General features: G+C 44.5%; 3 protein-coding genes across 10 annotated transcripts; 2 read left to right on the top strand and 1 right to left on the bottom strand.

Moving 5' to 3' along the window:
- The first annotated feature begins 49,842 nt into the window (after positions 1-49,842).
- Positions 49,843-97,024, top strand: SCMH1 (Scm polycomb group protein homolog 1). Of its 6 annotated transcripts, XM_082231619.1 has the most exons (16): positions 49,843-50,259; positions 55,277-55,341; positions 58,789-58,874; positions 64,665-64,733; positions 68,717-68,787; positions 70,479-70,713; positions 71,790-71,878; positions 73,122-73,365; positions 80,661-80,896; positions 81,572-81,698; positions 82,550-82,750; positions 84,250-84,432; positions 85,855-85,983; positions 88,850-89,053; positions 92,571-92,713; positions 95,008-97,024. In XM_082231619.1, the coding sequence occupies exons 3-16, from the start codon at positions 58,850-58,852 to the stop codon at positions 95,131-95,133; spliced, it is 2,082 nt and encodes a 693-aa protein (XP_082087745.1). In that variant the 5' UTR covers positions 49,843-50,259; positions 55,277-55,341; positions 58,789-58,849; the 3' UTR covers positions 95,134-97,024. The 6 variants fall into 6 exon arrangements, with proteins under 6 accessions (XP_082087745.1, XP_082087746.1, XP_082087747.1 ...); XM_082231620.1 differs by lacking the exon at positions 55,277-55,341; XM_082231621.1 differs by lacking the exon at positions 64,665-64,733.
- Positions 97,025-97,852: 828 nt separating this feature from the next.
- On the top strand, positions 97,853-101,646 carry SLFNL1 (schlafen like 1). Its single transcript, XM_082231823.1, has 4 exons — positions 97,853-97,982; positions 98,525-99,227; positions 99,792-100,463; positions 101,516-101,646. Exons 2-4 carry the CDS (start codon positions 98,778-98,780, stop codon positions 101,627-101,629), a joined length of 1,236 nt encoding a protein of 411 aa, XP_082087949.1. The 5' UTR covers positions 97,853-97,982; positions 98,525-98,777; the 3' UTR covers positions 101,630-101,646.
- Positions 101,647-102,098: 452 nt separating this feature from the next.
- Positions 102,099-122,413, bottom strand: CTPS1 (CTP synthase 1). Of its 3 annotated transcripts, none has more exons than XM_082231606.1 (19): positions 122,225-122,413; positions 118,940-119,117; positions 118,521-118,691; positions 117,403-117,503; positions 116,188-116,304; positions 114,917-115,000; positions 114,602-114,682; positions 114,130-114,281; positions 112,783-112,915; positions 111,410-111,498; positions 109,142-109,236; positions 108,726-108,788; positions 107,970-108,013; positions 106,908-107,004; positions 105,871-105,926; positions 105,688-105,784; positions 105,289-105,433; positions 103,912-104,002; positions 102,099-103,077 (listed from the first exon to the last, which is right to left on the bottom strand). In XM_082231606.1, exons 2-18 carry the CDS (start codon positions 119,103-119,105, stop codon positions 103,918-103,920), a joined length of 1,776 nt encoding a protein of 591 aa, XP_082087732.1. In that variant the 5' UTR covers positions 119,106-119,117; positions 122,225-122,413; the 3' UTR covers positions 102,099-103,077; positions 103,912-103,917. The 3 variants fall into 3 exon arrangements, with proteins under 3 accessions (XP_082087732.1, XP_082087733.1, XP_082087734.1); XM_082231607.1 differs by lacking the exon at positions 122,225-122,413 and adding an exon at positions 121,514-121,845; XM_082231608.1 differs by lacking the exon at positions 122,225-122,413 and adding an exon at positions 120,999-121,065.
- Positions 122,414-144,179: the final 21,766 nt, after the last annotated feature.

Genomic DNA, 144,179 nt, shown 5'->3' with positions numbered 1-144,179 from the left:
ACAGTGTGCAAGGAGATGGTCCTTTGGTCCAATTGTGCGGGGCTCTTTCAGCCCCAGATAGGGAAGAGATCCTCAACACCATGCTGAAGAAGATGAGACAGTTCGGTCCTTCTGGTTGTCAACCCTGGAAATCAACTCAAGCACATAATTTCATGAAACAGCATCTGCTCTGCCTGCAGAAGGCTCCAGATCCAGCCACTGGCATCTCCAGGTTGCATTGGGAAAGAGCAATTCCTGAAACCCGGAGAACTGCTGCCAGTGGACCAATGATCAGACTTGGTGTAAGGCAGCTCCCTTTGTTCCAGCACATAGAGATTTTGCGTTGCATCCACCAGGAGGGTTTGGTTTGGCACTGCCCATTAAAGCAGGGGTCTGGGAACATTTTCGGTGAAGTGGGCCAGACTCCCCACTTATCAGGTGGGCATGGTTTTGCCCAGAACAGCCTGGTGGGCCAGGTGAGGCCAGATTAGGCACACAGGCCAGAAGCTGCCCACCCCTGCATTAGGGGATACATCGCGAGTCTGGAATCATTCAGGTGTTTGTTATTGCCATGGCAACCAAAGATGTCTCTCTGAGGAAGTCCCACCTCAGCTTTGGAGAGCCAAAATTCTAGATGCACTTACTTTACTTACAGATAATCTGGGTTCTCTAGGGCCAGGAGTTTGAGAGAGAGAGAGAGAGAGAGAGAGAGAGAGAGAGAGAGAGACGCAGCAGCCCAGCATAGTCCCATCTCGTTCCTAGAAAGAGTTTACCACCCGCTGCTGGGCAACAGCCAGCCTAGCCAGTCGTGTTAGGTTAAATAATTTACTCCTCATAAATCTTTTTCAAGAAACCATTTTCCCTTCCCGAGGAGACGCATTACTGGCTCACACACAGACCTGACCAGGAATTATAAGTGCCTGTTTGCGCGTCAGCTTTAACGGGGCAGGCAAAGGGAAAAGAGAGGCGGGGAAGAGAGAGAAAACGAATAAAATATAGATTCTTGAACTCAGACCTGGGGAGGCTGCCGGGCATCAATCTTGTTAGAGAACTAGGGTGGACTTCTGCAGCTGGCACACTCCATTCTCACTCCTGACAGGCCTCAATGATTTGTGCCCGCTCTGCAGAGAAGCCCAATAACTCAGGGACCAAGAGGCAGAGAGCCACAACCAAGCAAGCCACAAGAGACTCGGAGCAAGTTTGCAAGGTTCTGCTTCGTTGCCCGCGGACCTCCACGAAGAAGCGGTTGCATTTTCTGCTTTCCATCAGTGGCCTGTGCTCATTCTCTCTGGACAATTCCCCACGCAAATCTAGGAACACGGGAAGCTGCCTGATTGGTGCATCAGGCTCAGTATTGTCTTCACCAACTCCTCCTCTTCACAATTCAAAATGAAAAGAGCAATGCAGTCATAGTAACGTCCAGAATTCACAGACACAAAATGCAGTGGAGATGGCTTTGAAGAGAAATATGGCAAACCCACTGGAGGCGGATCTGAAAGCTGGCTATGAATTATAATAGCTAAATGGAGCTTCCCTGTCCAGGGGCAGCGTACCTGTGAATGCAAGCTACTTTGGGGGAATATAAAGCAAGGCTGGGCCCTTTCTTTGTGGCTTCCATCTGGTGGGAAAGCAGACACTTGACTAGAGCCAAGGATAGGCAGAGTCAACAAATTATGCTTTGGGCGCCATCCTCCTCCCTTCGGAGTTCTGCAAAAGTAACCCTAACAAGAAGGAGGAGGATGCTGGCAGCCTGTGCCTCTCACCTTAGACTGCTTGTAAGTAAGGAGGTGGCCACTGGTCCCATCACCTCCTGGCAAACAGAAGGGGAAGAAATGGAGGCAGTGAGAGATTTTACTTTCTTGGGCTCCACGATCACTGCAGATGGTGACAACAGCCACAAAATTAAAAGACGCCTGCTTCTTGGGAGAAAAGCAATGACAAACCTAGACAGCATCTTAAAAAGCAGAGACATCACCTTGCCAACAAAGGTCTGTATAGTTAAAGCTCTGGTTTTCCCAGTAGTGATGTATGGAAGTGAGAGCTGGACCATAAAGAAGGCTAATTGCCAAAGAATTGATGCTTTTGAATTATGGTGCTGGAGGAGACTCTTGAGAGTCCCATGGACTGCAAGAAGATCAAACCTCTACATTCTGAAGGAAATCAGCCCTGGGTGCTCACTGGAAGGACAGATCGTGAAGCTGAGGCTCCAATACTTTGGCCACCTCGTGAGAAGAGAAGACTCCCTAGAAAAGACCCTGATGTTGGGAATGATGGAGGGCACAAGGAGAAGGGGACGACAGAGGACGAGATGGTTGGATAGTGTTCTCGAAGCTACCAGCATGAGTTTGACCAAACTGCAGGAGGCAGTGGAAGACAGGAGTTCCTGGCGTGCTCTGGTACATGGGATCACAAAGAGTCGGACATGACTAAATGACTAAACAACAAAAAGTAAGGAGGCAGGCAAGAGACGGCTGGGCCACTTGCCCCATTTGCCCAAACGGACCAGCCTGCACCATCTAGAAGGGCACCAGTTTGGGGAACAGCTGGTCTAGCAGGGCTTTTCCGTCTGATCCAGCAGGGTTCTTCGTCTGAGGGTCTTCCCCCCCACCAAAAAAAAAAAAATTTGAATATCGTTGCTCTCTGTTGTGTCCTCGGGTGAACATAGTTCAAACGCTTCTGGCTTGCCCATCACACGATGAGAAAGAGGCAGAGGCAGCTATCATAGGAGGCGGCCGACCTTGCGGCTGCTCCCTCCGACGCCTGAGACTCTTTAACCTTCTGAGACTCTTTAACCTCAAGGTCGTGAGTTCGAGCCCCGCAATGGTCAAAAGATTTCTGCATCGCAGAGGGTTGGGCTAGATGACCCTCGTGATCCCTTCCAAGGCAAAGTCTCTGATCTCTGCCTGCAAAGGGAGGCGCAGGCAGCGCTCGCCCGGAGCTAAGAGAGGGAGCTGTCTCGACCTTGCAGCTCCGGAGCCCCCACGATCTGATCTGAGCGCCCCTTTCCCCCCGCCCTGCAGGCGGAAACCACGAGGGCGCTGACCTCCGGCCTCTTTGCGCCGCCGCCTCTCCACGCAGCGCGCTCGGCTGGTGGTGCTGGTTGAATCCTGATCCTCCTCGTCCTCCCCACAGGGCTGGGGGGTGGGAGGGGGAGGGAGAGAGGCCTGAGGTTCGCTCGCTTTGCATTGCATGGGGGGGGGGCGGCTGGGTTCATTCATCCAGCCTGCCAGCCAGTCCTTCATTCACGGCGAGCGCCGGGCGCGCCGGCTCGGGGAAGGGAACGAGGGAGGCCTGGCAAGACTCCCCTGGAATATTAATGAGGCATCAAAGCTTTTAGCTGCGCGGCGGTGTCTGCGCGAGACGGCTCTCCAGGGCTCTGCTCGGCTTGGCACAATAAAAGCCGCGGTAATTATTTCCAATAACTAATTTAGATTATCATTAGCCCCCACATTGGAGGCGCGGGGAAGCGCTGCCCTTTCCAAACACTTGAACCGCCGAGCCCCGAAGAACAAAACGCTTTGCGCTCTGGCAAAGATCCCTCTCTCTCTCTCTCTCTCTCCCTCTCCCTCTCTCTCTCCCTCTCCCTTTGATGCCAGCAGCATTAATAAAAAGGAGAAGGAGACGTTGTGCGCTGTGCGTTGGACCCCGTGGCGGCCGGGAGAGTGAGTGACAGCGAGCAGGAAAGAGGGGAGCGGCTCTCTCGTCCCCTGTAAGAAAAGCCACCCCATCGACTTCAGCATCCTGTGTGTCACGCAGCGGCCAGTCGGGTGCCTCTCGCAAGCGGGCATCAAGGCAATAATAATAGGCCTTCCTTATGGTTGCCACATATCCGCAACTGGTACTCAGATGCGCATTGCCTCTTATGGGTCCACTGGGACATGTTTCGCCTTGCTTTGGAGAGGAGGGGAAGCGGTTCCCAGTTTGGCCCTGTTGGACATCTTTGGAATGAAGAAGCACATTCTCATATATATATATATATATATATATATATACATACACACACACACACACACACACACACACATACATACCTTTTAAGGTGGTGATAATTTCCCCCCAGCCCATCGTTCCCGTAATGTGTTGGGTTCAAACAGGAGAGGCATCCAATCATCTTTCAGACACAAACCTTGCTGGGTGGATCGTGATCTCTGGGCTGATCCTCCCTCACAGGATTGTTGTGAGCAGTGGCGTAGCATGGGTTGTCAGCACCCGGGGCAAGGCAAGTAATTTGCACCCCCTAACCCATGGATTTGCGCCCCCTAACCCTAACCCCCAGATGTTGCGCCCGGTGCGGCCGGCACCCCCTGCACCCCCCCATGCTAAGCCACTGGTTGTGAGTTCTGTTTTGGTCAAACCGCATTTTACCCTTCTGTGTGGACAAGAAGAAACTGCTTAGGTGGTTTTCGTTTTGTTTGTTTTTTAACTGTGGGGACGGGCTCATACACATCCATTGTAAAGGTGAGGAGCCTCCCTGCTTCCAGAGAAGCAAGGAGAAGTGGTGGCGGCGTCCGACAAGATCCCACCTGCGGAAAAATACCGTATTTTCCTGTCTATAAGATGCCCCTATGTATAAGACACCCCCTATTTTTGGGGACTCAGATTTAAGAAAATGGGGGGGGGGAGATCTATTTGTGTATAAGATGCCCCCAAATTCTGGACATTATTTTTGAGAGGGGGAAAACCTAGCCTTATACACGGAAAATACGGTAATAAGAAGTGGCTGCAGGTTCCAGTGAGATCTTGCAGACCTCTCACGAGATCTCACTGGAAGCCATAGACTCACCACCCCAGCAAGCAAGGCTTCAGTGTGTGCTTCAAATGCGGCCCTCAAAGCCTCTCTATCTGACCCTTGGAACTCTCTCCCCCACCCCAGCCCTCTCCAGCCCATGAGGGCATCAACTACCCCTGGCTCTAAAGAATGCTTCCACATGGGTTGCTGTGCATATCAGCTCTTGGGCAGGGAGGTGTTCTGGAGCTGACACTGCCAGGCAGGCTGACAGACACCAGAGCTCTCAGAGGAGCTCATTTTGCAGAAACCAAATTCTTTATTTAACACAATTTAATCGCTTCCTCCTTCATGGTGCTCGGGGTAATTTGTGTGAGGTCACCCTATCTCATCTCGAGTACAGTGCCCAGATCAAGGGAATTAATAGTGGCACTCTGTTCTGCCTTGGTCAGACCACACCTGGGTGGAAGCTACACAAATATAAAAACCGTTCTGAAACTGCTTTTTTCAAAGTGGTTTTTTTTTATTTATAGCTGAGTCCCAGGAGTACTGTGTCCAGTTCTGGGCACCACAATTTAAGAAGGATGTTGACAAGCTGAAATGTGTGCAGAGGGCAACCAAGGTGATCCAGGGTCTGGAAACCAAACCTTATGAGGAATGGTTGAGGGAATTGGACATGTTTAGTCTGGAATAGAGGAGCCTGAGAGAAGATATGATAAGCATCTTCCGATATCTTAAGGGCTATCACATGGAAGATGGAGCAGGCTTGTTTCCTCCTGCTCTGGAGGGTAGGACGGCTTGAAGTTACAAGAAAGGAGATTCTGACTAAACATCAGGAAGAACTTTCTGGCAGTAAAAGCTGCTGTACAGTGTAAGGGACTCCCTCAGGAGGTTGTGGATTCTCAATTGGAAGTTTTTAAGCAGAGGTTGGATGGATATCTGTCATGGATGCTTCAGTTGTGATTCCTTTTGGGGTCACAAAAGGAGCGTCTCCACCCCCATCGTTCAGCCCAGAGACTGGGGTCCAACTCTGAGGGCCTTCTGGTGGTTCCCTCACTGCGATAAGTGGGGTTAAAGGGAACCAGGCACAGGGCCTTCTCAGTAGTGGCGCCTGCCCTGGGGAACACCCTCTCATCAGATATCAAGGAAAACAACTATCTGACTTTTAGAAGACATCTGAAGGCAGCCCTGTTTACGGAGGTTTTTAATGTTTGATCTTTTATCACTTTTATTATTAATAATAATAATATTCTATTGAGAGCCACCCAGAGTGGCTGGGGAAGCCCAGCCAGGTGGGCAGGGTATAAATAAATTATTATAAATTATTATTATTATTATTATTATTATTATTATTATTATTATTATTGATGAGCCTTGGAGGTTCCTCCCAACTCTACGATTGTATTATTCTTTGATTCTAATTCCCCAGAGATTATGGCTGGCCCAAGGTCACACGCAATGAGCCTCATGGCAGCGTGTGGTGCTTCAAACCCTGATTCCCCCTAGGACATCTCAACGCTGTATCCACTCCATAGTACATATTAAAGAACATGCCAGATGAATCATTGCATTCTCCCATGCAGCTGTAATCCAAGATCTATGTTGCTTTAGTCTCTTGCAAGCAAGAAACGGGGGACAGGAGAAGAGTTAAGACACAACGCCCTGTTCTAAATCCCTTCCTCTCAAAGCTGCTTTTCTGATTAAAAACGTTATCAGAGTTCAGTTACATGTAGTTAAGGGCTCAAGTTTGGAGTGGGAGGGGGATGGCACCGGCTGAGCCAGAACACTTTATTTAAACTGGTTAGTCTCAAGATTTCCCATAAGACAAAATGAATCTAAAGCCATGGATTCAAAGCACACACATGCACAAAGAAACTATAGTTTACCCCACGGATTGCAGTTACCGGCACCCTTAAACTACAGTTCCCATGATTCAGGGATGGGGTTTGCTTTATATATATGGTGTATACAGTTTGGTATCAAGGTGCTTTCAGCAGCGCTGCTAAGAAAGGCTGATGCAGTGCTTTCCTATTGAAGTATGTCCATGTTTAAAATAACTTTTTCTTTAGGAAAAAAAAACCCAAAGCCTTTCTTTTAGGAATTCTAGAATCCCAGGGGAGCAGAAAAGACTATTTCTGTATGCAACCACAGCTGCGCGGATATTATTGGCCCAGAAATGGAAAGAAGATAAAGCCCCTACCAGAGTGGAATGGCAGATTAAGTTGATAGATTATGCAGAAATGGCTAAAATGACCGGAAGATTCAGAAATCAAGAAGACTAAAAAATTTAATAAGGAATGGGGGAAACTTATAATTTATCTTAAAAACCATTGTAAGCAGCTAAAATCGTTAGTAGTTTTGAAATAACACTTGTAGTCTAATGGTGAATTTTGGACATAATGGAGATGTAAAAGATTTGGATTATCATAAAAGATGCAGGAGGAAATGATTAACAATAGGACCCACAAAGGGGAGGAGGGAAGCCCAGGAGATTCTTTGGAATCTTGTTTTTATGTTGCATGTTGGATATGTGATTGTAAAACTTTAATCTGAAAAAACAAATAAATAAATTTATTTTAAAATAATAATCAAGTATATCCAAGCCTGCTTACTCCAGGCTATAGTTAAGTGTGCAGAGAATCGCAACCTAATGCAATCCTATGCAGGTTGAGTCAGAAGTAAGAAAAAAAATCACTTTGTCCAAGGGTGCATTCTTCCAGGTAAATGTACACAGGATCGTGGCCTCGGTCCTGAATGCGCCATTTGTGAATATACCCCAGAATATAGAAGAGAAGCCTTTTAAAACCAAACGTACAATCATGCAAACATATTTTTTACATTTCAATTACACTTGCAGCATTTTTTTATTTAAAAAAACCCAACAATTTAAGCCCCCACCTCAACGTTTGTTTGTTTTTTGTTTTCAAGGCCTGTTGAAATGTTTTGCGAACTGCGCCAGCTGTGATCCTTTGTGCTAGGTGGAAATCTGCCAGGTTAATCCAGCCCTGGTGGTGATCTTGGAGGTGAGAGGTAGAAAGAATAGGTGGGTTATTTTACGCCAGGGATCAGCAAACCTTTTCAGCAGAGGGCCGGTCCACTGTCCCTCAGACCTTGTGGGTGGGCGGACTATATTTGGGGGGGGGGAGAACGAATTCCTATGCCCCACAGATAACCCAGAGATGCATTTTAAATAAAAGCACACATTCTACTCATGTAAAAACACACTGGTTCCCGGACTGTCCGCGGGCTGGATTTAGAAGGCAATTGAGCTGGATCTGGTTCCCGGGTCTTAGTTTGCCTACCCATGTTCTATGCCAATGAAGGTGAACTGAATTGAAAAATATGTTGGTTAAAGGTGCTACGCTACTTTGTCCACCCATCTACCTGTTCTTCTACTCCCACAGTTGCTGGAGGGATTATGGGCAGGCCACCCAAGCCTTGGCTGGAATTGTGAGGCAAAATCTTTCAGAACTCTGCTTTCCAAAGTCAATTGGGAGCACTTTAATGACAGCCTGAGACTGAGTCAGCTCTCTTACTCTGTCCCTGGAGGAATCTGGACTGACTCAGTTAAGCTTTCGCTGCCTCCATTTCATCACAATGAAGCCTCTTTTCTAACCACTGAATTCATGATAATTACAGATCTATTTTTTATTATTTAAAAAAAGGTTACTTTTTGGTCACATGGGATGTTATGAATGGTGAGCCACAAACCAGCAGGTATTTTGCAATTTTAGTGTGAAATTCTGGGGCGCGCACACACACAAACAACCCTACCACTCCAGGCAGATTATTTTCACTTTTTTAATTTGAAAAATATGATGGAGAGCAGCATACCAGAAAAACATTGTGGGCAGCTTACTCAGTTTTATTACCAGGCTTATCTTTCTAGCCAGTTCTTACAATCACCAAGCAACAAGTGTGGGTTTCCTTAGAAATGTTTTGTAACCCGTCTTGCCGGTTGGCATTGTTGACCAAGTGGCTTCAAGGCTCACTCGCCAGAAACCCATTTGCAAAAGCACAATAAAAAAATTTAAAATGTATGACTGATGCCAATCACTCATTTTAGAAAAGAATCTTATTGGAAAGATGGTAGGTGTGCTTTTGGCCAGATTGATTCTGGCCAACGTGCTTTTCTTTTAATGGGAGTAAATAAGAAAACCACTCTAAAGAAGGGTGGGGATTTTTAACATTACATGGATTGTTATTTATTCCAAAGAGGAGGAGGAGGAGGAGGAGGAGGAGGAGGAGGAGGAGGAGGAGGAGAAGGAGAAGAAGAAGAAGAAGAAGAAGAAGAAGAAGAAGAAGAGGAAGAAGAAGAAGAGTAGTAGTAGTAGTAGTTGTAGTAGTAGTAGTAGTAGTAGTTTGGATTTGATATCCCGCTTTATCACTACCCGAAGAAGTCTCAAAGCGGCTAACATTCTCCTTTCCCTTCCTCCCCCACAACAAACACTCTGTGAGGTGAGTGGGGCTGAGAGACTTCAGAGAAGTGTGACTGGCCCAAGGTCACCCAGCACCTGCATGTGGAGGAGCGGAGACGCAAACCCGGTTCACCAGATTACAAGTCCACCGCTCTTAACCACTACACCACACTACACCACCCTCCTTCTCATTTTATCCCACAACAACCTTGTGGGGCAGGTCAAGCTGAGAGACAGTGGGTGATATTCAACTAAGTTGTACTGCATTAATTTCCATGGGTCTCCTTTGAGCAGGACTAACCCAATGACTGGCCCAAGGTCTCCCAGTGAGCTTAGTGGTCAGAGTAAGGATTTGAACCCAAGCCCTAACCTGACACTCTAACCCAGCCTTTCCTTAGCTAATCAGGGATGATGGGAGTTGTAGTCCGAAAACATCTGGGGACCCAAGGTTGAGGAAGGCTGCTCTAACCACTAGATTACACTGCCTCTCCGTTTAGCTTGTGAGCGTCTCTTAACGTGAAACAGGAAGCCATTTGAAATCAAATGTGCATTCTAACCAATGCCATCCAGATCTGTAGATTCGGGAAGACTAAAAAGAAAAAAGGGAAGAGAGGGAGAAAGGCAAGTTGCTGCTTCTGTGTCCCTTTTCCTGCCACATCAATAAAACACTTTGGAATCAATTCGTGGGGAACAACAGCGACACCAAATGTCGCATGTGAGAAAGTGCAGACCATTGTTTGGTTGCGGGGGGGTGGGGTGGAAAAGGCTTTAATGTGACTCCCTTCCTCAAAGGCAAGAGCCAAGGGCAAGCAATAAGCCGCTGTCTCCATTTGGCACGTCACCCGCATCCTCCACCTTAAGAAATTAAGTGGGTAGAAAATAAGAGCTGGGCTGCATTTCCTGACAGGTCTGAATTAAGAGATTCCAGTTTTTTTCTGCTTTTTTTTATAGACCCACTTCCAATTCCCTGAAAGTTAGAGTGCAAGCGTAATTTGTATGCAGGATGTATCCGCGCTCAAAGGTACCAGAACTAATGCTGTCCTGTTAATGAACTGAGTGAGTAATAGCCATGGGTATAGAAAGCTTATGTCTGAAACTAATCCTAGTTAATGAATCTATTGTTACAGGTATTAAATGGTGACAGGGGGGTTCATCCATCAAGCCTCCATTAATCACAGCATCCCCGCCTTTGCTTATTATTTAGGCGCCAGAAAAGGGATCTTAATGATATTAGTAATAGACCAGTCGTGGTACGTGACCTAGGACAAGCAGAGGATTTAAGGTGATGAGTGTCTGATCGGATGAGCATTTTTAGAGGTGATTCAAGCAGCTCCTCTCCCCGCTGGTGTGTTATCTTGTCTCTGCCAGCCCAGCTTGCTTGGGGGAAAGCACAACTTTCCCCTGGTGTGTGCTTGGTGCCACCATAATCTCCCTGTCTTCTTATTTTAAAGGGAACCTTGCCCAATCCACAAAGAAAACATGAGGCTAGCTCACAAAGCCACGCAAATTCTTTCAACAACCCCCTGGACTGAAGTGCGCGCGCACACACACACACACACACATATATATATATATAAGTGTTGCATACTTGACTATCAAAGCAGAGGAGACTAGGAAAGACCAAAAATGTTCATCAAATGACCCATTGTTAATATTATCCATAACGATAGTTATTAGTATTAATAATAATACATGAGAGCCAGTTTAGTGCAAATGAGAGCCAGAGTGGTGGTTAGAGTGTCGGAATAGGAACTGGGAGACCAAGGATCAACTCCCTACTCAACTATGAAGCTCACCAGTTGACCTTGGGCCACTCTCAGCCTAACCTACATCCAGGGCTGGATTTTGGTTTGATGAGGCCCTAAACTATAGAAGGTAATGGGGCCCTTTATATGTCCTTTATATGTCCAGCTGTCCTTTGTCAACAACAAATTGTTTTTTGTGTTAAATATATGCTATATGGTAATTTATCAACCTAATAGGTATCTAAGGCCATTTGCACATGTTTCCATGCAACTAGTCCATGCAGAATGCAAAGTCCATGCAGAATGTAGGCACCCTATATATAGAAAGGAGCGAACCAGTGATATTTTAGGGAGTAGGCTAGCAGATGGGGCCCATTACTTACATCATAGGAGCCTACACAACACAAAACACTGTTGCTGTATGTAGGGTTTTTAAAATTGTTTTTTATCTTATATTTTGGAAATGTACATCCAGGTTTTTTTCCTTTTTGGGGGCCCACAAGAGAGTGTGGCCCTAAGCTATAGCTTGTTTTGCTTATACGTAAATCCGGCACTGCCTACATAACAGGGTTGTTGTGAAGATTTAATTAAGACTGGGAGAAGCATGTAAGCCACTTTGAGCTCATTGGAGAAAAAGGTGGGATATAAATGCAATGAATAAAAAATTGCCCAGCCTCCATCCTAAGGTCCTTACGCCAATCAGGTTGAGTTCATAACTCAGAACTGCTGCCTCCCACATTGTTTGTGCTGCTAATGCAGGGTGCAAGCCAGGGCAGTGTACATGGAGGTCTTGGGCTGCTATGGTCCAGTGGAAAGGAAAGCAATACATTTGGCACCAGTTTGACTGCAATTGCTGCTGGAAGGAGGCATCCAAGACACCAACTGTCTTAGGGACTCAATTTGTGTAGGGCAGGGTTACCAGACATCCCCGGTTCCCAGGGACAGTCCCCGGATTTGCAAATTTGTCCCCGGACAAATTCCATCCCCGGAATGTCCCCAGATTTGCAAATCTGTCCTTGGGAAATGTGGCAGCAGTGGCCTCAGCAGTCCAGAGCCAGTCTGGTAGCGCAGTTGGGTCTGGTTGGCTTCAGGAGCTGCTCGCTGATGCCGCCACTGCCAAAGGGGAACCGGGGGTGTCCAGTGGTATAGATTTCCTCCCCCTTTTGTTTTGACAGATCAGGGGAGGATCGGGCAGGCGTTGCCCAGTTTTGTTTTTTAAGAAACTCTGCGCATTTATGTTTCACAGGGTGCGAAAGAAGAGCTTTGCACCTTGGCTGACAGAAAAACCGTGTTCCTTGTGCCCCTCCTGGGCAATGGCCACCCGCCCGCCCGCCACTCCCGAGCGTCCCCCGATCTATCAAAACAAATGGGGAAAGGGGCAGGAGATTGGGGAAGGCTCAGGAGTCATGGGCGGGCGGCAAACCATTGCCCAGTTTTTAAAAATCTCTGTGTATTTATGTTTCACAGGGTGCGAAAGAAGGGCTATGAACCTTTGTACAATATGCATGTGTGCTTGGGCCCAGGGTCTTTTGCCTCACCATCCACACTACTGACTCCCAGATGCTACTCAGCTTCCAAAAAAAAAAGGGTCCCCAGATTCATTGAAAAAGATCTGGTAACCATAGTGTAGGGTTTACTCCTTAGCCTTTTCTATTTCCCATGGAGGCAAATATTTGTTAGAAATGCCATTCAGATTCTACGTTCCATTTCCTGCGTATATATTTGCGTGTGGTTGGTTTTTGTTTTTTTAAACATTTTCCAACACCCTTTAAGCTGCAGAAAAAGCAAAAAAAGAACTCAGTAATCCCAGCAGAAGGATGCAAATGAGGTCAACACACAACTGAACTGCGAGTCCTGCCTTCCAGCTATTCAAAGCCTCAATCATGTGCAGCACATGGCGATTACTTGTGGGGAGAGAACTGTTGTGTCCCACCATCATCCAGGACTGGTCTAGACCTCAGAGGAAATACTTTATGGAGTTCAAGGTCAGGTGGACACAGATAAGTCTCCTGGGCGATGGTGTGGTTAGAATCATAGAATTATGAAGTTGGAAGGGACCCTGAGGATCATCTAATTCAAGTCTCTTGCAATGCAGAAATATGCTGTTGTCCTTTTTGGGCACTGAACCTCCAACCTTGGTGTCCTCAGCACCACCCTTTAAGCAGCGGAGCTGTTGGTATGCAGCTAGAACAGGAATGGGAAGGAGCACAGCTCTGGGTCAAACATATGCAATGATGCCATTTGCCAGAGCGCCAGGACAATGGACAAGTGCTCCCTGCTTTAGCAGATTAATGAGGAGATAGCAGGGCATTCAAGTTTCGCTGCTGTTTGTGACTGACTAGCAAAGAGGACATCGGAGAATGAGGGAAATGAACGTGCAGAGAGGATACCTGTTCCATCCCAGCAGCTTAAATGGTAATACTTCTTTGCAAGGTTGACTTAATAATAAAAATAACAATAACAACAACAACAACAACAACAACAACAACAACAACAATAATAATAATAATATATTATTTATACCCCGCCCATCTGGCTGAGTTTCCCCAGCCACTCTGGGTGGCTCCCAATCAAGTGTTAAAAACAATACAGCATTAAATATTAAAAACTTCCCTGAACAGGGCTGCCTTCAGATGTCTTTTAAAGATAGGATAGCTGCTTATTTCCTTCACATCTGAAGGGAGGGTGTTCCACAGGGTGGGCGCCACTACCGAGAAGGCCCTCTGTCTGGTTCTGTGTAACCTCACTTCTCGCAATGAGGGAACCACCAGAAGGCCCTCGGCGCTGGACCTCAGTGTCTGGGCTGAACGATGGGGGTGGAGATGCTCCTTCAGGTATACAGGACCGAGGCCGTTTAGGGCTTTAAAGGTCAATACCAACACTTTGAATTGTGCTCGGAAAAGTACTGAGAGCCAATGAAGATCTCTCAGAACCGGTGTTATGTGGTCCCGACGGCCACTCCCAGGCACCAGTCTAGCTGCTGCATTCTGGATTTAATTGCAGTTTCTGGGTCACCTTCAAAGGTAGCCCCATATAGAGCGCGTTGCAGTAGTCCAAGCGGGAGATAACTAGAGCATGCACCACTCTGGCAAGATAGTCCGCGGGCAGGTAGGGTCTTAGCCTGCGTACCAGGTGGAGCTGGTAGACAGCTGCCCTGGACACAGAATTAACCTGCGCCTCCATGGACAGCTGTGAGTCCAAAATGACTCCCAGACTGTGCACCTGGCCCTTCAGACTTGATTATCTGATTAAAAGGTTGCATTTCAGCTGACTGAAGAACTGTTGTTCAAACTTCTATGTGTTTTACAAGCTGAACCTATGCAATGACTGCCAGCTAATCCTAATAAATTAGGGGTGGTAGTCAAGTAAGTTTTACTCAGAGTAGACCGATTGAAATTAGTGCACTTAAACTTCCTGAATATTCTCTAGTACAAGGCCTCTGCTCAATCCATATCAAAATGTCTTTAAAAGATGAATTTGAGGGGAGATACGTTTTTATGCCTCCCCCTCTCTCTCATAAATACCAGAACCCAGGGTCACATCCAATGAATGGTGGGAGATTCAAATCAAACAAAGGAGGTGCTTTTTCACACAGTTCATTGTTAAACCAAGGAAGTGGTTACCATGAGATAAGGTGACGCTCTCCAGCCTGGATGATTTTGAAAAGGAATTGGACAAATCCAGTGCTTTTTTTCTTTAAAAAAAATATGTTTAGGGGTACTCTCATTTTGACTCAAGAAAATCACCATTTTATAGTTCAAATCAGGGAAAATAAATAATAATAATAATAATAATAATAATAATAATAATAATAATAATAAATTTTATTTATATCCCGCCCTCCCCAGCTGAAGCTGGGCTCAGGGCGGCTAACAACAATCAAAATAGTTCAACATTCTAAAACATTCATTATAAAATTAATTAAATCAAATTAAAATCAAATTAATGGCAACCATCAAGCAAAATTTTGTGCAGATTGCCAGAGGAAGGGGTCAGGCTGCGCCCTGACAAAAGGCCTGGTGGAACAGCTCTGTCTTGCAGGCCCTGCGGAAGGATGTTATTTGTTTGTACCCTGCCCATCTGGCTGGGTTTCCTCAGCCTCTCTGGGCGGCTTCCAACAAAGATTAAAAATACATTAAAATGTCACACATTAAAAACTTCCCTGAAGTCTTCAGGTGTCTTCTAAATGTCAGGTAGTTGACCATAGCATCCTTCTGGACCGTCTTGAGGGGCTGGGAGCTGGGGGCACTGTTATACAGTGGTTCCGCTCCTTCCTCCTGGGCCATGTTCAGAAAGTGGTGGTGGGGGATGAGTGTTCAGACCCCTGGGCTCTCACTTGTGGGGTGCCTCAGGGTTCTGTCCTCTCCCCCATGCTTTTCAACATCTACATGCGGCCGCTGGGAGAGATCATCAAGGGGTTTGGGCTGGGTGTTCATCAGTATGCGGATGATACCCAGCTCTACCTCTGTTTTAAATCAGAACCAGTGAAGGCGGTGAAGGTCCTGTGTGAGTGTCTGGAGGCGGTTGGAGGATGGATGGCGGCTAACAGATTGAGGTTGAATCCTGACAAGACAGAAGTACTGTTTTTGGGGGACAGGAGGCGGGCAGATGTGGAGGATTCCCTGGTCTTGAATGGGATAACTGTGCCCCTGAAGGACCAGGTGTGCAGCCTGGGAGTCATTTCGGACTCACAGCTGTCCATGGAGGCACAGGTCAAATCTGTGTCCAGGGCAGCTGTTTACCAGCTCCATCTGGTACGTAGGCTGAGACCCTATCTGCCTGCGGACTGTCTCGCCAGAGTGGTGCATGCTCTGGTTATCTCCCGCTTGGACTACTGCAATGCACTCTACGTGGGGCTACCTTTGAAGGTGACTCAGAAACTACAACTAATCCAGAATGCGGCAGCTAGACTGGTGACTGGGGGCGGCCGCCGAGACCATATAACACCGGTCTTGAAAGACCTACATTGGCTCCCAGTACGTTTCCGAGCACAATTCAAAGTGTTGGTGCTGACCTTTAAAGCCCTAAACGGCCTCGGTCCAGTATACCTGAAGGAGCGTCTCCACCCCCATCATTCTGCCCGGACGCTGAGGTCCAGCGCCAAGGGCCTTCTGGCGGTTCCCTCATTGCGAGAAGCAAAGCTACAGGGAACCAGGCAGAGGGCCTTCTCGGTAGTGGCGCCTGCCCTGTGGAACGCCCTTCCAGCAGATGTCAAAGCGATAAACAACTACCTGACATTCAGAAGACATCTTAAGGCAGCCCTGTTCAGGGAAGTTTTTAACGTGTGATATTTTACTGTATTTTTGGTTTTTATGGAAGCCGCCCAGAGTGGCTGGGGAGGCCCAGCCAGATGGGCAGGGTATAAATAAATTATTATTATTATTATTATTATTATTATTATTATTATTATTATTCTCTTTGACATCTGATGGGAGGGCGTTCCACAGGGTGGGCGCCACCACCAAGAAGCCCCTCTGTCTGTTTCCCTGTAGCTTGGCTTCTCACAGTGAGGGAACCACCAGAAGGCCCTCTGCGCTGGACTTCAGTAAATGGACAAAGTACAAAGGTTCACAAAATGTTTAGGGGGTATGTGTAGCCCCCCAGAAAAAAAGCACTGGGCAAATGCATGCATGAAAGGGTTCTCAGTGGCTACTGGTCATGATGGCTACATTATTACCGCCAGTATAAGAGGGAATATGACTCTGGATTCCAGTCACTGGTGATCACAAGTACAAAACAGCTATGGTACTGGTGAGTATTTTGCCCCCAGTTGCATCTTCATCAGAATTCTCTGACATGCCTACTCCTGGATAGGCATTTCCTTGGCCACTGTTGGGATAGAAGAGGTCTGGGATAGGAGAAGACCTGGACTCTTCTTCGGTTCTTAGAAATGCATAGTTTGACAGCATATGTTTTAAATCTACAATGATTATTTTTGTTTTAAAAAAATCAGATTAATTTAGAGATGGGATGGAATTCTGAAAGAACACGTCTGAAAGTGACATGGACTGCAAATAGACTGATTTTTCTAGTCCTAATTATGAGTTAATTTGCATTCCAAACTAGGTGATTATGAATTTTGGCACTAATCACTCGAACAGGCTTGCATTCTGCGCACCTTGCATTGACCTTTACATCAATTTTATTCACACATTCAGCCTTCTTAACATGTATATAGGTGGCATATTTGATCATGTGCCGTCTGTGTTTCTGGCTATATACCCCACCCTGAAGTAACAATATTCTTTCATTGTTTCAAAGAGGCTAAAAGGTTGAAAAGGGATTTAGCTTGAGAGCCCGTCTCAGACCAGTAGCCTGCATTTCAGATAACCAAATTCCGAGAGCTGATGAGTAATTTGGTGCCAAAGGAGAGGTTAATTGAGAGATGCATTTAGTTACAATACATGTGCTTGCATGCCATTTTGTTTTTGTTGTGGGAAAAGTCCATTATGGGAGTTAATGAGACTGGAGTGGCTTAAATCTAAGGTTTAGAATTCTTCTTGATCAGGCTGTGTGGGCAACATTCCTTAAATCAAGCGTGGGAAGCTACTCCATCTAGCTCAGGAGTGGCCAACTCCCAAGAGACTGTGATCTACTCACAAAGACTGGAAGTGATTTACCCCTTTGGGGGGTTCAGGTCAAAGTTGTTGAGCTTTTTTAGGAAGGAAAGCCCTGTTTTGGGGGGTTCAGGGCAAAAATGTTGAGCTTTTCTTAGGGTAGCCAAATTTGTTGAGCTTCTTTGGGGTGAGCCAGTGATCTGCCAGTCATCTACCACAGACATCCAGTGATCTACCAGTAGATCACAATCCACCTGTTGAACATACCTGATGTAGAAGAACATGTCTCTATCGCTATTGCTCCTACTTTGCTGCTGATATTGTCAGCATTGTGTACAGTGGTACCTCAGGTTAAGAACTTAATTTGTTCCAGAGGTCCGTTCTTAACCTGAAAGTGTTCTTAACCTGAAGTACCACTTCAGCTAGTGGGGCCTCCTGCTGCTGCCGCCGCACCACCACAGTGTGATTTCTGTTCTCATCCTGAAGCAGAGTTCTTAACCCGAGGTACTATTTCTAGCTTAGCGGAGTCCGTAACCTGAAGCGTCTGTAAACTGAAGCGTCTGTCACCTGAGGTACCACTGAATATCTAAATACACAAACCCTGCAGTCTCAATACTGTACTGCTGTGGTGGGGGACCGATGGTCCTCCAAAAATTTGCCGATCTACCTATTGGACGTGCCTGATCTAGATCCATATTATCTACACTGACTGGAAGTGGCCCTCTAGAGTTTCAGCCAGAGAGTCTTTTCGCCAGCTAGTGCTGAGTGAATACTTCAATTTCAGTTTCACATTTTTTTCACTCCTCACTTCAGTTGCTGCTTCAGACTGAAATTCTTTTTGTAGAAATCAGCAGAGAGGCAGATGGGTACTCAAGCAAAGTTAGTTAGCCCTGCCTATCATTGGCTCTGGGTCCACCTATCACTGGGCTCCAGTGCCAGATTTACATATAAGCTAAATAAGCTATAGCTCAGGGCCCCACTCACTTGGGGACCCCCAAAAAAAATTAAAGGGGGGAAAAACCTAGATGTACATTTCAAAATATAAGATAAAAAACACATAAAATAAAACCTACATACAGCAACAGTGTTTTGTGTTGTGTAGGCTCCTATGATGTAAGTAATGGGCCCCGCCTGCTAGCCTGCTCCCTAAAATATCACTGGTTTGCTCCTTTCTATATATAGGGTGCCTACATTCTGCATGGACTGGTTGTATGGCAACATGTGCAAATGGCCTTAGATACCTATTAGGTCCATAAATTACCATATAGCATATATTCAACACAAAAAAACCAGTGACAATTTGTTGTTGACAAAAGACAGCTGGAGATATAAAGGGCCCCATTACCTTCAGTATCTTAGAGCCTCATCAAGCCTAAATCTGGCCCTGCTGGGCTCCCTGTGTTCCACCCCACCAGTCTCAAGGAACACCAGCCAATCTCGCTCCATATGATCTGTTTATTGAGCACTCAACTGCCTCCACAAAACTTATGTGGGGGTTATGTTGGCTGCTAGTCGTACAGAGTAATGCAGCGGTTTCACCCTCAAAGCCCTAGTGAGGAAGCAGACTCCACACAGATTTTGAAGGTGACTCATTACTTATAGGGCGGCAACTATTAACAAGCAGTTTATCGCAAAGTATTGGAAGACACAGAATCTACCCACTCTGGAAGAATGGCAGATGAAGATGATAGACTATATGGGACTGGCTGAAATGACTGGCAGAATCCGAGACCAAGGGAAAGAGATGGTGGAAGAAGATTGGAAAGAATTTAAAATTTATCTTAAGAAATACTGCAAAATTAATGAGTGCTAAAATGTTGAGGGTATAGAAAAAAAGGGATTACAGCGGTAAAAGGTTAAGTAAAAGAAAAGAACAAGGGAAAATTAGATAAACTTAAGGGGGAGGATTTGCTGAAATTAATTTGGAAATTGGGGTGCAGAAAGGGGGGGTATGGGGAAGTCGGTGAAGTAAGGTTTAAGAAATAAGGATTTGATATTATACATGTTTGTTTATGTGTTTGTTTGTTTATATAGTTTATTGTTTGTGTTTATATAAATTGTGGAAAACCAATAAAAAATTTAAAAAAAACTATTAACAAGCAGTAGTATTTATGTGTATCAAGTCCAATTTACAATGTGTTTCTCTCCCTTGAGCCCAAGAGAGGGTCTTCTCCCTTCTTGCTTCCAAAACTCCTTTGAAGCAGTCCATAAATTATAGCTTGTCTGTGCTCACCAATTCCTCCGGGCAGCACATTCTTGGAGTCTCCACACTTGGCAAAACAACCAGCCAACCAAAACCCACCTCTCCTCTCACTACCTAAGACATACACATGCTCACTTTTAAAGGGAATTAACAAATTGACAAGGCAATGATTCAGCGTTTCTGTGACCTTAATTGGAGACACAAGATTTTGCAGCAGCTGCATTACAATACTTTATATAGGTTTTCTTTTCCCCAGTAGAATTTATTCTTTGTATAATCCATCTTCTAACAAATACAGTACAAAAACTAAGAGGTTATACCAGGGGTGGGCAACCTAAGGCCCAGGGGCCGGATGCAGCCCAATCACCTTCTCAATCTGGCCCGTGGACAGTCCAGGAATCAGTGTGTTTTTACATGAGTAGAATGTGTGCTTTTCTTTAAAATGCATCTCTGGGTTATTTGTGGGGCATAGGAATTTGTTCATTATTTTTTTCAAAATATAGTCCGGCCCACCACATGGTCTGAGGGACAGTGGACCAGCCCATGGCTGAAATAGGTTGCTGACCCCTGGGTTATACCATGCCTGGACTTTACCAAGCATTCGTTCTGTGTGCGGGGAGGTTATACAATTCATCCTGATTAGCATAATACTGCATTTATCTGTCTTCCCATCAATCATTCATTCATCATGCACATTTCAGCACATTTCCCCATCACTTTCCTAGCTGCAAAGCATCTGTTGTTTTGGATTTGTTGCATCAGGCAACAGAGCACTTTAATCCTCTTTAATGGCACACATCTCAAGTTCTGGTATGTACTGCAAAAGTAACAGTCTGGAGCACCCCTCCCGCCTGCCTTCAGGTTACAGATGAGTCAAAAGTCTGAAGGTTCCAACTCTCTGCTCAAGTTTTTTTCTGGGGCAAATGAAAGGGGTCCCTAAAACTTGGGAGGTGAGAACAACTGATACCATCAGTGACAAAACATTTGTTGGAAAGATAGAAATGTCACAAATGTACCACGCAGCTGAAACATATTTAGCGCGTGTGGCTTCCCCCCAAAGAATCCTGGGAACTGTAGCTTACAATTCCCAGCACCCTTAGCAAATTACACTTCCCATGATTCTTTGGGGGAGCCATGTGCTTTCAATGCTTTGTGTGGATATGACCAATGAGAGAGAATGGTGCCACTAGCCCGCCACTAACAGTAAGTGCACCTTAGCAAAAACTCTTTAGAAAACTCCCCACTCTGAAATGTTCATTTGCATTTCATCTCACTACTGTATTCCAGCCAAGGAAGGCAATGACAAAGGTTTTGGTAACTAATTGTTGATATTCATTGATTTAAATGTTTTTTAACTGCACACTTACCTGGGAGTAAGCCCCACTGAATTCATTGAAGCTGACATCAGAGAAGATAATACAGTGGTACCTTGGTTTACAAACTTAATCCGTTCCAGAAGTCTATTCTTAAACCAAAGCGTTCTTAAACCAAGGCGTGCTTTCCCATAGCAGCAGGGGACTCAATTTACAAATGGAACACACTCAACAGGAAGCGGAACATGTTCTGCTTCCAAGGCAACGTTCACAAACCAAAACACCTACTTCCGGATTTGCAGTGTTCTTAATCCAAGTTGTTCATAAACTAAGCTGTAGGATTGCTTTGTTAAGCAACTAAAAATGTGCTGTCCCACCGATTAATCAGACAGCAGGTTTGAGAGAGAGAGAGAGAGAGAGAAAGAGAAAGGGAGGAGGGGTGCCAACTTGAATTAAATATGGGGGGTCAGTAAGCCCTGCCTCACATAATTGATCACATGGCATGGTGCATGCATACCATTTGAATGACAATGCCCAACAACTTTGGGCGAGGCCTGGCACCCTCAAATATTTTATTGGGGGGCAAATACCCCTTGGTCCCTAGGAGTTTGCTCCTATAAAAGGGAGAATACATTTAAAGCACAGACACACACAAGAATCCCAGGAAATGTAGCTTGTTAAGGAAGAGGGGAATAGTATCTCTGTGAGGGACAAACCACAGGTCCCAGGATTTGGCAATGGGGGAAGGGAGGATGTGCTTTTAATGTGCTTTAGATGTGTGGTGTGGAAAAGAAAGGCATTTATATACAACCTTTTGACCCTAACAGACCCCCAATGTGATAAATAATTGTGAATCACAAAAAGAGGTTTAACCAATAAAACATGTTAAACCAGAGCTTTAAAGCCAAGATGAGCAGAATTAAAACATTCCATCTTGTATAATTCTTAAAAAGCCAAGTCGGATAGGATTTTTGTTTTGTTTTTCTGCCTGTCCAAAAATAAAAACCCCAATGAGGGACAGGGCCAATCTAAATCTAATTGAGAGAATTCCACAATTGGGGCACTGTCACATATAAGAAGTTTGGGCTCTAGGGAGTTATCCCCAAAGGAGGTCTAATTTATTACATAAGAAGAAAAAATACCACCAAGAAGCTTGGAGAGGCATGTCAGAACAGGGGTGGAGAATGTTGTTCAGTCTGAGGGCCCCATTCCCTTCTGTGCAACCTTCCGAGGGCCACATGCCAGAGGTGGGCGGGGCCAGAGGCAAAAGTGGGCGGAGCAACCAGTGTGAATTTTATCTTTCACCAGTAGGCTAGTTTGTCCATCGCTTTCTGTCCAGGCAAGCAAAAAGCGTCATCAGAGTTCAAGGACATATACCAGGCTGGCAAAAGCACCCAAGGAGGCTGCATCTCAGGACTGCTGAGGGGTATGGCTTAGGACAGCGCATAGCCTGGGAAGAGTCCTAGGGGCCAGATGGAGAGGGCTGAAGGGCCACATTTAGCCTCTGGGTCTGAGTTTCCCTACCCCTGCTTTAGACCAATTGTTCTGAGAAGACAAATGGCAGCCAGCTCCTCCTTCTCTCCACAGAGATTTGAACAACTGGAGCATTTTTTCCCTGACAGCAAAGCCATGGCTGCTCTCCGCAGCTCTCTAGCCATCTGCAGGGCGATCAGATTTTATCTGCACATGACAGGTAATCAGACCTGCGAATTCCCCGAGACAACTCACGCCAAGCAATTTGTCAGTGGGGATTTTTATTATTATTATTTTTAGTTTAATGACAGATGTGCTAAGAAGGAGTACATTCCTTTCCCCGTGATTCAGAGCCAAGCGGCTACCCGTCGCCAAAGCCGAAATGTAACAGGAAGCCGCGCGCTCGAGCCTCACCCTTGCCAACAACGCAAATCGCACATGCTCACCCTTTGCTTTGCTGCACTGCTAATTAGCATCATAACAAATCTGTAGCTAGCCAGAACTTCCCAGATGTCCCTCTTCATTTCCCTGTGGGTTGGCACTCAGCATTTTTCTGAAGCGCTAGGAATGGAACAAGGCCCCTGCTGTACCAGGGAGACGCTGCCCCAACCATTAGGTCTTGAGGCATCGTGGCCAAGCAATGGGTCTTCAGCACTCAACGTGACCAGATTTCGGAAGTGTGTAAGAGGAATGGGAGAGCAACAGATACAGAAGAATGAATGACCATGAACTTCCCACTTGTTTCTATATTTCCCCATTTTTATGCCCCCTTCACACCAATTGATTGCCTTAATTTTTTTAATTTACTAAGCTTATATTATTACATTTTTTTAAAATCCCCATTGCAATTGATGTGCCTAGATTTGGGGTGAAGGACCTGCGGCCAGTTCATATCCTGCTAGACTACAATTCCCATCAACCCTGATCATTGGCCATGCTCTCTGGATCTTCTACTCTTAACAAGCTCTGGTGACTTTAAACCATCAAAAACATCAACATGCAATAGCTACCTGGAATGGCTCCTGAAACATGCATTGCCATCTTCCCAGTGTCCTCCCAGGCACATTGTACAGGAAGAAGAAAAAGATGTAGCAGCCTTTTATCACCTGACAAAGAATGAGAAATAATGGGTTATATTCAATGTAGCTAACTTGGGCCCATTAATTTCAATGGCTCTACTCAGAGCAGAACTTTGTTGGATACAATCCAATGATTCCTATGTAATAAACTGACCCACCAGACCTGGCTTCCCTTTTCCATCAGCTAACCTGAGTTTTGTGATCCAAGGTCCTGATCCACTACAGGAGAGGCGATGGCCCAAACATAGGGATGTCAGTACTTCCTGGTTTCCAAGGCATGGCCCCACCACCACATTGCCACCCACTCTTCACCCCAAAACACCCCATTCTGGGTATTTGCACTGGTTATCACCAGCAGGAATACTACCAGCTGCAGCTTCTGTCCACCATTTTCGGGACGCTAGAGTGCTCCTTAGTGATAGGGCTTCCCCCAGTGGCAGAGGCGTGCAGAGCTGGGCGAATGAACACCCCCATCCAAACCCCATCCAGCATGTCAGATCAGAGCTTAGGTTGCTCCTCCCAACTTCCAAATATATATGTGGATGACTTCTAAGTGGGATCTGCTCAACTGATTTTAAAAACAGAACTTTTTGTCACCTGTCATAAAATGTGTGGGTGCAAGATGACAAGCCGCTGGAAAGAGAACTGTCTCCCGAAATCAGTATATCTAGACACCTCTCTTAAAAGTTACCAAAATGAGAGAAGGGTCGAAGAAATGTGACATTTTTGTTAAGTTTTAGGAAACTGAAAAAATGAATCTTTTCAAAATTTTCTCAGGGGGGATAATTTTGGCAGCTTCCGGTTGGGATTTGTGATATTACATTTGAATGCTGCTCTTAGGATGCCTCATACATTCTTATTTTGTTGTTTATTTGTTTAAAATAATATAAGATGCCTGGGCTAATATATGGGAGAAGCTTCCTATGAAGACCATTTCGTCCAGAGTCCGGGAGGTAGTGTTATTCTGGCACTAAACCATGCTCAAGCTCTCTCCCATCACCTCTGCAACTTCATCCTGATGTTAGCAGGCCTGCAACAACAGAGGGACCTTCATACATTTATGGTGGAAGTGCGACAAGCTTACTAGGGTTTTGGCAAAGCATTCATGACATTGCTTCCAATATGAACATTTATGGTGGAAGTGCAACAAGCTTACTGTGTGTATCTGAAGAAGTGTGCATGCACACGAAAGCTCATACCAAGAACTAACTTAGTTGGTCTTTAAGGTGCTACTGGAAGGAATTTTTTATTTAAGCTTACTGGGGTTTTGGCAAAGCATTCATGACATTGCTTCCTCTGAACGTGTCCAGAGGAGGGCAACCAAAATGGTCAAAGGCCTGGAAACGATGCCTTATGAGGAACGGCTAAGGGAGCTGGGCATGTTTAGCCTGGAGAAGAGGAGGTTAAGGGGTGATATGATAGCCATGTCCAAATATATAAAAGGATGTCATATAGAGGAGGGAGAAAGGTTGTTTTCTGTTGCTCCAGAGAAGCGGACACGGAGCAATGGATCCAAACTACTGTACAAGAAAGAAGATTCTACCTAAACATTAGGACAGTAAGAGCTGTTCGACAGTGGAATTTGCCGCCAAGGAGTGTGGTGGAGTCTCCTTCTTTGCAGAGGCTTGACAACCATATGTCAGGAGTGCTCTGATGGTGTTTCCTGCTTGGCAGGGGGTTGGACTCGATGGCCCTTGTGGTCTATTCCAAATCTATGATTCTATGACATTGTTGGTCAACCACTGAACCCAAACCCGGCTCTGTCCCTTCTGTCACTAGACTCCGATCTAAACCCTTATACAAAACGATCTAACTGTCATGTTGTTTACTGTTACCCATTTAGAGATCTCTCTCCATTGGGAGGATTCCAAGGGACCATCTGTGATAGGGTGGCAAGGGAAAGTTTGAGATCTGGCTGTTTCTGAGCATCCAACACAACACATATATCACTGGTACAAGATGTAACACTCTACTGGAATTGACCAATGAATAAAAAATTCAACAACAACAAATATTTTAAGCTAGTTTTTAAAACTATGTTCTCGCAAAGTGATATACAAAGGAAGGAGGGGAAGACGAGATGCAACAGAAAAACAGTCACAGTAGGACAGATCATTGGGAGAAGCTACTTATGGTAGCAATTAAAGGACAATGTGAAGAAGTAGATCCTCCAGGCTGGCCCAAATGTCTGTGCTGAAGGGCCAAGGAGAAAGCCCATTAGAAGACAGTTCCAGAATTTCAGGAACACCACTAAGAAGGCCACTATCTCTTCTGCATACCAACCCAACTGATCTTAGCACTGGGCCCTCAGCAAGGACTGCAATAGATCTGAAGGCAAAGGAAGGAATATATGGGTGAAGGTAGTCCTTCAGAAAGCACTGCAAATAACAAGGCCAGTGGAAGTGATGGTATTCCAGCTGAACTGTTTAAAATTTTAAAAGATGATGCTGTTAAGGTGCTACACTCAATATGCCAGCAAGTTTGGAAAACTCAGCAGTGGCCAGAGGATTGGAGAAGATCAGTCTACATCCCAATCCCAAAGAAAGGCAGTGCCAAAGAATGCTCCAACTACCGCACAATTTCACTCATTTCACATGCTAGCAAGGTTATGCTTAAAATTCTACAAGGAAGGCTCAAGCAGTATGTGGACCGAGAACTCCCAGAAGTGCAAGCTGGATTTAGAAGAGGCAGAGGAACCAGAGACCAAATTGCAAACATGCGCTGGATTATGGAGAAAGCTAGAGAGTTCCAGAAAGACATCTACTTCTGCTTCATTGACTATGCAAAAGCCTTTGACTGTGTTGACCACAGCAAACTATGGCAAGTTCTTAAAGAAATGGGAGTGCCTGATCACCTCATCTGTCTCCTGCGAAATCTCTATGTGGGACAAGAAGCTACAGTTAGAACTGGATATGGAACAACTGATTGGTTCCAAATTGGGAAAGGAGTACGGCAAGGCTGTATATTGTCTCCCTGCTTATTTAACTTATATGCAGAATTCATCATGCGAAAGGCTGGGCTGGATGAATCCCAAGCCGGAATTAAGATTGCCGGAAGAAATATCAACAACCTCAGATATGCAGATGACACAACCTTGATGGCAGAAAGTGAAGAGGAATTAAAGAACCTTTTAATGAGGGTGAAAGAGGAGAGTGCAAAATATGGTCTGAAGCTCAACATCAAAAAAACGAAGATCATGGCCACTGGGCCCATCACCTCCTGGCAAATAGATGGGGAAGAAATGGAGGCAGTGAGAGATTTTACCTTCTTGGGCTCCATGATCAGTGCAGATGGTGACAGCAGTCACGAAATTAAAAGACGCCTGCTCCTTGGGAGAAAGGCGATGGCAAACCTAGACAACATCTTAAAAAGCAGAGACATCACCTTGCCAACAAAGGTCCGTATAGTAAAAGCCATGGTTTTCCCAGTAGTGATGTATGGAAGTGAGAGCTGGACCATAAAGAAGGCTGATCGCCGAAGAATTGATGCTTTTGAATTATGGTGCTGGAGGAGACTCTTGAGAGTCCCATGGACTGCAAGAAGATCAAACCTCTCCATTCTGAAGGAAATCAGCCCTGAGCGCTCACTGGAAGGACAGATCGTGAAGCTGAGGCTCCAATACTTTGGCCACCTCATGAGAAGAGAAGACTCCCTGGAAAAGACCCTGATGCTGGGAAAGATGGAGGGCACAAGGAGAAGGGGACGACAGAGAATGAGATGGTTGGATGGTGTCCTTGAAGCTACTAGCATGAGTTTGATCAAACTGCGGGAGGCAGTGGAGGACAGAAGTGCCTGGCGTGCTCTGGTCCATGGGGTCACGAAGAGTCGGACACGACTAAACGACTAAACAACAACAGTCCTTCAGATAATCTGCCCTTGAAGACAGGGGTGGGAAATCTTTCGAGCCCAATGATCCAGATTGTTATCTCCCTCTCCCTGCCCAGGCCAAGTGGGCGGAGCTGACCCAGATGCCTATTTTTGCTCACAGGGAATTTCCAGAGCCCCTCTCAAAACTCTATTTTGAAAAGGGCTTCTGAAAATCCAGCAGTCAGTTGATAATACATCTATCCCTTGGTCATCCGAGAAGCCCAGCTTTTAAGTCCTGGAAAATTCACTTTCTATCTCTGTACCATTTTAGGATCAGGAAAGCACTGAGAGGCATCCTGCTTACATATGGAAAGTCCTTCCTCCCAACTTCTTGCAGAACTGAACCTATATAGGCTACTATTTCTCGTCCCTTCCAGCAGAACTTGATACAGTGGTACCTCGGTTTACGAACTTAATCCGTTCCAGAAGTCCGTTCTTAAACCGAAACCATTCTTAAACCGAGGCGTGCTTTCCCTAATGAGGCCTCCTGCCGCCAGTGCCCTTCCACCGTTCAGATTCCGTTTGTAGACCGAGGTAAAGTTCTCAAACCGGGACACTATTTCCGGTTTGGGGGAGTTTGTAAACCGAATCGTTCTTAAACCGGACTGTTCTTAAACCGAGGTACCACTGTACTCTAGCAAAGTTTCCCTCAAATTGGGTTGGTCTTTGAGTCCCTCTAGAGGCAAAGCTGCACCACTGCGTGTAGGCTATACATTCTGGGCAATGAAGCATGAAAAGATCTGTCAGATATGTACGCCACAGTTTGTGCCGGGTGCTGCAGGTGTGCTTGTGTGTATGTGTGTGAGAGAGAGAGGGAGGGTGGGAGGGAGGGAGGGAGGGAGGGAGGAAGGAAGGAAGGAAGGAAGGAATCCTTCATTACTAAAGTCCAGAACAAACTACCATTGCTGTTCTACTATCCCAGCTGCTAACACATTCTGAAATCAAATATGAACACAGGGGCATCTTACCCATAGAGGCTAGTGGTGCAGGGTGCCAGGGTGCCAAGTTCTGGAGGGTGCCAGGGAAGAGGCAGAGGCTGGACGTGGCGCCTCCTGGCATCAGCTCACCGCCCTCGCCCGCCTCCGCCATGCAGCGCCAAAGCAGCACCGTGCCCACAGCCTCTGCCTGCCATGGTCACCATGGCACGAAGCGGCCAGCTGAGCCAGAAGGGGCTGCGTCCAACCTCTACCTCTTCCCTGCCGGAGGAGCTGCCCTTCAGCCACTGCCCGCCTCCTCCAGCCCAGCAAAGCTGGGTGCGTCTGGCAGCGCCGTCCTCCCTAAAAAAGGTCTGCAACTCTGGGAAATAGGGGGAGGGGGAGCACCAGAGGGATCTTTGCACCACGGCGCCGGATATGCTTAAGATGGCCCTGTATGAACATAACTGCCTGCTGGATCAGGCCAATGGCCCATCTAGCTCATCATTCTGTTCTCCATGTGGTCTGCCAGATGCCTATGGGAAACCCACAAGCAGGATCTGAGCCCTCTCGCCTCCTGTGATTTTCAGCAATTGGTATTCAGGAGTGTCTGTCTGTCTCCAACCATGGAGGCACAGCAGAGCCATCATGGATTGTATTTTCAAGACTGCTGATTAGCATATCTTGGACAGAGGAAAATAGGAAGCTGTCTTGACCCAGGCCATTGGTCTATCGAGATCAGTATTGTCTTCACTGTCCAGCAAATCTAAATCCTTAAACCTGTTCCTCACTTCCACTGTGTATTCATAAGGGATTTGATTTAGATTGTATCTTACCAGCCCAGTGGTCATTCCTACTTTCTTCAGTTTAAGCTTGAATTTTGCTATAAGAAGCTGATGATCTGAGCCACAGTCAGCTCCAGCTCCAGCCACAGTCAGCTCCAGCTCCAGTTTTTGCTGGTACGGAAGTGAGAGCTGGACCATAAAGAAGGCTGATCTCCGAAGAATTGATGCTTTTGAATTATGGTGCTGGAGGAGACTCTTGAGAATCCCATGGACTGCAAGAAGATCAAACCTCTCCATTCTGAAGGAAATCAGCCCTGAGTGCTCACTGGAAGGACAGATCCTGAAGCTGAGGCTCCAATACTTTGGCCACCTCATGTGAAGAGAAGACTCCCTGGAAAAGACCCTGATGTTGGGAAAGATGGAGGGCACAAGGAGAAGGGGACGACAGAGGACGAGATGGTTGGACAGTGTTCTTGAAGCCACAAACATGAGTCTGACCAAACTGCGGGAGGCAGCGGAAGACAGGAGTGCCTGGCATGCTCTGGTCCATGGGGTCACGAAGAGTCGGACACGACTAAATGACTAAACAACAACAACATTGTCTACACTGACCGGCAGTGACTGTTGAGGATTTTAGAAAGAGGGCATCCCCTGTCCTGCCTAGAGATGCCAGGAACTGAACCTGGGACCTTCTGTATGCAAAGCAAGAGGCCTACCAAAATATGGCCCTTCTGCTATCTTGCCAAGTGGTGACTTTGGGCCGGTCACTGTACAGGGGCATCGTGAGAATAAATTGGTGGAGAACCGTGCCTGCCTTTTTCCTGCAGCTTACAGATGAACACAAGCAGCCTGAGTTTGTTCTGCCCATGCCCCATTTGTCCTAATGGGCCAGGCTCCACCAAATCCAAGGTCAGATGAGGACACAGCACTTAGAAAGCCTCTGATGGCTTCAGCTGCTTTGCCACCGTTTCTGCTGAGGCAGCAGAACATCCTGCTGATAAGTGAGCTTCGGTTCATATTTAATGCCACAAAGTGTATGAAATGAAGGGGCTTGTCCAAGCAGTGTTGGGACCAGTGCTGATGGGAGATAGCAAAGGATAGCTAAAACCCTGAGGAGGGACATTCTCTTTTATATATATATACTGTAATAATTTTTATTAAGTTTTGCAATTTTGTATTCAACACAATCATCATTGTCACTAAAAGAATATGTAAGTCCCAAACTCCCCTCTCCCTTGACTTCCCTCAGCTTCCTCTTCTGGTTCTTTAGATATTTGCTTCTCCTGCCTATTTTACTCTACCTTACTTTTGTATTCTTTTAGCTAAATATTATTACAGTCTTACCATTTTTATACCATATTTTTTCAAACTACCTCTTACACTTTGTTACTTTCCCAATTGTTACATCTTAACTTTTACAACTGTTTTCTCAGTTGTAAGTGTTTACTCAAACCCTGCTAGTGAGTCCACTTCTTTACAATGTTTCTATAAATACAGTGGTACCTGGGGATTAAGTACTTAATTCGTTCCGGAGGTTCGTTCTTAACCTGAAACTGTACTTAACCTGAAGCACCACTTTAGCTGATGGGGCCTCCTGCTGCTGCTGCGCCGCCGGAGCACAATTTCTGTTCTCATCCTGAAGCAAAGTTCTTAACCCGAAGTGCTATTTCTAGGTTAGCGGAGTCTGTAACATGAAGCGTATGTAACCTGAAGCGTATGTAACCCGAGGTACCACTGTACACCATATACAGTTCCGAGTCCCTTTTGAAGTCTCTGTTGTCCTTGTCTTTAAGTTTTCCAGTGAGCTTCACCATTTCAGCATAGTCCATCATTTTTGCTTGCCATTCTTCTTTCGTTGGTATCTTCCATTTTTGGGCTAGTAATATCCTAGCTGCTGTTATAGCATACATAAGCAGTTTTTCCACTCTTTTGGCAAGTCTTGACCTGTAACGCCTGGCAAAAAAGCTTCTGGTCTTTTAACAAAGGTTGTCTTAAACATTTTTTTCATTTCATTATAAATCATTTCCCAATAGCTTTTGATTACTTTACAGTTCCACCACATGTGATGAAACGTGCCTTCTTTCTCTTTGCACTTCCAACACTTATTGGAGCTTGTTCTATACATTTTTGCCAATTTAACAGAAGTAATATACCATTGATACGGGACGTGGGAGCCTAGGACTTGCCGATCAGAAGGTCGGTGGTTCGAATCCCTGCAATGGGGTGAGCTCCTGTTGCTCGGTCCCTGCTCCTGTCAACCTAGCAGTTCGAAAGCACGTCAAAGTGCAAGTAGATAAATAGGTACCGCTCTGGTGGGAAGGTAAACAGCATTTCCATGCACTGCTCTGGTTCGCCAGAAGCGGCTTAGTCATGCTGGCCATATGACCCGGAAGCTGTACGCTGGCTCCCTCGGCCAGTAAAGTGAGATGAGCACCGCAACCCCAGAGTCGGCCACAACTGGACCTAATGGTCAGGGATCCCTTTACCTTTACCTTTACCATCAACACATCATTTTCAGAGGGGGGACATTCTCAATCTGTGCTGCATTCAAGAGACACAGTAAAGGTCCCTTCTTCACAGAAGAGTAACTTCATCACCATGAGACACTTTCAGGTCTTTGGGCGAGAGCACGACCTGCCTAGCATATGTTCCAGCTATCCCCATTCATAGGGCTGGCTCTGCAGTTAAGCAGAGGTAGCCAGTTGCCTCAGGAAGTGGGTTATGGAAGCAGAGAGCGACGGCAAGGTGCTGGAGTAGAGAGCCGAGTGTAATTCACAGCCTGTTCTCCTAAGCTAACTTGCTACCCACCAGTGCTGTGGAGAACGTGATCCCATCAACACTGCTGAAGAAAGGTCCTTTCAGCTGCCAGCTTCAAATGTGTATGAGAGACATCAAGCAGCACAACGGGCCTTCCTGTTGTTACCATCCCTATTGTTGCAAGACTGACGGCAGACAAAAGAAAGTAGTTCTCCACACAGTGCATGGTTAAGCTATGAATTTTGCTCCTGCAAGGTGGCCGCCAATTTGGATGTCTGGACCTCAGGACTTCCCTTGGCCCTCTCCCAAGGCCATGTCCCCGACTCCCCACCTCACTCAACTACTTTTGCCTGGTTGAGTTGTGTCCTTGCCTTATAATAATGCCTCTTGTTTAGATAGATGGAGAGCTGTTCTGGTGGACGCCTTGGGAGAGGCTTGAGAAAAGTCCTGAGGTCCGCAGAGAGAAACCTGGAGGCCTGTATTTAGGTCTGTTTCCCCACCCACAATCTAAAAAATAAGATCCAATAGAACCCTTGGTTTTCACATAGCTCGAATGTCACTGAATGCACAGGGGGGAAAGCGGCATCCTTTACCATACCCTCCAACGTTTCTCCAATGAAAATAGGGATGCCCCATTCCATAATGATAATTTTACTCTTTATACCCCACACATCTTAATGGGTTGATCCAGCCACTCTGGGCAGCTTCCAACATATATAAAAACATAACAAAATATTAAACATTAAAAAAAACCTTCCCTAAACAGGATTGTCTTCAGGAGGTCAGATAACTCCATACCCTAAAAAATTTCTCCAATGAAAATAGGGACGTCCTAAGAAAAAGTGGGACATTCCAGGATCAAATCAGAAACCAGGATGGCTTCTCTAAATGAGTCCCTGGAAAACAGGGGCACTTGGAAGGTCTGCTTTGCTCCTCCCATGCTTCTAGCCTCTGGCTGCACCCACTTTTGACCTCTGGCCCTGCATATCAATGGCAGGTATTAAATACCACCTGTAAAGGAATGTGGTCCTGCCCCTGTGTTCGAGGATGCACAATGGATCTCCTTTAGCACATCTTCTTCTTTCCTCTCTTGATTCCTTCTTTTCTCCCCTTTCTTTTTCAAAGGGTGCATTTGAAGAAGAAGAAAAAAGTTATTTAATTTTAATTTTTGTTACATAAAGTGCCCTGAGTACCCATGGGTGGGGGTGGGGGAGGGGGGACACAACAGAGACAAATGCACACATTAAATCAGCCCTGCTTCTCTATCCACAAGACAGGATGAACTGGTTCGCCTCCTCCAATTAATTAATTAATAACGGCTGTTTGCAAGTTTCAGCAAAAAAAAAAATAAAAAATGGGGGGGGAATGCTTCACGTAACTGCAGTAATCTAAAGTTTCAGCTCATGAACCAGCTAGAGTGGCCGTTATCAGAGATTCCTGGTAGACATTTTCCTGACAATAACTGGGCGATCCTTCCCAGCCTTTTTTTTTTTTTTTAATGGCGGGGGGTGAGCGTGGAGTGGTGTTTTGAGCTCTATTGTGAAGCAAACACCCAGCACCCTCTACTGGGGGAAAATAATCCTGCTCTTCGAAGCACCAAATTGCTACAATTACCCGAAAGATTCTGTTGCCAAGGAAACCATGCGTTCTGCTTTTTATCGTGTTATGAACATTTACTTTGGCGGTGTTACTCCTCTGCGTCTCAGACTCTAGAGCAGGGCTGAAGGATGGGGAGGGGGGGATGAGTAACGGAGCTGAGCTGCTGCTGTGACTTACAGGCTCAAAGACGCCATGCGCACACATGCACGCAGGCACACAAATCCTTAAGGGATTCCCAGGGATTTAGGATGGCTTCTCAAAGAGTCTTTTTCTTTTCTTTTCTTTTTTTGCACTGGAGTACACAGAGATGCAGGTATAAAATACAGGCAACACCATGTTGTTCTATTAATTATTATTATTTTAATTTATTGTTGCTTGCCAAATAATCTCCAGGTGACTTGTAAAATTTTAGGAGCATGCAAGGACGCATAGGACAGAACCAATAAAGCTATATAGCAGCAAAAAAATATATAATCAGTGCACAACAACATCACCATAATCAATCAAATTCGTGGGAGAGGAGATCAAGTTTTACACAGTACTGAAATGATGTTAATGATGGCACCAGGCAGACTTCACTAGTTGTGAAGGGCTTGTAGATATTGTCCATCAGTGGTCCTTTTTTAAAATGTGCAGAGGCAAGTACTATTTTTATTTATTTAGCTTACACACACACACACACACACACCCCTTATCAGGAGGTCCATTCAGTATGACGTAGAAACATGGGGCTACACTCATGGTTTATAACGTTAAGGAAGAGTTAAGGGACGATTTTCATAACGTAGATAGACATATGACGTTTTGCTTGCAATGTTAATAATGTGTTATTAAAATGCGACATCACAGGGTGATGCAGAGCAAACCGGAACCAGCATCAGGGAAACTGCATTGGTACGGACAAAATGAGATAAGGAACATTTTTTAATTTCCTAGTATGCCCTGTGACATTTTAGAATGATCATCTGATATTGCTCTAATAACATTTAAAAAAGATCAGTGTAGATCCAATCTTTAGTGTGGTGGCATCTAACCTTTGGAACTCCTTGTCATTACATATCAGACAAACACTAACTCTCATTATCCCGTCAGTGCCTGCTGAAGGTCTTCCTTTTCCTTTTCATCCCAACCTATATATGTATTGGATTTGAAATTGGTTTTATACAGTGGTACCTCGGGTTACATACGCTTCAGGTTACAGACACTTCAGGTTACAGACTCCGCTAACCCAGAAATAGTACCTTGGGTTAAGAACTTTGCTTCAGGACGAGAACAGAAATCGTTCTCTGGCAGCGCGGCAGCAGCGGGAGGCCCCATTAGCTAAAGTGGTGCTTCAGGTTAAGAACAGTTTCAGGTTAAGAATGGACCTCTGAAACGAATTAATTACTTAACCTGAGGTACCACTGTATACGTTTCAATTGTTAGATCACTTCAGAATGTTTTATGGGAAGTGATTCATAAATTTCTGTTTGTGTGTCTGTGCTGCCCCACAAGACAATGTCATTTTTAAGTAGCTTACAAAATTAAAAGACAAAAGACAAATATTACTGCAGTGTAGCAACAATCAAAATACAACAATAGCCAACAAGCAGTGGCCACAGAGTTCCTTGGAAAGAAGGTTTGACTGCTAAACCACTCTGTAAATCGTAGCTCCGGGAAGGCAGCAGGGCTCACCTATCAACTTTCAACGCTCTTAACAAACTTCAGCTCCCAGAATTCTTTGGGAGAAATAATGCCTGTTTAAAATGGTATCGTCATGCTTTAAATGCATGGTGTGAATGTTGCCTGAGCCTGACAGTGTTCCTAATTTGGCCTGCAAGGCCATTTTCCAGAGAAACATAGGGCAGATCTACATATATTTAAAGCACATCGACACATTTTTAAAGCACATGACTTCCCCCAAAGAATCCTGGGGACTGTAGTTTGTTAAGGGTACTGGGAATTGTAGCTTTAAGAGGGTAGGCTGCAGTACCCATAATTCTGTGGGGGGAAGTCATGTGGTTTAAATGTGCACTGAATGCACTTTAACTATATGGTGTGGATCTGCCCTTAGAGGGGTTGATCGCAATTTGAATTAATATGTGAACATTATATATAGCTAAATCCTGGAATGGCCAGATTGTACAGCAATTCCCCTGACCCCCATAACAACTAACCGCCAATGGCTTTGGTCTGCCTCCACTGCCAGAGACTGTATGCTTCGAAATACTAATCACTGGAAACCACAGGTGGGGAAAGTGCTTTTGCACTCCAGCCATATTTGTAGCACAGTGGACCACATGCGTCATGAGCCCCATGGAGACATCTTGGCAGGATTTGTCAGAGGAGGAGGAGGACTGAGATGAGAATGTGGAATTGGATCCTTGAGGACGGGCCCGGAAGAGATTCTGATCCGGATCCAGATTGAAGGGCTGAGCAGACTTATCAGGAGAGAAGCCAACCTTGGACACCCGGAGTGTTATGTCACAGCAGACTGACGTGAATGCCTCCTATCAGCTAAGAGCCCTCTCTCCTGGAGAGGTGCCTGGAATAGATAAAATATTGGTACAGTGGTACCTTGGTCCTCAAAGTTAATCTGTTCCAGAAGTCCATTCCAAAACCAAAGCGTTCCCAAACCAAAGCGCGCTTTCCCATGGAAAGTAATGCAAAATGGATTAATCCGTTGCAGACTTTTAAAAACAACCCCTAAAACAGCAATTTAACATGAATTTTACTATCTAACAAGACCACTGATCCATAAAATGAAAGCAATAAACAATGTACTACAGTCACACAGTCAATCAATCAGTAGCTGAACTGGGTTCCACACAGTCACAAAAACAAAACAAAAAAGCAGCGAAAACAAAAAACGGCAAAATAAATAGCAAAAACAGACAGACCTCAGCGTAACACTCAAAACGGAAGTGTGGCACTCAAAACTGAAGGGTGGCACTCAAAACAGAGCACATTCAGCTTCCGAAAAAGGTTTGCAAACCAGAACACTTACTTCCGGGTTTGCAGTGTTTGGGTTCCAAGTTGTTTGAGTACCAAGGTGTTTGAGAACCGAGGTCCCACTGTATGTCTCTATGTGACTCTCAGGAATTTGGCTGCACTTCCTCCCCAGGACACATTCCCTTACTGGCCTTGCTCTGTGGCCTTCTTGAATGCTTTTGCCTGGCCAGGATATAATAATGGCTCTTGGGGAACAAAATGCATGGATGGAGGCTACAGAGATGTGGGTGGAGAAACCTCTGACTTTCCATGGCTGGGGTGTAGCCTACTGTACAGAGCAGTCATAGCCCCTGTCCTACCGACTTTGTGCCTCTGGCCTCATCCACTACTGGTATGTGGGCCCCCTAGAAGATTGTTCAGCAGGGAGTGTGGCCCTCAAGCTGAAAAAAGACCCTCACACTCCAGTCTCCTCACACTCTAGTCTCCACTCAAGCCAGTCCCAGGATCCTCTCTCTGCAGTCCTCTTTCTAGCATGCTTTGGCCTAAGTCTGTTTTAACTGCTCTTCCCACCAGTCTGCTGAACCAGAGATTTTTTCTTTTCTACTAGAAAGGGAGCTAATGAGTTACAACAGGGCCAGGCACACGGTGTGAGATTCACAAGCACGATCTCTTTTTGATAAGAGGAGGGATGGGTTTGAAAACTTAGCGGAATGGCCCAGCCAAGCCAACGGTCCCAAATCGATTCTTTCATGTGACAAGTGCCTTGTGTCGCATGGGATGTCTTTATCGCTTGGGAGGGAAAGATCAAAACGACCAAGGCATGAAGTGTGCTAATAAGCACAGGCACTTAAACGCTTGCTCTGTCCTTCTGCCCAGCATGTATTCATTTAAGCCAGCTGTCACGCTGACCTTCATTCTCTTTCGGCAGGGTTTATGCCATGGGATAATGTGAAATTTAACGTCAGATGGAGATTCAGAGGCAATTTCAAGCTAACAAGGAGAAACTGAGCTCAGTATCTGGAGCTGTCACTCAAGTATATGCAGGGAGAGCTCTTACTAGCCCGGTGACAGACTGAACGATATAGCACACCCCACCACAAGGAAGGAAGGGGGAGATATGAAGCTACTGCTTCCATTCACCAGGCTACATGTGTATCTAAGGTAAACAATGGGATGCGGGTGGCACTGTGGTCTAAACCACTGAGCCTCTTGCGCTTGCCGATTGGAAGGTCGGTGGTTCGAATCCCCACGACGGAATAATAATAATAATAATAATATAATTTTTATTAGTTTTTTTAACATATCATTTTCAACAGTAATTAAACATACTTTTACATCTTATTCAAATTTTTGACTACCATCAATCCTGTCTGAAAATTTTCCAATCTAATCTCTCAGTATGCATTTCTTATCTTCCCTATTACATTTCAAACTCATAACCAATATCTCTATCTTTTTCTACTTTGTAACACTTCGTATATTTCTCCTTACAAAACTTCTTGTAGTCCTACTAGCGTAATTTGTTGATTACAGTTGCTCTTCAAATAATTCATATACTTCTTCCAATCTTCTGTAAATCTCTGGTCCCGCAGTGTAATAATAATAGGGGTTGCTCGTGCGTAAGTTGCTGCCTCTCCTGGCTATGTTGCCTGGTTGAACCTTTTCTGTCTGGACAGCCCTTCACTTCGTGGCTGTCTCAGTCGCTAGCAGGATCCGTCAGTGGGCGTTTCCTAAACCTTTTCCGGCATAAAAGCTGTTTGACGCCAAGTCTCCTCCTACTCTCCCTGCGCGGAAGTCTTCTGCACAGGGAGGGTGTGGGCAGCGGAGGACCCGTGCTTTCCCCACTGGTCTCCGGCGAGGAGTCCTGGAGCCCCCTCGCCGATTCCCCCATCTGCCCCCCTTTATCCCTGGTGTTACGCTTATTTCCTTCCCCCGCTGATGAGCTGCCTCTCTCCCTGCTGGGCCCTTCTCCAGCATCACTCGGGAGCCTTGCCTCCGCCTCTGGCTCCGATGTCAGTTCCCTGACACGCAGGTTTTGAATTCTTCCTGCCATTTTGTCCAATTCTGCATAGTCCATTAATTTCATCCGCCATTCTTCTTTCATCGGAATTTCTTCTTGTTCCCATTTCTGGCCTAATAATACTCTTGCCTCAGTTGTTGCATATAAACATCTTGCCTATTAATGTCCTGACCTATAATTTATTATACCCCGTCCATCTGGGGAGTGAGCTCCCGTTGCTCTGTCCCATTTCCTGCCAACCTAGCAGAAAGCACGACAGTGCAAGTAGATAAATAGGTGTGGCGGGAAGGTAAATGGCATTTCTGTGTGCTCTGGTTTCCGTCACGGTGTCCCGTTGTGCCAGAAGTGGTTTAGTCATGCTGGCCACGTGACCCAGAAAGCTGTCTGTGGACAAATGCCGGCTCCCTCGGCCTGAAAGCGAGATGAGTGCTGCAACCCTATAGTCACCTTTGACTGGAATTAACCGTTCAGGGGTCCTTTACCTTTACCTAAAGTAAATATGCAGACTTCCCTCCCGTCTCAGGATCACGATGTATATTCTTGCCCACCGCACTGAAAAATTGTGAAATGCCTTCCTCCAATCCTCTGTCCATGGGATGGTAAGTTTGGAAGGGGGCATCTTGCAACCCAAAGAAAATGTAGAGGGAAATCAACTTCTTTTAGAAAACGAGGACAACCCCGAGGAAAACTAATTCATGTGCGGATGAATCACTACTGAACTTTGCCAGGGAGGAGATGTACTCATGAGAGATGCATGAGCTTACTCAAGACAAGAGTCATCCGTAACTTCTGATTGCAGGAGCTCTGTGCCGGCTCCTGTAACCTACGCCTAAATTCTCTCAAAGGAGGACTTTGATCAAAACACTCCGCACGTTTGACATAACGAGGGGTCTCTGCAGAGTGCCATTAGCCATATAAAAGCAATTGAAGGAAGTTTCACAGGGACTCGGATTGTAGACTGATGCCGCTACTGTCACAGTCTCAGAGGAAATCATGGTTCCTCTTAATTAGCAACAAAGAATCGCAACCGCAAGGACAACATCAAAACATGATTCAGAAAAGATGTAAAGCGCCCGTTCGTCTGCTAATCCTGAGTACCAAGCTCATGTGCCCAGTGCAGAAACAGATGGAAGTAGAACTCTATCCTTTGGTCTCAAATCGTTTCTGATGCTAAAGGGGCAACCAAAATTATCAAGGGACTGGAGCAACTAGCCTATCAGGAAAAGTTCCAATCTTTGGGGCTTTTTTGGTGGGGGGGGAGTGAGTAAAGGAGGGCACAACTAGAGAAGGGGGAGAAATTTGATTCAGTTTGCATTCAAAAGCAAAACTACTTAATAACACTTTCCAAAACCATATGCCAGGGTTTCTAGCTTGGATCTCTAGCTGTTTTTGGACTGCAGTACCCATCATCCCTGACTACTGGTCCTGCCAACTAGGAATGGTTGAAACTGTAGTCCAAAAACAGCAGGAGACCAAAGTTTGGGAAACCCCGGCATACGTGAACCGAAACACAGCCGCCCTTTGAAATTCACACTTGAAATCTGGCAATGCAGTTTTGCAGTCAAGTAATGTGGACAAAAATACACATACTAGGGTAAAGTGTGAATATAAGTGCATATATTCATGAAAGTTGCATCCAGAAATGGAATATATTTGGGAAATTTTTATCAGAAAAATTAGCTGGTCATGAGGACTTAAATTGCAAACCAATGTGGAAATGTGGGGAAATGAACTTAAATGTGAAGAAATGAGAAATAGAGAGAAAACAAAATGGACAGACTCGCCTAACTTAGACAGTGATGGATGTGCATAAAATTGTGCATGGCACAGTGAAAGGGAGGTGCTTTTCTCCCTCTCTCCTAATGCTAGAGCCCAGGGTCATCCAATGAAGCTGAAGAGTTGGAGATTCGGAACAGATGAAAGGAGGTATGTCCTTACACAGCGCAAAGTTAAACTATGGAATTTGATCACATGAGATGCAGTGATGGCCATTCATGGATGGGTGAAAAGAGGATTAGACCATATCATGGATGAGGCTATCAACGGCTACTGGTTGCTTCCAGTATCAGAGGCAATACACTTCTGAATACCAGTCGCTGAGCATCATGAACAGGAAAGTGCTATTGTGCTCATGTGCAGCTTCTGAGTTTTCCACCAGCATCTGCTTGACCCAGCAGGACTCTTTCTATGTCCTTAACCAAATTTCTAGTTTAAATTTCAGCTAGTGAACAAGACATAGAGAGGATTAAAAAACAACGGGTTGGATCCACTCTGGGGCATACTTAGAACTAGGGGTGGGGGGGTGAAATTTGATTAAATTTACTTTTCAAGGCAAACCTACAGAATCCACACTTTCTGAAACAACACATGCACTGAAACAAAACCATCCTTCAAAATGTGCACTTCATACGAGTGATGTGCACAAAAATGCATTCATATGGGTAAAGTGTGCATATGAATGCATGGTAACATACAAAAACACATGATATACAGGGAAATTACTTTGCCAAAAAAAAAAGTGTGTCTTAGGCAAAATTGCATAGAAAAATGTCTTTATTGGAAACAATTTGTACTAAAATGCCAACAAATTTTCATGAGGATTTTTTTAAAAAAAAAACACCACAGATTTCTGCAGAAACACAGAGACCTGAATTTAAGACTTGAAAAATGAGAAACTGAAAGTACCCCAAACTGACAGATCCATCCCTACTTCGAACTTAGATACTTGTTGAAATCGAGAGTCTGCATAAATCATGCTCATTTCAATGGGTGTGCTCTAAACAAAACAAAGCCTAGATCCAATCCAGTGAAAAAAGCTTCCCTAGCTGTGTCATCCTGCAAGAGGTCCAGAAGCGAAGACCTTGTCACAAATGAGGAGGGACCCAAGCTGTCTCCAACTCAGCTCATTATAGATGAACTTCTTCCATTCCTCTACAATGTGGTAACTATTTTGGAACATGTCGCCAGTGCCCCACTGCCTCTGCCTCCAAGGGGGACATAGGAAGCAGAGGGAACTATGGAACTGGGGTCCAAATTGTTGTAAATAGGTGAGCAAGGTAATAAAAAGTAAAGGGACCGCTGACCATTAGGTCCAGTCGTGACCGACTCTGGGGTTGCGGTGCTCATCTCGCATCTTGGCCGAGGGAGCCGGCGTACAGCTTCCGGGTCATGTGGCCAGCATGACTAAGCCGCTTCTGGCGAACCAGAGCAGCGCACGGAAACGCCATTTACCTTCCTGCTGGAGCGGTACCTATTTATCTACTTGCACTTTGACATGCTTTCGAACTGCTAAGTTGGCAGGAGGAGCAAGGGAATACAGGGTCCCAAATTAGCGTGGGGTGCCTCTAGCTCCCACGTTTCATGAAGAGAGGTAAGGGAGGGTGGCAACGTATTCACCTGTCGCACTCAGAAGGAGCACCAAGCAGGTGGGGGGGTCCTTCCTCAGAATGAAGCATTCTGGGTGAGTTAACCAGGAAACTGCCTGAGATGCTACCTTGCCTCCATGGCTAGAAGTGCTTCACGGTCTTGGCCACTTTGAATACCTTTCTCTGAACAAAATGTGGAGCTGAGCTTTGGCAGTACTCAAAGTATGGCTACACTGTGGATTTCTACAAGCGCATGATGATATGGTCAAGTTTATTTGTGATCAGTGCCAGATTTACGAATAAGTTAAACAGGCTATAGCTCAAGGCCCCACTCTCTTAACGGTAAAGGGACCCCTGACCATTAGGTCCAGTCGTGGCCGACTCTGGGGTTGCGGCGCTCATCTCGCTTTATTGGCCGAGGGAGCTGGCATACAGCTTCTGGGTCATGTGGCCAGCATGACTAAGCCGCTTCTGGCAAACCAGAGCAGCGCACAGAAACGCCGTTTACCTTCCCTCCGGAGCAGTACCTATTTACCTACTTGCACTTTGACATGCTTTCGAACTGCTAGGTTGGCAGGAGCAGGGACCGAGCAATGGGAGCTCACCCCATCGCAGGGATTCGAACCACCGACCTTCTGATCAGCAAGTCCTAGGCTCTGTGGTTTAACCCACAGCGCCACCCGCATCCCTCCCACTCTCTTAGGAACCCCCCAAAAAATAAAAAATAAAAACTGGATGTACATTTCCAAAATATAAGATAAAAAAAACAAATAAAATAAAACCTACATACAGCAACAGTGTTTTGTGTTGTGTAGGCTCCTATGATGTAAGTAATGGGCCCTGCCTGCTAGCCTGCTCCCTAAAATATCACTGGTTTGCTTCTTTCTATATAGAGGGTGCCTACATTCTGCATGGACTGGTTGTATGGCAACATGTGCAAATGGCTTTAGATACCTATTAGGTCCATAACTACCTCCGAGCTCCGGAGGGAGTCTGCTCGGCAGGGGCTGGGTCCTACCGCGCCGGCGACGCGGGGACCCTTAGAAACCACGGGAACGGATCCCGTGGACATGGTGACTCGGCTGGCACCGTTATCGCTCTCCCGGCTTGTGAAAGAGCCTTTTTAAAGGCTACGGATCGGGCGCCGGGGAGTAGCGTGGTGCTTTGAGTCCTCCGCTTCCCCTGCCGGGCGCAGCCGCATGCCATTCGGCGGAGAGCGCTGGCTTCTTCCAAAGGAAATTCGGACAATTGATCAACAACCCGTGAGTAATTGGGCAACCGGGTTTAAAAGGAGGAAAAAAGAAAATTTTTTCCGGATTTGGCACGAGCGGGAGGGGATCCAAAAAAGGAAGTCAGTCCCCTCCCTGATTGTAAACATGCTAAAACAAGGACTGAGAAACCAAGATCTATTCAGAAGCTTATTGATGATAAAAATTACCAATTCCACGATGTGAATTATAAGAACTGTGCTGGAGGAGAGGAGTCGAGGGTGAGGAAAAAGCAACCCCCCCCCGGGAACCGGGGCGATTCGGACAGCCTGGCGAAGAGAGATGGAGATTTTGACAGCTGTCAAAGGAGCTGTCAAAACTGGAAATTATAAAGAGGACTTTGCTACAAGTTCTTTGCTGGTTAATTTTGTTACAATTTGATATAAATATGGATATAAACAGTTGGGAAAAAGAAACAACAAACTGACTTTTGGATTAGAGGATACAAAGTTATTGTAATCCCTCTAGAGGGGACTCGGGACATTACAAGTGTCGTATGTGGAAAACTACTCTGGGATGTGCAAAGGTCTTATCTCCTGGGAAAGCTGCAGAACTGAAATATTATTTTGTCTACAGAGGTGACTATAACACAATAGAATCTTCTATTGAAGCAAGAAAGGAACTGGACGTAAGTCTGTGTCCCTGAATAACAAACCTCTGTAGAGACGTTAAATTTTGGAACAAGAATGTTTTGACAGCTGAACAAGACAGAAACCTGAGAAACCAAGAAATAAAAGAGCAGATGACTGAATACGACACGGAAAGAATAATGGGAGGAGCAACAAAAGATTAAAGAAAATTAAAGGCCTCTATTAGATTGGATTTTCGAAGTTAAACATCATTAAGACAACCAAATCCGAAGAAAACAGCATGATGGACTGAGATAAATTTGGCTGTGGACTTAAGATCTCCAGGCCGACAACATACAGACAAATGGACATGGGGAATCAAAACCGGGGAAGGGAGGGGGAACATTAGAATCCAAAGGCTTTGTAACCAACTTTTTGAATTTCTCTATACTTTCTATCTTATATTCTTTATAACTTTGATATTTTACGTTTCTGTTTTTTCTTTTTTTTAGAAAGGAGGAACTCGTGGAAGGAATGAGAGCGGATCTTGGGGAAAATTTTGTTCTATTATAAGACGAGGAGTGATGCTAAGATGGTGTAAATTTAAATTGGTTTATGAGTATAATATATTAGGTTTAATTGGGGATGAGAACTTGTGGAACCAACTTAGATAAAGGGGAATACAATCGGGAGGGGAAGGAGGAAGTCCCAGAAAGAAGGTTATGAAAAGAAGGGTCTAAATTAGTTTCTCTTTTTCTTTCTTTCCTTTATCTTTCTTATTTTCCTATTCTGTTATTATTGGAAATTTTAATAAATATGATTATAAAAAAAAAAATAGATACCTATTAGGTCCATAAATTACCATATAGCATATATTCAACACAAAAAACAGCAACCATTTGTTGTTGACAAAGGACAGCTGGACATATAAAGGGCCCCATTACCTTCAGTAGCTTAGGGGCTCATCAAACCTAAATCCAGCCTTGTTTGCGATCCCTTTTCTAATAATCCCTGGAATGGAATCCACTTTTGTCACAGCTGCTGCACTCTGGGACTGACATTTTCACTGAACATCATCACAACCCCAATATCTATCTATCTATCTGTCTGTCTGTCTGTCTGTCTATGTATCTATCCGGTTGGCAGCCCAAGAAACAGGGCCTTTTCAGTGCTGGCCCTGCCCCTGCAGTAGTCCCATGGTATGTGCAGGGTGTGCATTTTGCTCCCTTCCTAGTGGTTTTAAAATGGGTTTTTAAGTCTTGGCTATTCCAACCCTTTTAACTGAATAATGCTATTGAGATAATTTTAATGGCTGGTATTGTTCAGTGGCTATTGTTTTATGCTTTGCATTGCTTTATATTTTAAATTCATTTCATGCTTTTAATTGTGAACCATCCTGGGAGAACCCTTGGCCCTGAAAGGTGGTATTGGTGTTGCTGGTCTCATACTGTAGAACATTCTTCCAGCAGAGATTCAATAACCCTCATTTTTAACTTTCAGGCATCTCTCAAATACCCTTTTATGCTGACAGGCCTTTGCAGCTGTTTCAATTGATATGGCAGTCTAGATATACTGTTAGAAATAAATCTAAATAAATAAATAAGGACAAAACTTGGTATTTACCACATATCGTACTGCACAAAGGCTCAAATTAAGACTGAAACCCTAAAAAACACCCGACTGGGTTCCCTTAGGCACCTTCTCCACATATAATCTAGACTTCGCAAGTTGTTTTTTAATGTTGATTTTTTTAAAAAGAAAATACTATGATAATTTAACAACATGGGCATGAATGTAGAAATTAACATGTTTTGAGAGTGAGAGAAAATTGCTGCACGAGGGACATCTGTGCTTGTCATTTTGAGTTTTTATGCTGCAGATTTGCTTATTCGTAAGAGAGCAGAAAATATTATTTCCATAGAGAATTGGGACTGCACGGGGAGGAGGGTCTAAATTCCCTTAGAAAGAATAGATGCAGTGCTTTCTTTCTTTAAAAAAAATGTTTAGGGGTACTCTCGTTTTCCTACTCATATTGAAATACTGCTCCACAATGAGGCCAAACTTAGATTCACAAAATGTTTATTGGTTTGTGTGCCCCTGCGTCCCGCCAGAAAAAAGCCCTGAATAGATGTAAAACTTACGCATGGTATCCCCACTTTATTTTCCTCCCTTTCCATTTTGTTCCTCTCCTTTTTTGCACACACACACAGATTCCCATTCTCTGTTTTAGATCATGAGCCTTTGGACAAGGAATATTTATACAACACTATTGCCTGCCACAAGCCCCTGAGACAGGCAGGCTGCAAATCTCAATGACTAAATATTCCCACATGGAGCACTTAGGATTCAAGATATATAAACAAAATAATTTGTTCCCTGCTGCGGAGAGATTCTTGGGAACTCTAGACATAATACAAAATTCTCACACACCTTTCTGAAAATTATGGCAAATTAGCACCAAAGCCAGTCTTGTGGGTCTAGAGAAGTATAACTAACTGGAGATAGCACTGGAAACGGATAGTCACACCCAGCCTCACTCCCTCACATTTGGGTGAAATGGGATACATCCTTCCCCTCCTCTCTCTCTCTCCCTCTCTCTCTCTCTCCCTCTCTCTCTCTCTCTCTCACACACACACACACTTCTGGGTATTTACAGACCCTTTACAATCACAGGCACAGATGGAGGAACCGCAGCAAAGGACTACTAGCAGACATCCCAACAGTTGCTCAGTGCTCTTTTCCCTCACAAGCACCAGCCCAAACAGCACTGAGAGCTATGACTGGCACATGAAGCCTTTTTCCTGTGGGCCTCTCCAGGTACAGATGTGAAAAGGCACTGTTTCCCATTCTGTCCTATATTCATCACATGCAACACCGTTTCCATTCAGCTGCGATTTGTCTTCGCATCAAAATCGATGTTGAAGTTCTCTGCGGTCTGCTCAGGACCAAAGATGGCTTTAATTTCTCCAGCTTTCCTTTCTTTGCGTATTTCCCACTACGGCATGGGCACCTAGTTCACAGATTTTGCTGAAGTCCGGTTATACAGTGGTACCTCGGATTAAGAACTTAATTCATTCTGGAGGTCTGTTCTTAACCTGAAACTGTTCTTAACCTGAGGCACCACTTTAGCTAATGGGGCCTCCTGCTGCCGCTGTGCCGCCGCTGTGCGATTTCTGTTCTCATCCTGAAGTAAAGTTCTTAACCCAAGGTATTATTTCTGGGTTAGCGAAGTCTGTAACCTGAAGCATCTGTAACCTGAAGCGTCTGTAACTCGAAGTACCACTGTATTTTTTTATGTTATATGTGATACCTAGTGCTTCTGAGATCTGGCCAGCTCACTCACTCCTTCAGAATTCTTGACTGAATATCATTATTAGACCATGCTGACTGGAATTCATTTAATGACCAAATATTCCTCAGCGGTCTCTTCCCCCCCCCTTCCTTATTGACCTTTCCCATTCTTCATCCCGTTTCAAGCTACAATCTATGCACATGTACCTGGAAGCAAGTCTAATTGAACTCAATGGGGCATAGTGTAAACATGCATAGGAGAATACTGTAAATGTCTCTTCACAGCTTCCTTACTTTACAAAGATTTGTTATTTTTGCCTTCTCTTTTGAGATCAGTCTTCCAAGTAGAAGTATGGTCCTTGCATATCCTTTGTCTTTCTGTTGCTTCTAATATTAAAACATTTCTTCTAATATTGAAAAGATTTATAAAATATTGCCTGCTCATTGCAACTAATCTGTATCTATGGCATGAGCATTTTGTTTTGACATGTTCCATATACTGTACTAATCTACTGATATTAGAAAGGGTGGGAAGACAAGGGAACATTACAGGATGTCCTAGCCAGGAACATAATAACCTCAGCTGAATCCTTGTTGGATAATGCACCTAATCCGTTTCATGCTCATTGCATGCCACACACCAGGCACAGTTCTCTTCCTTGGCTGAATGTGTCCTTATGAATACTTTTTTTGGGAGCAGGAGACAGGGAAAACAATAAGTGACCGAACAGTCCGAACTCTTCACATTCATTCATGCATGCTTCCTAAATATAGCTGATAACTTGCAGAAAGAATAACCAGGGTGCCTAATGGGTATAAATATTGTTAGGAACTCTCTGTATTATGAATGCAACAGTCAAAATAAAAAAAAATCCTTCCAGTAGCACCTTAAAGACCAACTAAGTTAGTTCTTGGTGTGAGCTTTCGTGTGCATGCACACTTCTTCAAATACGAAGGTATCTGAAGAAGTGTGCATGCACACGAAAGCTCATACCAAGAACTAACTTAGTTGGTCTTTAAGGTGCTACTGGAAGGAATTTTTTTATTTTGACTATGGCAGACCAACACAGCTACCTATCTGTAACATGAATGCAACAGTTATCGCTATTGTAGAGAGGGTGGTTGCAGCAATGACATATTGCCTCATCCGTCAAGAGACCCATGTAGGTTTTACATAGGGGCACAATGTTTTGAGGACAGGAAAGATGTTACTGTGGTGGAGAGTTTATATGGAGGATAAGTGGCAGACAATGAAAGGTATATGCTGTGGAGTATATCAGTTTATAACCTCCCCAATGTCATTCTTATTAATCTTATTCCATGGTGCACCAAGAACCAATGTGATCTATCTGCTCCCCCTGTCATCACCGCCTACGCCACCAAAACACATTAAGGTCCCAGTTAAGTCTTTCTAAATTCTAGGGAAATGCAGAAAGCTGTTGTTGTTGATGAAGATGCTGTTGTTATTGTTGTTGTTGCCACTACTATTACAGTGGTACCTTGGGTTAAGAACTTAATTCTTTCTGGAGGTCCGTTCTTAACCTGAAACTGTTCTTAACCTGAGCTACCACTTTAGCTAACGGGGCCTCCCGCTGCTGCTGCGCTGCTACCGCACAATTTCTGTTCTCATCCTGAAGCAAAGCTCTTAACCCAAGGTACTACTTCCGGGTTAGCAGAGTCTGTAACCCGAAGTGTCTGTAACCCGAGGTACCACTGTACTATTATTATTAACAGAGGCAAACATTTCTGATAAGGTATGTTTCCAAATTAGTACTGAATCAGCCTTGCTGATGTGATCCTAAGGAAAGGAAAGCAATAGGAAAGAATAAATGGACAGAAATCTGAAACAGCAATATTCCAAAACCAGTGGGGGACATTTTAACCCCCTGGACACTGTAACTGACCTTAAGGTGCCTATTCTGGAACAAAGGGAACTTCAAAAGGAGACAAAGTGAAACCGCCAAATTGCAATTCATCAAGACAACCAGTGAATTGAATTAAGAGGATGAATTTTCTAACACTATAGCATTGGTTCTCCAATGCTAGAAAGTCTGCTATCAACAGCTATTTTTCCTTCTTCTTTAATTAACAACTTTCCTGCATTTCCTTTCCTTCTGGTCCTCACCGTTTTACCATCTCCTTTCCCCATCTGCGATTCAGGATAAGCCCATTTCTCCCTCTCACCCACATCCCAAAACATGTATGAATTAGAACGTCTGAAGTGCTTTCCCAGGAATGAGGAACCAGAAAATTACAATTAGTTACTATTGTTATTATTCATCCAAAGTTCCCAGGGCGGGTTACAACATTTAAAGCACAACAGTACAGGGGGGCAGGGTATTATTGGGTTATTGCTTTTATTTTTATTTTATATACTGTTGGTCTTTTTATGTGAACCGCCCTGAGACCTCCGGGCAGGGTCGGATTTAGGTTTGATGATACCTTAAGCTACTGAAGGTAATGGGGCCCTTTATATGTCCAGCTGTCCTTTGTCAACAACAAATGGTCGCTGTTTTTTGGTGTTGAATATATGCTATATGGTAATTTATGGACCTAATAGGTATCTAAAGCCATTTGCACATAACAAAATATTTATATCATAGGAGCCTAAACAACACCAAACACTGTTGCTGAATGTAGGGGTTTTTTTCCTTTAATATTTTTTTTTGGGGGGGGGCAAAGGTGGGGCCCTAAGCTATAGCTTGTTTAGCTTATACGCAAATCCGGCACTGATTGGGTTATTGCTTTTATTTTTATTTTATATACTGTGATCTTTTTATGTGACCCGCCCTGAGACCTCCGGTTATAGGGCGGTATATAAATTCAAACAACAACGCTACGTTAAAAAGCGAATGCAGCCGGAAAAGCAGAATTATCTGTGCGGCGCGATGGGAGGGTTGGAATTGTGTGTGTGTTTGTGTTGGGCCTATTTAACTGCCTCTTGTTTTGTGTGAGGCGGAGACGCGGCGGCGGAGAGCCTGTCGCGGCGGCGGCGGCGGCGGCCTTTTGAGGAGGGAAACGGCGCGGAGAGGCCGCGGACTGATGTTGCCGCCGCCGCCGGGGTTGCAGGCGAGGCTCCTCCTCATCTCGGCTGTCGTCGTCTCAGCGCTGTGAAGCAGCGGCGCTGCTCCCGCCACCCGGCGCGAGGCGGAGGCGGAGGATGTCTGGGCTCTTTCCCGCTTCCCCTGACAGGCCGGGGCTCCCCGGCTCGTCCTGAGGCGGCAGGGGGCGGCGCTGCTGGGCCGCCGAGCGAGGCTGGGCCGGGCAGGCTCCTTCCTTCCTTCCCTCCCTCATCCCCCCCACCCCCTTCCCCACCATCACCACCTCCCTGCGCTTCGGAACATGGCGGCGGCGATAACGGTGGCGAGGGAGTGAGAGGAGGGAGCCCCGGCGGCCGCAGGTGAGCAGCAGCGAAGAGGCCGCGGCGGCGGCGGCGGCGCTTCCAAGCGGGGAGGCCGCCTCGGCCTGGAACCTGCCAGCAGCGGGGCTTCGGAGCCGGGCACGGCCTGGCTGCCCAGGAGGGGTTGGGGAGAGAGGGGGGCTGTGCTCCCCGCAGCCCAGCAAAGGCCCGGGCCCTCCAGGGGCAGCCGAGCCCATCCTGGCGGAGTGACAGCGAGCGGCCCATAGCGCTGCCTGCCTCACGCATCGTGGGCCCTGGCTTCTCCCCTTCCTTGGGGTGATGCCTCCTGACCCCGCGGGCCTGCCGGGTGGGGTGCAGCGCCTCCTTGTCTGGTGGGTGCTGCTCACTCGCTTTAACGGGGTGTTGTTGTTGTTGTGGCCGCTCATTGTTAAAATTATTGTTCCAAACCGCCCCCCCCCCCCGTTATACGAAGCCTGCTCCTCTATTCCTTCTCCTTGCTCTCTTTTCTCCAACCCCCCCCCCCCCGCCATCTCTGGAGCATCCTCTGGCACACGCGTCTAATTAATTCATATGGAATTGGCTGCCATATGATGTGGCGACGGCCACTTTGTGTGTGTGGCCAGATCCATGGAGGAAGATAGATCCGGTCGATTTATCGAGGGCTGTTAGTCATGGTAAAATGGAGCCTCTGTGTTTAGAGGCAGTATACCTTTGAAATAACACGTGCTGGGGGAGGAGGGGGGAGAGCATATAAACGGGCAGGATAGCTGCCTTCCTGACCTGCTGAAGGCTTCCTGGAGGCATCTGGCAGGATAGTTGTTGGAAACAGCATGCATGCTGACTACTTTTCCTTATTTAAGAAGACTGCCTTTCTTCTTAAGTTCTGATCCAATGTTTTGATATCTTTCACCCATGCCCTGCCCAGTCCTTCCCTTTTTTTCTCTCCTTTACATGGGAATCCTCCCTTATCGGTCTTTTGGTTCTTCCAAAATAAAAGTTTACAGGAGGCTGTTAAACACACACTTTGGACTAACCCCCCCCCCATATACTTCTCTTCTACTTTATTCCAGAATAACTCTATATTGTGTTGAGACTTGGGTGTTACCTGCACTTTTTCATTTGCTTCACTGTTTCCCCTTGATTGCTTTGAATCTGTAAAAGTGACTGGGATTGTCACATGTGGATATGAGCTCATTTGTGGATTTTATTACCAGATTGGTTTTTATTATTGTTGTTTTGAAATGTGTTGAATTATTGATAGACAAACTTACTCTGAACTTTTTCCATCCTCCCCTATTATCCAGATGTCCTCTCTTAGCAATGTCTCACATTCAGATCCTAAACATAATGTCAGGTGAGGATGTATGTTCTGTTGGAATGAAAGAAGTTTAATATATAAAAAGTTCTATATAAAGTATATGGCATCAGGATAGTTTATAGAATTTAGGAAATAGGATAGTGTATTGTGTTATGAACAAATGTGGAATATAAATATATATCATTTGGTCTCGAGTGTATGTATATATTGCTTTGGTTGTCGGTATATATCTGTCATTCTTGCAGTTTTGAAAACCGAATGCACAAATCAACTTAAGGGGTTTCATCTTTCTACTTTGAGTGTAGTTATATGTTACAAGTTACAACTTAAAAAACAAAAAAATATGACAGACATTTTGATAAACTGCCGTATTCCCTTCTGGGGAACAGGTTCAAGTTGTGAACTTTCTAAGCACACTACTAGTCAAATCTCTGAACTAAATGAGACTTGCTTTCCGCAATCATTTTAGGAGTGAGGATGAATTAAATTAAATGCTACCTGCAAAAATTCTTGTACTGTACTTGTCTGCATACTGCAGTCAGTTGATAGGCTTACTCTAGCTGTTGCTTTGATTATTGATGCATGGTCTGTCATGGTGATTGTTCACTCATCAGTAAACTCTAGAATCTTGTCTAGCCTGTCAGAAAAGGATGCATGTAGTCTCTCCTCTAAAGGATTAAAATCTTGGCTAAACACATGTATTCGGGAAAACAAGGAGGGACCTAGCTATCTAAATCAGGCAATTTCATGTTGCTGAAATGGAGGCCATACAGATGATAGTGGCCCAGTTCGCATATTAACTCTAAGCCAAACTATGGCTTAGCAAATGCAAGCAAGCTTGTGGGTACCCAGAACAAAAATCTCATCTACTTCTATCCTCCCTAGGTACTTCTGCTGCTGTGCTACCCACAGCTAAGCTATGGCCTGACTTAGCATTGTGTGTGAACCTAGGTTTGTCTCACTCCGAACAAACCATGTGCTGTAACCAGTGTTAGAAACTGAGATGTGAAAGCTAGGAGCTGAATTGCACCTTAAACCTAGGTTAAGGGCACAACAACAGAATGTCTAGGCGCGCTCTTTTTATAACAAGAATACAAAGCTGAAAATGAATGAACTGTAGCTAAAATATTGTGTTCATTTTTCACATGGTCTAGTTCTTCTCCTGCCCACCCCCCTAACATTCTTAAGAGGGTCTCTTCTCCAGTCTTCAGAGATTAGCTGAAAGTGGGGAGACAGAAAAGGATCCTCCTTTCCTTCCACACTGCAGTTTTAATCTGAAATCGTGGGCGCAGTACTGTGCCTAGAGCTCAGAAACTGCTCGTGCTGATGAAATTCCCTGTCGCAAAATGCGCCTAGAACAATGGGAGTTTCAAACACTGGCTGTAACCAAGGTTTGATATTGGTTTATCACTCATTGTTTGTTTGGCTCAGCATTACCTGCAAACAAGGCAAATATATTGTGTTGTTCAGTAGATTATAACTGAAATGCAAGGATATGCAACATACTACTGAATCATCTTTTGATGTACAGGTGCACAGTAGCCAATATGTGACATAGTAAAGATTGTGTTTTGGGAAACATTTGGCACAGAGTAGAAGTGTAACATATGTACAGTGGTACCTCGCAAGACGAATGCCTCGCAAGACAAAAAACTCGCTAGACGTTTTTTGAGCTGCTTTGCAAGACGATTTTCCCTATGGGCTTGCTTCGCAAGATGGAAACGTCTTGCAAGATTGTTTCCTTTTTCTTAACACCGTTAATACAGTTGCGACTTGACTTCGAGGAGGAACTCATAGAACGCGGTGTGGTAGCTTTTTTTGAGGTTTTTAAAGACTTTGGTGATTTTTGAAGCTTTTCCAAAACTTTCCCGACACCGTGCTTTGCAAGACGAAAAAAATCACAAGACGACAAAACTCGCGGAACGAATTAATTTCGTCTTGCGAGGCACCACTGTATGTATGTACCAACGCCCCATTTTTTTTAAAAAAAAATTAAGCTAACTAAAAAGCATCCTCAAAAGTCTGCAATTTTGTCTGGAGAATAATCACCCTTTCCCTGCTGGTAATTTTGCCACTTAAAACTGCCCCCCTCCACTGCTTCCCCCTTCCAAATTCTAGATGCCTTTTTATAAGAATAAATGTACACTTGGCCTGAAGGCATGTGATGCAGCTGCCTTGTGAAGCTATGCAGGCCTGGGTCTAGGCAGTGTCTGGAAGGGAGACTGCCTGGGAACCTTATATATGCTGCATTGTGTTATATGTGGAAGAAAGGTGGGGTAATAAATAAATAAAAATGTGCAACCGTCCATTAAGAAAGAGGAAGGAAAATTGTTCTTCTAGTTTACCAGATACAGTACTATAAGAAATAGTTTTAAATAAAGACCAGTTTAAGATAAGCATTAGCAAAAGCTACTTAAAGGTCTATCAACTCTAGAATAATTGTGAAATTGTCATCCCTTGGAGGTTTCAAAGAAAAGCTGTGGTTTTACCTGTGGGTAATTTTTCTGAAGAAAAGTGTTTGGGCTTAAGCTTTTCTAGAATATGGAAATGTTACCCCTCTATCCGCGATACTTGGAAACTGACCAAGTTTACTTATGGCAAGAAAGTTGATTTATGCCTAGAGGCGTTGATTTTAAAATACAGTTGACTCACATCTTGCACACATTTAACTTGCGCGATTGCAGCTTTATACGCTTGGCAACTAGCCAGCTGAAAATGCATCCAAAGCTTAAAAACTAAAGAGCTTTTAAAATTCTCAAACTTGCTTACCGGGCTGTGGTAGGGTCTTGCAAGATCTTGGACAGCCTCACAAGAGCCTCCAGAGTCTGCACAAGAGCTTGCCATTTGTTTCAGCTCAGTGGCAAAAAGACGAAAGTGATGCGGCAAACAGAAGTATGGAGGAGCTCTTTGAAGGAAGCTTCTGTTGGAAAGTGCAGTTGAAATCTGCTTCTTGTAAAATGAAACTTTGTCTTGGTATTTTATTGCAAATATACCATTATACATGGTATGGAAGAAGTGCATAGCGAGAACCTTTTGTTCCTTGCTCGTAACAGTCAGTCAGTCAGTCAGTCGCCCAATGAAATTGATTGGCAATAGGTTCAAGTGAGTAGTAACCAGGTTGGGCCAATGGAGGGGTTAGGCCCCAGTTGAAATCCTGGTTGGAATTACACCAACCCACCTCCTGTGACTGCTATCCACAATGGGAGGAAAGCTTACATTAGTACCAATGGGAGCAGGTATGAAGGTGCAATTCTAAAAAAAACCACAACCAACTCAAAAAACCCTTCTTCTCTTACCACAGTTCTGATTCAGCTTAGCTTCCCCCGAACTGGCTGTTGGCTTGTTTCCTCGAGCAAAAGGACACACAAGGGCAAACAATAAATGTTGCATGGTGCATGTATTTTGGCCCTGTATCCTATAGTTCACAAGCCAAGTTCAAAAAATGTAAATGTATCACTTTACAATGTGCTGCCACTTGTGCCTTAGGGGTAGTTTTGCCTTTGATCTGCTGACTAGAGCAATACAGCACCACCAGAGAGAGTGGGTGGGTGTGAGAGAGAGACATTTTATCCCATGGCCACTTACAGTGCCTATGCCACTTATGGAACTCAGCCCGTAAGCTTCCCACTCTTACCCAGAAAGGGAAGCTGAAGGAAATATTAGATTGACTTGTTAAAAGCAAGGCTGTTGTAAAGGTATATTTGACCATCAATTGTTTTTTGTCTTTTTGTATCATAGAAAGTGGATGTGGTTTCCTCTTTCAAGATCAGCCATTTGAGATGCTGGTGAAGGCCACCTTTCTGGTTTGTATATATCCTTATGATGGACTTTGCAGAGGTGCTTAGTGCTTTGGGAGTACCTTCTTCCTTATGTTCGTCCTCTTTGAGTTCTAGGAGGGAAAACCTATTGGCGTTCTCATAATCTATTAGTGTTGTGGCAGGCACTGAAAAATTGTTTTCACTGGTGGCCTCCAAACTATGAAATCAGTTGCTAAATTCAGCATAACAGATTCAGGAGATTGGCCCTTTTAAAACAAGTTGCCAAGATCTTTCTCTTTTGGCAAGCCTTTTATAACTGCAGTGTTGTTTCAGCGTCACCTCTCTGTTTTTCATCTGCAACTTTTATAATGCCCACCTACTATTTCTGTAATTTTAAAAGTTCTTTGTTTTTCTTTATTTGTAACCTGCATTGAGAACAATTGTTGAAAAATGGCTCCATAATCAGAGTGAGAATTTCCACAATTGTCATTTTATTGTTGTTGTTTGATAAGGGAACATGGGGAAACACTTTTCTTCATCCCAGAACAAGGCAAAGTTGTAAGACCTGTTCTCACAGGATATTTATAACTGTGCAGGTATATGCAGGAGAGGCAGTATATCAACTTTAGAACTTAGTGACTTTTAACTCTCTTAATTATTTCTACTGTATTACTGAAAACAGTCATTGATCATAGTGCCTGTTAGACATCAGAATTATAAGTTTGCACAAACCCTCTGAGGTTATTCCCTCTACTTTGCTAAAGTTGGCACTTCTACATTCACCCAAAATGTTGGCTCCTGCTCTAATTTGCTCTTGCATCTACAGCAGCAAAGCAGTCCAGAATCCTTTCATGCTGTGGTTTTTCTGGCATGTCATTGTAACCATGCAAGTATATGTGCCTGTTAGCTCTTCTCCCATTCAAAAATACAGTCTTTTCTACGGTTGGAACAGCTGACACTGTGCCAGATACTACAAGAGACTCCCACTCCTTTGTGATAACACTATCTGAGGAACTACTCCAGTTTATAAATTGCTGGAAATGTTTGCTGCTCTCCTGTTGAACATGCTGAGAGCATAGTGTAGCATTTTCCCCAGTGTTAATGATGCCTTCAGTGTTTAGAAGGATGTAAATATATGTTTGGGGAGGTGGGGGTTAAAGAGTTGATCCTGTGAGTACACATACCAATTGCTGACGTAGGAAACCAGTTCTCTTAGAAGCTTCTTAGTCCTATGATTTATGCTTGGTCTCTCACAGTATATTCCATGACATTAAAGATAAGACTTTTAGAGACAAGCCAAGAACTTCCTTCATATGCCTTGTAATCATCTTCAGCTGACTTACAGGTCTAGGATCCTTCTTTTGCCTGTATATTCAGAAATGTCTCCCCTCTTTGCAGTAGATTAACAGGCCTATCTCCTGCCATCTCCTGCTTAGCAGGCTTGATCCCAGCTTGAAGAACACGCAGCCAGGTGACTTCTCAGTAGACAGGGAACTTATGCTCCCTGGTCACTGCCTCCTGGCATTTCTGTTAGCTCAGATCCTTTCTGGGCTGACTGCCAGAAGGTCTTTGCCCTGTTCTGCCCTTCCAGTATCCCCTGCTGTTTTGCTCTTTTAAGAGGAGGCCAGTAGCCAGAAAGTAGGCTCCATGTGCATGGGTGTTTTTCAGCTCAGAAGAGCTTACTGGAAGGTAAATATTCCCTGCAGTAAAGATGGGTTGCCTGCAATATAGAGGGGTGTTTACTATGGGACTTGGTCTCTATGTACACATTCTGCTTATTTTTTGGGGAAACTGTAAGAACACTTGAGGAAGGTGAGTTGGGCAGGGGTGTTTTGGCCAAAGGCTAGAATCAGAAGTAGTTTTTGAGAGCGGTAACGCTTTCTATATTATATCCACACTATAGTTATCTCATGGTTACCTCTTGCAAAGCAGGTTTTTCAGACAACACAAAAGTAAAATGATTGCACATGTTTAAGTTACAAGCCCTCTTTCAAATCATTTTCATCTCTCGCTGGGGGAAACAAATGTTCTGCTACCACAATTAATTTTAATTTAGTACAAGATAACTTTACGATTAGTTAGCATTCTGTTCATTTTACTTTTAAAAAATTGGAGGTTCCACACTAGGACCTTGCCTGGGATGGGAGTAAGTCCTCTGGGACTTAGCATGACTTTTATTTCTGAATAAATTAGCACAGCAGCAGGTTGTAAATATCTCTAACAAAGATCAACTGAGTGGGCACAAAAATATTTTGTGTAATAAAACCCAAATGGCTGGTGACTATAATTGTGCTAGCTTTCTTTATTTTGTTCTCCTAATTATTGTAACTATCAGGTCTGTTTGCTTCTTAAACAAAGGCCAAGAGCAAAACATTTCTTGGGATCAAATATAAAAAAGCAGACATAGGATGTTCTTCTGAATTTATTATGCTATCAATTATACCTGTAAACTTAAAGTTTGATGTTTATGGTGAAAGCAGTTGTTGAAGTAAACTGTCAGCATTTCATTAGTGAGTTGGTCCCTTGACTGTTTCATAAAGTTGTCAGTTTATTTTTATTGCACACCTTGAAGTCTCACTGGAAATCATGCAAATCTCAACTTTTTGCTTCAAAGCTGCATTTCTGGCCCTCATAACTTGAAAGCATTATTGCAATGAACTCAACTCTTAGAAAACGAAGGAGTTACAGTATATTATAATAATTTATTTTTAACAGAATAAATTATTTTTAAGTTGGCCACAATATTTTTGAGATATGAGTTGGTTAGAAAACATAATCACTCTTGATATGCCATCCCCCTCTTCTAACTAAAAGGAGCCTTGTGGTTTTACACAGGCCAAAGGACCTGGAGTAAAACAGGTATCTGCAGTCTCCACTTTCTAGATCCATCTGTCCATATACGAATGGAACCAATGAAGAGTGGTATTGCGTGTTCCTATCAAAGGCAGGAAACCCAGAAGGGTACCATGGCTGATGGTATCAAAAGATCTTGAAGTAGAGTAGAGTAGTAGAAGAAGAAGAAGAAGAAGAAGAGTTTGGATTTGATATCCCGCCTTTCACTCCCCTTCAGGAGTCTCAAAGCGGCTAACATTCTCCTTTCCCTTCCTCCCCCACAACAAACACTCTGTGAGGTGAGTGGGGCTGAGAGACTTCACAGAAGTGTGACTGGCCCAAGGTCACCCAGCAGCTGCATGTGGAGGAGCGGAGACACGAACCCGGTTTCCCAGATTACGTGACTACCGCTCTTAACCACTACACCACACTGGCTACACCACAGTAGTTCTCTATCCATCTCTTGGCACAGATAATCCGTTAGGATAACCTTCGCACTTTCTGTTCCAAAACCAGGCCTGAAAGCAGACTATAATGGATCCAAATCAGATTAATTTAGAAAATCATGGAGCTGAGGTTACTTATTTTCCTGTATACTGGTTACAAAAAAGTCATGAAGTTCCTAAGAGGCTGTAATATTTCATCTCTTTCTCCCCCTAGATAAATTCAGATTAGAAAAGCGGAGCCAGTTCCAGGGTGAGGACCTGTAAGAGGCAATATAATGCGGAAACCAAGCCCTCAGAAAGGTAAGCAGTAATCCTCAAACAAGGAAAGCCCATGTAACTGGGGCCAGAGATGAAAGCTATAGATGCTTTTTCAACCATCTGGACAAGCAAAATCATGGACAACATTTGGAAACCAGGTCCATGAAACTACCGTATTTTTCGCTCCATTGGACGCACCGGACCATAGGACGCACCGGACCATAGGAGGGGGAGAACAGGGAAAAAAAATTTTTTCTTGTTCTGTGGGGCTGGCGGTGGGGGAAAGCGCTGCTTTCTCCCACCGCCAGGCTCAAAGATCCATGAAGCCTTTGGAGCGCAGCGCCCCGCTGCCCTGCAGAGGTTTACGCGCAGCCGTCCCCAAGCTAGAGCAGCGAGACAGAGCCCTCCCTCTCGCTGTTCTGGCTTGGGAACAGCCTTGCTAGCTTCTGCAGGACAGCGGGGTGAAGGCACCCGGCTGCCCTGCAGAGGTTTGCGCGCAGCAATCCCCAAGCTAGAGCAGCGAGACGGAGCGCTCCGCAGTGCTCCGTCTTCCTGTTCTGGCTTTGGGCTTAGCGGCGCAGCCTGCATTCGCTCTATAGGACGCACACACATTTCCCCTTAATTTTTGGAGGGGGAAATGTGCGTCCTATAGAACGAAAAAACGGTACCTCAGATTTCTGTGGAGAGATAAAATTAACAGACATGCATATCCCATTTTGTTTTCTTCTTTCACACCAACAGATCTGTACATAAATTCATCCTTTTTCTTTCTTTTGTGAATGTGTTCAGGGCTGCTTCAGACCAGACAGAATTTATTACACCGTGATTCATTATGCATGATGAATGCATGTGTATGTCTTAGTGCAGCGGGGCCCACTCTGAAGTAAATCTCCAAGGGATTTTCAACTTTATTGTGAAAGACCCTTCAAACATGGGATATGTAACAAATGTCTATCTTCCCAAAGAATATTCACAGCATAGGCTGGGCAGATCTCATTGCCGAAAGCCTTATTTCTACATTTATAATGGAGCATTTCATTCAGATGTTAGCACAACCTCTGAGCCATCTTTGTGATCCCCGTGTGATGAGTTGTTTTTCTTCAGATGCGTACAGATATCTTCAAAACTAAACTTTTGTACATGATGATTAACAAGTACGACACAGTTTGGTAACCTGACATTAGGAGCTGGGGATGCATGCACAATGAACTATCATTACACTGAGACTTGAGTAATACACAGATGAAGGAGAAATGTTACCTTGAATTCTTACCGAACTTTTTGCACTTTTCATTTTCATTATCTGAATAGTTCTTTTGAGCTGCAAATGGAGCAGTTCTCAGTGAGCAGGTAGTGTGCACACAGCATACAGCCCCTTCCAAGATTGAGGTGTGTATAGTATGAGTGGAGAACCTTTTTAGCTGCATAGGCCAAATCCTTATCAAGGTCACCCTGATGGACCAAATTTGGCAAGTGAATAGGGCCTCTCACTTGTCAGCCACCTGACATCATGTGTAAGGTACTTGAAGCTGGGACCTCAAAGCGCCTTGCAAAGTGCTGCCAAAGGGGAGGATTTCTTCCCTCAGCCAGGGGTTGAATGGAATCCCCTGCTAAAACAATGATAGAAAAAGTCTCAATTTCAGCATGGGATCCTGATGCACACCTGCTGCTGAATCAGATAAGTGGGGTGGGCTCAGAAGCTCCCATTAAAGGGTGAGTGTTCCCATCATTTTAGCATGGGATCCCATGCAAGTTTGCATGGAAACCTTTGCGAAAATAATAAGGAGAAACTCTTAGCAGGGGATTGCAATGCCAACCCCTTCCTGAATCAGGTAGGGATTTGCATGGAATCCTGTGAAAGTGAACAGGATTTAACCTCCTCATCAACTAATGAGCAGGTTTATAATCTGCTCAGATGGAATGCACAGTGCTGGGAACAGGGACACCCTGCTAGCACAGGATTTAACCCCACCCTTGTGCCTATCAGGTGACCACATTAGTGATGGCAGTGGTGGGTGAGTGCGATTTGAGTAAAAAAGCGTCTTGGGACAACTTGTACTCCGTAGAGAGGACACAGTCTTTTGTAAACATACTCCCATAGACCTCAGAAGCACTTAACAGTTTTAATCCTGATTGTGGGGCAGAGCAAAGGATTAACTAGCGCATCCTTGGCATGGGTGGAAGGTGGGGGCATTACTTTCTGATTTTCTGATCCACAGCTGTTGGCAGCCCACCTTTAAATACTCCCTTTCCACTGGCTGCCTCTTGCAGGAGAATACCTGGCAGTAGCTTGCCATCTGAGTGGGCAAGTTGAGTCTGCACTGTGGCTGAGCTCCCTCTTCAGCACCACCACCCCCAGCAAACCCCAGTGTCACTCCTCCTCTCCAGTGGAGACTTAACAGAGGAGAGACTATGCAGTATCCTCATCCACCCCATTCAACATCAGGAGGGTTTGGATTGCACTGCTCACTGGTATATATCTAAGGAAGTGATGGCTTGGTCAAGTTTAAGTTGGGCAGACTTAAGAAGTCTGCCTTCTATGTTTGTTTTGTATGCTGCCTTGGCCACTGATGTTGCAATGTAGTTGTAACTGATACTGCACTTAGTTTGACTATGTTGCTTCGTGGTAGGAAGTGTTTTGGCTTCCATCAGACTCCACTTTTCTGCACACACACAAATGAACTTTCTGCCCATAATTACTTTTTAAGGGAGCCTAGCTTGCCATTCTGTTTACAGCTTGGCCAGCTGAAGGAAGCTCTTCTGAGCCTGTGTTGCTGCTTTGGCACCATCTGCTTATACTCCCAGCATGGTGCAAGCCGGTGCTGTGTTGGCAGATGCATCCTTCCCTTTAATGAGGCATGAAACCAACAACCAGCCTACCTCATGGCACTTTTCTCTAGTGACTATAATATTTTCTCCGACTGCAAGGCAAATTGTGATTGTGTCTGTGGCATATGCATTTAAGGCAGATTTTTCTTTGCAGCTGAATTAGCCTTTTTCTCCCTGACTCTGAGCAGTTGACTAGCAATTTTGACATAAAGGAGAGAAGGAAAGAAATCCAGCTAAGAAGGTAGTATCTGCTTCTGCTTTCTATTCATATATGCCATACAAAGTGCAAGGGTTGTTCCAAGAAATTCCTTGTCTGATTTACAGTGCTGCTACTCCTTCTCTCTCCGCCACCCCACTTCTTTCAGATTGTTTTTGCACCTCGAGTTGTTCATCTTACAGAAGTTAGTCCCTCTCTAGCACCACTTGTCCTTTTAATAGTGTGAAAGTAAATGGAGGAAAACAGAAGCCCATGTGAGCATGCTGAGAGGCAGCTGGAGAACTTGATAATAGTGATGCTGGTTGATTAGTCTGCAGCGTGGTTGTCTGGTCTTTGATTTCAGCCTTCTGTTCAGCTGATTATTTTCTTCATGGAATCTGTATCCTCCAGCCACTGCTACCGTTGTGACCTCTGGTGATGAATATTATGCAATATGCTTCAAAAGCAGCACCTGTGCTTATAGCCAGGCTGTTTCCTGTCAGTGCAATTGGCTTTCTAGATAGCAGTTGAAGGTGTATTTGTTTTCTCTAATGGAATTATTTTAGAAGTGGGTGTCGTACACTTCCTGAGTGTCTTTAGCTCCCTGTTTTTCTCCTTTTTTCATCTATTGGACCCTAACAAAGCTTTGTCTATATAAAAAATTGATGAAAAATTAGATTCCACTCTCTAAGGAATCCTAGAGAGTGTTTAGCAATCCTGTTTGTGTTTACTCTGAAGTAAGTCCTATTGACTTAGGAGTGAGGAGATGGAACAACAAGCATCATTAAGGCATGTTTATGTAAAGATTTATTTATATGCATTTTAAATAATTATGGCCCCTGGCCCCACAACTTACATTTCTACCATATAAATATCAGAATCACTTTTGAATTATTTCTTGTTACTTTAGAAAAGGAACTTCTCCCCACAACCCTTTGGGCCAAAACAAATGTTGTTTGCCATTATGCGGTTTATTTGTATATTTATTACATTCATATACCACCGTTATCTTCCAAAGATCTCAAGGTGATGTACATAGTTCTCCTGCACCCCATTTCATCCTCACAACAACTCTGTGAGGTAGGTTAGGCTAAGAGATGGTGACTAGCCCAAGGTCACCCAGAGAGCTTCATGGCTGAGTGGGGATTTGAACCCTGGTCTCCCAGGTTGACTTTTATTTCTTTAAAAAACAGCTAGTGTGGTTAGAGAGTGAGCTGGTTTGGGAACATGGCATGGGAAGAGGGGCTAAGTTATTGTCCCTGACATGGTGCTGATAGTAATTGCCTTCCCCACTATACCTGCTGTTCATAGTGGGAGGAAAACATCCATTGGTGCCAGTAGCAGACCTGGAGGGGTTTGTCCCCCCTGGCCGCCCCCGCCCCCCACTACTTGTTGAAGAAAAATCAGCTTCACAAGGGAATATCATATGGTAAATATTGCTTCCACTTTGGCCCTCATTTACTGCTTAGTGCAGGAGTGGGGAACCTTAACCCAGGGGCCCATTGCAGTTTCTAGGCCTGTCTCTGGCCCTTGGGACTTTTCCCAGGCCGCACCCCCCCCCCCACAGGTCACACACTCCTTGAATGCCTTTGCTGGTTGGAATGTGTCCTTGAATTGTGATAGCTCCTCTTGCTTGCCTGGAAGAAGGATGGAGGGGGTGTATTTGTGTAGAAATCTCTGACTTTTGTATGGCTGGAATGTAACCCTAAAAGTCCCATCCATTGCTCTGCTCATTATTGCATCTGACCCCAAACGCCACTGGTATGCGGCACTCAGAAGGTTGCCCATGAAAGAATGTGGCCCTCAGGCTCAGATAAATCAGGGAATGAAAATAACTTGGTAGTGCTATTCACTAATGTGTGCTGTATATTTTGTATTAACAAGGTTGGAGGATATGTGATAAATCATAATAAATGTGATAGTCTTTAAGGTGTCTCAACTGTTTATAAGGAAAACAGTTGAAATAGAAGCTGTTTTTCCAATTTTATCCCCCCCTCCCACATTCCCCTTGATTTTGCAACACCATTACTAGCATTTCAAGCACTTTTTCATGTTTCTAGATGACAGTCAGTTTCCACAACTCTCCTGGCAATCCAGTTTGCTATTTGGCTCACAATGAAACTTCTGTTAATGTTTCAGCATCTTCATCAAGTGCTCAGAAGTTTGTGTTGGCTACATTGATTGATCAAGGCCTCACTTGTGATTTTGTTGTTGTCCTCCTCCTGGACCCCAAAATTCTCTTAATTCTGTTCTCTCCCCACCCCCTAACAGACCACTCTCCTATTTCTGTGTGAATTACCAGAGGCTGCACAGGGAGGAGGAGTGTAGGGTTACAAACTAGATACAGCAAAGTGGCATCCTGTTTTCATCAGCTTGCATCCTGTCACATCAGAAGGATTGTGACTTGGCCATTTGGACATGGGCATGGAGCTTTTCCTTCAGTTCTCAGCAGTGTCTTTGCTGTGTTTTGCAGCTGGCAGGGATCAGACAAATAAGCAGAGACTAAGGAAAATAAATTTTCCCACTGACTGTTGTGACCTTTGTGGAAAAGGGCAGATCTCCTAATTTGAGGTTGGCCTCTGAAACTCAATATTTTAAACATCTCATTATATGTTAGCATGCAGTTGGTTTCATTTTACTTCTAGCATAATTAGTTTGAAGGGAATTTTGGTCCAAACAGTGACACTTATACATTGAAGGGTAAATCTGCTTGTGGTTGACCAAGAAACAGTAGGCAACATGGAGCATAATTTCTTGCTGAAGAAGGAAGAGCTCTTTGTGAGGTTATTCTCTCTCTTTGGTCTTAGCAATAGACTGGAAAGATGGCAAAAAGCACAAGTATGGGCGCCTGTCAGAACCTCCATCTCAGTACCAAGGTATTATTCAGATCCATGTTCTTTTCTGTTCCCCTTTGTTAGAAGAGCAGCTAGTGAGTTTTCTGTTGACCACAAAAGAGAAGGAATATAGAGAAGGTAATATAAACTTTTAATGGGCCATGTGAACATGTGAAGCTGTCATATATTGAGTCAGATCATTGGTCTTTCTCGCCTCAAGGTCTCAGGCAGCGCTCTTCCCTAATCCATTTTCCCAAAATCTCTTAAATAGAGATGCCAAGGGTTCAGTCAGAGCAAATACCCGGCCAGTGAGCTATTACTCCTAAATCAATCCAAGTTGGAGGAGGGATATCAGCTTTTTAGTCCTAAAGAGCTTTGCACAGAGCAGCTGCTTCTGTTTGATAATTCTAGATCTGTTTGCATCTTCTTTATTAGTATACCTGATTATGCTGTAATTGCAGTGGAGCCCTTCTCTGCAAATAGTTTGTGAAAATGCATAGTATTCATGCAGCCCTGGTACATAGGACTGATTCACGCATACATGTATGTCTCTGGTTGACTTGGAACTGAACATACAGAGTAACTCCATCAAGAAGCAGTGTGTCTGAAATGATACAAAATATTTGAGACTTGATGGATTTAGGATAGCTTGTTCACATCTGGAGGGCTCCATTTGATGTTGCAGTTATCATGTGGAACATGGCATATGTGAACCAGCATAAAGAGGGGTTTTCTTTGGTTGTCCGCAACAACATGGAATCTTGCTGTCCAAGATCATCATCAATGTCTGGCATCCAAGGCATTGAAACACACACAGTTCAAAACCTAGATTTCAGTGAATATCAGCAGCGGAATCCCTCAGTGACAAAAGGCTAACTTGTGGCTAACTTTGAAGACACAGACAAGTCAGAGAGCTCCTAATTAATTTGCTGGTTATCGTGGCTTCACTCTGCTTTGTCCAAAGGCAGTAGTTCTGTCATGGTGGGACCTTTTTCAGTATAATCACTGTGGTGTGTTTCTGCTACCACGGTACCTCTGCATGCATGCTGCCTTTCTGTATAAATGTGATTAAACTTAATGAGTTACACTTCAGTGTTTCTGTGCTCAAACTCCTATGAGGATTCACAATCTTTCAATCCCATGCAAGAGCATGTTATGGCCTACAGCTTGTGCAGAATGTGTGGCTTCTGAGGAAATAAAGGCAGCAGCAAAAAACATCAACTGACAGGAATAAAAGCACCAACAAAAATCAGTTTAAAGGTACCAGGTGAACAGGTCTAGAGACCACATGATTAGCAAGTTAAAATGGCTGCACCAGCCGCGCCAATCTTCCTAATTGGCTTTGCCAGTGTACCATCCCACTGCCATGATAAAGAATTAGTATTTTGTTCCTTTATTTCTCTGGTAATTATCAACAGAGGGGATTGTTATTGCCTGGTGAAAATCTAGTTTGCCTGAATGAGTTATAAATTGCCTCAAATCTAGGTGCTTTCCAAAAATTAAAAGCATGAGTCATCCTCTGCCTGCAGTCTTACAATCTCTTGAGATAAGAAGGGTGATAAATAAGGCAGAAAATGAAGTTGAAGGAAGACATGAAGGGAAATCACTAGCTTATCTTGTACAGGCAATCTTTTTGGCTAACAACTCTCAGTTAATGCCAACCTGGGACACTCTTGGATCAGTGAATAACAGAGTCAAGTTTAGGAAATGCAAACCCATTATCACTGAGTGGGGAAGACAGCTCTTGACTTTTTAAAAATCAAATTAGTTGGTTAGCAGGTGATTTGAAAGACCTCTGCCTGAGATCCCAGAGAACTGTTGCCAGGCAGAGTAAACAATACTGGACTATGTAGATCAGGGGTTGTTAACCAGGTCCCTACCGCCCACTACAGTGGTGCCCCGCAAGACGAATGCCTCGCAAGACGAAAAACTCGCTAGACGAAAGAGTTTTCCGTTTTTTGAGTCGTTCCGCAAGACGAATTTCCCTATGGGCTTGCTTCGCAAGACGAAACATCTTGCGAGTTCTTGCAAGTTTGTTTCCTTTTTCTTAAAGCCGCTAAGCCGTTAATAGCCGCTAATAGCCGCTGAGCCGCTAATAGCCGTGCTTCGCAAGACGAAAAAACCGCAAGAAAAAGAGACTTGCGGAACGGATTAATTTCGTCTTGCGAGGCACCACTGTAGTGGGCGTTTCAGGATTCTAGGTGGGCAGTAGGGGGTTCTATGGTACAAACTGAATCCTTCCATAGAGCACTGGTGGGCGGTAAGGAAATTTTACCATCGAGAAAGATGCATTAGTGGGCGGTAGGTATAAAAAGGTTGACTACCCCTGACATAGATAGACAAATGGTCTGACCTGTTATAAAGTAGCTTCCTTTCCTGTGTATCGGCTGTTCTGCATAGTGAGTCACTGTAACAATGTACAATTGGTTTCTTACATTAAATTAACTTTGTTCTCATCTCATAGTATGCCACCCTCCATGTGGCTCTGTGTGGACAAGTCCTCAGGAAAAAGGGCACTTATACAAAATAAGATGGACAGTTTATCAAAATACCATGAGGCTACCACATGAAACAAAATAGCATTCTGCTAATTGTTTAGTGGGCTAAAACAGGTTTTCTGCATTGTAAAGACATGTTCTAGTTGTACTGTGGTGCTCCATGCCAGAGATGGGCCATTACTAAATGTAAAAAAGTAAAAGGGATTTGTTTCTTTGGTTTCTTTACCTAGGAATTGCTGGCAGGTGAAATGTGGGCATAATCTGTTTACAGTAGTGTGGCATGTGCAAGCAGTTTAAAAAGCTATTATGCCACTTGCACGCCAGTTACTGTGTAAGATACACAGATAAAGGCTGCAATCTTGAATATTCTCTCTTGAAAGATAGGGCCGTAAATTGGTAGACTTCACTTTTTACAAAACATGTTTAAGATTGCATGTAAGAATCCTAGCATTTAAAATAAAAAAGAAAGGATCCCCCTATGACTCTGTACTATATTTCTTCTGTTACGTCTGAATAACCAAGAAGACCTCTGTTTTCATTGTATTGGGCAATAAAAAGGGAAGACTTTGGAGAGGTGCCGCTCAAACTAGCAGCTAGTTGTGTGTGTCAAGTTCCCTCCCTCTCAATCCTTAACATCTAGTTGCTGTGTTCACTGTTCTGACATCTGCATGGCATTTATTTCCTTGACACGCTGCAGCAGCCAATGATATATGGAGGTTGTTCAAATGATGTCAGGGCCCTGAGTAAGTTATGAACAATTTGAACTTCACATTAAAAAGTGGAAAAGGGAAGGAATTTGACTGTGGCTGCTATTTTGGACTGGAGTTTCCTGTTCCGTGTAACATGTAGCTGTGCCCTCTCCAGCTTGGCTGACTGACTTTGTCAGCTACTAAGTGTATGAGTCATCTTGAGGTCTCTTCGGCTTCTTAAGGCATGCAGAAAACCTTAAGAATGTTGAGAGAATAATGTAAAAGTGCTGCATGCAGTTCTACAACTGAAGCAAATGAACGATACTGTATGTCAGCTGCTGTGTGTGCCTGTGGGAGATGGAAGATATAACTGCAGTTATATCACTGGTCTTTAATTGGGGGATTGAAACCCACTAGTGGGTTGTGTCCTGATCCAAGCTAGGTCACAACAGGAGTGCTAGTGCCATGCAAATATATGGTAAAAGATGCTTGTTTGAGTTAAAAGTGTGTCCTGGGTCTGAAAAGCTTGAAGATACCTGCAATACATGAATAGATACATAGACTAGGATTCAGGTATAAAGCTTTTGTGGTTGACTTTAGACTTAATTTAAGTTTCCCTATCACAGTTGGTAATTCTGTACTCTCAGCCCAAACAATTCATTGTGATCATTTGAACTTGAAATTGTTATCATTGTGCAATTCATTTTGATCAGCTCCTTTGCCTAATTATTAATACATTTATAGGTATTTCATTAAGGTTCTTATAAAGACTGGTCATTTTCCAGAATTATTCTCAAAAGTTCCATTGCAGTCTTTATTTTTCTTCTCCTTTACACAGGTCACTTTGCCTGGGATAGATACTTGAAAGAGACATGCTCCATCCCTGCTCCTGCGCATTGCTTCAAGCAGGTAATGGAGCATTCCATGTTGTAAAAGAGTTGGGATGAAGGGGTCAGCTTCTAGACAGCTCATGGACAAGTGTGGAATAAACTCCTGTACCTTCTCTTTGTGGGGGAAGAGCAACCGATGCAGGTACCCGGTTGTAAAATATATAACAGAACAGAGCTTTTAAAATAAAGGTGCAGTCACATGACCTTTAAGGTTGGTGAAATAGCTCAGGAACCTTTGTTCACAGGTAGGTTTGAACAGGAACATTAGATTTCTCCCTGCTTGGACTATATATGTATCTGGATCATTGCATGTGCCGACATGAGTTTCCTTTAGGTCTAAAGTTAAAATAAAGATAATTTCTTCTCTAACGTTTGTTGTAGTTCCTTGAGTTATGAGATGATTGTATGGGCATCGTCTTTGGCTACAAACTTAAGATGCTTTCTAATGAAAGTGTCTGCCTTATAGGTGAAGCCTAGACAAAAATATGTGAATTTTGAAGGTAGCATAGTGCCTGGGTTTTGATTTACTAGCAAATTGGGTTGGTAGGAAATGGAGGTCCAAGAGTACAGTAGGACTCCAAGCCAAGTTTTAAGTATTGTTGAATGCAGACTATCCCAGGTTTGATCCTTGACATGTCCAATTAAATTGGATTAATTTGGAGATAATTTGAAAGAACTCTGTCTGATAGCCAGATGCGTCAGCTGGCCCACACGATTTAGGGGGCTGGTGATATGCTGACACCACTAGTGTTTGAGGTGCTGATGTGCTGTGCGCACACCACACAGCTTGTGCAAGTGATGCAAAATATTGATGGGACCTAGCCCCCTCCTTGAAAATTTCTGGGGGACCTTGTCCCGTCTGCCCCTTCTAGATGTTGATAGCCCAAAAAACTACTAAGGCAACCAAAGAACCTTTTGGCACCTTAACAGCCAACAATTTTTATTATGGCATAAGATTTTGTGGACTGAAGCCCACTTTGTCAGGTGCAAGATGAAGAGCTGCTGCCAGTCAAAGTAAGCAATAGTGGGCTAGATGGACTCAGAAAAGTCATCTTCCAATGACCCCAAGAGTGCCTGATCAAGGAGATAAGCATAGTGCTGTGATGTTGTGCAAGCTCAGGGTTAACCACCATTAACAAAGCATGACAGGTTGGCTTGAGCTCATTTAGATTTTTAAACTTCTCAGTCAAAAAGTTCTCTAAGCAATGTACTGTACATAAAACAATATAAAACAATTATCAACAATCCACGTATAAAATCAACAAAATTTTAATAGAAAATATTAAATTATACGTCTGGATAGACTTGTTTAACTAAAAAAGGGTTTTAGCGGGCATCTTGAACAGTATGGCAAAGGTGCCTGCCTAATGTTAATTCTGAAATATAGGTGCTGCCACAGAGAAGGCTTTCCATTTCTCTTGAAAGACAGCGGTGTTTTATTTCAAAAGCAAAAATAATGGGAAAAGAAGAGAATTTTGGGGTTTAGTGGCTGTAAGTGAACGTTTTGGAGGAGAATTTTTAACATGTTGATGACTGGATTTCTTTCACTTGTTCCTTACCCTTGTTTCTCTTTCATTGCCTACTGTGACATCCAGTTCTAATATGCTCCTGGCATTCAGGTGCTGGGAACAATTCAGGGAATAAGGAGGAGGTTTGGGAGGGAAGAAAAATGTATCACTCAAGTCACGCTGAAAGCCTTGTTCTCCTCAGTCGTACACCCCACCTTCCAATGAATTCAAGATCAGCATGAAGCTAGAAGCCCAGGATCCCAGAAACACCACTTCCACTTGTATTGCTACTGTGGTGGGATTGACAGGTGCCCGTCTCCGATTGCGCCTGGATGGCAGTGATAATAAGAATGACTTCTGGCGTCTGGTGGATTCTGCAGAAATCCAGCCTATTGGCAACTGTGAAAAGAATGGAGGGATGTTGCAGCCTCCTTTAGGTGAGTTGAAACCTTGTTTGCCCTAAGGGCTACATTTATGCTATAATCATGTTTTCTAGATTCCAAGTGATCAAAAGAGCTTTGGAATTGCAGTAAACAGCGATATGACATCTGAATATATGAAGTGCTCTGGAGAAGGGAGGCTTACTTAGAGGTATCTACTGTGTGCTCCACTCATGTTTCTTCCCTGCCTGGTTTCCTCTATGCCATGGGTAGACAAATTAAGGCCTGGGGGCCAGATCCGGCCCAATCACCTTCTAAATCCGGCCCACAGACGGTCTGGGAATCAGCGTGTTTGTGTCCTTTTATTTAAAATGCATCTCTGGGCCTGCCTGGTGTTTTTACATGAGTAGAATGTGTGCTTTTATTTAAAATGCATCTCTGGGTTATTTGCGGGGCGTAAGAATTCGTTCATTTCCCCAAAAAAAATATAGTCCAGCCCCGCCCCCCACAAGGTCTGAGAGACAGTGGACCGGCCCCCTGCTGAAAAAGTTTGCTCACCCTGCTCTAGGCACTTGTTACTGACCACAGGTAGCCATGCTAGTGGCTCTGCATCTCTGAATTAAGAGCAGATTTAAATATGCAGAAGGACTCATAATACACTCTTCTGTACAAGTGTGCCTGAGGCTGTACAGGGCAGATCACTTGCTTTACTGTACTTCACTGTCAAAAGTGACACAGCTGAAGTTTTCAGGAAAGTTCTTCTAATTTCCCAGCAGAATGGGTCCACAATGGATTACAATAAGAGGGTTGTGTTAGCTGTGATGTCATGATTAAGCCCACTATAAAACACCAGTTCACATTCTTAAAATACTATTGCATTTATTTCCAAGTTCTGCTTATGTTACCTATTAGAAAATCTTGGTGTACTCAAGTAGTTGCATCAACAAAAAGTCCAGCCAATAGTATGGTGCAAACTAAGCTTCCTTAGACTCTCTCAAGAGAAATATTCCTTGATTTTCAGTACATTTGCTAAATGTTATGATGAATACATCAAGGTACCTTCATGATGGAAGGATGGCAGAACTGAAAGCTGCTGCTAAGCTTTTTATGGCCTCCACTTCTGTTTGTTGCAGGGTTTCGACTGAATGCTTCTTCTTGGCCCATGTTTCTCCTGAAGACTCTGAATGGAGCAGAAATGGCACCTGTTAGGATTTTCCACAAGGTATGGCCATCATCGTTTCCTGTTCTGAAGACAATGTAGCTGCCTTTGATGTGCTTATGAGTTTGGTTCTCCATTTGCCTGGAAGGAGTGGGGGTTGAGGCCTTTGTTCCACTCCTCTTCATTAACAGTACTCCTGTTCAGAGCATATAGATAGCAAGACCCTAAGTTTCTGAAAGAAAGAAAGCGAATGTCCCTAAGTTTGATGTGGCGGTGTCATGGATGGCACACTTAATAACTTTACAGGTGGGGGGGCGGGGTATGTGGGCCAAAGAGGTAAGTCACAGAAGGATTGGGTCTAGTCAGAAGGCAAAGTGGGATCAGATTCGGGGCAGGAGCAAGATGGGATAAGAACAATATGAACATGAGCACAGATGGAAAGTAGGGATGTGAAAAGGCAAGATTGAAAATTATATTTGTGGAGAGTAAAAGGGAGAAAATAATTCAGCAAAAGGTTGGCAGCAGGGCATCACAAGGTATGCCAGAGGACCAAGGTTTGACAGGATGGTGTAGGGGGCCAGAACTCTCAATGTCCCCATTTAGACATAACATTGAACCCTAGTTGTTTTTATACTGAGTGTAATCTTTCCCTGATTACTGTAAAGGTGAATATGTTGCATTCTAGAAGTTATTGGGGATCCCATCTCTTTCCCAGCTAGCATGACCAGTGGTCAGGGATGTTAGGAGTTGTAGTACAGCAATATCTGGAGGACCTCAGGTTCCATTGAACCAGTGAACATCTGTGTGATGCACAGAGTGCTACTCCTGCTACTGCATTGCGCTATGTGCTTCCCCTCCCCCAGTAGTGTTCCATACAGCCCTCCTTTGTTATCCTTAACCAACCCTTCATGAGGGTAACTTGGCTTGGACTTAGGAAAGACAAGTGTATGAACTGCAGTTAGCAACTTCCTGGATTAAGCTCCCAATTTGAGAAGCTAGGTTGACAGCAGAAAATGAATGAAGGTACTGTTGTTTGAATGTAGAATTTAACCTGGTTTAAGAAAAATAAGCCAAAGTTCAACATTGCATCTGAACTTGGCCTGTGATGCAATTAAGTTCTGTAAATCAGCCCACCAGTAGCCTTTATCTGATTCCTTGTGCAGCAGCTGCTGGGAAACAAGGGCTAATGAGTGCACTGCTAAGTCAGCAGCATAGGTCTGTAAAGTAAGCCGTGTGTGTACATGCACACATATGTGTATTAATTGAGTTGCATCTGATCCTTTTTCATGTCCCTTCCCCCTCCTAGGAGCCACCATCTCCATCCCAGAATTTCTTTAAGATGGGGATGAAACTGGAGGCTGTAGATAGGAAAAATCCACATTTCATCTGCCCTGCCACCATTGGTGAGGTGCGGGGTTCTGAGGTCCTCATCACTTTTGATGGCTGGAGGGGAGCCTTTGATTACTGGTGCCGTTACGATTCTCGCGACATCTTTCCAGTTGGTTGGTGTTCACTGACCGGTGACAACTTGCAGCCCCCTGGAACGAAAGGTGAGAGTCCTATCAAAGCATTACTACATTTCACCCCTGAAATGGGTAATAGTTGGCTATGGACTGGCAACATATCATTGTGCACATATCTTTGATGGAGGGTTATGTATTTTGGTTTAACATGGTTTTTAAAAAGTGAGCTAATATTTTGTTGGTGTTGTCTTTTGCACTCTCTGTTGTGGTATTGGGTTCTGTGGACGTTTATCAAATGGGATGCTTTGAAATCTTCCCAGTATAGTCATGGTTGTGGTGGAAGCTATGTCAAGCACAAAAATATTTTGCCATGTCTCTGTGCTTTCTCTCTCTTAAGCATGTTGCTGCTTATGTTCTCCATACAGCCTTCTCATAGCAGCTTCCCATAATATTGATTGTACATTACTGCAGTGAACTTTTGAAGCAATAGTTTGTATATCTTGGCTTGGCTCAATCAGCCATTGTTTGTGGTAGTTATCAGCCTATCCCCTGCATCCTCTTTAAACATGCAGAGAACATAGGCAGCGTGCATGAGTGCATGTGTCTTGCATTACACTGCACTTTGGAGTAGGCCGAAGTAGTGCAGATATCTCCCTCCTGTCCTCCAAGTCCTTGGGCAAACATGTGGGGGAAGGCTGGTCAAATGAACTTCAGAGAAAACTGAAGCTTCTCTTGGGTTACCTGCAATTTCAGATAACTTGGGGGAGAGGATCTGTGTGCTGCTGATGCCCTGACAAGGGCCGGTGAGTGATGGCAGAGGGCCTAAAGCATTCTTTCCTGGGGATTTGTGGAATCCTGGCTGAAAGCATGCCCCAAAAAGATTGCACAGGACTATCTTCTTGTTCTATGCTGTCTTTACCAACCCTGATAATCTCATTAACTGTTCAGACTAGAGAATGCCAACATAGGAATGGACCCTACAGTTACTTGTGCTTGTCAGCTCTGCTGAACCAGAAGTTCAGGGCTAATATTCCAGTAGCTAAGATATTAAAATTATAATGGCTAGAAAGCAAGGTGTGTACTCATGGGTTCTGGAGATGTGAACTTAATTTAACTACGTATTTAGGTTTTCAGCTCATCCCAATAACTTGACTTGGGTGTAAAAAAAAAACCTGGAGTATTTTTGCTTCTTTAGCACTAGAGGGAGCAGAGTATCCACCTGTCCATCTTCTGCTCACGGGAGCCACCAACTTCAGATACATAGTCTGCATTCAGGTGTGGGATTTATTACGTTAGTTTTGCTGATTATAATGCTAGTGCTTCTGTTCTGGTCCCTGGTGTTCCTTTTACACTGCATTACCTGTTGCATTATGGAACTGTGGCTGTGATCAACATGCCACCATGTCATGCTATATTTCATTCACACTAGTATCTGTGGTTGTCACAACTAATATCGCCACTCTCCTACTCTTTCTGTGCATATGCGCTTCTGTTCCCCTATGATTCATCATGTAGTATGCCAAAATACCTGCCAGAATTTCATTACATGAGCAGTGGGGCATGATCTCTAAAAACTGCAGGAATCTTACAACTCAAAACTCCCATGATTTTCCAGGTTGCCAAGATTGCAATCAGTTGTTTTTTTCTGGAAACAATTAACATGGAAATGAATGCTAAACATGGGCTAGATTTCTAGAAGTAGCTTTTACATTGTGTGAAAGGTCATATAAAATGCAATAATTAACAGGTAAGGAAACATCAAGAAGATGGAGTCATATAGTAAGCAAGTAGATAACTTTCTGCATCATCTAGGTGGAGGCTTTTATGTCCAGGGCCAATGTGTAAGTCTTTGTGATCGTAGTTTCTGATCCTAGTTCATAGTTCCTGATCGTGTGTGCTTGTGTGTTTGCGTGTATAATAACTACTAGGTTCTTTATATAAGAAAATTCTGAAATTTCTGGAAAGTATTAAAAACCTCTGATCAGAAAATCTGAAGAATGACTAAAGGATTTTACTAAGTCCATGTAGTTTCATCCTTGCTTCTGTCATCTAGAGGTACATATCATTTATTGGTACATGGCAAGGCACTTGCTAAATATTTAGAACATAGTCTTCTCTGACATTTAGGGAGAATATTTGAAACCATTTGATCCCTTCAGAACCACTGGATCCCTTCAGAAAATGATCCCAGTTATCCTCCTTCTCTCTTAATATGTAGCTAGTTTTGTCGGGTGGTCATTTTCAGAAAGAAGGGAGTCTGTCAACCCAACACCTCAATACCCATCTTTCAAAGTGGTCCATTATGGCTGCTGATGGCCCCCTTACACACACCCCCTTCATTGGCAGCTCTGGGCCTCATGGAGTTCTAATCATTTTTGTCCTGTGGCCACTGATTTCTAATCCCACCCACCAAACTCCTTACACCAAATTTACAATATTTTACACAAGGTTTTTGTCTGCATCAGTATATTTTCTTTACACACCCTTATCTCTGGTAATACACAAGTCATCTTTCTTTGTACATTTTTAATTGCCCATGGTGAAAATTTCCAGCTCACAGAAATGGCATTGGACAATAGTGATAACGAGAAGAAATCTGATGCAGCATCTGATCATCTGTGCTGTCTTGCACAGAGACCTGTCTAGTCTTACATAGGGGATGGAGGGGCGATTATAAGGAAACAATGATGAAATTACAACAGTTGCCTAAGGCAAGTGGTGGTGGTTTTCAGGTTTTCTGACATTTTTACCATTAACCTCCTAAAAGGGTAAAGAGTAACATTCACCGAGTTTCTGAATAATTGCCATATACACCATTGGACCACATCATCAAGCTTTATTTTTGGGATTTAACATGACTATAATAAACGCTAGTGGAGCTGGACAGCACTAATGGATATTATTGTATCTGTCTTGTTTAAATCTGTGTAAGCCGTGTTGAGTCTCGGTTTGAGGAAAAGTTGGGAAATAATGGAGAGGAAGTTTCTTGGATACAGTAGCTGCGTGGCAGGACTGCAAGAGTTAACTGTCCTTGGGCAGACTGTGAGCCAGAAGCAGTCTTCCACTTTATCAGGAGATCTGGAATGCAGAGGAGTGGAGTTTCTGCCTTGGCACTATCCCAGCTGGCAGGAACGCACTAAGATCTTGCCAAGCAAAGGAGACCTAAGAAAGGATGCACTCCTTTCATTGCTGTGCCAAGGGCGATGAACGTTACTGTGGGTACAGCAGAGATCATAATTGCAGACGCTTGCCCCAGTTTCCTTTGTTCCCGTTAATGCAGTCAGCCTTTTCAACACAACTTTACTCTGCTCAGCAGGCAAGCAAAAGTTAATCGTTTTTAAGTTGCCATGGAGATGTGTTAAGTGGCACCATACATTCTTCTTGTATTTGTCAGCCATTTTTTCCAAACAATTGTGTACAGATTAAGGGCCCGGAAAGCTTTACTTCATTTGCCTGGAAGGGAGAACAGCTTCAGGTAGAAATTAAGGAAAGTGGGATCTCTGTAAGAAGACCTGTAAGCGTCTACACCAACTCTTCCATTTAGGGTAGCGTGCCTTCAATTGGACTACTAGGAGGTGAATAAGTCGAAGTGACACTGTAGCATTGCCTCTGACGGAAAGGTAACAGATTTTGACATTTGTTTTTAGTTGTATTTCTAGTGTTCATTGCTTGTGTCCTCTTTCAAGCAGAATCTTGGGGGCTGGCTGACTTATGTGGGAGCAAAAGATTCAATGTTGGGAGTTAAGTGGTTGTTCTTTAGTCCTTCCTAGAAAGAGAATATCATTTCTAGGCATTTGGCTTGCAGCTGAATACGAGTGGGAATTCTGTGAATAGGCAGCTTTCCAAACTTTGTGGGCAAGCTGTTGTCAGACTGTTTTGTACTGTACCCACTGACTACTTCAGAGAGTTAAGTCCTTGGACAATGTTAGAACGACAGAGGGTATGGGTGTGTTTAAAATATTTTTATGCTGCCTTTCAGGGAAACTTCCACTGTAGTTTACAAAATGAAACACAAAATTAAAATACAATAAATTACAGCATGCTTAAAATAATACAGTTTAAAATAAGGGAGAACAGAAATGTCTTTATCTGGTACTGACAGGATAACAATGTTGGCATTAGGGTGGCTTCCCTTGCAATGGAATTCCACAAAGCAGGCTCTGCTCTTTAGTTGCTACCTACCTTATCTTGACTGGTAGGGAAACCTGGAGAAGAGTCTCTAAAACGAACTCAAGGTTTGTATACAAGCAAGTGTCCACTTAGGTACCTGGGTCCTAAGCTGTCTGGGGTTTTAGGACTAAGAAGCAGCACTATGAATTTGTTTGGAAACAGACTGTAGCCATTCGAGCTATGAGTGGTTGCAGTCAACTGCCCAACATTCTTTAAAGTCAACTCTACATATATTGCATTACAGTAGGTGGTCCAAGATAGACAATGAAAACCTGTGGTCAGGCAGTCTCTGTCCAACGAAGGCCACCAGCCTAAGATAAAAAGGGGGGGGGGACTGCTTTGCACAGAAGCTATTCATGCCTTCAGTGACAAAAGTTGGATCAAGGAGCCAGATCTGGAGTGAAAACTTGATCCATCTCTTTGAACAAACTACTTACCTAACTGCAGAACCACCATCTTGCCTGGATCAAGCTCCTTTGTTTGGCACTCATCCAGCCCTCTATGAGTGTGAGCAAAGGCAGAATTAGAGCTAGATATCATCAACATGTTGATAGCACCTCACCTCAAATCCCCAGGTGAGCAAGGTTTCATATAGATATCAAAAAGCACGGAAGACTAGATGGAACCTGCAGAACCCCACAAACACCCTGGGGCTGAGAAGTAGTTCCCAGGCATAAACTTAAATCAGTGTTCCCATGGCACACTATGCCTCTTAACTCCCAACCCCGAGAGCCTATCCAGAAGTATGCTGTGGTCAGTGGTATGGAAAGACTAGAGGTCCAGGAGAATTAGTGAGATCTGACACCTCTGTCCTTCTCCTGTGTTGGAAAGGCACCTCTCCCAGCAGCTTGCTAAACTGCTGGGTGAAGGACCTCTCCACCCCTCCATATTAAACCTCACTGCAGGTGTGCTGGGGGGGCAGGTGCTTTGCACCTCACCTCTGCTAATAAGCAGCTTGCCTGGGCCAGCCGACTGTTCTTCATGCTGTAGTTGGTTTGGCTGCCACACATACTACAAAACTTGGGGCTCTATGTTCTGGAACTGACTACAAAGCATCTAGAAACACTGCTAACTTCAAAACAAGTGTTGTCAATAAACAAGCCAGATTCTTGGGTAGTGCAAAGGATGGGGTCGTCGTACTTAGCACTAATTTCCATGATTCCCTTATATGTTGGAGGGAGGAACAGGTTTTTCATACCTTGCCTCTTTTTGAGCAGCAGAAAGGTTAGGAGATACAAAAATGCAGGATCTTGTAATAATCAGTAAAAGGAAACCAAAAGTTAGTGCTGTAACCTTGAAGAAGCAGAAAGAAACCTCATGAGAATAGTTGGAAAGGCATAAGATAAGGTTGCTCAAAATGCAGCTAATAAAACAGGATTATATGAGAGTATCTTATCCCTAAAGTATGCTTCACAAATGATCCTGTCTCAGGGTTAGGGGGATGCTAACATAAGAAGAGACCTATTGGATCAGGCCAGAGGCCTATCTAGACATGCATTCTGGTCTCATGGCGGCCAAATTGATGCATTGGGAAATGTGCAAGCAGATGTGAGTGCAAAAGCAACCTTGCTGCTTGTGATTTCCAGCAACTGATATTCAGAGCCATATTGCCTGCAACAGCATACTACCTCCAAAATAGATGTTATGGCTAGTAAGCATAGGTAGCCCTATCCTCCATGAATTTGTCTAGTGCTGTTTTAAAGCCATCTAATTTGGTAGCCATCTTTGCATGTTGTGGGAGCGAATTCCAAAGCTTTAATTGCACACTGTGTGAAGAAGTACTTTCTTTTGACAGTTCTGATCTTCCAACATTCAGTTTCATTGATTAGCCCCAGGTTACAGTATTTGGGGGAGTAGAATAGTCCCCATCCACATTTGCCACCATAACTTTGCACACCTCTGTCATGTCTTCCCTGCCTTTCCTTTTTTGAAAACTAAAAAGCCCCTAATGTTGTGAATTTTCCTCACAGGGAAATTGCTCCAGCCCCATGATGATTTTGATAGCTCTTTTGTGAACCTTCTCCAGCTCTACCATGTACTCTCTCTCTCTCTTTTGTTAATGTTGGAACTACTTAGTAGGTGAACATTTGAGGGCATGGTTCTCTGGTTTCCCCTTGTGATTTTCATTTCAGAAGAGCTTTTATGTTCCAAGCAGGCCTCTTGGAAGCTGTAACACCTCTGAACAACTATCTTAGAAAATACCATATTCTTGGATTAGTGGCAATTTAAACAAAATAAAGTTTTTTTCTGTAAATAAACACACAGTTTTCTTGGAAAGAAAATATTTGATTTTTTTGTTGTGATTTATGTCTAGTCTTGCATAACAATAGTCAAGGTTATAGATTGCACTGGAGTTTCCGTATGGGCTGTATGGAACTTCATGAAAGGGTAGTTGAAACGGTCTCATTTTTCTTAGATTGTGTCCAATGCCTTTTTTATGAGCAAACTGCCACAGAAAATGACTTTTAGATGGCTGCCAATAGGAACTGAACTTTCGCCTTGCCTTTGAGGCAGATTTCGAACGTTAGCAGTATATTGGACATGGCCCTTGGAACTGTCTTGGGGCTTATCTAAATTGCAATTTATCACAGTTCAGATTGTACAATGTTGGCTTGCACCACACCAATATATTGGCTTGAAGCAATGTATAGTGACATATCTCATGCTGCAAGTCTAAATCACCCTCTTTAAAAAAATCACATAAAAATGTAGCATATGCGGCCAGAACAGCAAAGTCTGGTAACCTCTTGGGCTACGTGTAACAAAGTGGGCTGTGGCCCATGAGAACTTCTGTCGTCATATGCTTGCTCGCTGGTTTTTTAAGGTGCCACCAGACTGCGTTTGCCGCAACAGATTAAGACTGCAGGTCCATACTCGCATACCTGGGAGTGTGCCTCATTGATCTCTACTCCCAGTGGATCTTACTTCTGAGTAGACAAGCACATAGGAAGTTGCCTCATAGCAAGGCAGGTCATTGATCCACCTAACTAATATTGTCTAAACTGACTGATAGCAATCCCCCAGGGTTTCAAACTGGAGTTTTTAACCTCAGGATGTCAGGGATTGAACCTGTTACCTTTTGCGTATCAGGCAAGTTCTCTACCGCTGAGTTGTGGCTCTTCTGTTGAGTGTACAGTTGAATACGCATGAAAGTGTTTTTGCATAAGGCTATGTTGGTACCTGATGGTCTTCTCTCTCCTTTTTTGTGGTAGTGGTGATTCCAAAGAGCCCATTCCCCCCTGTGCCTGATGTGATCTCTGAAAAGGGCAGCATGCACAGTGGCACAAAGACTCTCCTGGAACATCAGCCTGGACAAAGGGGACGCAAACCTGGTCGTAAGCGAGGCCGGACACCCAAGGCTCTGACCAACCACTCCACTCCAACCCCCTCCAAAGCTGTGGAGCCTTTGAAATTCCCCAAGAAGAGGGGACCAAAGCCTGGCAGTAAGGTGTGTATTCATGACTTCACAGTTGATGTGTGCTTCCTCAACTAGGAGCAGTTCTACTTCGGTACCTTTCAAAAACTATTCAAACAAATAGATCTGTAGAATCAGGGATTTGGGTTGGGGGGGGTCATAATTTGGTTGTTGATCACATGATTTCTTGAACATTCTACATTCATTTCCATTTAAAAGCATCCAATATCAAGTAATGGGAATGTCATCATCTGAGAGACCCCAGATTGCTGGGCTAGATGTACAAGTAGTCCAATGCAACTTTCCATCTTCAGTACAGTTTCAAGCTGGCTAGAGGTGCAACTGAGGCCTGAAAGTACCCATATCATTTCTAAAACGAAGATGTTGGTCTGACTAGTACCTGGATGGGAGCTCTTCAGAGGGTGGGCAGGATGGAAATGTAACAAATAAAGTTTGTCATTTTAAAATACCTGTCCCATTATCCTTTGTAACTAAATTGTTCAGGCCCCCTTACACGTTGCTATTATCTCAAGTCGTCCCCCCCCCATGCACCATTTCCTCCCAGCTTCCTTGAGATTAGGTCCTCAGTGCTGTGTTATCCACTTTGTTTTTTGTCCTTTTGCCTGTTTATATGCATTTTTTATTTAAAGTTTATTAATATTATCTCTTTTAATATTATCTCTTTCCTTTTTTTTTTTTTTTTTGCAGAGAAAACCTCGAACTTTACTAAATCCAGCCCCAACCTCCCCTACAACAAGTACTCCCGAACCTGACACTAGCACAGTACCACAGGATGCAGCAACCATCCCTAGCTCTGCTATGCAGGCCCCTACAGGTGCGGAATGCATTTCATCCTCTTTCTTGGGTGTAATATTTCTTTATGGGGGAAGTCATTTTAAGGTAATATACAAACTAAAGCTGGTAATACATATATATGATCCCTTCCATTTCTGTCTATACCGGTGGAGGGAGTGGAAGACTTAAGAGGGGGAAATTGCTCAGTTTCATTTTACAGTCACATTTTAAAAATTACTGTTCTGTGATGAGAGCCTTTTGATGCAGCATCAAAATCGGTCCTCCAGTACTGAGACCAGCCAGATAACTGACCCTTGGGGTAAAAGGGTTTGGGAACTGTCTGACTCTGCAAGGAAGCTATTTGGAACATCACGTGATAGTTTTCAGTGGAGCAGACCTACCAAGTTAGTAACTGCACAGTCAGTTACAGGCAAACAATATAACACCGGTCTTGAAAGACCTACATTGGCTCCCAGTACGTTTCCGAGCACAATTCAAAGTGTTGGTGCTGACCTTTAAAGCCCCATCGTTCTACCCAGACACTAAGGTCCAGCTCTGAGGGCCTTCTGGAGGTTCCCTCACTGCGAGAAGCCAAGTTACAGAGAACCAGGGCCTTCTCGGTAGTGGCACCCTCCCTGTGGAACGCCCTCCCACCAGATGTCAACGAGAACAACAACTACCATACTTTTAGAAGACATCTGAAGGCAGCCCTGTTTAGGGAAGCTTTTAATGTTTGATGTATTACAGTATTTTAATATTTTTTTGGAAGCTGCCCAGAGTGGCTGGGGAAGCCCAGCCAGACGGGTGGGGTATAAATTATTAATATTATTATTAATTATTATTATTAACCAGAGTCCAGTTATTAAAGGCTTCTGCCTTTCCCCCTCACAGTTTGCATCTACTTGAATAAAAATGGTAGCACTGGGCCTCACCTGGACAAAAAGAAAGTCCAGCAGCTGCCTGACCATTTTGGACCAGCTCGAGCATCTGTGGTGCTGCAGCAAGCAGTCCAAGCTTGCATTGATTGCGCTTATCATCAGCATACTGTCTTCTCATTCCTGAAGCAAGGCCATGGAGGCGAGATCATTTCAGGTAAGGAGCCAGCCCCATTTGTCTGCCTGCCCTACTCTGTTTTGAACAGTGTCCTCCAGAACACTTCTACAAGCTACAACTCATTTGTCATGTTCTCAAGACTATCTCAATGTATGCAAGAAAAAACAGTCAACTGCAGTGTGGCTCCATTGGCTTCATTAGGCCAGGGTCATTTTCCCACTCTTGCTGCGGTACATTGCAAGTATTTAAAGCAGTAAAACTTGCACCAAGAGGTATGTTGCTGTTTTTTTCCCTTTGAGGCAGTAAGAATTCTTTTTCTTCCCACACTCTTGTGCAGTCTCTCTTGAAGTTGGTGGATCTGCTTTCTTATTTTATACTTAATCATGAATGTCTACAGCAGTTATTCCAGGGGGTGTGGGCAAAGTGAAACAATGAAAGGAGTCAGTGGCAGGGTTTGATTAAACACTTCCAACTACGAAAACAAGTTCAAAGGTCAAGAAACAATAATATGAAATATAATTGAGTGTAAGATGTAATTATGAAAGAAAATTTGGTATAAAATTGATAAGAAAATAAGAGCATTTAGATATAAGATAATAAAAATAAGACAACAATTAAGCAGAAGTAGTAAATATTTTAAGAACCTGAAGGGGAAGTTGAGGGAAGTCATGGGAAGGTTTTTTTTTAATGTGATATGGTTGAATATTGTAAACTTCAAAAAAAAATTAAAAAAACAACAATGAAAGGAGAAGGCTAGTTTCTCACAAAAATTAAGGAGAATTGTGCCTTCACATTTTGCCTTATAACTCAAGCTTTACAAAAGCTTTAAAAAGAAGAAGCAGAAGAAAGAAATCGGGGAATTTGGCAGTTATGGTTCATCCGGGGGAGGGGACTGCCCCCCTCATGGATGCTCATGTACTTACTTTACTTATAGATCACCTTTCATCCAAACAGGATCACAGGATGGTTTGCAGTGCAATAATAAAGCAATAAAAATATAACCCATAAAACCGTCAGCCACTGAACATTAAATAAAACCAGGTGTTTACTTGATTTCATTCAACCTGAAAATCTAAAATAATCAATCCAATTAAAAGCAGACCCCTGATGGAATCAATTCTATTAGTTCGAAAAGTAAATTGGAATACTGTCATTGGGTGGTATTCAATTAAGTTTTCAAGTCTAGACATGTTGAAATTAATAGACCTAATTTAGCTATGTTCGCTAATTTCAGTGGATCTGAGTAAAACTTCTTTGAATGCCACCCATTGTATTTACTCATCTAAGCCATGGTAGATTCATCTACAGTTGCTGCAGCTTCACCTTCTGAAGGTGTTTGTAATCCTCAAAAAGCAAGATTTAAATATTTGTGTTTGATATTTTCACATAGACACCTCCTGCAATTCTAGTGGAAGCCAGGAAAAATTGTGGTTCTAGTCATTCAGTAAATGAATTGTAGGAGGGGTCTATGTGATCCAGCAATCCCAGACAATCTGTTAGACTTTTATAATTTGTCTTTGTTCTCTTTCCTCCGCCAGCTGTGTTTGATCATGAGCAGCATACTCTGACCTTACCAGCAGTCAACAGCATCACCTATGTCCTCCGCTTCCTTGAGAAACTCTGCCACAACCTACGTAGCGACAACCTCTTTGGGAACCAGCCATTTACTCAGCATCATGTGCAGCACTCACGCGAGTACGACCACGACAGGTACCTACCAGGTAGGAGTTGGGGCTAAGAGTTGTTCCAGTATGTCTCTGCAGATTGAGAAGGTTTTACCAAACAAAATGCAATAGCGCAGATATATTCATTCCCCAGGCAAATGCCTTTTGGGGTGTTTTTTCCCCCCTTGGGTTCATTCTGCCTGCAGGAATTCCCCTGACAAAGAACTGGAAGGGTTTAAGAGCACTTCCTTTGTAAGCAGGGCTGGGTGCTCTGTGTGATGAGACACCTCAGATTCTGTGCTCTGAGTACATTATGGTAAACCTATAAACGTAGTGGTGGCCTTAGATTACTGTGAAGCATTACAAGGGTTTGAATGGATTTCCTACGTATCTGCTACTCTCTGGATCCCCAAAACATCCACCTCCCATTGAGGAACTAGGTCTTTTGCTGAACGGTGCTTGCAGTCTGCATAACAAGAGCCATCCGGAAGTGAGACATTAGACAAGTTCTGCTGGCCAGTCACCATGTCTCAGAACTGCCATGGTAATTCATTGGTTACTTAGAAAGGTGGAGATAGAGGTTACTGTCTGATAGATAGATAGATAGATAGATAGATAGATAGATAGATAGATAGATAGATAGATATGCAGGCACTGGCAAAAAAAAGAAAAGCAAGGCTTAGGGCTAGACATAATTAATTGTTCTTTTCCCTGTGCTAATTGTCCCATATGTCACTGGGTGGTTTCTATCTTTAGGAATTTGACACATAGGAGTCAGCACTGTGCAAAAGAAAATGTGCTAATGATATAATGGATGAGCTGTATCTATTTCTGTGAGTTTGAACACTCAGTTTTATCAGGCTGCACCCTACCGCTGTTCAGAAATGTCATACATAGACGTGAACTAACTTCACACTTTTAGTCATGCTCACTGAAACTAAGACACCCAGGTTCCCTACAGTCAGCCAATATATTTGAGAACCATTTTGAAAAGCACCGTCCAGCGCATCTACTGCCACACCCGCAGTTGTAAAGGAGCAGAGCTGTGTGTCATCGGCATATTGCGGACAATGTACTCCACAACTCCTACGTCTCTGTGGTCTATTAAAACATTGCTGTGAAAAATTTGAGCCTTGATTAAAAATGTTCAGCAGTTTCACATTCAGAAGAACTGAAGTAATATCATTTCTTTTCCTAAATTGCACACACGCTTAAAAGGTAAAAGAATGGCTTGAGAACAGTATGCGAAGTGCCACTGTCCCTTTCATAAGCCTTTCTTTATTGAATGGACCAAAGTGCTGGCAGGTATTATTTATTTTGAACCAACTAGATTCCAAAACAATGGCACAGTTCTGCAACTCTGATGTCTATTGACTGAGGTTCGGGCTTCCATGCATAGTGGAAGTTCTGGAGATCTTGGGCAGGGCTGATTCCCAAGGAAGACTCTGATCCTAAGCAGGGCTTGTTCTCTCTTTCTAGACAGGAGCATTTCGTTAGATGGCTCTCTACTGGGACCAGGACGGGGTGCAAAGAGATATTTACAAGATTCCCCTCCATACAGTGCTCTCTCCCCCAAGTTACCAAAGAATGACCATCACCCTTTGGAAGGTGAGCACAGCATATTTTTCCCAGCCTGGCTGTTAATATTAATTATGAATCAGCAGCATAGGTTGATGAAGATATAGAAAGACATATAACAGCTCCAAATCTAGCATGCTTCTATCCTGGTCATTCATTGTTTAAGGTAGCTTTTGCCAGCTCGGTGGTTTCCAGATACTTTAGATTACAGCTTCCACCCCCCACCAGCATGGCTGTTCTGACTGAGACTGATGGGAGTTGTAGTTCAAAACATCTGAAGAACATCAGGTTGGCAAAGGTTGATTTAGGGCTATCAAGACAGTAACTTCCTGCCCTTTCTATGTCTGTTCTTGAATCTACAATTAGGATTGAAGGAAGTGTTTCAGGGAAAGGGAGGTACCTCCCTTCCGCACCTCCCAGTGCTGGATTGAACAGCCTGCTTGGTCCCTGATAGCTGTGTGCACCATTGAGGGGCGAAGCAACCCAACCCCACTCCTGGCCCCCCAGACTTTTCTGACCAGCTCTTACTGAATTTTGAGAAAGTCAAGACAGGGGAAAGGGGAGTTTCTTTCCATCCCTTCAAGCAATCACTACATTTCCTGAAGCCTCCTGCTTTTTCTTGTACACAATACAATTATCCAGTTGTCTTCAGACAATCCAAATGCAATGTTTACAACATGACTTCTTTCCACAAAAGCTTCGTTTGGCATCACACTTTGGAGCTGGAAACCTTCCCTAGCTCCATATTGTCTTGTTCCTCACAGCAAATGCATGCAAGTATGAAGCTGCTGGTCTTTGGCTTGCAAAGAGCTTTATAATCCTTGAGTAGCAATTGGAGCTGAATCTACTGTAACCCCTTATGATTATTATAGCTTTTATTATTATATAGTTTTGATGGTTTCAGAGGTAACATACTGCTGAATGCCAGTTGCTGGGGAACAATAGCACAGGAGGGCTATTGCCTTCATGTCCTGCCTATGGGCTTCCTGGACAATGATGGGCATGATGGACCCTTTTTTATGACCCAGCTGGCATATTATGGAATAATAATAATAATAATAATAATAATAATAATAATAATAATAATAAATTTACTTATACCCCGCCCATCTGGCTGAGTTTACCCAGCCACTCTGGAAGTTTCTTTCTCTTTCTGACAAGAGTTGGCACTGTAGGTGGGAGACCGTCCGTAATGTCCTGTTGACTGGTACTGTTCCCCAGGTATACTGCCCTTGGAACAATATTCCTGAAAACACTGTTCAGCTCAATGATGCTGTGGGATTATCAATACAGTAGAGGGGGCGGGGCTGTGGCGGTCCAGATGTTATGGGACTCCAGCTCCTGTCAGCCCCAGTCAACATGATCAGTGGTAAAGGATGATGGGAGTTGTGGTCCAGCTACATATGGAGGCCCAGTGGTTCCACAATCATGCAGTAGAGAATGGACAAAGCCCTTCTACTTTTTTTCCCAGTCTGCAGTCCAAGTTTAACCCATGCAAGAGCCTGCTAGGGATTATTCACGAATGCAGAGACTGAGCCTGTGGCACGCTCAGTAAAGTTCAAAGTCCTAATGATAGGATTTATCAGGAAAATCAGGCAGACAGAGAGTGGAATTCTGCATCACACTCTTCAGTCATTCAGTCTGCACAAGCATTTCAACTTGCCAGATGGAACAATTCCACCTCACTTTCCTCACCCTACCCCCATGTTGTTCTGGGGGTCCTCCCAACTACCCTGAAGTCATTGCAGGGATACATGGGGCGGGGAGAGGGGGGAAAGCCCTGTTGCACAAACAGGTCCTTGCCCAAGGCTGCCACAGACATAACTGGCATAGTGAATCCAGCCCAGATGCTGAGGGATCAGTTGGACTGCACTTCATGTACACCGAGTTTAGCAGCAAACAGATTGGAGAACAGAAAGATCAGTTTTTTCTCTTATTTATCATTGTGGTACAGGTTTCCCTCTGTCACCTGTAGTATTGTCTCCCCCAACCATCAGCCCACAGGATTTAGTTTAAAATTCTCCATATCAGGTTTGCAAGACTCTTAACACATTCTTACCAACCACTGTGAGGTGTAACCCATCTCCTGCCAGAAGTCCTTCCTCCAGGAAGTGGAGACCATGGTCAAGAAGCTAAACCTTTCCTGATGACACCACCTGTGCAGCTAGAGGTTTACTTCTAGTATTGTCCTCTCCCTGACCCATGACCGTCAACAGGAAGGAGTGATGAAAAAACTGCCTGTGCCCTATGGCCCTTCAGCTTCCTACCCAGAGTGTTATAGTCCCTTATATGTCAAAGGCTGTGTCTGGCAGTATCGCTTGTACCCACATGAATCAGAAGGAAAGAGTTGTGTTCAGTGGGTTTTATCAGATCAGTAACCTCTGTCACATTGTGAATCTTTGTGCTTGAAAGACATCACCCCTCCCAGGACATCCTGCTATCTCTGCACACTGCTGCCTCTGTCCCCCTCAGTAGGGACTTACCCACCACTACCATGTCTCTTCCTCTTCTGGGGAATGGCAGGAATTGTTCTGAACACTGTGCCTTCCACAGTCCCTAGAAGATTGACTCGAAGGGGATGCGGCCCTTGAGCTGGAAAGAGTTCTTTTCCCTACCCCTGCTATCTTTTTTATGATAGTCAAACTAAATGAACATGAAATGTAAGTAGCAATAAGTTTGGATTAGTGAATGAAACTGGTAGAGAAGGGGAGGCCACCAAAAGGACTGGAACTCAGTTGTGAGCAAAGTGATTACTCCTCCTCCTTTCCTTTGTTCTTTTCCTGACTTTCTGTCTGGGCAGAAGCAGGCTGTTTCTGCAGTTTGGACGTTCTGGGTACTTTGCAGCATTGCAGCTGGTGGCTGCACTTCTCTCATTAGTTGGTTGTATGTCTTCCAGGTGAAACGTTTGTTTTGAGTGATGGCCTGCCAGGTCCCTTGGAGCCACGCCTAGACCCCATGGACTCCGCCTTGAATGCTGTCAGTGCATCCAGTCCCAGCAGGAATTCAAGAGACTACAGACTTCAAGGATACAGGCACCTTCACCAGCCCTCCAGTCTTTCTCAGTGCAGTACCTCTGCCTTGCATAGACTTAGTGCTGGGGGTAAGGGCAATTAGAACATCTCTTCTCTCTAATGAAGTACAGTGGTGCCTCGCAAGACGAAATTAATTTGTTCCGCAATTCTCTTCGTCTTGCGGTTTTTTCGTCTTGCGATGCACGGTTTCCCATAGGAATGCATTGAAAATCAATTAATGCGTTCCTAGGGAAACCACCTTCAGACCAGGTCCGGGACAGTCTGTCCCCGGACCTCTTCTGAAGGCTGGGGGGGGGCAAGGGCTTTTCTTCCCACCCCCAGCATTTTAAAAAACCCTGGGACAGCGGAGGACTTCTCCGCTGTGCGGGGCTATCTTAAAATGCTGGCGGGCGGCATTTTAAAATCGCTCCGGACAGCGGAGGACTTCTCCGCTGTCCAGGGCGATTTAAAAGCCCCTGGGAAGGCAGGCAGGAGGGACAAAGACTTTTGCCCCCTGCCCGCCTTCAGAAGGTGTTCCCGCCCCCCGCCCCACTTCGGAACAGCTTTCCGAAGTGGGGCGGCGGGGCCAGGTGTTCCCGACCCCCCTCCCCACTTCGGAAGAGCTTTCCGAAGTGGGGCGGCGGGGCCAGGTGTCCCCGCCCCCCCTCCCCACTTCGGAAGAGCTTTCCGAAGTGGGGCGGCGGGGCCAGGTGTCCCCGACCCCCCTCCCCACTTCGGAAGAGCTTTCCGAAGTGGGGCGGTGGGGCCAGGTCTTCCCGACCCCCCTCCCCACTTCGGAAGAGCTTTCCGAAGTGGGGCGGTGGGGCCAGGTGTTCCCGACCCCCCTCCCCACTTCGGAAGAGCTTTCCGAAGTGGGGCGGTGGGGCCAGGTGTTCCCGACCCCCCTCCCCACTTCGGAAGAGCTTTCCGAAGTGGGGCGGCGGGGCCAGGTCTTCCCGACCCCCCTCCCCACTTCGGAACAGCTTTCCGAAGTGGGGCGGCGGGGCCAGGTGTCCCCGCCCCCCCGCCCCACTTCGGAACAGCTTTCCGAAGTGGGGCGGCGGGGCCAGGTGTTCCCGACCCCCCTCCCCACTTCGGAACAGCTTTCCGAAGTGGGGCGGCGGGGCCAGGTGTCCCCGCCCCCCCTCCCCACTTCGGAAGAGCTTTCCAAAGTGGGGCGGCGGGGCCAGGTGTCCCCGACCCCCCTCCCCACTTCGGAAGAGCTTTCCGAAGTGGGGCGGCGGGGCCAGGTGTCCCCGACCCCCCTCCCCACTTCGGAAGAGCTTTCCGAAGTGGGGCGGTGGGGCCAGGTGTTCCCGACCCCCCTCCCCACTTCGGAAGAGCTTTCCGAAGTGGGGCGGTGGGGCCAGGTGTTCCCGACCCCCCTCCCCACTTCGGAACAGCTTTCCGAAGTGGGGCGGCGGGGCCAGGTGTTCCCGACCCCCCTCCCCACTTCGGAACAGCTTTCCGAAGTGGGGCGGCGGGGCCAGGTGTCCCCGCCCCCCGCCCCACTTCGGAACAGCTTTCCGAAGTGGGGCGGCGGGGCCAGGTGTTCCCGACCCCCCTCCCCACTTCGGAAGAGCTTTCCGAAGTGGGGCGGCGGGGCCAGGTGTCCCCGCCCCCCCTCCCCACTTCGGAAGAGCTTTCCAAAGTGGGGCGGCGGGGCCAGGTGTCCCCGACCCCCCTCCCCACTTCGGAAGAGCTTTACGAAGTGGGGCGGCGGGGCCAGGTCTTCCCGACCCCCCTCCCCACTTCGGAAGAGCTTTCCGAAGTGGGGCGGTGGGGCCAGGTGTTCCCGACCCCCCTCCCCACTTCGGAAGAGCTTTCCGAAGTGGGGCGGTGGGGCCAGGTGTCCCCGACCCCCCTCCCCACTTCGGAAGAGCTTTCCAAAGTGGGGCGGCGGGGCCAGGTGTCCCCGACCCCCCTCCCCACTTCGGAAGAGCTTTCCAAAGTGGGGCGGCGGGGCCAGGTCTTCCCGACCCCCCTCCCCACTTCGGAAGAGCTTTCCGAAGTGGGGCGGTGGGGCCAGGTGTTCCCGCCCCACCTCCCCACTTCGGAACAGCTTTCCGAAGTGGGGCAGCGGGGCCAGGTGTCCCGCCCCCCCTCCCCACTCCGGAACAGGTCCTGGACCTCTTCTGAAGGCTGGCGGGGGCGAAAGTCTTTGCTCCCCCCGCCTGCCTTCAAAAGCTGTCCGGCCCAGGCATCCCGGACCTTTCCGCCAGCAGCGGCAGCGCTGCCGCTGCTGGCGGAGACTTGCCGGCATGCCGAAGCCTGTGCGCAGCGCGCCCAGGCTTCGCGGATCTCTCTGCCAGCAGCGGCAGCTCTGCCGCTGCTGGCGGAGACTTGCCGGCATGCCGAAGCCTGCGCGCAGCGCGCCCAGGCTTCGCGGATCTCTCTGCCAGCAGCGGCAGCTCTGCCGCTGCTGGCGGAGAGTTGCCGGCATGGCGAAGCCTGCGCGCAGCGCGCCCAGGCTTCGCGGATCTCTCTGCCGGCAGCGGCAGCTCTGCCGCTGCTGGCGGAGAGTTGCCGGCATGGCGAAGCCTGCGCGCAGCGCGCCCAGGCTTCGCGGATCTCTCTGCCGGCAGCGGCAGCTCTGCCGCTGCTGGCGGAGAGTTGCCGGCATGGCGAAGCCTGCGCGCAGCGCGCCCAGGCTTCGCGGATCTCTCTGCCGGCAGCGGCAGCTCTGCCGCTGCTGGCGGAGAGTTGCCGGCATGGCGAAGCCTGCGCGCAGCGCGCCCAGGCTTCGCGGATCTCTCTGCCGGCAGCGGCAGCTCTGCCGCTGCTGGCGGAGAGTTGCCGGCATGGCGAAGCCTGCGCGCAGCGCGCCCAGGCTTCGCGGATCTCTCTGCCGGCAGCGGCAGCTCTGCCGCTGCTGGCGGAGAGTTGCCGGCATGGCGAAGCCTGCGCGCAGCGCGCCCAGGCTTCGCGGATCTCTCTGCCGGCAGCGGCAGCTCTGCCGCTGCTGGCGGAGAGTTGCCGGCATGCCGAAGCCTGCGGCAGCGCGCCCAGGCTTCGCGGATCTCTCCTGCCTTCAAAAGCCGTCCGGGATAGCAGGAAGCGCTTCCCTGCTATCCCGGACAGCTTTTAAAATGCTGGCGCTGGGGAGCAAAGCCTTTTGGCCCCCGCCAGCCTTCCTGGACCTCTTCTGAAGGCCGGAGGGGGGGGGAAAGGCTTTGCTCCCCACCGCTAGCATTTAAAAGAGGTCCCCGGAGATTTCCCTATGGGCTTTCGTCTTGCGAAGCAAGCCCATAGGGGAATTCGTCTTGCGAGGCAAATCGCGGACGAAAAAACCTTTCGTCTAGCGAGTTTTTTGTCTTGCGAGGCATTCGTCTTGCGGGGCACTACTGTATCCCTAGCTCCATTCTTGTGTTTCCATGCAATGTATTATTTCCCATGCATGATGGAAGAGAAGGGGGCAACCGGTGACATGCAGCATTGTTCACGTGAAAATGGCTCTGTGCAAACTAACACTGACAAAACAGGTGGCAGTCTTTGGAAAAAAGACCACCTGGAAAAATCATGAGCCCTGCAGTATCCTATCATGCCAGGACACAAGTGTGTTTGGGTTTTGTTGATTTGTTGATTTGTTTCCGTTGTTCCCTCTAGGCTCTGACAGATACCTTGCTCCTCGAGACACCTCACGGCTGGGCAGCCGAGACCCATCTGGCTGGACAGTGGAAGATGTCATGCAGTTTGTGAGGGAAGCTGACCCACAACTGGGACCCCATGCAGACCTCTTCCGAAAGCATGTAAATATAACCAACAACATGGGCAATTTGTGGGGTGGGGTGTCTCTTTCATGGTCACACTCTCCTCCTGCTGCAAGAATCATGGCACAAGCACTCACAGCCACCATGAGGCAGACTTTAACAAAGAAGCCTTACTTTTTGCCAAACTTTTGTACCAAGTTCCTTTCCCCTTGAGGAGCTTTGGTGCTTGTCTAGTCAGAGGAAGCAAAGCTCCAGGGTGGATGTGCTTGATCATCAGATGTAGAGCAAAGACCAAAGCACAAGAGATAATCTCTGCTGCATGTGTCTCACTGAAAGCACCACAGGCTCAGCTTCACAAGTATTGTATGACAGACGTCTTGGTTTGCACATCTTGCGCAGATCTGTGCAACTGCCCTATTGAAAGCGACATACCTGACTGGGCAGAATGCCAGTTTTTGCACAGTTATAATGTTGTGCGTATACATATTGGAAACTGGTTTGCATCTTTTGTAGCTTTAGTTATTGAAAGAAGTTAATTGGTAATGAAATAATGGTATTTGCATATCCCTCCACATTCCCACTTCAATGTCTGAAAAAGATGCACAAATTTTATTATATTATTGAGCCATTTCAGTGAGGGAGTAGTGCAATAAGCGGGAGATGTTTTATGTAGAATGGAGGAATTGGGGGGAAAGTGAGACTTTGAAGTAGGAACATTCCTGGTGGTACTGAGTTGGCAACTGAGCCCAGGAATAGTGATCTATTTTATTGAACTGAGTGCAGCCCTCGCATTTCCATTCTCCTCTGTGCACCTTTTAGCAGGTGACTAATAGCTGGGATCTAATAAGGATATGTCTGGTTCCCCTGGGGCCTCTTGGGTTTTCACATATTTGGTTCAAGGAATAAACAAAACATCCCCAGCGTAGATTGGAGGGGAGAGTTGAGGCAAGACTTGTTCCCACAGTACATAAAAGGCTCCCATGAAATCTCCCTCCCCCTAAGTCTGGTGATAGCATCATCTTAGATTTCATTTTTATTCATGGGAGTATGTGCTGGTGAAGCAAATCTATACAGTTCAAGAAGGGGAGGGAGATGAGGTAAAATGCTGGTGGTGGGCATTGTCAGGAGAGAAAGAGAAAGCAGGCAAAGTTGACACTAGCTGATAGCCAGCATGAAACCTTGTCTGGGCTTTCAGATGTGGCTCCCTGACAATCTCTCCTTTCAACCCAACAATGCAATTCAGCCTTTAAAGTGTTTGGGCATGACTGGAAAAGATATCCAGTGACTTACAGAAGTTGTTGTCTTCCCTGTTTTTAGCAAAAGCAGAATTGTTCCAAACAGCTTCTGTGCTTGCAGAATTTGGATTTATTTATGTATATGCAAAAAGGGCATAACTGCCTTTGGTGAAGAGCAGTTGGGTTGCAGGGAGGAACAAAAAATTGCTACAGGTCAGATTTTTCCCAAATAGCTATACTGGTTTTAGACAGGGAAGACCACCCTTTTCATCTTTTGGAATAGGAATAGAATGGGTGTCCTTCCAGATGTTATTGACTTCAACTTCCATCAGTTTGCAAAATCAGGAATGATGGGCATTGGGAGTCCTGTCACTTGTTCCCTGTGCCTGCTTTAAACAATTGTAGTGTTGGGAGCAGGGCTGGAGCTGGAACATAGAAACATAGGAAGCTGCCTTATATTTATTCAAACCATTGGTCCATCTAGCCCAGTTTTGTCAACTCTGACTGGCAGCAGCTCTCCAGGGTCTTTGGCATAGAGCAGTGTTACCTATCACCTGCTAACTGAGCCTTTTAACTAGAAAGACCATGGATTGAACCTGGGACATTCTGCATGCAAAACATGTCCTCTACCACCAAGCTATTGCCCCACTTTGTTGCTAGCCTGCAACAACACTGTGTATATCTAGATGTACAGCCACATAGTCTCAATATCCTACTGCAGGAGTGGGGAAGTTGTTGGACTCCATTTCCTCAGCCATGATGACCACTGCTCAGGGATGATGGGAGTTGTAGTCCAGTAACATCTGGCGGGCCACACATTCCCCAGGCCTGCTTTAAAGGTTGTACAGCTGAGATTTTGGTATGTGCCGCTTGTTATGCCATAGTGCCTTACAGCTTTGAAAAAGCAGTGCCTGGAACAAGTTCCATCTTCTGTACACGTAACATTGAAAAGTCCACCAGCCCAGCCATAGCATTATCTCAAACTACTGCTAGCCCCACCCGTCTCTTTAAAGTTTTGCTTCTGGCCATGTTGAGGCATTATCTTGCTGCGAGAGGCTTGGCCAGACAAATGTGGTTCTCTCTGTTCTGTGTTTCCAGGAGATTGACGGCAAGGCCTTGCTCTTGTTGCGCAGCGATATGATGATGAAGTACATGGGCTTGAAGCTTGGGCCAGCACTGAAACTCACCTACCACATTGACAAGTTAAAGCAGGGCAAGTTCTGAAAAAGAATCCTCCTGGTGCAGTCTTGGCCAAAGTGGCGCTCTCAACTCCCCACGCAGGCAGGTATGCGTGCCTACATTCCTTGCCCGACACATCTCAGCACTATGAGGACACCTTCGCCAGCAGACAGGAGGTGGTTTCCTGGAGGAAGACCCTGGGCACCCCTATCAATCAAATGAGACTTGGCTTGTTGGTACAAAGGGATGAATGCTTCCTCTATTTTCTGCTGATGGCGTTTTGGGACCGCAGTCCAACTTGTAAGGAAGAATATGCTTCTCCCTGTGTGTGTGTATGTGTGTGGCACTCTGGCAGAGCCACACTCATGTCGGATATGGTTGTTTTGGCCCTTCTTACTTTTCAGATGCCCTGCCTTCTTTTGCTGCCCTCCCTTCATGCCTTATGAAGCGTACGGTTTGGACTCGAAAATTGGCAGTGCCAGGCAGTGTTCCCTTTTTCTGTGCCATACAGGACAGATTGACTGCGAGAATCCAGCTCTGGCATATGACAAGCAGCTGCTGCTAACCAGATTGTTTACTCCCTTGGGTGGCAGGGGTGGGTGGGTAAGGCAGAGGACACGCCACCCTGCCATCTCTTCACTTGGTGCTGTTACAGCCTTTTCCTCCATAGAGGTCTCAAGCTAGCAGTTTTACTGAGTTGCTGTCATGTGGGCAGAAAGCTCTAATATTTATTTGGAACAAGGAGGAGAAGGTGATTGTGGTAGGGCGCAGCAGTGGATCTGTGTTGATATCGCCATGCAGCTCTCTAAGTGAGCTGGGAAGAATGGAGAGGGAGGAAAACGTAGGTTCCCTTATCCTAGTGTCGCAGGGCACACAGCTGAACAACTCGAGCTCCCCCCCCCCCCCAAGATCCTGAAATGTTTTTTCTACTTGCTATGGGAATAGCAACTGTTTTAACCTTTTTCCTGAGGAATCAAATGTTTCTTATTCCACAACGGTACCGTTCAACTTACCCCTCCAGTCTGTCAGAGCTGTTCAGTTGTAGCTACCTGACCAAGTGTGTGGGATAGCAGATGGATGGGAAACAGGTATATTTAGATGGTTTGTCCTTCCCAAACTCAAATTGGGAACATGAATCGCTTTGTTTGTATGTATTCTGAAAAACGTTTTAATGTATTTATTTTTTATGGCACTTGGGCAGTGGCCTGCGTTGTCTCATAGTAGAGGGCTTTTTTTTTTTTTTTTTTTTGGTGCTGGCCAATGAGAATGGGAAAAGAAGGTGGTTAAGCTGGTGCCCCAAAGCTCTGCCCCTCGCCAGGTCCTAGACTGAAACCTCCTTTGCTTTGAGAAAGCAAAGTAGTGTGTGTTTCCTTTCCTCCACTTTCTGGAGAGTAGCCTTAGCAACTTACCCTTTGGGATGAGGACAAATGGACCTTGAGAGTCAGTTGTGCTTGGCTGTTTCCTGCCCTACACTAATAAAGTGAGGAAGGGCAGCTTTAAGGTGCATCTCCTCGTAGGCACTTCTCTCTTCCTAACTTGCTACCCTTCCCGTGGATGCCAGGCTCTTGTGGAAGAGTGATTTCAGACTAGCCCAGAAGGAGAGATTAGAGACAACCTAAATTGATAATGCAAAAAAAACAAAAACCCAAGCAATGAAAATTCATAGGCAATAAGCCACTTCTAGGAAGGAGCCAGAGCTCACTGCAGTGCAATGGGGTATTAGTGTGACTCGGCCGATATTTTGGGTTGTCTGGTGTAGCTCTCTTTGGTGGGAGGGGGGTGCTTACCTCTGTCTGCCATCACTGCCTGGCTGCAGAATACCATTTCTGTGAGCACTGCCTGCTGCAGGTAACGGGGGGCAAGGGGCTGCCAATATTCTTTTCTGCACTTATTCTGTTGATTTTGTTTATAAATAAAAGAGTGGGGGGAAATAGGATAGGTGGAGCTGTGCTGTGATTCTCCACTGATTGATTACATGAACAACTTAAGACACTGCAAAAGAGTGGGGCCAGGGATTCATCCATCCAAAATCAGTACTGGGTCTCTAGGCTTATCAGGAAAAGCTGAGAGAAACATCATTCCATCCCCACGCCCTTAACAACAGAGTCTGAGATGGAGGCAGTAGAGACCACTACCAAGTTTTCCACTTGCAACCCTGTTTTTCTCATTCCCTACAAGAGAATCTTCCATTTACACGTTAAATGCATTTAAATATGATGTAGCACAACTGAAATGCATACACAGGTAAGGGTTAGGGTAACTCGTACCTTTTGTATGTATGGTAGGCAGCTTTCCAGCCATGCAAAACTCGAAAGGAGATTTCTGCACATGCACTGTTCAATTTTCAATCCAGGTAAAACCAAAAGCATTTATATCACTATTCAGTGACACATTCCAGCTGGGCAAAAACACTCAAGGAGGCCATGGATCATGAGAAGGTGTGACCTGGGGAGAGTGTCAAGGACCAGTGGGAACCGACTGGAGTGCTGCATTTAACCCCTAAGACTTGGGTTCCCTACCACTGACACACACACCCACCCTCAGTTGCTGCAGTCCGGGTATTTGCTCACTGCAATTCTAATGCCTTCCTATTGCTGGTATCTTGAAACCTTGCTGTGGTACTTAAGCTTCAAATTGGAAGCAGTTGTGTCCATCTTCCTTTAGGTGAGCAAGTACTGCTTGTCCACAGGAAGCATAGGCCTCCTCCTTCATTGTGGGATCCAACTGAACACAGGTTAGAACTGTAAGTAGCAAGGGCATCTATGACCTCACAATTTAAGCTCTATTAAAGAGACTCAGAGGAGACAGGCCAAAGAAGGGCCTACCTGGAAGCAGCAGGGCTTCTGAACAACAAAAACCTGTTCAGTCCAGCATGAGCACCACCTCCTTCCATGGTAACTTGATTTTTGAGGATGCTGCAGAGGGTAGGGAGATAGAAGTTATCCTTGGGCAAAAAAATTAAGTCTGGCAGAGGTTTATAAATGGATAGAGAGAATGTTCTGCCTCTCATACATTGCAAATTAGCCTGATTGGATACTAAGTTCTAGCAATCAGTAGGGATAATTCTCAACATCATTTATACTGAAAGATACTGTAATGGCCACTTGCTGGGGTGGCTTTTTCAAAAGGATTAGCCATTGATGAACACAGACCTTGTCTCCATGAATATTAGCCACTGCAGGTAAATAAAACCTCTTGGTACAGAAGCAGCATGCAGCCAGGGACCACATGCTGAAGATTAATAATGGCACCTGCTCTTGTGAGCTCCTAAGTGGCCACTTTTGGAATTAGAGTGTTGGGATATATGAACCTTGGGTTGAACCCAGCAAGGCAATTATGTTCTTAAGTCTCATTGACCTACTCTATATAAAAGAGAGGGACATAATGACTGCTAGAAGCAAAATTCAGGTTTATTGTGGGTTCTTTTCCCCCGTAGGCTTTGAAACCATGCCAAGGCCTTTTCCACCACAGTTCCTGTAGCTCCCCGTTTCTTCATCGACCACAGAAACAAGTCAGAAACTAGTGACCATACTTCAGTCATGTGCTAAGTCATAAGAGTAAGTTCAGCATAGAATTAGCAAGGCAGTCTGGCCTCCTGTACACCAGCCAGCTATACCCCAATGAGGAATAAGAGCAACTACCACCAATCCCGCTTCTAGAATTTTTCAGACCATTTTTTAGGTCTGCAAATGGAAGCAACAACCATTCCAGAGATCATAGTAGAATGTGCATTACCAGTTGACAACGTTGACCAGGCCACAGAGCAGTCTTTGACAGAGGCAAAAGCTGAGGAGGAGGTAGAAGAAGATGAAGATTCTGGGCAGGCACGTCCCTATGTTCTCTACGTTGGCAACCTGAACCCCAAGTATTCCCGCGAAGTTCTCTGCAGCATGCTCAAGGACATCTTTGGCATGGCTAGCGTCACCCTCCAGAGACACAACATTGAAGTGGTAAAGAAACGCAGGCAAGCCTATGCCTTTGTCCAGGTAGCCACAGACTCCAGCTTGGAGCATGTCATAAAGCAGCTACTTACCTCTGAGACAGAGTCGGAGCTTACCAAGGAGCTTGTGAAGAAAGGGAAGACTCTCGTCGTGGGACATGGCAAGACGTTTGCATTTCATGCCAAAGGTAACAGAGAGGTAAGGCTCCAGCAATGGGAACACTGAAAGAAAATAATAATAATTATAATTATACCCTGCCCATCCGGCTAGGTTTCCTACAAAAGAGAATATTCATTAGACCTTCAGAGTACTGTACATTACATTTCTTGATACTGATCCAAGCAGTGAAAGGAAATAAATTAATCACCTACATTCCCGCCCCCATTTTTTTGATAGCTTCTATAGTCAAACATCTAAGGCAAACACCCCAGATTTCACTTTCAAACTTCCAATGACTGTTTCATAATCACCCAGGTCAACTTGTTTCGTTACTAGATCAACGCATTTCCTCTAGCTCAGCTCCTACCAGAGTCAGACCCTATTGCCTCCTTTTGCATGTCTCAGATGATGAGTTGTCTAACTCCCAGCATCAGTGTGAGACAGGGAGAGGGTTGTTAAAGGGATTTGTATGTTATAGCCATTATCCAAATGGCTTCCTAGTTTAAATGACGCTACCTCCCCCCACCCCCAAAGAATTGTATTTGCTATAGCCCATCTCCATGGCATTTGCCCTTACCTGTTTTTTCCTTGTCATGTCTGCAGAGTGACTCTGTTGGCAGCAGCTCAGAAACATTTCTGGGAGGGCAAGGGTATGAGAGAAGCAGGAAGTTGATTCTAAACGAACACCATCTCAACCGCATCAGAAAGTTTCCTCAATACTCCTGTATGGCAGAACGGCCAGAGGACTTTCTGAGCGGCACCCGCTCAGACAGTGCCATTGTCCAGAGAGCGATCGTAGGGAAAGAGTGCCTATTCTATGGAGCTTCCATGGGCAACGAAACCCGGAACGTGGAATTCAAACGTGGAAGTGGGGAATATCTGGCAGGTACCCTAAAACATCATGTGCGGAAGTATATGTGCGCATTTCTCAACAGTGAAGGTGGCAGCCTTTTTGTGGGGGTTGAGGATAACGGCATGGTACGTGGAGTCAGGTGTGACCACAAAGATGAAGACAGGATCCGGCTGCTCATAGATTCTCTTTTGAAAGGCTTTAAACCACAGGTTTTCCCATCGGACTACATGCTGAGCTTCATCCCAGTTATCAAAGCCGAAGACACTGGCATCTTCCTGAAAGTTATCCGACTAAGTGTTCATCCTCCAAAGCAGAACAAGCCACTCCTTTATGAAACAGACCAAGGGGAAGTATACATGCGACGGGAAGGTAGTATTCAGGGCCCCCTTACTGGCAGCGCCATTCAAGAGTGGTGCCGGCAGGTAATTTTCAGTTTTTGCACAGCCAAGCAGGATTGAAATCTACTGGTCTATCTCCAAGTGAAATGCAAGGCTTCCCCAATTGTTTTAACAATTGTTACCATTGTTAAATGGGGGAAGGGCCATAGCTCAGTGATAATCATTTGCCTTGCATGCATGCTGAACTCCTGACATCTCCCCTGCCCGCAACCCTGAAGAGCAGCTACCAGCCAGTGTAGAGAATACTGAAGGGTGAACTAATGGTCTGGTTCAGTATAAAGCACTTTCCTGTCTCCCCCCCCCCCCTTTCTCAATTAGGCTGCTGAAATGAAAGGCAGAGAGGAAATCCCTAAGTGGATTTTTGTGTGTCACTTTGGGTCTGGATTTTGATACGTGGCAGCAGAGTGGGAGAGTTTTTATTTTGTCAAAATTATTTGCAACTTGGCTCAATAGGCATAGGGAAAGTTTAGCCACAGACAGGCACCTTCACTGCTTTCTTCAGAAAATGTTACACTGGAGCTAGGGGAGGATAAGAACTAAGTGACTTGTAACTACCCTGAGGGTATAGGGCGGTATATAAATTTAATAATAAATAATAATGACCTTTAAAACATTTAAGACCAAATTACTTTCCATTGGTTATCAGTGAGGAAGTGGACCTTGTTGTTAAAATAGATGCCTCAAAACATGAATTCTATTAGGGAAAAAATTATAAAATCTTTTGATCAGCTTCCCACATAGTTCTAGCCCAAAAAAGCACTATTGACTAATTCTGTCGCTGGTGGACTGACAATTGTGGCAGCCATAGCAGGCAGATGCAATAAATCACATTATCTGCTGTCTTTGGCCTTTGATTGCTATTCTTTGCTTGATGATGCACACCGTAGCTATCACTTACTGCTGCATTTGAACCAAGCCAAATACCCTGGCCTGAAATACATACTGCCAATTCCCTCAAATCTATTCACCCTTCTAGCAAAACTCACTGCCAGAGATCAATTTTGGACAAAAAGGTAATTTGGCAGCAGCTGCAAATATCTGAAAGGAAATAACTCCTGCTTTTTATAAATTTCCAGAAATGGACGGAGGAGATCAAGAAGTTGGAGGTGAAAATAGAGAGCTTGCTGAAGGAGAAGGAAGCCTTCCAGCAACAAAATACCAGCAATGCTACCTGCTGTTTTTTCAGGTGACAGCTAAACACCACCAGTAAAGAGCTTGCGTCTAACAGGTTTCTTGTATTTGTAGGTGGTTTGCAGGAAGACTTCTGGAGCCATGACTGGGTCTTATTCCTAAGTTGGGTACCTTCTTCAAGGCTACTGGAGAGCATTATTCTCCTTTGGCATCAAGACAGCACATTAACATTTAAACTCTGAATGGCACCACTGGATTTTGCTTCCTATGGGAAAATGCCATACATGGTGGTAAAGCTATGAAAAAGTGGGAGGGAAAATTTGTGTATTAGCAATCTCTACAGATAATTAGCCCTTGCTTTCCATAACAGCATTTTTCTTCAACTACTTATCCAGGAAGTTGCTGACATAACCCATTAGCAGGAAGGAGAAACAGGTATGAAGTAGACACCATCTTACAGCAAGATGAAGGGGGGCGAGTGTAAAATGAGTCCTCAAGTTTGATAGATAACCAGAACAGACACACAGATTGTGTTCCCCAAGTTTTATTAAACTCAGAAGTGTTTAGATATGCGGTACATTTTTTTAGTAACAGAGTTTCTCCTAGCTTGCTGGAAAGGTAGCTTACAACCTACACTGGAAAAGGGGAGATTACAAACACTTGTTTCATGCAGCTCCCGCCTTTTGCAGAAGCCTAGCGTCGCCCTTTCCCTCTTCTTTGGGATGGAGTAAATATATTGCTGAGCACAGGCCACATATTGCATATGTGTCACATGACAAGTTCCCAGCAGTGTGAGGCCTCGGACTTTTTAGTCCAAGGCAAGTCTCTCAATGAGAGTTGCAAAGGCAGCTTCTGAAAAGTCACTTTCTTGTACACGTGGCCCCCTTGATGCAAGGAGTTATGGCAGTCCAGGAAGCAGGACAAAAACAAAAACTGCCCATCACAAGCTTCTAAAAGGGGTGGTGGTGTTATACTCTATTTTAATTATATCACTGCAGCATAATATGACTTGTTTAGGATTAGAATTAACCAAATACCCTAAGATTTGACCGGCAGGAAGAGGAATCTCCTGGAACAAAGGTTCAATGGTGGCACCAAATTTCACCAATTTGCTTCTCTCAATACGTGTCAAGTTATTCCCTCTTTGTGGCACCTCCCTTCCCACAATCCACCAAGAGAGTAAATACTGTAATTTAAACCAACCACAATGGAAGTGAACAGAAAGCATATTCTCCTTGGCAACACTGACACTGGTGTATCAAGGCTCTTCAGAAATCCAGAATTTGTCCCCCTCTTTGCTGTTTCTGAAGTTCTTGTTTTTAAGCTCACCATCGTGCACGGGTGGGCACCACTGCGTCAGCTTCTCAGAATACAAAATAAGTTTAAATGAACAAAAGAAGTGTGCCATGATTTTTCAAAATACAATTAATGTGACGTGATTTAAAAGACTCCAGCAGTTCAACTATTGCATCGAAGGAATGAAGGATCTTCTGAAAATTAGGCATATCTGGAATGGTGGGGAGGAGGGTAGGTAAGAGAGACAAAAGGATTTTTTAAAATAAAAGAAATGCATTTGTTTTAGTATATTTACATCACGGGTGAGAAACCTCAGGCCCAGAAACCCAAGCCTCTCCCATCTGGCCCTTGGGAGTCTCCCTAGGCCACACACCATCCTCAGCCACCCCTCTCACTGCTCATGCTCCATACTTTCTTGAGTATTTTTGCCTGGCTGGAAACTCCTTGAACTCTGACTGCCTCTTGTCTGAATGGAGGATAATCTGTGTGTGTGTGCGCGCATAAGTGGTAACTAGTCAAATGTATGTTTCCTTCTGACACCACCCACCACTGACATGGCCCCCAAACAGTTACTCAGAAGGGAATGTGGCCCAATTTACATGCTAGCTAGCTTTCAGTAGCATAAAATGTTTGCCTATTTCTCTCCTGACACATCTTTACAGAACAGGTTAGTCACTGACATCACCCAGAGAACTTCATGGCAAACTGTGGATTTGAATCCTTGTCTCTTTAGTCTGACACTCTAACCACTACACCACACTGCTTTTCCTTTCCACCAAAGGATCCAAGGCAATGTTAATGGAAATGTCACTGCTACCAAGGCACAATAGCCAGGTTCAACATGTAGATCTCATGGTATATTTAGCTTTGCCTGTATTTGTGCACTATGCTTTGAGATGCCACTCCTCCCAGTCTGAAAGCACTAAGACCAGACAATCCCCCCCCCCATGGTTAAGAAACGCCCAGAGATTTGGCCCAAATTCACAACTGGGAGAGATGGAAGAAAGATAATTTGAAAGTTCAGAACATGAAAGGACAGCATTACCAGCAATCACTCATGATTCACCGCAGTGAATTTCAGTTCTGTGATCTCAGAGTCTGGTGAACTACTTCCGCTTCTGTCGCTGTAGGTATCCCTGTAACATTCAGACCATTAGAAAGATAAGCACTTCTACACACTGGCTCTGGTTCATTAGTTACAAATGCAAGTTCATCTAAATGATCTAGCCAGTCAGGAACTACAGCCTTTGACAGACTTCCACAAAATAGCCTAGCTGGTCCTTCTCAGAAAATCTGGCAGTGACAACAGCAACATTTTAATTTCTCACAGTGCCCCACAGCATCTGACCTAGTGTCACTCTAGGGTACAGAATGAAATAAATATGGCTTTCGGACCCCAGTCACCTAACTGGGGGTGGAAGGGGGGGGCAGAGACATCAGTGCTGGTGGGCCTTGCTGGGCCACCAGAGTCCCAACAGCTGCTCTAGGATATCAGGTGCTGACACCAGGCCTGTTTTCCAGCCTTTGAGGATTCTTATACATCCAATTTGTGGCTTGTATTGTTCTTTAAAATAGCCCAATTGGTTAAAAAGGCATGGCCCTTCTTAGTGCAGAGGGCAGGCACTGACCAGGTGACATTAAGGATTCTTGCAGACTTTTATTCTAGGGGCAACTTCAAGTGCTGGGCAGACTAGCAATAAAGGATACCATGTGTGGCGTACAAAGGGGGGGGAGCATGCATTTTGCCAGAGGAAATATACAGGAGACTGCCACATCTCTAGAACACACACCAAAATGCAGGGGAGATGAATGGACTTCCTCCTTCGCTATGTTGAACAGAAAATGTAAGCCTTGTGCACATCCCCTTGCAGCTTCTCCGAGACAAAGCTCCTAGAGAGTGCAATTTTGTGAAGAGTCATTCTGAGTCTGGCAAAACTCCACAAGCCTTTGGCAGGCAGTACTATAGTGCTAGACTACACTGGGATGGAAAGCGGGGAGAGATTGTTTGGTAGCAATTTCTTTTTAAGTGGAATGATACCAGAAGACTGGCCTTAATCATGACAAAGAGCATTTAGGACACTGATACCCAAAATATGTGTCAGCAGTATCCTCCACTACTTAACGAACAGTATACTGATGTCAGCTGCAACAAAAGATAAAAGCAGACCAATTTTCCTAAGGAGGGAGATTAAGCCAGAGACTAATGAGCCACAGTAGAAGCACAACTCCCTACACTTTCATTCTACAAAGGCATTACTGATATTGTAGGCCCAAGTTCAAGGAAGGAAGATACAATACAGCCTTAAGGTTTTTATGCATAACAGAAATAGGAGACAGCCTTTCATTGGTGCACCATGCTGAACAGAAAACACTGCCAAGCCGGCAGTTATACCACGAGCCAAGACACTCAAGCTGAACTTACCTGGGGGAGAGTCTGCATCCTTTCTGTAGATAATGTGTGAGCCTCCCTGCAGAAGCCAGGAGGAGGCCGAAGTAAGGAGGAGATGGCTTTATAGGTCTGGAGAGGAACTCTGGATGAAACTGAACACCGACAAAAAATGGATGCTCTAGGAGAGAAGGTGGTAACATGCTTTGTTAGGTTACTATCTGAAGCCCTCTCAATCGGCAAGGCCAGGCCAAAGTACATAGGCAATATAAAGCTTTTCTGATTACCATCATCCGTCTCTCTGCTGCATCTACTAACTATTGCGGTACTTGCCATTCATTCTCCCCATCCAAGGAAGGAAGAGTCCCTCTTTCCATATTTGTTGTTGCCTAAGACAACAGTGTCAGTCTCCCAGCTACTAATTCAAGTGCTTACCTTCCAGCTCAACCACCTCCATTCGCTCTCCTTCGACATCCTGGCCCACAAATTTCAGACCGTTTTCTTCAAAGGTGTTTTTCAACTCTGGGTTTACCTGTGGAAGGGAAAGTGGTGTCATACAATCACTTCTCTTCAGAAAAGCCAATGTGGTAGCAGGGGTTGATAAATATTGCTGCATACCTCGTATCTGTGTCTGTGCCTCTCTTCCAAATAGTCACCGTCTCCATACAGTTTTCCTGTCCATGTAGAAAATATGGCTGTGCTTATTACAGACTGGCTAAACACATTAACACCACACCTTTGCCTCCAAAGAATAAATTTCAGAATTCTACGGGACCACCAAAGAAGATAAAGAAGAGACTTGCTAGACCAGCCTAGGCATGTCCAAAGTCTGTTTTGGGGACCTGACTGGCCCCCCAGCCATTTTTATCCAGCCCGTGGCAGTATATTTATTAGGGTCAAATCCTAACAAAAGCTCAACAAGTTCAATCCCTCACGCATGTTCACTTCATCAAATCTGGCCCTCTTTGAAAAACGTTTGGGCACCCCTGATCTAAACCAACGTGCTACATCCCAGTGGCCAACCAGATGCCTCCAAGAACTTCAATAATGACATCAAGGCAATTGTCTCCTCCTGTCACTCCCCAGCAACTGGCATATCATCTCTGGACCTGGTTCTATTTAACCATCACGGTCAGCAGTCACAGACTGAGCTGTCTAATCCCCTTTAAAATCAAAACTACTGGCCATCACATCTTCTAGCAGTGAATTCTATAATTTACATATGCATTGTATGAAGTAGTATTTCTTGTCTACACTAAACTTGCTACCATTAAGTCCCTGTACCACCACAAAGTTTTGGTATGAAATGAGAGAAAAAGTCTCTGTTCCTGAAAAGTTTGTTCCAAGAAACTTTCCAACTGGATCAACACATCTCTGCCATATTTATCCATTTTGCATTGCTTTTAAACTCATCTGTTATTTTTTTGTGCCGTTTTGAAACTGCTTTTATTATATGTTGTGTGCATCGCCAAGGGACATACGTGGAAGGAGACTGATCAATTAAAATAACAGCAGGAGTGGGAGCCATTTAGCACAAAATCTTCCAGTACTTAACACAATAGATCATGCATTTGTACCATCACTGTTCACCAACAAGCAAAAGGAAAGTGGAATACAAAGGAGGAGAGATAACATAGGTCTAGGAAGAGCCATACTCATGACTGAGTTCTTGGTGTGAAAAACTGTCTTCCTCTTCCCAAGCCTCATGGTCCCACCCATTTGACCAGGATTATGCTCCGGCATGTCTACGATCTGAGGAAAGTAATTCAAAAGAGGACAATGGGATTGAAAAGGAATTAGAAGATAAGCATACATCAAAGGGTAGCTCTTGGCATAAACAAAAGGCCATAAACATCAATCTTAATCATTTGTGTTCTACAAGTAGAAAACTGGTTTCATCACATTTCAATCAAGCCAAGAGATTACTTTAGAGAGGAGTCATGGGGCTCTGTAGTGGAACGGCCTGGAATGTCCATACAAAACAGATAGTCATTCAGTTCTGCAGGTTGGCTGGGGGGGAGGAGGGAGAAGAGAGATGCAACAGACACATAGGCTCAAGGGGACCATGGGCAAGTCACTGTCTCGTAGCCTAAGCTTCCTCATAAGGCTGTTGTGAGGATAAAGCACAGAGCTCCTTGAAGGAAAGGTGGGCTATAAATGTTCATAAATTTAAAAAAATCAATAAAATCAATAAAATAACATAAAAGCAGAAATATGGTGTTAACTGTAAATGATCCTACATCCTGGGCCTATATGCATCAAATTTGACATGCCATATTATTATGTATTTGAACATTATGTCCCACATGGATAGAGAGGTCTTGCTTTCTCTCCAGGCATATGGGCCAAAACTTGTCATACCCAGAGTAGACCTACTAAAGTTAATGATTATGGTTACATTAAGACCATTAATTTCAATGGTTCGACTCTGAGTAAAACTCAATTGAATACAACCTTGAAAGTTTTGACTTATACAATGCAACAGAGATAGGCACCATAGCCACAATGCTCCATTCATCAATTTGTGGTTGCATTCCATAAGACCATAAGGAGAGTATGTTTCACACCCCAACCGTCTATTCTTGCCATTAATTTCTGTGCAAGCCAGCCAACGTATTTCATATTTTTGGTTCTCTATGGAAAAATGCTAAATGCTGAATGCTCTGGACGTGCAAGGAGTAAAACCACCCTAGGCTCAAAAATTACATCATACTTACCACTGGATGTGTAGTTTTGGGGTCAAATTCTGTAGAGTTGGCATCTGCCAATTACAAATGTTGATCAGATATGGCTAGCAGTGTAAACCCCAACTTTCCATCAGTCACTAGGTCTGCAGGATAGGTCAGCATTAACCCCAAATTGCAGGGCTGCAAGTGAGGGTTTGAGATCATGACCAAAGCATAATTTAGCTATGGGCTTATGGTTCACAGTCCAACCTTTAACTACTCATATCCCATACCATATAAGGCTTCTTTTTTCAAAAAGGAGCGTCTAGGCACCAAAACTCAGAAATATTAACATAACACACAGCTAAAGAATACTTTTCAGGGTGCTCATGATGTGAGTTGGGCTGTACTGGTCATGCTATCATGAATACCTGTGACCCATCCTGCAGACTTGATTCAGGGATTACGGAGACAATATGTCCCTAAAGCACTCTCAAGCTACACAGATCTTAACTATTATCCTGTGAAACTCTAAGATCAGTAGTAAATGCACTGGAAATACTGCCTCCTATTCCAGTCAGTTCAATTGAATACAACAGTTTGCATAGCAGATGTCTGTGGCTTGGAAAACAGTTACAAGGACAGAGTGAAGAAAAATGGGTGCTGTTCCCCTTTAAGGCTAGTCATTTTAAATGTCACAGGTAGTAATTTATACCAATCCACTAGAAACACCAGTCATTAGCAATCTTAAGTATTGGCACCCATAAATCCATCCCCAATGAAGCGTTTTTATATCATTGCATTTACCTTTCCAACCCAGGATATTGCGGGCAAATTCCACAACTGCTAGCTGCATTCCCAAGCAGACTCCTGCAGAAAAAGACAGCACAAGCACTCTCTTCAAGTCCCCCAATAACTCTGTCATAGCAACCACTATTTGCATCAGGGGCCACATAAGCACAAAGATGACAAAAATGTCATGGGGGGGGGCGCTGTACAGGGGATGCTGATCTCTGCTTGTATGTCCCCCAAGCAAGCTCAAAGTCATGAAGAAAACAGATATTGCTCAGTGTAAACCAGAAACTCCTCTTGCCAGTTGCCTCTTACATTTGACAGGCTGCACAACAACTCAATTACCTGATCCTGAGGTATTAGAGTGGATTATTGCCTAATAGTTAAAACCTCTACCTGGTGTGTAATAATAAAAAAAAATCATCTCTCACCTAAGAAGGGTTTTTTCTGTTTTCTTGCCCAAGAAATAGCTTGGATCTTCCCTTCCGTTCCTCGAACACCAAACCCTCCTGGAACCAAGATTCCACTGCATAAAAGGGGGGGGGGGGAGAGAAATCAATTCAGTGACACCTGAAAGACTGTTACACTTTCATAGAATCATAGAATTGTAGAGTTGGAAGGGACATGAAGGGCCATCTAGTCCAGCCCCTGCAACGCAGGAAGGTGAACAATCTGCATTCCACAAAGCTTTTCATTATTATTTTAAACTTCAAACGTCTACACAGTGATACGGAACGGGGGGGGGGGGCATGTCTTCTTCACTACAATATATTTGCTCAATTTCTCTAGGACTCCATCACCCCTCCCCTGTCCTCCATAATCTCTCAAGTAATCCTGTCAAAATCACTCTGCCAAACCTTTCCTCCGGGCAATGCGTGACAGACTACGTGTACATGGACCATTGTCTTCTCAGGATGTGCTTATCTGCGCATATCTCCAGCTCTCTGCATATTCCCCCTCCCTCCTCCATATGTTAATCTGTGTAACCCAACCTCTCCTTAATGTATTCATGATGTAACTGGGATGTATTTTGCACTGTATTCTGGGACATGGAGGGAGTTTCAAAAGTTCATGTCACCCCTTTCTCGGGGTTCAATCTCGCCTTGAACCTGTTGCGCAATAAACTTGGATCTTCTGCAGTTTGCTCCTGCGTCCGGCTGAGCTCATTTTCTTCCGCAGGGACCCATGGACTTAGTCCGATGAGCTGGGTGGCAGAGTAACCCCGCACCCAGATTTTAGCCGTAACAACAGAAACAGAACAGAGTGACTAAAAAATGCAAATTACACCACCAGGGTATACAAATACATTCCTTTCGGGTCATATGTCCAGTGCATCTGCCAACGATCTATAGAACATGTCCATTTTTCAGCATATTAACTTTCTAATGGCTACCATTCTTCCTATATATGACATTCACTAATTTGTCCATTTCTTTCATGCATTTCATTATCACTCTCAAGGGGCGGGAGTTTCAGAAGTTCAGTGAACACTCTTGGATCTTTTCCAAATAACTGCAAAGCAACAGCAGAAAGGCATGCTTAAAGTAAAGTATATTGTACAGGGTTGCCTGCTGCATCTGACCTTCAAAATCTCTTTGCTACTTAGCAAACATGCAGGTTTCCAGACAAAAGTCTCCACCAAATGTGTAGTTCCCCTCAAACAAATGTTTTACATTTATAGCTGTTGTTTAATTAGAGTAATCCTGGTGAAGCCGGGCAACTGAAGCATATAAAAGGGGACTGGCTTCAAAGGCTGAACACCATGGCTGTTTTGCTCCTCATCTCCAAAAGAGACTATTCAGAATGATTAAGGTGCTCTGCAGTATCAATCTATGTGTGACAAGGGTCAGAGATGCAAGTAGACATTCCTTCCAAGGAAGTGCAAACCTTCAACCGCTGCCTGCAGTATCCTTGGAAATTTGGAGTGCACGACTAAAATGCAATATACACTACTTCTGATCATGTATACATGGGATAGAATTGTATACATATATTTGGTTTATGCCTTTGTTTTGTATCTTTATACATAAACACTCAATAAAAATATTTATTGGGGGGAAAGGATGAATTCACAGCTAAAAAGTGAATCTCATTAATATACTTTGTTCCAGAATCCTGCCACCATCATCAAAAAATTATAGAGTTGAAAGGGACCATGAGGATCATCTAGTCCAACCCCCTGCAGTGCAAAAATCTATGACCCAACATAGGTCTCGAACCCACAACCCTGAGATTAAGAGTCTCATGCTCTACCAAATGAGCTATTCTTCAGAGTTATCAACTGGTATTCAGTGGCAAATTGCCTCTGAGTATGCAGGATCTATGTAACAATTGCAATCAACTGCTATTGAAAGACCACTGGTTATTAATATATAACTAGACTCTTATTTGTGGCAGTATGATTTCTTGCCATTGAGCAACAGGATATGTGGCACGTTGGGTTTTGTGCAACTAAGTTCTGCCCTGAACAGACTTACTGATATTAATGAACCTAAGTTAACCTCATCCATCCATTTCCACGACTCCACTGTCTACTTGGCTCGTAAGATAAAAAGGAAAACGGCCACTCTAACTCTATATAAACAGGCGCAGCCAGACTAGACTACTGAGCCAACCAGGGAACAATAAAAGAAGCCTAGAATGATGCCAGTAGGAGTCACTGCATCTCAAGGAGGAAAGCAAGGTTATGTATGCCTTACTCAGCACTGCAGAGTTTCTGCCAGGCCTCATGGTATCGAACTGGTTCTTCTTGGAGAGTAGCTGGTTCCAAGTCAGCAGAATCAATGTACTAGGAAGAAATCCATTTTTAAAAAACGTGAGATTAAAGCAGAATTAGAGGTACCACTTTTTTAGCTCACTGGAGCAAAAAGCTTTTCCCCTCCCTCACTGCTGGTATTATTATTATACAACCAGATCGAACACTATCTGAAGAGATCGACACATATTTCTTTTTGTTTCCCCAAAACTACGCATGACACAACTGTTCCAATTATTGAAGCACGGAATTTTTGCACCCATCAAAAAATACAGGTCTTGCATTGTAAAACAGATGTTATTTTTGATGATCAATTTATTGTTCTGTTCACAAATCTTTACCGTTTGGAGCCAAAAGGGCTTCTACCACCCCTCTCCAATATCCTTGGCGCTCTGGAATTGGAGGCACAGTCACCAAGTGCAGAGACTGCCTCTGGGTATAGTAAGAAATGCAAGAGAGAAGGATGGGTGGGATGCAAACAATCTTTTCTGAAACAATCCGATAATCCAACAGTTTGTGAAGGAAGACATCCACATAGGCTGAAACAGTTTAAGAGCCTTCCATTTGGTGGAGGGCTTCTGCCATCATGACAACTGTTGTCTTCTGTCTGCTCTGAAGCTCCAAAGATGGAGTTTTCAAGGTGTCACATTACATACATGAGCTCTTCCAAGAGGGTTTTGAATTCCTGCAGCAGCAAACTGTAGCCCTCCAGACATTCTGGACCTCAAATTCCATCATCCTTCACTATTGTCCATGCTGACTGAGGCTGATGAGAGATGTAGCCCAGAACTTCTGAAGGGCACCAGACTGCCTACCCTTCCCCTGTAGATTCTAGATCTGAATTGCTGTTTAAAGTAAACAAAACCTATATTCTGCTTAGTGACCTTCCTATCCACTTTTGTGGGGGGCAAGGGAAGAATGGATTGCCTCTTTCCCCATTCATGTATTTTATATGGCAAGCTTCCCAAAATCTTTTGTCCCCTGGAAAGGAAGAGTACCCAGTTGGGGATTCGAAACAGAATCACCATTATGCTTCTATACCACCAATTATGTCCAATGGCTATGCAAGTAGCAGCAGGTTAGTAAGCTTTTTTATCCTCAGTGCTGCTTGAATGTAACATTAAATGGATTGTGTTTTTTCTAAATACAGTAGTTTTTTGTGCATGAGTATTTATGGGCTGGAAATATTGGCACCTTGGCTGCTGCTGAAGCACCATTCTCAAAACAGGAAAGTACATCCTGGTTATTGCTGCCCTTTGCTTTAAACATGAATCCAGAGGAGACAGCGATTCTGCTGGGGCTAGTGGAAAAGCATACCTTGATCTCAAGCTTGTGATTGATAGCCAGGGCAGAATGTTCCAAAGCTTTGATGACAGAAGCATAGGAATCTGAAAACTTTGTGTATTTGCCAACAAGAGCAATAGAGCAGGTCTCCAATAAGCGATCATATCTGTGTGAACAAAACAAAAAAGCACAACACTATATCTTCTATCTTTAACCTTTAAAAGCACAAACTATATACTTTTAGCTAAAATAATTAGTTAAAAGATCAGACCTGCATGATCAAGCAGCCTCTCGCTTTGGCAGCACATATGCAATACTGTATATGTTTAGAGCCCAGGCATACAAAGCCAAATGTTGAATGAATAATATGATTCAGCATGAGAATTCTCAGGTCTGGTCTATATATGCATATAAGATGGTAGATCCCTGAGGTTATAAAATTGATTCTACCACTACAGAATGAAGATATGGGGATAAGAGGGGGGTTTTAGGCTTCTCTACATGAAGGCATGTCTACTGAGAAACATGCCATTGGGCTCAATGGGGCATACTCCGAGCTTAGTGGTATAGGATTGTAGCCTTAATTAAGTTTAAATCTTTCCCTTAATTCCCTTTACTGCAGGTTTTTAAGCAAAGGTTGGATGGACATCTGTCATGGATGTTTTAGTTGAGATTCCTGCATTGCAGGGGGTGGACTATATGACCCGTGGTGCCCCTTCCAGCTCTATGATTCTAAGTAAGGTAAAGGTAAAGGTACCCCTGCCCGAACGGGCCAGTCTTGCCAGACTCTGGGGTTTGTGCGCCCATCTCACATCTATTGGCCGGGGGCCAGCGCTGTCCGGAGACACTTCCGGGTCACGTGGCCAGCGTGACATCGCTGCTCTGGCGAGCCAGAGCCGCACACGGAACGCCATTTACCTTCCCGCTGGTAAGCGGTACCTATTTATCTACTTGCCCCCGGGGGTGCTTTCGAACTGCTAGGTTGGCAGGCGCTGGGACCGAGCAGCGGGAGCGCACCCCGCCGCGGGGATTCGAACCGCCGACCTTTCGATCGGCAAGCCCTAGGCGCTGAGGCTTTAGCCCACAGCGCCACCCGCGTCCCATGATTCTAAGTACTCATCCACATATTATAGCTACTTCAGTCCAGTCAAGATAAAACTATAAAGGTTAACACAGGAAATTTGCCAAGTTCTAACTTACTGTACCTGTAAAAAGATTTATCTACAGTTTTTCTGTAGGTGAATAGTTAGGAAGAGAATCTATTCTTGCTAAAATACTCTGGAGCTCAAGAGGGCTAAGGAAACAAGCTCTCCTCCTAGCCGCTCCTCTGCTAACACAGTCGGTCAGAATAGCACAGTTGCTTCCTACGAGCGAGCTCACCTGTCAGCCATCTCCTTCCATTTCATGAGCATTCTCCTAGGCTGCTTTTCAATGGGAAGGTCAAGCCGGTGTCGGAAATAATCAACCACCCCTTGCTCCTCTAGTAAAAGAGGTACCCGATAGATGGAAGAGACATCATGAACACAAATTACCTGTTCAATAAGAGAGAGAATACTCACTGTCACATTTATGATGTGCATAATACACAGCTCTAGTACCTGGGAGAATTATTATTTTTTTGTTTAAAAAAAACTTTATATGCTGTATATTGCAAAGGGAAGATTTTGCTACATGCACAGACCAGATCTATGACCTAAGTACAGTGGTACCTCCGGTTGTGAACAGGAGGTCCGGCCGTATCCCGAAGTTTTCGCAACCGGAGGACCGCTTCTGTGCACACACGCGGATGTACAACTGTACACAAATAAATGTGCCAACGATATCAAAACACATACATTTAAAGAATTTTTACCTGTTCTGGTTCTACATGACAGAACATGGAAATCTTCTCTTTTACTGAGGTATCTAGAGGCGTGGAGCATCTGCATACAATCTAGGAATGAAAACAGTAAGTTATCAAACAATACTGCACCAGGTTATAAACCTAACCTTTAGCACTTGGTAGGTTAATGAAATCTGCCTTGTTGCCTTCTGCAAACAAAATGCTTCATGGCTATTTGTCGATATGGCATCATTTAAAACAACTCTCTCCACCCCATGACTTATGACATTTGAAAACTTCTATAAAACCAGCCGAGTGTGTTTCTACATGCCACAGCAAACTTACCAGATCTGGTGAGAGACCAAGACCCCGGAGTTCACGAACACTATTCTGGGTGGGTTTTGTCTTCTGTTCTCCTGTAGAGCTTGGCTAGCGCACAAGCATCAAGAAATATGTATGAGAAGACAGTGTGTCAAATCTACAGCCTCCAAAGTATTATGTACTGCAGCAACATATACAGCCATCATCCAAGTTTTAGCAAATCTAACAAATCACTGAAGGAAACAGCAAGCAATAACAGCAAAATAAAGTATTTTTCACTGACCCAGAATAATGTAAAATTGATTTTATCTGAACATCATTAGAAGACAGCTTCACATGCTATAATAAGGCTCGCTGAACAATTTAGTATTAAATGTGCCTATACTGATTAATTCCTTATCAGATGCTTTCAGGAACATGATTAAATGCTTCTATTTCGATGAACAAAACTCACAGGAATTTTGGGTATTTTTCTATGTATGTAAGGCTCCACTAAATTTATTACAATACAAATGGAAGCAACTATCAATATTATGGCCATATACTAAGATATATACTTACATTATTTCAGAAGCCAGTGATTTCTTACTGGATATTAAATACTTGAGTAATCAACTATATGATAGCAACCTTGCCACAAAAAGCTGACATAAAAAGAAAAGTTTATGTGGCAGTAGCTCCTACTATTTCCGAAAGGATTTAATACTGTATATAGGATTTTGTAACCTAATTGTTATGATGACTATATCAAGTGAAGCAGTCGTATCTGAGATGACAAAGCTCCAATATAAAGCATGTAAGAGGGAGAAGACCCATTGAACATAGTAAGTACTTCCACGTAAACCTGTACAGGACAATTTAGGTAGTGCCTGGTAGATTCAGGTTACTTCTCCAGAGATAATCTATGCAATTTGATACAAACATCAACTAGTGTTTGCATTTTGAAACATATGAATATCGCCTGAATTACTATATTTTACTTAATATTTTTGCCTTTAGGCCCTTTTTCATACTATTTTTTTTTAAGTACTGGTGTTCATAATGCTAAAAAAATGCCAATTTCATTTCCCATTTCCAAGGACACACTTCTAATCATCTGAGATGGAGCAACATCATTAAAGAACTGATACGTTTTCCGAAACTAGTTAAGAAGGTCACAAATGAAAATAGTTTGTTTTATTTTTAGAGAAACTTATTTTTCCACACTACCAAAATGAGGGAAGCTTACAAAATTTCCTTATGTACTGCTGCAACAGTCAGAAACAACAAACGCAACCTTATACTGAACATCTTACCTGTGGTACCAGACTGACATGAATATTACAAAACTTTTCCCGCTTGACTTTGAATTGAAATTGGCGGAATGCCTCGATGAAGGGCATACTTTCAATGTCTCCTACAGTTCCTCCAAGCTAAAACAGAGAGATCTAGAATTAAGCAACATACTCTGTTTTTAGAACACAAAGACAGCGTCAATGTCACTCTGTATAACTATCAGCAGTTCACCTCAAAGTATGCTATGTAATAAGATGCTGGATGATGCAAGCCATAGGTTGGATCCAGACTAAATTACCTCCACTTCAATTTCATTTATTTCAATGGGTACTAAGCAATAACTAACCATCCTATCCCAGTACTTTGAATGGAACTAAAGTTCAACTCATTCAGCCTGGATTCAAATAGAAGTGTTTACTAACCAAGCAAGATCAACCCAGAACAATTAGGTATTTGACACTTTCACATTTCCAGTTGACCCAACCAATATTTTTTCTTTTAAATTTCCTCCATATTCCTCCATAGAACTTGCTAAAAGGAGGGAGGGAATTGCTGACACTCTCTCAAATGCCCCTATCAGAATTCTAACGAGAGTACTGTATCAATATATGATAGAAAGATATTGGGTTGCATCCGTCTATGTTTTACTCGGAGTAGACTCACTGGATTTAATAGAGCTAGGTTAGTCATGTTTGTTAATTCCAACAAGTCTATTCCAAGTATGAGTAAAATTAGATACAACTCTTTGGCCAAATTTGCATGTTACTCTAAAAAAATACATGGATTACTGCAAACTGATGACCAGAACAAGCTGCAGCAAATCACTCACCTCACAGAGTGTTTGTTGTGGGGGAGGAAGGGAAAGGAGATTGTTAGCCGCTTTGAGACTCCTGAAGAGGAGTGAAAGGCAGGATATCAAATCCAAACTCTTCTTCTTCTTCTTCTTGGGCTCGTATGCCACCTATCCCTCCTCCTCCTCCCACACAAGGAGGAAGAGATCATAAATTTTCACTTACACTTTTGCTTTGCTGTTTCATCCAAAATAGAAGAATATTGTTAATGTTAACTATGGTTTGTCTGAAACAAGCCAGCATGAAAAACAATGGCCAAGTGAGAAAGAGAATAAGCATCAGGCACAACCTTCCTACAGCTCACCCACACTGCAATGCACTATGGTTTAGCAAGACACATCAACATTCAGCCTTTAACCTGTGCAACAGATCATGGATACCAACCTCAATCACACAGACTTGAGGTTCTATGCCATCGTCATCTACTGGGATTCGTGCTTGCCTCATTACCCACTCCTGGATAGCATCTGTAATGTGGGGTACAACTGCAAACGAGACAAGAAGAGAAGAAGTGAAGTGTTTGGAATATATTTGTCCATTTTCAAACTAAAAACAATCATAAAAACCAGTATCTTAGATTTCACATGCTCCATACCCAACACAGAGCAGTGCCCTATTAATCAACAGATATTTGTTGTGACTTGCACATAACATGACTAGGGCTGAAATCCTATTCCTCAGCTTATGTCTTAGTTTTAGAACCCTCTCAACAGGGACTACTCTTCTTTTATATTTATTTAAAATAAGCAGAACCTGCCACTGGAAAACTGGTACCAAGAACCAGAGCTACTATGTACCATATTTACCCAAATTTATTGCACACCTTTTTTTTGGCCAAATTAGGGTGCGCATTAGATTTGATGGCACCAGCAAATACTTCTTTGGTTTCAAAAATTGAGATGTGCATTAAATTCGAAGGTGCGTTAGATTCACGTAAATACGGTATATTTTTCTTTGATATACTTTATATATTTTCATTAATATACTGATTTAGTTCCCCTCTCAATATTCCTAATAAATACCCAGATGACGTAGGAATTACCATAGCCTTGTCCCAAACACATTGTTCCCATGAAGTTGCCACTCCTGTTCCAAACAGTAGAAATACTGACAATAATATGAATCAAGGCAGAGATATTTTAGGTCAGCAAACAACATAAACGATCAATTTGAACTTCACAAGCCAAACCACAGCATAATGATTTATATATTGTCCACATATATGTATATATCAAGTGTTGTCATGCCTTATTTTTAGAATTATTTGTATACTTTTCTCAACTGTGCATGCCACCATGAGAGCCAACAACAAATGAGCAGAAGGGATAAATGTAAACATGCCCATCTTTGCCAGCTACAGATCAGAACAGCATTCAGCTGAAGTACACAGAGAACCAAGCATTGCCTTTGTGGTACAAAAGGCACAAGGCCTGTCATAATACTGGAAACGCTGATATGCTGACTTCTATTAAATCCAAGTGAACCCAGTTCCAATATCCTACCTTGAACTGTTTTCCCAAGATAGTCGCCTTTCCTTTCTTTGTTGATGACATATTGATATATCTTCCCTGTGGTCAGATTATTGTCTTTTGTGAGTCGGATATCAAGAAAGCGTTCATAGTTGCCCAGATCCAAATCCACTTCTCCTCCGTCATCCAACACAAACACTTCACCTAAAACCAAGTGACATTCATAAGTTAGACTTGTTTGAAGCAGTAACTACCATCTTCCCTACAAATACTAACCAGTATTTCTATATTGTACCCTAAAAAAGTTGTCACCAACTCACTATCTATAGCACTGGCAATTCCAAACCCTCACCCCAATGCAACAGTGCAATTATACACCAGCATCCCTCAAAACATCCTCAGCGTTATTTTATTCTTAACGTTTAAAAGTTTGCTCTTTCTCTCCATCTTACCATGCTCATAAGGAGAAAAGGTGCCTGCATCAATGTTAATGTATGGGTCAATTTTAATTGAAGTTACATGCAAGCCACATGATTTTAGGATTGTCCCAACGCTGCTAGCAATTATTCCTTTCCCAATCCCAGAGATAACACCACCTGTTACCAGAATGTACTTCATTTGTTTTAATACCTGGAAAAGAAAAGAAAAATTAATTTGACAACACAGTAGTAATAATAATAATCTCTGCCTAGATACTGGAACAATGGTATTTAAATCCAAACATGGAAACTGTGTTGAAAATGTTACAGAAAATGTTTTGAGTTTTTACAGAATAAATGCACTACCACCACCTACACAAAACTGTCAATGGTATGTGAAAGATCTTTTAACCAATTTATTTCTGTGAACTTTGTCCAATTAAAACTAATAAAGACAGAACAATTATACTTTAAACTTTATTTTCCATTTGGATGTTGTTGTTACACTCTAGGCTTAATTTATACATTTAATTCCATCCCCTTATTGCCTTAGGGAGCAATTCTAGGCACACCTTCCTATACAGTAAGCCCCACTGAAGTCAATAGGATTTACATCTGAGTATTCTGTAATGAATAAGGTTTTCTTATAATGTTGATTGTACCTTGTATTCTGCTGCTTTTAAAACCACTTTTTGCTTTAAACTGTTGTATGGTTTCACTGGTCATTTTGTTTCCATTTTAGATTGTCTTTCTGCATTTTCACGATGTTTAATATATTTTGAAACTTACTTTGTATTGAATTGGTTTTACGTAAGCTTTGTGTACTTTTTTGGCAGGCAGAGTAAAAATTAAACCACAACACACCAGGCATACTGATAGCAGTCTATAAATATAATAATATAGCTACCAATGAAAAGTAGAATAACTTGCAACAGCCAAAGCAAACCGGCAGTCCATCTAAAAATAGGATATTGACTTCCAAGTTCCCAGAATTTTAGGGACAAATTTGATACAAACTACACTGACTCTTCACAGTGCATAACAGGAACTGTATGCAAAACTTCTTACTCCATTTAAAAGTTAATGTGACACATTCTTTTACCTATAAAATTTTAAACCTCATAAAATCCACTACTCTTATTTATAGTGTATGCCTTGCTTAAAGGAACAGTGAGACAGCAAATCATAAATATGTCTTGTTCTGCGTAATCAGGAGAACAAATCATAAAGGAAAGCAGGACAGGGATGGGAGCCATCAGTCATTTATTTATGCTATTAATTTCTAATCCACCTTTGATATATATTTAAAAATTAAGGCAGCTTACAAAATAAAATTTAAAATCTGAATAAAAACAAAAATAATAAAACACTAGTGTATAAACTAGTAGGCACACCCAGCAGTGCTTTCAAAAAAGGAAAATCTTCACAGATTAAAAGCCCTGGCAAACAGCATGATTTTGCAGAGTTTGGGGTTGACCTCGGTAAGATCTCTGAAGAGGCATTCTGGTAGACATAATTCCTCCACTGCTGCCAGTTGTGTCCTCCAGCATGGAATAAGGGAGAAGAATATAAGTGTATGATAGTGGTAATGTGACCAGGTGGGGCCAAAAGGACTCTTGCATCACCATAAAATCCAGCATATTAATTGTGTCTTAAGTCACAAGCAACAGCAAACGGAATGAATAGCCTTAAAAACTAATAAATGTATCATGGCACAAGTTTCTGTGGACTACATTGCATCTGATGAAATCAACACTAGTCCACAACAACTTATGCCATAATAAATGTGTTCAATCGTTTAAGAGCCAGATACATTGACAACTGCTGCAAGAGACTAACATGGCTACTCCTGTGGAAAAAGAAAGTTCCAGTGTGCCACAGTGGTTAGCTTCTTAGACTAGAATGGAGAGATATGGCTCCTCTGGATGATCCTGCATTGGTCACTAATCCATTGCAAGGATAAAATGAAAAGACATGAACCACTTACATTATCCCGGAGTCCTTGGAAGGAGAGTACTGTATACTAAAAGTGTCATAAACAAACATATCAGCTTACACAGTCTACAGCCTACTTGCATTTGATGAAACTTACAACACAGCAATTCTGTTTGTCTATTGCAGCAAACGAAGGGATTTGGGAAGTCTACAGATTACTTCATCTGTTCATATGAAATAAAAAGTTTTGGAAAAGCTGCCAAGGTAGCTGGAATGTATGTCATATCCAACACATTTGATGCCTCTCCAGGCACATTCCATTGTCCCCCCCCCCATAAATATTTCAAGAAATGTGGGGGGGGGATTAACTGGGGCAGGGGAGGGTGGGAGGAAAGAGACCAGGGAAAGAGAAGATTGATGAGAACCAAAAAAATCTCAATCAGATAAAAGGGCATAAAATATTATCTTCATTTAAGTTTTGAAATATTACCAGCCGTATCACCCCAATTTAGGGTATGGCTGGAATGCACATCATTAATAGGGACCTCTTGAGGCACAGAATTCAACTGAGGATGGCATCAGAGGCCTTTCTTTACACGGGAGGGGAGACAAGAAGAAGAAAAAGAAAGAAGGAAGGAAGGAAGGGGGGTGTACTCCTATTATTTTTTTTACCTTTCCTCCAAGGAAGCATACCTTTTATCCTCTCAACAACCCTGCGAGGCAGATCTGGTTGTCAGAGAAAGTAAACCTTCATGGGAGGGGGGAGGTCCGAGAATCTGAACCTCGGCCATTCCTAGAGCCAACACTTCAACCTCTCTAGGCCATGCTGACCAAAACCCAACACCAGCTGTGGGGCAGTTAGATAACCTGACACAACTGGGCTTCATGATGTCTCAGCTCCTTCCCTGGCCTGTATCTAAATACGGGCCAAAGCCACCTCTGCTGCATTGGGGAAGGGGAGCTCTCCTGATCCGTCTGCTTAGCTTTTTTGGGGGGGTGGGGTCGTCTCTGGACTTCAACGCCCACCCTTCACCCCCCCAAAAAAAAACCCAGCATCGCTGAGCATCTGTGCTACGCAAAGGACGGAGGCGGCCCCCTTGAAAGAGAGGGACGACCCCACAGACGAGGCAGCCTATGGGGAGGGTTTGGCCAAGGGAAAGAGGCGACCCCTTTCGCTCGCTCTTCTCCTTAGCTCAGCCTAACCGCCTTCCCCCCTCGACTCTCCTTTCTGGCAGGGGGGGGGGAGGACCCGACAGTTTGGCCGCCTCCTCACGCGGCAGCCTCGAAGCTCGCGCCCCGCCACCCCTTCCCAGCCACGACATGCGCGCGCGCGCTTTGCCCCCGCCCCTTTTAACGGCCGTTTCCCCCTCGCGCTCTCCTCACCCGCGAAGCCGAGGAGGAAAAACGGCCCGCCCGCCTCGCCTGTGCCGAATCTCTCGAGGCCGGAACCGGAGGAGGTGGAAGCAGCGCCGCGAGCGCGTGAAGCCGGCACCTCGCGGTTAGAACACATGGGATGGGGATGGGGAAAGAGCAGGGAGGAAGAGGAGGAGCCAGGCGCCGGCGGGCTCCAGAACATGTATACATAGGCATATTTTCATGAGGAAGCGCGCCTGCGCAGAGCTTGGCGCGAGCACTCCGCCCGCCTTCTTCTCTGGACCCGCTTCTGATTAGCTGGGGCTTGACAAGGGGCGGGGAGAAGGGCGGGCGGGCCGAGAATGAATGGAGTGAGTGCATGAATGAATGAATTGCATGTGCGTTAGATGGGCGCCGAGGATGAGCCGTGGAGTCCGTACAGGCTCGCGATCGTATGCAGGTCTGTGGACGTAGGAGCCGGATGCCGGGGACGAGGTCCTTTAGGGGCTCCCAATAAAATATTTTCCCCAATAGTGATGTATGGAAGTGAGAGCTGGACCATAAAGAAGGCTGATCGCCGAAGAATTGATGATTTTGAAATCAGTCCTGAGTGCTCACTGGAAGGACAGATCCTGAAGCTGAGACTCCAATACTTTGGCCACCTCATGAGAAGAGAAGACTCCCTGGAACAGACCCTGTTGTTGGGAATGATGGTGGGCACAAGGAGAAGGGGACGACAGAGGACGAGATGGTTGGACAGTGTTCTCGAAGCTACCAAACTGCGGGAGGCAGTGGAAGACAGGAGTGCCTGGCGTGCTCTGGTCCATGGGGTCACGAAGAGTCGGACACGACTAAACAACAACAACAATACAGTGGTACCTCAGGTTACATACGCTTCAGGTTACATACACTTCAGGTTACATACTCCAGGAACCCAGAAATAGTGCTTCAGGTTAGGAACTTTGCTTCAGGATGAGAACAGAAATCGGGCTCTGGCAGCGCGGCAGCAGCAAGTGGTGCTTCAGGTTAAGAACAGTTTCAGGTTAAGTACGGACCTCCGGAACGAATTAAGTACTTAACCTGAGGTACTGCTGTAAAATATTTGAGGAGGCCGCCGCCCACCCCCCCAAGTTGATGGGCATTGCTGCCCAAATGGTGTGCGTGTGCAGCATATTATGATCAGTTCTGCAGGATGAGGCTTACCTGGGCTTCCCCCACCCCAATATTTTATTCAAGTTGGCACTCCTGTCTACGGAGACGTGCGTTCTCCTGTGTTGCGCAAAGGCTTGCTTCCCGGTAAGCTGGCACAGGTTTGCTGCTGCTTTGGTTGTCTTCCTTGAAATCCTCCTGAACAACCCTTGCTCGCTGCATATTTGGCCACGCAATTGTAGCGCCTGCCACCTCCAACCTTAAGGTGTGGCCAGGCATCAGAGAGGGTACGTACAGCAGCGGAGGCATGGGAAACAGGACCCATTCCATTGACGTGGCTGAATGACAAGCTTCATTGGGCTCCTGATCATTCACGCTGGTCCTTTGCAGCAGGCTTTCCTCTTCCCTCCCCTTTTCCTTTTGTGTTGTAGCTTTTTGTTGCCATGCAGTAAACATGCATTACATATAAAACAAATTGCCTTGACCCTAAGTCAAACAGATTTACAGTATTTGGTTTTGTGAAGTTTCTATGCTGCCCATCAGTAAAACCCCTGAGAACAGTGCACAACAAAATAACAGACAGTAAATATATAAAACATGTTCAAAATAGGAAAGGGGGGATCTAGCCCAGTATTGTCCACCCTGATATCAGATCTGCAAAAGTGCAGCTGTCAGTTTGTTTCCAGTCATGGCGAATCTTTAACTGGAGATTGTACAGATAACAGAAAATAAGGACAGTTGAATCAGCTGACTTTCATAAGATAGATTATTAAGAACATAGGAAGCTGCCTTATATCTAGTAAAACCATTGCTCCCTCTAACCCAGTATTGTTAACTCTGACTGGCAGCAGCTCTGCAGGGTCCCAGGCAGAGAAGCGTGTTACTCATTGTAGCAATCACACAGGGTCCCCGGACATTTAACGGTCTATTGATCCCTGTGCCACCACTGTGATTGCCTCTTCGCTCTCGGGTACATACGGAGTCCAGACAGTTGTTAACATTAACAAATAATCAAGTTTATTTTTATAAGCAACTTCAACTTCCTAACAACTTCAAACTGATTATCCCAACTATCTATCTGACTCCACCTAACAGTTCCTCTCACTCTCTCACCACACAACTCTACCAACCCACAAACTTATCCTCCCTCTTCCTTCTCCAACTCTCAACTGACTTCCACACACCTCCAACTCTAACTTTTACTCCTCCCCTCGGGTTCCCACTGGCCAATCACATCACACTCATTTAACCCTTTCCTTATGACCCACCTAGGAGGCAAACGCCACACTCATCAGTTGCTTTTAGCTGAAAAGATAATGGTTTGAGCCTGGGACCTTCATGTAGAAGAACGTGGCTCTATCGCTATTGCTCCTTCTTTGCTGCTGATATTGTCAGCAATGTGTATATCTAAATACACAAACCCTGCAGTCTCAATACTGTTCTGCTGTGGTGGGGGACCTATGGTCCTCCAGAAATTTGCCGGGCTCCAACCCCCAATGGTAAGGGATGATGACACTGGCAGAGGAACAGGGGTGTGGGGGGAGCGCACCACCTCTGGTGGCAAGATCCCGATGGGGTGCCATCATGGCTGCCCCCCCCCGGCCGCTGGGTGCCACACCCCTGCAGGCGGCACGCCACGTCCCTGGGATGCGCACCAGCAACGCCCCTGCCTGCTCTCCGCCCCCCTCGCCAGAGCTTGAAGCTCCACCACTGGATGATGGGAGTTGTAGTCCAGCCACATTTCCTATAACCAGTGTAATCCCGTGCAAATGTACTCAGAAATCAATTCCACTGTATCCGATGGTGCTTAGCACCTCAGCCTTGTTGACAGAAATAATAACGTATTTCTTTCATTGTTTTACCACTGCCATCATTTCCTTCCCTCCCTCCGTTGTCTGCCTAGTGTCTATTTTCAGACTGTGAAGTCTTTTGCTGCAGGGACCTGCCCTCTCGTTCTTGGTAAAACACAATGCACATAAGAAAGAGTATCAATAAATGAATAAATAATAACTATGTGTGCATATGGGAGGGAGGACTGCATGGTCTTTTAATATACATATACATATATATAATTTTCCAATATAATAAGAGAATAATTGACACACACACACACAACCCCATTAAACTGATGTGTGCCTGGAGACACTCGACCAGTACGAACATTCCACATGCAGCTTGAAATTACTTAATTATCAATTTCAGAAGAGAACATCAAGATGTATTGGTGCATTCATGTGTTCTTGTTTTTAAAAAAAGCATAATTCCCAAATGATGGAAAGAAACACTGGGGCCCTGGCAACTGCCGGAAGGTGTTGAATACTGACACCAGACTCCTGATACTCTCCTAAAGCAGAGGTGGAGAATCCTTTTGAGCCCTCCACCTGGGGCCTATGAAACTAATGGGGCTATGAAATCACTATGAAGGAAATGGAGCTTAAGCTTCGGGGGCCCTAATTCCAGAGGGGCCCCAGAAGCAAATTTAGCCAACTCTGCTTAAAATAAATTAGGTCTAGTACACCGAATTTGAGTCACACAACTCCATTTGATTATTTTGTTGTTGTACATATTTCAGCTATCCCAGAGTTTAGCAGCAGCACAGATCTTATAAAGGTGTGGTGATCTGTCCTGGAACAACCCCATTGAAGATTGCAATGGTTACCCACTCCTTGTTTCTGGGTGTGGTGCTATTGTTGGAATCCATCTGTTTCGAGAGACAATGGAGTGCGCCTCATGGGGTGAAGTCCAACTCCTGGAGAATAACAGCACCTGCTGTGGCTGTAGAAATGAGTAACTTGTAACTGCTGCTGTGTTAGCAGCACCAAAGTGACCTCTCCAGGGCACAGGCAGTGTGTATGGAGGTCCTGGGCTGCCCAGACAACAAGACCCCCCCACTTGGCCTCACTGATGTCCAAAGGAAAGCAGAGCAATACATTTGGCACCAGTTTGGCTGCAGGAGTTGCTGGAAGAAGGCGTACAAGGCACCATCCCATGCCCTCCAACATTTCTCCAATGAAAATAGGGACATCCTATTCCATGACGATAATTTTACTATTTATAGCCCACACATCTTACTGGGTTGCCCCAACCACTCTGGGCAGCTTCCAACATATATATAAACACAATAAAACATTTTTTAAAAACTTGCCTATACAGGATTGCCTTCAGGCACCTCTGTGGTCAGATAGCTCCATACCCTCCAACATTTCTCCAATGAAAATAGGGACATCCTAAGGGAAAGTGGGACATTCTGGGACCAAATCAGAAACTGGGACAGCTTCTCTAAATCAGGGACGTTCCTGGAAAATAGGGACACTTGGAGGACCTGCCATCCAACTGTCCTTAGCCTTTTCTTTTCCTGAAGATGTCCCACAAGGCAGTGAGTACCAATTGTTCCTCAGGGGTTTACTCCTGAAGCCTTTCTCACAAATGAGTATGGCCACAAGGCAGCAGAGGTTTGGGATCAGAGTTCTTCTCCCAGATGCACTACCTTCCCAGGTTGACAAGCCCCTTCTGCCCTATATATGTATATTGATTGATTGATATTTATTATGGCCATTGGCCCGTCACACGACAGTTTCCCACCAACATATATATACTTAAACCTCCAAATTTAAAACAGCTAAAAACTTACAAGAACCAAAGCAAAATAAGCAAAAGACCAACAACATACATTACAGTAAATTTGCAACATACACATCGCCCTCTGCTCATAAATTAATAAAAGACATCAGTGGTGATTTCACCTAGTTACATCCTAAAACATATATCATGGTTTAAAAGGGTTATCCGAGCCGCACAGGAGTCCGTTTTTCTTCTTTAGGGATAGGACGCTGATCAAGAATCTGGCAACTGTGAGTGATCTTAGGGGGTCTTCATCATTTAGTAGATATCTCAGTTTGGCTTCATTCGAATCATCGGCGATTCCCTTCAGATATGGATCAAGAAACTTGCTCCTGGCCGATGAGTGAGAAGCACAGTCAAGGATTATGTGATGCAACGATTCCGGCGCCCCACAATTACAATCACATAAGAGCGATATCTGTCCATTGGAAAATCTGTTTCTCAGCACGTTCGATGGGAAGGCGTTGAATCTTGCCTTTATAAAGGCATATCTATGAGCCAAAGAAGTTAAGGAATTTAAATAGTTTGGGAGCCTTAAGAGGGGTAATAAACCAAGGTTTTGAGGTGAGCAGGTACCATTGCCCAACACCATTTTCTGCTGCAAGTCCATCTCCTCTAGTTTACAGGTTACTGTTCTTTTAGCTGGAACTATGTCCTGCTCTAGTAATTTAGATGGGGAGATTCCCATTGCCGTAATTTTCAGTTGTAAATTTTTTACCCATGGGCTCTGGAAATCATCTCTCCACATACATTGTATCAAATACAAGTTTGGGAGATTGTGCCATAGAGATAACAAGTGACAGAGTATGTGCTTCCACAGGGCGTTTTCCAGGGATACAATATTAAGTTCCATGCGTAACGCTGTATTACTTACGCAGTTGGGCAGTTTCAATATCCCTCTTAAAAACTGATTTTGAATAACCTCTAGGTGAGATAGGTTGACAAAAGTCCCCCAAGTTGAGATGGCATAAGCAATTGTCGGGATCACCTTGGCCTTGAACACTTTCGACGCCGATGGGATGTGGAGGGCTCCATCGGTGAAGAAGAATCGCAAGATCGCCAAGGAGATAGCTTTGGCTCTGTTTGTAACATAAGCTACATGGGCCTTCCATCTAAGGTTATGTTGTAACCAAACTCCCAAGTATTGGAATCTATAAACTTGTTCGATGGCTCTCCCATCAATTCTCCAATTGTGGAGTTTCCGGCTCTTTGAGAAAACTAGGATCTTAGATTTTCCATAATTAATTGTAAGGGAATTTGTGTTACAATATGATCCAAAAAAATTTAAGGCCCTCCTGAGACCTACTCTAGAAAAGGAAAGGATGACTGCGTCATCCGCATATAATAACAGAGGGCAACAATAAAGTGCTAGACGGGGTGCATGAATCCTTCCTTGAGCCTCTATTAGGGGAGTCCTCATGTCGCTTATGAACAGATTGAACAGGAATGGAGCCAATATACAGCCCTGTCGGAACCCTATATATGTATATACATGCATAAATATACCCTAGAATAGGGGGGGATCGTACAATACATTAATATTCCATACAAGGTATTGGGAACAAAAAATCAATACACCAGCCCATCCTCACATAACAGTAAGAAAAAATCAGCAATATGCAGAGAATAAACAAAGCAATGGCCCCATCTAGTACCTAGCAGATAAACATAAAAACTCCACAACACACACACACAACCCCTAGTGTCAGATGGTGGCTTTGGGGTGGATGAGGGCAAATAGGTCCATAACAGATGCAAATCAGAAGGAGGTATTATGGATAGGGGAAGTGATAGCTGCAAGGTCACACCACTGTGTTTGAATTACCATTTAGTAGGGCTTAAAAGTGAAAACCTTCAGATTGACCCAGAGAACAGAGCTCCTTTTATCGTAATAGGAAGACTGGTTTACATACAGAAAGTGCAAGTGTCATAATAGGAGGAATCAGAATGTACAGAAACATAGAAAGGCCAGCCCCATTACACGGAGGCACAAACCAAAGAGCGACAGTTGTCTCGGAGGTATCCATTATTCAAGTAACACAAGGCCTCTTTGTCTTGTATATAAAAGGAACTAGTGTGCATTAGGGGCTCTGCTCACTAGATGGCGGAATTAGACCATACAACATCACAAGGGAAACAACCGAACAAAGAAGTTGTCCGGCAGTAACACCATATCCACCTATCATTAGGCAACAGTGGTGCAGATCCACATTCTGCAGCTAGGAGGATTATTAGCAGGTTTAAAAAAACATTTGTCTGCAAATGCTCAAGCCCCCCCCCCCCCCGCGCGATATTTAGAGATTATGGACTGGAAACTCGTAGCAGGAGCTTATCAAACTGTAAAGATGACACCGGCATGGCTATAGAGCTGTAAAAGTAGAAGGAAATCTCCTAAGGCCATGGTTTTACAATACTGTAAAGCAGGGCAAAGACTGCCTCTCCCCACATGAAACAACGCAGACCCTGCTATCATGATCTGATGCCCTTCTTCGTGTACCTCCTCTTCGAGAGGTCTGGAGGGTGGCGACACAAGAACGGGCCTTTTCTGCGGTGGCTCCCCGTTTGTGGAATGCTCTCCCCAGGGAGACTTGCCTGGTGCCTTCATTACATGTCTTTAGGAGCCAAGCGGAAATGTTTCTCTATAACCAGACCTTTGGCCGATTAACATTCTATAGCCTGTTACATGTGTTTGTGTGAGGGGAGGGATTTATTAGTTTTCTTTTTGCATTTGTGTTATTTTGTATCTGTTTTGTATTTTTCTGTTGTGAACCTCCTTGCGATCTTCGGATGAAGGGTGATATATGCAAATTGAATGAATAATGAAAATAAAATAATAACTAGCCCTGTTCACATGGCACGACAATAGTGCAATTTGACTGTTGTTTTAATAATGTGGAATTTTAGTTCACTGTTGCTGTTTGTACAATTAACATTGTAAACCACCTAAAAGGTGAGTTAATGGGAAATTAACTAATTAAAAATAAAAACTGGATAGGACAATAAATGCATGGTTACAATAGGGTCAGCTGGCCCTGCCCCAGACCTGTGCAGATTCACTGGGCTGTGTGAACAGATCTTAGCCGTGTACAAAATTGTAGCCATATAGACCACAGTATGTGACCAACAAAAAAACAGGATCCCTGATTACCTATATACAATAGGGGGCTGTTCACATGGACCATTGAATTATGCAGAGATAAGGGGTCACCCCAGAAGGTGTGCTCACATCTCTCCCCTCCGTTTCCACCTCCTCCCTCATGTACATGTCATGTTGCTTGAACAGGGCTACAGTCTTCTTGTCTCTCATTGATCCTTGTGGTGACCCTGCTGAAGTCAAAGTTAAACTTTCCATTGATCTGCCTGGTTATTATTTGTTACTTTGGTATGCATAGGCAAACTCGGCCCTCCAGACGTTTTGGGACTACAACGCCCATGATCCCTAGCTAACAGGGCCAGTGGTCAGGGATGATGGGAATTGTAGTCTCAAAATATCTGGAGGGCCGAGTTTGCCTATGCCTGCCTCAGGTGAAGGGTGGTACTGAAATTTAATAAATGATAATGATGTTGTTGATGATGATGATGACTCAAGTCAGCTGGGGGGGAAGCTGCCCAAATGCCATCTATACCCAATGCCATTTCTTTTCCTTTTCCCCTCTCTTTTTAAAAACACAATACAGATATTTGTTCTAAAAAGGCAGCGGCGCTTGCAATGCATCCAGGAAACAACAGATAAACATCTTGATTCTGCACAAAAGTAAAAGAAAAGGAAAACAAAACCCGGAGCTTATTCTAAGTCAATCTGGTTGCAGCTGCTATAGCGGTTCCACTTTGGAAGTAAACTTTCTCCAGCATAACAGATGCTGCACAACATGACAGCTCCATAAGAAACGAGTGCAGAGAGCTATCAACGAAGAGAATATTGACTCACTGGAACTGAAGTAATATTAGTGGGATCCGAAGCCATTCATTGGCGGGGGGGGGGGCAGTGAGCGGGAGAGACGGCTCTCAGTCCCGGCGGCTGAATGATGACATTACAGCAAAGCAAGCCAGCATTGTGCTTTAACTTGAGCTGACCTACTATTTATCCTGCTTTCCATCTTCCACTGCAGAACAATCCCAGCCAGCCAGAGGCAATGATGCCTCAGCAGCATCTCTTGCTGTTCCAGAAGGACTGTAGAGAGATTCAGGCCCCTCCAATTGTTCTAGAAACCAGTCAGAAAGTAGCCCAGATCTGGCATGACTTAGAGGACAAAGAGTACATTCACACCGAGGCTTCTTTTTTTTTGTACTAAGAAAAGAAAATGGAGATGCCTTATTGACTGTGATTATCATTCACACTTCGCCAGAGAAAGCTGGTCCTGAATGGTGAGCTTCCAGCTGCAGCTGTTTGCTGTTGTGGGTTGCAGGCTCCTCCAAATGACCTATTTATTCAGCACCCAGCCTCAAGTGCTTGCACAAAGCTTACACAGAAGTTAGATGAGATCCTGTCTTTATTGAGCATTCGTCCTGATTTGCTTGTGGGGCGCTCATATTTCCTCCCCCTTGGTGTCTGGTGCCCACTGGGACTGATAGGGCAGAATGCAGGAGGTCCAACAGTAGGGGGCGCCAGAGCCAGTGACAGGCAGAGCCAACTCATTCTAGTTTTTTCCCCATCCTTCTCCCTGCTGAGATCTACAAGGGACAGAGGAGGAGGAGGAGGAGGAGGAAGCTGACAGGCAGTGCCACCACCTGGATTGGTTGTAAGTAAGAAAGCAGGCAGGTGGGAGTTGGCTGAGGGAGACCGAGGTTGGTGGCGCAGTACCCCATTCGCTTTAATTGATCAGCCTCCACTGGAGGCTCTAAATCTAATGCCTGCTTTTGTGCCCTAGATGTTATGGAAAAGTGAATTATGTCCGAATGGATCACAAGATGGGAGTGAAGCCATTCGATACCCCGAATGCAAATGGCTACTTCCAGGGGGGTCTTGATCAAATTAACTAGCAAGCCAAGTGAGCCCATGATTGAATTAGCTGGAAGGCAATGCGTCCCCTCTGCGTGTCACAGTGGAGGCTAATCCAATAGCTTAGTAAAGATCGCCAAATGTCCCCCTGAGATGCATTTGTGCTTCTAGGAAGAATGTGCATATTATAAAAGGCCACGTTTTTCTTTCTTTGAAATGTTTCTCCCTGTACACTTCCTTCTTTGCAAACCCAGAGAGCAGCTCTCTTTAATTTCTATTTTGCACACACCTAGACATGGATGGGGCATTTGAGGAGTGTGTTGTTGTTGTTGTTTAGTTGTTTAGTCGTGTCCGACTCTTCGTGACCCCATGGACCAGAGCACGCCAGGCACTCCTGTCTTCCACTGCCTCCCGCAGCTTGGTCAAACTCATGTTCGTAGCTTTGAGAACACTGTCCAACCATCTCGTCCTCTGTCGTCCCCTTCTCCTTGTGCCCTCCATCTTTCCCAACATCAGGGTCTTTTCCAGGGCGTCTTCTCTTCTCATGAGGTGGCCAAAGTATTGGAGCCTTAGCTTCACGATCTGTCCTTCCAGTGAGCACTCAGGACTGATTTCCTTCAGAATGGATGCATTTGATCTTCTTGCAGTCCATGGGATTCTCAAGAGTCTCCTCCAGCATTTGGGGAGGGTAGCATCTGACAATCCACAAAGCTCATAGGCTGCAAGTTGGAGCGTCCCCCGTTTTTCTTTCTTACTTTCTGTGACAAGCAATTCATATGACTGCTTTATCCAAGTTTACCTGTGCACAACATAGTTAGGAGGAAGCCTGAGGCACCATGAAACAAAGAGGCTGGCAGCTGAGCTACAGGTATAAGTGACCCAAGGGGGCAGTGAGTGGTTCAAGAGCCGCTCTCCAGGCAACCAAGGGTGGGCAAACCTGTCAATTACATTTCCTCATCTTGCCAATCTTAGGCTCTGTTCTCCATATTTCCAAATCAGCTTGCAACTTTTTTATAAAAAAAACTTACGAAAACTCATCAGCATTTTAGTGCAATTTCCCCCTTAGCATGCAGTTTTTTTGCATGCAGTTTTGTCTTATATACACATTTTATGAAGCATGCGTTCCCTAATATTTATATAACATGAAGTTGTCACAGTAAGTGCCACACTTTTAATATTTTTAAAGTTCTGGTATGCCGTACCATTGAGTACCCTCAGGGGAAAAAAGCACTACCTATATATAGTGCGTTGTGCATGTTATTTTCATGAATAGATGCATTTTGATGCACATTTGACCCCAGTATATGCCTTTTCATATACATTCCTTGGCTGAAGAAGTGCATTGCAAAATTCAGATTTCAAAGGCTGGATGTGTTTGGTTTGCATAGTATTTCTGAAACTAATAATTAGAGAGGTATGCCTTTAAATAAGGATTGGATTTCCCTCCCATTCTTTCCCTCCTACAAAAGCATTCAAGCAACAGACTCTGTAATAAGAGAATACAACATTTCCTCACATTTAAGTCTTGCCTGGATTCAGCAAAGCACATGGAAGAATACGAGGCAAGCAGCGATTTTTTAAAAGTTACTTTCTACAGTCTAAAATGTGTGGAGCTGGTGCTTGCTCTCAAAGAGAGCAAACTACACATTCATCTCCATCAGCAGGCAAATGAAAAAGGACGATCTGAGACGAGGAAATACGAAGGATTAAAATCCTTTGTTTAAGTTTCCCGCCACAGGATTCAAGGGAAATGACATCAAAGAGGTGTTCTCTCTAGGAATTCAGCTCTCTGTGAGTCTTAACCCCTTGACATACTTGTACAGTGAACATAAATTGTCATCAGAGCTGCAGATTTTCCCCACCAATTTTTAGTACACCTTCCTCACATCATTCAATTTGATTAGTTGTTCTGCGATGCTACCCCAGTTTTACTGCATTATTGCCTTGGCAGGAGCAGGGGCACCCTTGTGCTACACGGCAACAAAGCGGGACAGAAGAAGTTGGAACATTTGTGGAATGAAAAGTGACGAGATTTCAGCAGGAAGCTATGGGACACTCGTCGACTGGAAACCAAGCAGTACGTCTGCCCCAAAACATTTACGGGCACAAATAGTATTGAAAGTTGGGGGTCACCTATAACCACCCCAGATACCATCATGAGTACAAATCATCATGAATGCACAATAAAAAGAACCTCTGGAGGAGTCCAATTTAAGTGCGTAAACCCATAATATGCCATTGAAACCCCACTCTGCAAAATACTGACAGTTGTGTGGCACCCAGTGTCATGTACGGTAGCTGCCCCATAAAATGGGAGTGAATTAAGCATGGCAGCTCCCTACAAAATGCCTAGTGTGAAATCACCCTGGGGGTTAATATGACAGCTCTTGTCATATTATTTTTAACTTGAAATTTCCAGAAGCCCTCAAATAAGTTTACTTGGGGAACATATCAAGTCAGGACTTAGCTGGCAACTAGTTCAGGCAACTTTTTTATTTTTTTGCAGAATAGATGATTATTATCCTGGTCGTCTTCATCAGTCATTTATTTGTAGCTTTCTCGGCACATTGCAGCTGCTTCAGCACATTGTTAATTCCTACTTCTTTTTGCAAAAAATAACAGAGCGGTTCTCTTGCAAATGACAATGCAGGGAAATGACTACAGTTGAGATATTAACTAGAATTAACATTTGTAAAGAGGACGGAAGACAAAGGCAAATCTGGTGATGGGGAAGAAAATGAAATGGAAATAAAATCATGCTCATTATCGAGCTATAATATGGGATTGAGGCTGTGCCTCCCCCTGCATAAGAAGAAAAGCGCGAGCAGGCACTGGGCTGCCATCCATAATTTGTCCTGGAACAATTCTGTCCATGCTGAACTGAAAATGTGGAGTGGCACAATGCCTCATTCTTAAGAGGGAGATAAATTCCTGGCTGGAATGGCTTTTGCTAGCACATTGCTCAGCCCTCAGTCTCCAAAACAAGGGGGAATCAGAAACAGGCAGAAAACACCCGATTTCTGCTTCTGAAAATAGAGGAGAAATAAAGAATGCTAAGTCTGTTACAAAGGCAACAGCAGGGATCCTTCATTTTGTAACTTAAGGGTTAATTCTGTTAATGTTAAGGTCAACTAGCCAAGAAGGGATAGAGGAGATTTTTCCTTGCTGTGTTTGGTTGTATGTTTTCCTGCCATATACAAGGCCTGTATTGACAGTTGAAAGCTCTGTGTTCCTTTATCCTCAAATTATACACTGTTTTCATTCAGTTTGCTCAGTAAACGGCTACTGCGACTTTTCTCTCTGGACTCCATCTATGTTTTTAGTGACTTTGCTAACCTTCTGTAAACAATGATGCTTTGTGCATCATTAGGACCTTCACCTCCTGTCACTGGTCCCATCACCTCCTGGCAAATAGAAGGGGAAGAAATGGAGGCAGGGAGAGATTTTACTTTCTTGGGCTCCATGATCACTGCAGATGGTGACAGCAGTCAGGAAATTAAAAGATGTCTGCTTCTTGGGAGAAAAGCAATGACAAACCTAGACAGCATCTTAAAAAGCAGAGACATCACCTTGCCAACAAAGGCCCGTATAGTTCAAGCTATGGTTTTCCCAATCGTGATGTATGGAAGTGAGAGCTGGACCATAAAGAAGGCTGATTGCCGAAGAATTGATGCTTTTGAATTATGGTGCTGGAGGAGACTCTTGAGAGTCCCATGGACTGCAAGAAGATCAAACCTCTCCATTCTTAAGGAAATCAGCCCTGAGTGCTCACTGGAAGGACAGATCCTGAAGCTGAGGCTACAATACTTTGGCCACCTCATGGGAAGAGAAGACTCCCTGGAAAAGACCCTGAGGTTGGGAAAGATGGAGGGCACAAGGAGAAGGGGACGCCAGAGGACGAGATGGTTGGACAGTGTTCTCAAAGCTACCAACGTGAGTTTGACCAAGCTGCGGGAGGCAGTGGAAGACAGGAGTGCCTGGTGTGCTCTGGTCCATGGGGTCACGAAGAATCGGACACGACTAAGCAACAACAAAGGACCTTCCACTAGTGGTATCTTCATGGTGGGAGCTGCTGAATGGCTCCAACTCATCTTCCAGATGTAAATATCAAAAGCCTCAGGCCATCTGGGAGGAGCTTAGCTTTGAGGAGGGGAAATGGTGACATGGCGAGCAGCTACAGTATGGGAATCTCCCATAAGGTGTGTGACTTCTGATGTTGCCTTCATAGGATGACACGGCACTGACTCTCGCCCTTTAAAAGCAGTGGGTCTTCAGCTGTTTTTAGACTACAACTCCCATCATCCCTAGCTAGCAAGGCAGTGGTCAGGGATGATGGGAACTGTAGTCTGAAAACAGCTGGAGACCCAAGTTTGGGACTCCTTGCAAGCACATGATAAAGAAAAGGGACCCCTGACCATTAGGTCCAGTCGTGACCGACTCTGGGGTTGTGGCGCTCATCTCGCTTTATTGGCCCAGGGAGCCGGCGTACAGCTTCCGGGTCATGTGGCCAGCATGACTAAGCCGCTTCTGGCGAACCAGAGCAGCACACGGAAACGCCATTTACCTTCCCGCCGGAGCGGTACCTATTTATCTACTTGAACTTTGACGTGCTTTCGAACTGCTAGGTGGGCAGGAGCAGGGACCGAACAATGGGAGCTCGCCCCGTCGCAGGGATTCGAACCGCCAACCTTCTGATTGGCAAGTCCTAGGCTCTGTGGTTTAACCCACAGCGCCACCTGCGTCCCACAAGCACATGATAGAAAGGTATAAAAATATACATGTTGTGGAAATAGTGTGAAGAGTTGGTCTTCCACTCAAGTCCTGCTTTTGAGCTTTCCATAGGCATCTGGTTGGCAACAGTGAGAACTGGGTGCTGGACTAAACAGGACTTTGGCTTGATCCAGTAGGGCTCTTCTTACATACTTATAACTTAAGATAGAAGCCATTTAATCAGGGAAATGTCAGAGGGAGGGAAGAGCCAGGTACAATGAACACAGCCTGTGGTTATGCTGAGCTCCATCTTTTGCTGTCTGGCAGGATATCTATAGTACGGTAAACAGAACAAAGGCAAGCGCCATCCCCATTTGACGAGGCCTACATTGACCTAATTAGTCTCTTTGACAACAAATAGGGCAAAATATCTGGAGTCTCTGGCTTCTTAAACAAATTTGCATTTGATGCAGTGGCCCCTGGGACATGTTCAAGGCAGGTGGCTCTCTCCTTCCTCTCCTCTCCAGTTCATGGAGTGGCAACATGCGGTCTTCTGACTTCATTAGCTTCCCTTTGGGTTGCTTTTCCCTGCATGCTCCAACCCTGTCAGTATGCTAATTGCTGCACAAAACTGTCTACAGGAATTTGTTCTGAGGACATTCCTTCGCCAGCCGCAAAGCTGAATAATGACTGGTGGAGAATGGGGAAAACATACAACAGATAGTGGAAGGGGCAGAACACAGTGGGACTTCTGAACAGCTGATCATCAAATCAGGGGCGTCTCAGAAAACTGAACAAAATAGGATGGTCTAATGATTATTATTTAACAGTGCAATCCTATAATAGAGTTATGTAGCTGAATAGACACACAGCATTTTATTCTACAATTATTGTGTTCTAGACTCACTGACTACTTGTGGGTGTTGTTGTTTTTTACAAAGTCTCTACACAGGTAATACCCCTCCCCACCCTCTCACTATATATAAGGGTCTGGTGACTTCTGTTTCAGTGTATCTGAAGAAGTGTGCATGCACACGAAAGCTCATACCAATAACAAACTTAGTTGGTCCCTAAGGTGCTACTGGAAGGAGTTTTTTTATTTTGTTTCTACACAAGCTGAATTTGTTGCATTTTTTTTTTTTTACCTCTGTAAAGAGCTTCTTGAAAAACCGGTTTTGTTCTGAAAATAAAAGCTCATTGTAGATGGATTCTGCTTTACCCCACAGTGCATCTATTTGAAAACAGATTGAAGTGGTCCTAGCGATGGGTGGGTGTACTCACAAATGCCCAGTGATATTGTGGGTGGGCAGATACCAATATCACAATCACCACTTCCTTCTTTATTCAGCTGGGGCAAGTGTAGGGAGGAAAAGGTATTGATAAAACTGAATACAAAAGACATCTTCATGGGCCCCTTTGTGGGGAAGAGAGGGATAGGAATTAAATAAATTAAAATAACATAACATTATGCACAATCATATAAAGAATGCTTTTTTGCACCATTCTATTTCCAATTTTCAGGTGTGTAATGCAGCTGAAACAACTACACCTACACACAGGAGGAAGGTATCAGCAAAACTCGGGGAACCCTGAGGTTTGCAGGCATACAGTACCTTTTTTAAAGAGGGGGTGACCTAAAATAATGTCAAACAATTGGGCATGCTCCGTGGCCACAGAATGTTAACTGACTGCTGGTAGAGTGAAATGGAAAACCAGGTTATGTACTGATTTGAATAGGATCCAAATGCAGCAGTCTGATTGGTCCTAGAACAATAGGATCCAAAATGCAGCAGTCTGATTGGTCCTAGAACAATAGGATTCAGAATGCAGCAGTCTGATTGGTCCTAGAACAATGCAGCAGTATGATTGGTCCGCAGGAGCCCCCCAATCCAGCTCCAGGTGGAAGTGAACCTGATTGGCCTACAGGAGAATCCAGAAATTAGCCAATCACGTGCGGCCCATTGTGTAAATAATGTATATAAGGCAGATATTTTGGGGAAACTTTCATTCCTCACTACTATGAGCTGAATAATGAGCATAAAAAACCACACTCGACTACGAGTATATTTCAGAGTATCAGGCAGATGGGTACAGCTAACCATAACACTAAAAAATAGAACTAAGTGGCAGATTTCCCTTGTGTTTCATCAGTGCACATTTCAGAAATGTAGAGGAAGAAAGGAGATATTCTGAAGAGACTGCTGTGAGCTTTGCATGCTCAATGCTCTGTACATTTTTTTAAATGGAGCAATGCAAGATTATTAATGGGTTGGTTGCGCTTTGGAAACAAGACAGGGTAATTCCAAAATACAGGGAGAAGTTGAGAGGAAGAGAATCTGGGGAGCATCCTTAATGCCAAATGTCAAATTCTTCCCTTATAAATAAATTCATAAATACACAAGGCAGCTCTCATCCTCTCCGGGGGAAGAGTAATATTAAAAGCTCCATGTTCTTGAGATTGGATCCTGCTGCCGGTAGAGAGGTAATAAAGTATGAGGACACAATGCAGAATGTTTGGGATTGGTTCCGGGCAAACCATTGCCAAAAGTTAAACTGTTAGCGCATTACCGGGGATATCAGCACTTTCCCAGGATAATGGAACATCTCAACCCCCGAATTCCAACCCAGGAGGATGTGTATCGAAATCCTCTGTTTATAAAATGCTGACAAGGCTCTGCTATCACTCACTGCGCTGTGAAAAAAGAAGAGCTGTAATTCACACCCCGAAGCTTGTCTTCCTCTGCTAGTGTTTATCAACATGAGTCAGTGGATATATTTGGAAGAAAGTGAGGCCCATGGCAGCCAATCCATCAGGAGACATCTGAGAAAAGGTGAGAGGGATTGAGCCTTGTTTAGGATGAAGCATAAAGGAAGCAAATAAGAGGGTATTTTGCAGATAGCTGGGAAGACAGCCATCACACGTTAGGTTCAGGATGGACAATGGAAAATTCTTCTTCCAAAGCACTTGTATCATGAAACAGTATCAAGAGAAAAATTGAACTCCGTACCCTCCAATATTTTTCCAATGGAAATAGGGATGTCCTAAGGAACAGCAGGGACAGGGGTGGCTCTGTGGTCTAAGCCACAGAGCCTAGGGCTTGCTGTTGCTCTGTCCCTGCTCCTGCCAACCTAGCAGTTAGAAAGCACGTCAAAGTGCAAGTAGATAAATAGGTACCGCTCCAGCGGGAAGGTAAACGGCGTTTCCGTGCGCTGCTCTGGTTCACCAGAAGTGGCTTAGTCATGCTGGCCACATGACCCAGAAGCTGTATGCCGGCTCCTCGGCCAATAAAGAGAGATGAGCGCCGCAATCCCAGAGTCGGTCACAACTGGACCTAATGGTCAGGGGTCCCTTTACCTTTACTAAGGAAAAGCAGGACATTTCGGGAATGGAAATTGGGATGGTTTCTGTAAATCCGGGAGTGTCCCTGGAAAATAGGGACACTGGGACCGTCCTTCACTGAACATCTGAGTATGCTGATTGAGTATCACATTGAAGTTGGTTTTAGTTTACAGAATCCTATCATTACAGAAGTAGGCCTTTCCTCAGGATTTTTTACCTATTGACAGTGTTACCTTGTGGATAACTGAATAATAATAATAATAATAATAATAATAATAATAATAATATACCCCACACATCTGGCTGGGTTTCCCCAGCCACTAAAGTCCCATTGAGTTCATTCCCAAGTCGGCCCACATAGGACTTGCAGCCTTAGAAATTAATGGTGCAATCATAGGCATGCTTACTTGGGAGTAAAGCCCCATTTTACTCTGTGGGACTTTCTTTCTAAGTAGACATGCATGCTTCCAATGTTTATTTCTAATTTTTATTTAAACTACTCATATACAACCTAATTGCCAAAGTTTCTAAGGCGTGTACATCAAAAGTGTGTGGCTTTTTTTAATACAACGAACAAGCATGGGCGTAGCCAGGGGGGAGGTAAAATAAAATAAAAATACTTGACCAATTGTGTCACAAATAACTCTATACTGCCCCCCCAACATAAAGCCTATCCCCCCAAAAAACTAAATCCTGGTTACGCCCATGTGAATAAGATCAATTGAAATAACTCATAAATGATTTCTTTTAAATACCTCCTGAAATGGAAGAGTCTTTGTTCAGAGCCAGAAGTTCAATAGAGACTAGAGGATTAAAAATAAAATTTAAAAGATCTGTGTTGCACTGTTGTTTTATTGCTGTCATTTAAAGATGACAATCTTGCATAGCAATACACTGTTGCGGTTTTATCAAATCTTCTCATATGCCACCCTGGGAACAGCAAATGGTGCTGAAGGCGCAGAGTGCAAATTTTGGAAATTTTATATACAAAACTGAAAGGGAAGCCCCTTTGGGGCAGACCTTTATCTCCCCCCTCCCAAGGAAGGGAATTTGCTTCGAAAGGCCACATTACTTATTTAAAAATGCCATCTTTATTTCACGCTGTGTCACAGAGCAGGCTCAGTAAGGAGCCTGAGCAATAGACTTCTGCATGCCCAAGTATTTTTATATTAGCATTTATCTTTCTCTCTCATTCATTCATTCCTTCCTATATATCCCGGGCTGTTGAGATAGCTCTGACAGCCGCTCCTTTGAAGGCAGCTTTATCTCTGTTTGGAAGGACTGCACTAACAATGATCTATATTATTTCGGCAAACTTTTGATAGCGCATCCCAGGAGGCTAAGAAACAGAGTCAATATCTCTGCTCCTGGAGAAAAAGCCCCTGCCAGCTGACAATATGCTGCTAACAAAGCTGTCTGCTACTTAATAATCATGATCTGCCACACGTGAAGGAAATCAGACAAATGCCAAGGCCTCTGTGCCCAGAGAAGATGCAAAAGGTCCAGGCTTCTGCTCAAACTTGTAAGAAACCACTTGTCCTGGACTGCTTGGTTTCATCAGGATCTGGCTTGATTTGGCAACCCCAGAGAGAAGAGGAGGATGAGGAAGGAGAAGAAGCAATGGAGGGCTTTGTGTCAGGAGCTCGTCCTACACTTGAGTAGGACCATGGCAGAGACACATGCCCGACTAGCATGTTCTCTCCCTCCTGGTCGATCGTTTGGGAGCTTCAAAAGATTTCTTCTGCCTGAACATCACAGCGACCAATGCCAACAGACATCGGCACACTTAGGAATCCGCAGAGTCTGCGCAGTTCGCATGACAGACCTCAGCAACTCAGCATTTTGGCTAATCTACTTTATTTACATATAGACACACACGGAGCACTGCAACATGGCTCCCTCTTTCTCTAGCATCAGACAGCAAAGAGAAAAAGAACAAAGGACAATAGTCCCACTTCACAGAATGCAGTAACACAAACATCCTGTCTCCATCATTTCCCACTCTGTGAAGTCAAACATACCACATCATGTGAAAGACAACAATCCCAGGACTGCAATCATGGAGCAGGAATTCTAACACTTTGAAGGCTGAAGGATGGAGGCCCTCCAGTTGTGACTCCAAATATCTGAGAGAGGGAAGCAGATCCACTGGCTCTCTCACCATCACCCTTTCTGCAGAGCACAAAGCCTCATTGGGGAGAGGCATTGCTGGATTATCCAAAAGACAGACTAAGCAGAGCAGGGGCATAAAAAAGAGAGAGATAAATTTTTGAAACAATTTCATGCTTGATATTTCAAAAAAGCATGGCTGCATCAAAGTAGATGGTAGATGGAAATCAGTACTTTGTTAGACATTCTTCCACTCCACTCTCTTCCCCCATTTTTTGTTCTCTTTTTATTACCCAATCCCACCTAAACCAGGGGGCATCCTACTGCCACAGATAAAAATAATGCAAGGAAATCAGATCCTTTATTGTGTTGTGCATGAAATACATGCATGCACATCTCAACATTAGGGTTGCCATACGTCCAGATTTTTCTGGACATAGCTCTCTTAAGCAGTGTCTGGGTATGATAACATTTCAGCCCATGTCGGTAGCAGTGGCGTAGCTTGGGTTGTCAGCACCCGGGGCAAGGCAAGTAATTTGCGCCCCCTAACCCGTGGATTTGCGCCCCCTAACCCGTGGATTTGCACCCTCTAACTCTAACCCCCAGATGTTGTGCCCGGTGCGGCCGGCCCCCCCTGCACCCCCCACGCTACGCCACTGGTCGGTAGTGCAGATTTTGGCGTTTTCATTTTTTAAAAAAGCTCAAAACTCATTTTTCTTGTTGAGATTTTGCAAAAGACTTTGTTGTTGTTTAAAAAAAGAATAGCTCAACTCTTGTGTCCAGATTGTCACATTTTTGAAATATGGTATCACTTCAAAAAATAATTTAATTATATGGTTTAGTATTGTTTATATTTTGAATTCCGTATGGGGAGCAGAATAATCTTTTCAGTGCTAAGGGCCTCAAAAGGTTTAAATTCAGACCCAGGGAGGAGGGAGGACTTCAAACAGCAAGTGGGAGGAGCTGAGGAGTCAGAAGGACAGGACACAGTCTTGTTGCTGAGAACCAGGCGCTGACTCCATAGGTAGGATCAGACCCACTTGTCCAGGAGGGACGCACATTTGAATGGTCTTATCTTTAAAAGCTCAGTGGGAGGGGGTTGACCGCCATTGGGACATCTTCATTGCTTCCATTCAATCCGGCATCCTTTGCCTTACTCCTGTACCTTGGAACCATGACTTCTGGGCCCAGAGCTTGTTACGGAGCCTGCACTGTTATTATCCTGAACAAAGTTCTCTTTCTTACTCTCAAGTAAGAGCCACTGTCTTTGTGTTTTGGGACAGGAGAGGGATGCCACTTACAGTGTGTGTGGGGGGGAGTATTTGATCCCCTGCTAAATTTGCCCGTTTGCCCTCTGACGAAGAAATGACCAGTCCATAATTTTAATGGTAGGTTTATTGTAGCTGTGAGAGACAGAATAACAACAGGAAATAAATGTACCATTAAAATTATGGACTGGTCATTTCTTCGTCAGAGGGCAAACAGGCAAATTTAGCAGGGGATCAAATACTTTCCCCCCTCACTGTACTTCCACAGGCTCTTTAAAAGAAGAGGTACTTACAACCTGTCTGTCTGGCTTCCATACTTATAAGCCACCCAATAGCAAAAAAATTGGGGGGGGGGGCTTACTGCACCAGTTGGGAACCTCTGGCCCATGGGTCTCTTGAGGGCCCTCTGCCAATCTTGAGAAGGTGTCTTCAAGGATGGAAGCAGTCTTTGGGATATTTGAGGCCTAAAGTTCCTGTGTGAATTTACTCTGGGATACTTTCACAGCGACGGACGCAGGTGGCGCTGTGGGTTAAAGCACAGAGCCTAGGACTTGCCGATCAGAAGGTTGGCGGTTCGAATCCCCGTGACGGGGTGAGTTCCCGTTGCCCTGTCCCAGCTCCTGCCAACCTAGCAGTTCGAAAGCACGTCAAAGTGCAAGTAGATAAATAGGTACCGCTCCGGTGGGAAGGTAAAAGGCGTTTCCGTGCGCTGCTCTGGTTCGCCAGAAGCGGCTTAGTCATGCTGGTGACATGACCCAGAAGCTGTACGCCGGCTCCCTCGGCCAATAAAGCGAGATGAGCGCTGCAACCCCAGAGTCGGTCACAACTGGACCTAATGGTCAGGGGTCC

The sequence above is a fragment of the Podarcis vaucheri genome, assembly GCF_965113315.1.
Source record: "Podarcis vaucheri genome assembly, chromosome: 7".
Taxonomy (NCBI): domain Eukaryota; kingdom Metazoa; phylum Chordata; class Lepidosauria; order Squamata; family Lacertidae; genus Podarcis; species Podarcis vaucheri.
This window is presented reverse-complemented; position numbering and strand designations above follow the sequence as displayed.

Coding starts and splice junctions, on each gene's coding strand:
- SCMH1 (XM_082231620.1), top strand. CDS start 58,850: ATGCGGAAACCAAGCCCTCAGAAAG. Junction 73,366..80,660: donor GCAGCCCCCTGGAACGAAAG/GTGAGAGTCCTA, acceptor TTTTTGTGGTAG/TGGTGATTCCAAAGAGCCCA. Junction 82,751..84,249: donor TGGAGGCGAGATCATTTCAG/GTAAGGAGCCAG, acceptor TTCCTCCGCCAG/CTGTGTTTGATCATGAGCAG.
- SLFNL1 (XM_082231823.1), top strand. CDS start 98,778: ATGGAAGCAACAACCATTCCAGAGATCATAGTAGAATGTGCATTACCA. Junction 99,228..99,791: donor ATGCCAAAGGTAACAGAGAG/GTAAGGCTCCAG, acceptor TCATGTCTGCAG/AGTGACTCTGTTGGCAGCAG. Junction 100,464..101,515: donor TTCAAGAGTGGTGCCGGCAG/GTAATTTTCAGT, acceptor ATAAATTTCCAG/AAATGGACGGAGGAGATCAA.
- CTPS1 (XM_082231606.1), bottom strand. CDS start 119,105: ATGAAGTACATTCTGGTAACAGGTGGTGTTATCTCTGGGATTGGGAAA. Junction 107,005..107,969: donor CCAAAACTACACATCCAGTG/GTAAGTATGATG, acceptor TACTTTCCTCAG/ATCGTAGACATGCCGGAGCA. Junction 105,927..106,907: donor CACCAAGAACTCAGTCATGA/GTATGGCTCTTC, acceptor CTACATGGACAG/GAAAACTGTATGGAGACGGT.